At 44.1% G+C, this 124,673-nt stretch overlaps 2 protein-coding genes and 1 long non-coding RNA gene across 4 annotated transcripts; 1 reads left to right on the plus strand and 2 right to left on the minus strand.

Moving 5' to 3' along the window:
- Nucleotides 1-14,223: 14,223 nt before the first annotated feature.
- On the minus strand, nucleotides 14,224-20,692 carry LOC126038053 (solute carrier family 22 member 13-like). Its single transcript, XM_049799142.1, has 10 exons — nucleotides 20,309-20,692; nucleotides 19,140-19,243; nucleotides 18,631-18,785; nucleotides 17,891-18,059; nucleotides 17,405-17,525; nucleotides 16,691-16,785; nucleotides 16,155-16,369; nucleotides 15,589-15,697; nucleotides 15,259-15,469; nucleotides 14,224-14,736 (listed from the first exon to the last, which is right to left on the minus strand). Exons 1-10 carry the CDS (start codon nucleotides 20,690-20,692, stop codon nucleotides 14,641-14,643), a joined length of 1,659 nt encoding a protein of 552 aa, XP_049655099.1. The 3' UTR covers nucleotides 14,224-14,640.
- Nucleotides 20,693-24,494: 3,802 nt separating this feature from the next.
- OXSR1 (oxidative stress responsive kinase 1) lies at nucleotides 24,495-119,062 on the minus strand. Of its 2 annotated transcripts, XM_049799138.1 has the most exons (18): nucleotides 118,789-119,062; nucleotides 99,459-99,571; nucleotides 88,619-88,727; nucleotides 75,467-75,608; nucleotides 60,173-60,228; nucleotides 50,491-50,600; nucleotides 46,855-46,956; nucleotides 44,050-44,183; nucleotides 41,860-41,908; nucleotides 39,484-39,549; nucleotides 39,114-39,236; nucleotides 34,936-34,971; nucleotides 33,129-33,284; nucleotides 30,512-30,585; nucleotides 29,522-29,574; nucleotides 29,041-29,109; nucleotides 28,099-28,163; nucleotides 24,495-27,163 (listed from the first exon to the last, which is right to left on the minus strand). In XM_049799138.1, exons 1-18 carry the CDS (start codon nucleotides 118,856-118,858, stop codon nucleotides 27,089-27,091), a joined length of 1,602 nt encoding a protein of 533 aa, XP_049655095.1. In that variant the 5' UTR covers nucleotides 118,859-119,062; the 3' UTR covers nucleotides 24,495-27,088. The 2 variants fall into 2 exon arrangements, with proteins under 2 accessions (XP_049655095.1, XP_049655096.1); XM_049799139.1 differs by lacking the exon at nucleotides 28,099-28,163.
- A 501-nt stretch (nucleotides 119,063-119,563) lies between these two features.
- Nucleotides 119,564-120,770, plus strand: LOC126038054 (uncharacterized). Its single transcript, XR_007505865.1, has 2 exons — nucleotides 119,564-119,846; nucleotides 120,592-120,770. It is a non-coding gene; the product is annotated as an uncharacterized LOC126038054 (long non-coding RNA).
- Nucleotides 120,771-124,673: the final 3,903 nt, after the last annotated feature.

A 124,673-nucleotide genomic window follows, 5' to 3' on the forward strand; every position in this document is an offset into this window, starting at 1 on the left:
TGCTTCACCTTCACCAGCACTGCCCTCCCATTGGCATCAGCACAGTTCTGTAGTCACATTGGTGAAATTCATCCTGCCTAACTGACTGATTTCGTCCAACTACATGGGCCTGTTTTAGGATAGATGCATCACCTTCTAGATTCCCTTAACCGGACCTCTACTGAGTACACTGGGAGTTTAGACACTCATTACATATGTAGACACTTACAGAACTACTGTCTTCTCTTTGTAGAGGACTGGAATAGCAGAGGTATGCTGAGATCATTGGAGACTGAAGGAAAGACAGGGGTTTTGTTTGTATACTTCCCTCTAGAGAGAGGGAAGAAACCCAAAGCTGTTAAACTCTTCTTCTAAGTGTTGTCATAGCAAAACAAAGATGACCTAACCCTACTGGTATGTTCAGCCAAAATGAAGGCAATTAAAAAAAAATTGGTGTCTGTTGCAAATAAAAGACAGGGTTCTTGTTCCCTTGTCAACTCATCTCTTGAGATACGGAAACACCTTTCATGTTTCATAGAATCAGAATCATAGAATCACAGAATGGTTTGGGTTGGAAGGGACCTTAAAGATCACCCAGTTCCAACCCCCTGCCATGGGCAGGGACACCTTCCACCAGACCAGGTTGCCCAAAGCCCCATCCAGCCTGGCCTTGAACACTGCCAGGGATGGGGCAGCCACAGCTTCTCTGGGCAACCTGTTTCCTCTGGTCAAAGCTAAAATCTGGCCACCAGCCCACTCCACATAAGAGCAGAAAGTAAAGTTGCCTTTTCTCTGAGCTGACAACGCTACAAACCAGGGTGACCACATATTGAACGGGATCAGAGAGCACCAGCAAAACTCTATCGAATCAAACTGTGGCAAATTACCCCTAAATAAAGAGGCAGAGATGCCCTCATGTGAGGGAGTATCAGTACTCAGAGCACTGACTGGGTCAGTCAGAGTTAGGTTAGGCTCAGCTGTGCTCCTTTGGGAGCTTTGGACAGACCTGACTTGCAGATGGACTCACCAGGGAAGCTGAGCCTCTGCTTTGCACCACAGTGAAAAGGAGCGCACAGAGATATCCAAATTGCCACCAGCATCCTCTGGATTACTTGACCGTGAAGACAACCTGGAGCTATTTCAGCAGCTAGGCTGATGTCCAAGATTCTTTATTCCCATCCTCTCTCCACTAATAAAATAGCTGGTCTTGGCAATGCTTTCCAGAGAGATTCTCTGGGCTCTTCACATAAAGTGGTGTTTGGGGAATCGGGTCACGGCATAAAATACAGCCCACAGAGTAAACCACCAGGTTTATGGAGCTGTGGAAGCTTTAATGCTGTGATGTGCTTCCTTTTTAGGGTTTGGACTACGTGATCTGTGTGAGCAGCCATATGATATCAGTGATTTCAGGAGCTGCCCGACCAGTTTTTGAGTCAGAGCCTCTGAACAATGTTTCTTACCTCACTCAAGGCTTTTAAATGATTCAACTGAGTGAATCATTTGCTCTAATCAAATAAATAAATTCCCTCATCAGGGGTTCAAAGGTGTCTTGTCATTCTGTCCTGATGGAAAATTAATGCTGACCTATCCAAGATGACAAGTAAATTGAGTCAGACAGGAATCTTAACTCTCACAACAGATCTCCAAAAGAACATCAACAAGAAAATCCAACACAAGCAGAAGATCCAGCAAATTAGATTGCAGCTGCATTTCCAAGCGGTCATGATTCAGAGTTATTTAACTTCGGTTTCTCCTTCTTCTTCAGCCCATGTTGAAAGAAGTGTGTGCCTCATGCCTGCAGCCTGTCTATGCCATGGAGCGGGTGGTCACTGACAAAGTCTGTGTGCACCGCTCGTGTTTCTGCTGCCAGGTCTGTGGAAAGAAGCTGAGGTGAGTGGTAGGACCCAGGTGCATTTATTTTTAAGGGATGTCCAAGTAGTTTCCATCACAATAGTCCAAGGGTAATTCCAACAGGGCAGGCTTCAGGAAATGAGAAAGGGTAGACAGTTTCCCTGATGCAAGCTGCCTCTCCATCACTAGAGTCTGAAGACTGCTCATCTCAAGCTTGTAGACACCTGTGGGTCAAGAATCTGCATGGTGGTGCAAGCGTGAGCTGAAAATACAAGAAATATTTACAATTTGGGAATGATGATATAGAATTTAATTGGAGGAATCATTTGAGTGCCTCACATGTTCATGGAGTCAGGTAGGTTGGAAGGTACCTCTGGAAGTCTCCACCCAGCCTCCTGTGGGTCCAAGGAGGGCAGGTAGCTCAGGAACATGTCCAGGAGAGGATTGAATGGCTCCAAGGATGGAGATTCCACAGCCTTGCGGTTGGGACTCCTCCTTCAAGATTTGACCACCAGTGAAAAGGTTTTTACTTATATCTCATCCCAAATTCCCATGTTACAACTTGTTCCCATTGCCTCTCATCTTGTCACTGCCCACCTCCAAGAGCACTCCAGCCCTGTTTTCTCTATAACCTCCCATAAAATAGACACACACAGCTATAAGTTCCTCCCTCTTAACCTTCTCCTTATAAGACCTAGCTACCTCAGCTCTCAGCTTCTCCTCAGATGACACATGTTCCAGGCCCCTGCCCTTCGCTGGACTCCTTCCAGTATGTCAATGGCTTTCTTGCACTGAGGAGCTCAAAACTGGACAAAGTACTCCACATGTGGTCCTACAAGTGCCAAATGTGGTCCTACAAATGCCAAATGCAGAGGAACGGTCACTTCTCTTGACCAGTTGGCTGGGCTCTTGCTAATGCAACCTAGGATGTAGTCGGCTTCCCTATCACAAGGGCACACTGCTGGCTTGTTTTCAGCTTGTCAGTCACCAAGACACCCCAGTCTTTTTCTGTGAGGCTGCTTGCCATCCTCTTGCCCCCCGCCCCCAGCTGTACAGAGACTTTTTCCCACCATGCAGTTGTATTATGGGAGCCCTGTGCAGTTTTACCCATATAGTCCATGCTGTGCATACAGGGGGAGAGATGAAATGCTGGTATGAAGCCCGGCCCATAAATGAGGAAGAGATTGCACATAACCTGGACTACAGCTCCCAGAAGTACTGCAAGGAAATGTTTAATTTTTCACGTTTTGGTTTTTGAAAGAAATATCAAACATTTCCTCAAAAAAACGACACTACTTTTGAAAGGTTTCATTCTTCAAACCCCCTCCCTTCCCCAACAGTTTCCACTGAAGAACAATTTTGCTGAAAACCTGTCCATCAGTGCCACTGTTAATCCTTCCCTCCCACACAGCTACTAACAGCTATGCCAATGTGTGTTTTCCAGCTTGCAAAACTATGCTGCCCTCCATGGGGTGTTTTACTGCCAAGTCCACTACAAGCAGGTGGCTGGAGCTAAAAGCAGAAGTGAGACAGAAAGACTGGAGCACTGGCTAGGAGACCAGCAGGTTCAGCAAGTCACGATGGTAGGCAAAGGACCGCAGCCCCAGGACTGGTCTAACAGGGCCAAAAAGAAGACTGAAACAAGAGAAAAACTCACACCCTTCGATGCACGGTGCAGCTTGTGGCTGACTGAGCACAGGCAAGAGCTGAACAACAGGTCTGTCCTCTTAGGGAACAAGCTCAGAACGTTCTGGCCACCTTCAGAAACAGCCTTGTTGGCTGTAGATGGAAAAGCTGGAAAGGGATCGTGTTCCTGGGAAAAACCCACACTGAGCCTGCAAACCTACCAGGCTGTGGGCAGCAGGGCAGGCAGGAGGATGCTCAGGGATCAGGAGGGAAAATCAGCGGAGGAGGCAGCAGTGGAGAAGGGAAGCTTCTTACCTGGTGTCACCTACGCCAAGGAAAAAAAGCAAGCGTGTTCCTGGCCCAAGACTGGAGAACAGAAAGACAGTGACAAGACTGGGGATGGGGACGTGTCCAAAGGGAAGCGAGGGGGCAAGGTGTCCCAGCGAGTGGCTGCAATCCAGCAGGGCAAAGCCCAGTTGAAGAAAGGACGTGCCTCTGCCTCCTCCCCTCTAGTCCCGGAGCCTGTGAAACCCCTGCCTCGTGGCTCACTTGTTGTCCACCACACCCCACCTCAAAGCACTAAACCCACCAACTGGAGGTACCTGGGGGGCACAGGGGACTGCATCCTCTCTGCTGCGGAGCTCCCAGTGAAGGAAAATGAGGTCTGTGGGTCTATAAGCACGTCCAGCGAAGGACGCATAATGCCTGCAATGACAGATGACGAGCCTGAACTGACCACAGCCACTCCAGCCACCGCAGGAGACAAGCATCATCTTGGAGAGAGAATGAACAGCCCACAGCCCATCTGTGTGCCAGGAGAGCCCGAAAACAGAAACACTACAAGTGTAGAGCTAAACTGTGGATCTGAGGGTGTTGATCGCCCTAAAAATGAAGCTGAAGAAGCCCACTGCCTCTCCGGTGTGTCAGGGACCCCTTATGTACCTCCTGGATCCCTGGAGCCAGGAGGGCTGAGTGTATCACCTGAGATTGCTGAGCTGGTGAATAAGAAATCAGAGGCAAACACCGATGAGTTCCCTGGGAAAGAGATACCAGTAACTTTGGGGGAAAACATGCAGCCATCCAGCGGAAGTCATTTGCATGGAATTGAGAGCAAAGGGGCAGAATTTGAGAAGACAAAGGAAGTGATACCAGTAAGTACGTCAGGGTTTCTGGAAGACCCTAGTCCTGAGCATACATCTCAGGAAAAGAAAGCAGAAAAGAGCAGAGTCTCTTCACCTGGTTTGCCAGATAAGACAGATGACCACAATGTGTCCTGTCTACAAGAAACAGAACCTCAGGGCACAAGTGGCCCACTGATAACTAAGCCTCATGAGGATATTTTGAGACGTGATATAAAATCACCTGGCAAGGATTTTCCAGTATCAGCAGACACACCTCTAAAAGGAATCTGTGCCACTTGGCCCTCACATGATGAAGTCAACAACTCCAAGTCAAAGGATCCCAGAGAAGTTCTTAGTGGAAACATCTTTCACATTTCTGAGCAACCAGCCAAGACATTAGACTCTTCCATACCAAATTTATCCTTAGACAAATCTGGAGGTCATCCAGTGGGTGAAGAAAAAATTGGTCTGAAACTCCCAGGGGAAAGCACTGTGCATACCTCAAGGCCTGGTGCCCAGAGCAAAGAGACCAGAAGCAGTCAAGGCTGCAAAGAGATGCTAGGTAAAGGTTTCAGGCTTGGGAAAAACCCCTTCACTACGCTTTTTGGTTCTGAAGACAAGGGCAGCACTCCCAAGAAAGAAACAACAACCCAGAGGAAACCCGCTAAGCCCCAGTCAGCCCTTGTCACGTTGTTTGGTTACTCCTCAGAGAAGAAGCAGAGTCAACAAGAAAAAACTGCAACGCCCTCAGAAAAAACAAATATTGACAACAGGTCAGAAAAGCCCCAGGTCTTCCTCAACCTCTCCAGCCAAGCAAAACAAAAGGCCTCCAAGAATGATCAGCTGCCACAGCCAGGAAAGATGGAGAACTTCCCTAAACATATCCAGGAGAGCTCTGGAGGCTTCTCAGACTCTTCTGAGGGCAAGGAGACTGATGTCCTGTTGTTAGCTCCTGGCACAATCATTTCAGATGATGATGAACGTGAGAGAACTGAACTTGACATTCATGATCAACTGGATTTAAACAGTCAGGTTCAGCAGCAACAGGACAGCTGTTGGCCCTCTCTCATGCTAGCACAGGAAAATCAGAAAGAAGCTGCAGTAACCTCGGAAGGTGGAACAAACCCTCTACATCCTCGTCCAGAGCTTATGCCTGCAGCTGATAACAGCAAAAATCTCATCAGGGAAGGAAATCATCATGATGATCATCTACTGGAAATTCAGAACTTATTGAGTCTGGATGTCCAGGATGCAGTGATAGAGGATGGGATATTCTTTTCACCAGGCAATTCAGAAAAGTTACCCAAGGAAACTGAGCTTCAGTTAGACAACATGGATTTTCTGGAGGACAATAACTTATTCTTTTCTGGAGGACAAGATTTTCCCAGCATAGCAAGTAAACCCCCAAATTCAGCCTTGCAAAATTCAGAGGCAGAAACTCCACCTTGCTTTGATCCAAATCCTTCAGAATTATGCCAGGAAATCCCAGCAGATACAAATGTCCCACTAGTGCTGTGGGACACCTCCAGTCTCTCGCTTCTTCCTGCACAAGATGAGACTAATATTAGAGACCCAGGAGGGATTCAGAGCTGTGCACTGCTGCAGCAGTTGGATCCACAATGCCAGGCTCCAAAGACTGCAGAAGAGACATTTGGATTGGGTCTCAGTGCTGAAGGCTCAACAAACAAGCATTTCTCTACGCGGGAAGACAATTTTCCCCCAATGTACATGTTCCCCAGCCATGCTTCTGAAACCTTTAATCAGGGTGTCTTTGATCCTTTCAATGTTGATTCAACCAAAATGGGCCAGGAGGCTCCTGAAAAAATGAACACGAGCAGAAAAACATCAGGAGTTGAAGATTACAAAAGTCTGTCTTCTGCAGACCTGAATGTGTTAAATGATGGCCTTTTAGACCAGGAGTTCTTTATATAGTTGAAAAAAAAAAAAAAAAGATTAAAAGAAGCACCCACCCTTGCAGCACAAGTTAGCTGATATGGGACAAAAATTGATTCATTAAATCAGTTTAGAAATCTCTCACTCATTTGGCATGAAACAAATTCAGTTGTGCGTAGGCTGGTTTATTAATGGGTTAAGGAGCTAAATTTAAGATCTCTATCCTGGTCATAGTGGGTCAGTGCTCAGTGCCCGAAAAAAACATTGCACGAACTGGCTTCACTGTGAGGAACCTCCAAGGAGACACCAACCAGCAACCCGTTCTCTGCACCCGAGGTCTTCTGCAGAGGGGATCTTCTGCAAAATCTACTGCTGAGGTCCCTCAGAGGATGTCTGCATGGCAGAGGGGAGACAGACCTCCAACCAGCAAGCAGCCATGAGCAACAAGCTAATCAAAAACTAGAAACTCAAATGAGAAGAGAATGCCTTTATCAGGAAGGAACCAAATCCTTGGCCATAAGGAACAAAGGCAAAGCTGAGGGGGGCAGGGTGAAGATTTGTCTCAAAATTAGGTTTAGGTGTCTGCAATATTAGTGTTTTAATGTAAACCAGATGCTTAAGCCCGCATCGGAGTCAATGGAGAATTGGTAAGTACAGTCTGGGGAGTGATTCAGCCCACCCTAAAACAGACAACTGCATTCGAAAAGCTAACAGCTCTCTGGACTCTATTAACTGTGTCGATCCATCTTCACTAACTACAGTGCAACCTTAAGTATCTATATTTCACATATAGTCAACTACATTTAGACATCCAGAGATTAATCCAACCCAAAACGTCATACACCTTTTCACCATATGGCTTGCCTACACTTAATAATAATGATATCTCACTCCCCTCATTATATTTTTTCCTTCAGTACAGTAGACTGCAAAATCGCTTCACATAGGAGGTCGCCATCATTAGCCTCATTGTAGGATGATAAGCAAAGATAAGTGAAATGACCTTGCCAAGGTCACACAGTCAGAAGGGCAGAGGAGAAAAGGGAACCGAGGTCTCCTGAAGTCTTGGGGTGTGGGGACATTACTACATCTGCTCTCCCTGTGTGGTTCCACTCTGACCCTCCCTGACTGCCCTTTACTGTCATAACATAAATGTTATAGGAGTTAACAATTATACTAATAATAACCAAGCTCACCAGAAACCTCAGAGGGTCAAAGAAAAAACACATGTATTATGAAAAGGATTGTGTAGCATATCACGTCACCTGTTTTAATCAGCTGTCTGAAAAAAAAAGAAAAAAAAAAAAAAAAAAGATTAAGATGTTAAAATAATTAATTTCTTAAATAAAAATTAAAAAAACCCAAACCTTCCTGCCTCTCCAGTGCTGAAATAACCCTGGCTCTGTCAGATCTGCTGGAGGAATAAAAATGCTTAATGACTGCCCCTGTTGCAAAGCAGTGTGTCAGTGTTCTGTGCAGGGAGACTGTTCAACCAACATGAATCAGGGAAAAGAGAGATGTCCTTGAAAGTTACAGGACTCATTAGATGCTGAAATCGGTCTCACCTTGGGATGGGGCAAGAGACTTGGGACAGAGATGCCATCTCACCAACCTGCCTGAAACCTGGTGAAGCTGTGTTTAGAGATGGAGAAACGTGACCTAAAGGCTTGCAGGGATCAAGCAACTTTCGCTGAAGCAGTGGGGAGGGGGTGGCCTGTTACAGGGGTGCCAAAGACACTCCGAGTGACAGCCCAGACCAAGCTGTCACTAGCACATGACACCCATAAACCTGACCTCTCCCTGCCAGCACTAAGAGGAAGAGGGAAAATACAGGAGCACCGCAGCTGGTGGGTACAAATCCATTCTGGCCACAATTCACCCCAACATGTAGGTGTCCAAGTCAGTCTCCAACCACAGTCACTCCTGATGTTCAGAGCTGTGTAAGAGAAAAGCCAAGCCCTTGAATTCGTGCGTCAGTGCCCTACTGCCCTCACCAGCCTTCCTCCCCAGGCAATAGTTTCTTTTTCTGAACAACTCTCTTGGGCGCACCCTCTCCCTTCCCCTAGTCCTTGACATTTGTATGTGGATGTACAGGCTTTCCAGTTGTCCACCCCAGGTCTTCCCTGAGACCTGCTGATTTCTCAAGCCCTCTGATAGAGGCTTTTCCATTTTCAAGAGGCTTTGGTGCATTAGTAATCCACCTGGGCACAAATGTTGGCCAGAGAAAAATAAGCACAGAAACTCTAGCAGCGGGGCTCCAGGAAACAGAGGTTTGCAGGGCTGACCCAGCCTTTGTCCCTGAGAGATCTCCACCATGCAGGATTGACCCACTCAGCCCCAAATGATGAAGACAGTCATAAGAACAATGTATTTCAATCAGAAATGTCATTTTAGGGTGACAGAGTTTACAAAGGACTGAAGCTTTTCCAGGGCTTTAGAAGAGGCAGTCTGGTAACGTTGGGAAGAACAGCCTCAAGAAGTCGCATCTGTGTTAGCACATGAGACTGCAGTCATGTCTGGGTCATCCCCAAGGAGTTTTTTTTTAGTCAAAATCTGTACTCTTTGCCACAGGAGATGCTGGTGGCTGAGGAGTGGGAGGGAAGACCATGAACCACACACAACAGGGTAAGCTTGAAGACTCCAGCTTGTTGCACACTGATGGAAAAGGCACCTACTCCCCGTTCAGCAGGACAAGGTCAAAATGCCTCTGTCAGGGTGGATCTCTTTGGCCAAGTCATCCCATGACACGGCCAGTGATGGATTTAGGGTAAAAGGAACCTCTGGAGGTTGCTTAGCTCAACCTCCTGTTCAAGGCATGTCTCTGAATAATAGCAGGTCTTCTCATCCAAGGACGTAGATCCAAAGCCCAGTGATATGCTTGGGTGTGTGGAGCGTGCACATAATACAGGCACATCGTTGGTGCAAATTTACACAAATTTAAGTAACATTTACTCCTCTCTTCCTTTACTCCCAATAGCATCAACCAGTCTGACCCCTCTCTCCCATGCCAGCTTAGGGGGTGATGTTTTAAGACCCTATCTTCTACCCCTCTTCCCACTTCCATAAGCATGCCAGTGCCATACCCACTCATGAAACACCAGCCCAGACTTGCGTGAGCCTTCAGTGACTTTGTTGAGGGCTCAGACATACTATCTGGATTGGGATTGAAGGACAAAGAATTTGAGAGGAGACATGAAGTGAGCAGGTCAGAGTCTAGTGCGTCCTTATCGCTCTGGTGAAAGCGGCCAGGAGACCTTTGCCAAATTCCACGCTGAATTGCATACACCGAGGGCAATCCAGCTTTGCCATGAATAAAGATACAAAACACTCAGGGAGTCTGTCCAGGAAGCGACTCAGACACGTAGCAGAAATCAGGTCAATCTGCTTTTCAAGTGACATCAGAACCTCAGGTAAAGCCAAGCTGGTGTCATTTCTTATGCCCTAATCCCGTGTGCTCTGTACGTCTGTGTGCATAACGTGCTATGTTTTTCTTAAGGGTACTCTCTAAACCAAATCTATTCTAGGATTCTCCCCAAGACACTGCAGTTTAGACCTAGTTTTATGACTAACCAAGGTTTCTACATGGGGCAAATGAAACTGAGAGCTTGGGACAGTTGTCAAAACCAAGTCTTCTCGATAAGAGAGGGTAGAGCTGAGCCCGGTAGGCCAGCTATTAGCGGAGTTGTCCTCCGGGACAATTGATATGTGGGGCGGTGAGACGACGGATGCAAAGTGCGCCAGAGGCAGCTCCCAGGCCAGAGCTGCTCCCTGGTCCACGTCCAGGCACTGTTCGGAGGCGACGGCTCGTTGCCGCGCATCCCCAGCCGAGCGGTGCTGGGTCCCCCCTCGTCCAACAGCGCTGGAGTCTCCTCCTCCCCTCAGACCAGCCTGTGACCACCACCGTCCTGGGGGGGAGGCTGCTCTGCCTCCTCTTGCCCAAGACCCGCGGCACCGACCTGGTGGTCGACACGGGGGATGGCTGCTCCCCACTGGAGGTGGGGACCTGGAGCTCTGAACTTAAGGCCAAAAAAATCCAAAGCTGAAAATTTAAGGCAAAGAGAAATATGTCAGAAACCAGGATGGATACAGTATCATCTCTTCCTCTCTCCTTCTTGTCTTCAGCAGCAAGACAATGGAAATTTTGTCCAAGAGAGTCACCAGAGAGGATGAAGTAGACTTGGAGAGGGATGTCTACAGATGCTCAGAGAGCAAGTAATGAATAGACAGGCATATACTAAAGTTTCAGTCTCACCCAATCTTTCTTTAGGCAGACCAGTGAGGCGTTGCTGCCTGGAAACTGGTCTTTCAGATGATCGACAAAATATTTGTGGTCAGAGGGAGAGGAGATCTGTGTCACTCTGCGTTTGGAAAAGATGCACTTCGAACTGTTCCTGAAACCCGGTCTGTTATGCCTGGCCGCGCGAGTCCTCCTCCCAACATGTTTCCCAGTCCTTTGCAAACTGGTACCCGTGGAACCATCCCTGTCATGTTTTACAGCAATAAAGAATCGCCAGTAGAGTGGTAGTACTGGGCAAGCGAGCACCGGGCTGTGTCCCTCCTGCACTAATCGCTTGGGTCGTCAGCCTCCTCGTCGGTCCAAGCCTCGACGTTTGATCAGGATGTCACCGAAACCCTGTCACACACGTATTTAGCTTTTATTTCTATGTGGTGTTGAATTTGAGGTTCTACATGAATAATATAAATTATACTCTGCGTTTGATAAGAGACACTTGTAATGCAATATGTGAACAATAAATGGTGTTGATTTTTTTTTTCTTTCCTACTGTTTCACAATTGGCCTTTGTAACTGCTATTGGCTCTGGAGTGTTTTCTACACAGAAATTGTAAGCCTGTAATTTAACACACAGATGGAAACGTGTTTGGTTTCCATCAGCCACACACAATGCAGAAACAGAGTGTTAAAGCAGAATGACTGGGTTCAATTAGGACTTTTTTTTTTTTCCAAGTCTTCAGATGAACAATCTGTATTTATTTGCTCTAGTGGCAGCTGTGGAAGCTTCCTGAACTGTGTAGTGTACACTACAATTCAATGTCAGATAAACTGAGTGGGCATCTGGAGAGCTTTTTCCAGTCATGGCCAGTTTTTAACAGTGTCTTTGGTTGGCTGCTGCCAGCTCAGCCGCAACATTTTAGTGTCATCTAGTGCCACATAAAAGAAAGAGAAGGTTCGCCTCTTCTCCTGTGCTACTTGTTTGCAAGCAGAGAATGTATTTGGTGTCCTTTCGTGAAGCTATCTCCTCAAACCACAGCACTGCTCTTGCTCAAAGAAGAAGGCTGGTCAGTCAAGCTTGCAGTAACATCCTTTTGTTTCCAGTTGCTTTGTGCTGTAGTAAATGGTATTTTGAAGGCTGTCGTGTCCCAAGTCCAGGCTGGACATGCCTGGAGGTGATATTCCTTTTCGACTTTGGCTTTGGTGCACAAAATCTCCCCAGTGTCACGTGGGACCTGGCCATGGCTGGAGATGGGGCAGGGCATTTGCAGGATCTGGGTTTTGGCACCGACCCATTGCACAGCGCCATGAGAGCAGCAAGAATGCTGCTTCTCCTCACCTCCTCAGCCATTCCCTGCTGGGTCCCTTTCTGCAAGCTTTGCTCTAGTCATGGACCTGGGGCCTTCCCACTACGGGGTCGGGAGGAAGGAGACAACAATGTCCTCTAGTCAAAGGGCAAGGTCCAGGATCCCGACACCTCTGCCCCACAGCCAGGAATCAGGGTTGCAGCATCGTCTGTTGGTGTCACTGACACCGAGGATGCGCTGATCGTCTCAGCGGTCCCTGGGGGACTCCTCTGGCAACAGGAGCTGCTTCGCCCCATAGCTCCTCGCCTTACCTCGGGGAACAGGGCCAGGCCAGGCTCTGCTGCCCCTCCAACGCCTTAGATACCTCTGGCCCTGCCTGAGCAGCTTCATCGGCAGTGGGGAGGTTCCGATACATGGACCCGGGTCTCCTCCGAAGAGGCAATGGGGGTCGAGAGGTTCCGACGTGAGCACAGACAGGCATAAGTGAGGGTGTAAGCACAGGAGCAGGGCCTCGCTCCCGTGGCTGATATAGGAGGGCCCGAAGAAGGCTTGGACATTAATCGATATGCCTTAGCAAACCCTTCACGGTATCTCTGGCATTTGCTCACCACTGCCACTTTCAGCACCTTCCCACAACCGGCCCTACAGTCATGGCTTGGTAAGCCACTCTACTAAGGTCTTGCATCTGCTTTTCCCAGCTAAACCTCGCTACCCCATTTTGTTCTCACCTTCTCTTCAGCCGTTTGACTTCCTCCCCTTGGCTATGGGGTCATCCTCTTCCCTTAGTTATCCCTTCAGGTCACCTGAGTCACTTTTTACGTTTGGCCCATAGCCTCATCATGATGAGAGCCCAAAACATCCAATTTTATGTATGAAAAAGTGTGTTTGCATTCTCACATGCTATTCCACCACACCTAGCTCGACTCCGTACTGCGACCTCTATTTGTTACAGTGCAAGACCATGTGTGGACCAGGTAGCAGTGTCATTAAGGCACAGCAAAACCTTTGGACATCCTCCCATTTCTGCTGAGCTGGGCAAAACACCATGAGTCAAACTATTCAGGTGCTCTTCAGCCAAAAGTGCACTGTCCAGTGGTCTCCAAACTAACCAGTTGCAGTGATCTGAGAAGAGCAGATGAAATGGACCTTCAACCTACTGGACGCATGAATGAGATGGAAGCAGAAGTACATCAGATGTGCCTGGACACCTTTATTTTTGAGGCAACCTGAAACAGAGCGTCTCAGAGCAGAATTCCCAAAAGGAGCTGTGGTTCACTCCTTTTGCTCCGAGCTCTTCCCTCAGCCTTTACCCTCAATGCTTTATTTTCCCTAAAAGCCCGAAGGAGCCAGCCCTCAGCCTTTGCCAAGGAAAAAGTGTCCTTGGGCAAAGGACCGAGCTCCTCTATACTCAGGGCCACCACAGCAAATCCTTTGAAAAGCAGTGCCAGAGAGAAGATGGCACCACAGGCTGCCCCTCCTGGTAGGGCATTGTCCCATGTCACTGACTTTATCCAAAACTCTGTCTTCATCAGACTGCATATCTGTGGGGTACTTTGATCCATGGAAAACATGCAGGCATGACAACAGGGAGAAGAAATAAAGTCTGCTTGAGAAGCTTCTTGACGCTACCAGAAAATAGCCTTTGAGCTGTACACAGACAAAGCTGGAACACCACCACTGCCTAACTTCTGGGCTTCGTCTGTACCAAGCCAGTGGTAAAAGAAAGTCATCTTGAGGGAATGGAGATAAGAGGAGGGGAAGCACAGGAAAAGCACATGTTTTTTCATCACAGTATAAGACAAAAGTGGTCCTAAACCATTTAAAGACAGAAATGTATACAGCAAGAAGCAATAGACTAGAACAGAGTAGGATAGACCTGATAGTTCCCAGATTTGCACTTTCTTCTAAGAGACCAACTGCCACAACATCTCTTGGCTTCCTGGAACAGACAAATTAATGCTGTCCTACACCACAGCCCAACAGCACAATTTTCCGTGCACAAAGCATCATGACGTGCTTTAATTTAAAGCCACCAGCACTAAGGTGAAAATTCTGCTTGCTGCCTGTTAGACATCCTTGTTGTTTCTTCCAAAGCATCTCTTTTTTTCTCAGCTGACTGTCTCAAATTTAAAAAAAAAAATAAAAATAAAAAGGAGTGTTTTTAAGAGAAGTTGAGAAGATCATGCTAGACAGTCAAGAGAAATCACTCCTTCTTGCAAGTGTGAGATTGTTTTCCGTGCTGCATCTGCTCTGGCTTTCTCTTTAATGAGCACAGTACTCTGTTGCAAGTCTATTCAATGCTCTAGCAGGTGTCTCGCTTCGGCAAAGTTTACAGACTCAAAAGGAAGATAAAATGTTGCCTCCACCCTGGTTTCTGATTTCTTTCTTTTTTCCCTTAAATGAAAAGCATCAGATTTTCTCCAGCCAGAGCACTGTTGAACACCAGAGTCAGCATGCAGTGCCTGAGGACAAGCTATAGAGGGAGATACAGGAAGGCAAAAAAAGAAAAGGAAAACTAAGAATTGGCAGTGACCGCTTGGGAGGTGGTGGTGTCCTGCAGACGGAGACCTGCCTGTCCTCAGTGCCAGCACAGCACTAGGTTGCCTTTAGCTACGGCTGCTTGCAGGCCCAGCTAGAAGTGAGTGGTCTTTGTGCCCTCATTGTCTCGGCCACCTCCTTTTCCTTTGATGTGTCCATTTTCAGAGCTGCTGTTGGCATTTTCACAGACCTAATGAAAGGGAAAAGGGTTTAAAAGCAAAGAAAGACCCATTATGAGCTGATGGCAGCCTTCTCTGACACACGCAGCGTTTAGCAACTTGGCTTCCCGTTCACCACTTGCTCTCTGAGTCCCTGTGGACACCCTTCTCCCAGCACGACAACAAAAGTATCGGGATGCAATTCCACCTGGTCCCGCGGGGAACGGGAGCTGGGAGCGACTAGAAGCCAAAAGCCAGAGGATGTGGCTCCGAGCACCGGCCCTTCCCTGGGGACGGCAGAGGGAGGCAAGCGAAGCACCGGCCGCTCCTGGATTCCCTCCATCCCATGGGCAGGACCAAAGGGATGACCACCATGGGCATGGTTACGGGGCCTCCTCCTCTTCCTCCGCAGTGGGGAGGCCCCACTCCCTGCCCTCCCACCGCTGTCAGCCCTCAAAGAAACCCCCGACCCCACTCAATGCTGATGGCCGCCCGCAGCGCCGGCACCCCACGTCCCTGCCCAAGAGACGACACGGGCACCGCCGGGTCCCCACCTGAGTTGGGGGGCAGCCATCCCCCGTGTCGTCCGCCAGGTCGGTGCCGCGGGTCTCGGGCAAGAGGAGGCAGAGCAGCCCCCCCACCACAGGGGCGCTCCCGAAGACGGCCATGGGGATGGCCCGGTGGTACCGGCCCAGGAGGCGGGTCAGCGGGGCCATGATCCCCGCCAGCCGCGCCGACATGGAGCACAGTCCCACGCCGGTCTGCCTGGGGAAGCGAGGGGCGGCGGGCAAGGCTCGGCGTCCCCTGGGACCCAGCACGGCCGTGGGTACCAACCAGGCTCTGGCCGGGGCGGTGGGAAGCTCTGAGGTGGGGGGAGACCTCACCTGACCACCGTGGGGAAGAGCTCTGCCGAGTAGACGTAGGACGTGGAGAAGGAGGCCGAGGCGGTGAACTTGCCGAGGACAGCCAGGACGGTGGTGGTCACAGGCTGGTCTGAGGGGAGGAGGAGACGCCAGCGCTGTTGGACGAGGGGGGACCCGGCACCGCTCGGCTGGGGATGCGCGGCAACGAGCCGTCGCCTCCGAACGGTGCCTGGACACAGACCGGGGAGCAGCTCTGGCCTGGGAGCCGCCTCCGGAGCACTTTGCATCCGTCATCTCACTGCCCCACGTATCAATTGTCCCGGAGGACAACTCTGCTAATAGCTGGCCTGCCGGGCTCAGCTCTACCCTCTCCTATCACACCGGCAAGCAGTAGCTTGCTGATCGGAACGGGTCTTGGGGAGTTAACCAAGTCACCTGTGGCCATGGCACCAGGGTCAGCTCAAGCCCTGGGAGAGGCGAGCCAGCCTGGTTGGGAGGACAGGAGCTCCACCAGCAAGGGAAGGGTTGGGGCTCTGTGCCTCCCTGTCCCAGAGGTTGTCCCCTCAGCATGGGAAGAGGTTGTTCACCTTCAGGGATGCCAGTGATGATCAGGCACACCAGGCCACTCAGCAGCAGGAGAACAGCCTGGGTTTTCTTCCTCCCGAGCCACTGAAGAAGGAAGATACAACCAATACGGGCTGGGATTTCCACTGCTCCGAACGCAAGCTGTGTCAGGTAGATGTCCAGACCAAAATTTGTCACGTTCAGACTCAGCCCGTAGTACACAAGGCTGTTCACAAACCTGAAAGATGGGCACAGTGGCACTGAGCATGCCTATCTATTGGCCATGAGCAAATACAATGTTAATCTCCAATGACAACATTTTGACCAAGCCACGGCATTTCCAAGGGGACAGAAAGCCAGGCAAACACCACAGGAGTGCCAAAGCTGGAATGGCTCTAACCTTTTGCACAAACCGCATAGGCTCTTGAATAGCCAGAAGCAGAAACACCCATCAATAACACCCAAAAACCACGAGGTGAATTTACAGTTATGACTAACCATCAATCCCTTCTTTTCTTCGCCTAGAAGTTTGGAAAGAGGGGACCAGGGGGTGTCTTACCAGGCACACGACATGATTGAAGTCACCTTCCGGAGGTGTTTCTTCCGAAAGAGATCCAGAGGACTTCCAGACTTGGTCTGTTTCTCAGGCTTCAACTTCAAAATGCAGAAAGTCAAAGAGTCAAACCAGGCAAAGGAAACCCATGGCTAGCTCCTTTTCCATCTGCAGTCCAAGGAAAGCCTCAGCGGGACAGGCTTGTGACCCCAAACTGCTCCGGGAAGGAGGGCAGCCCAGTGGGACTGGGCTCCTGCATCTGTGCTTTGGGTGCCCAATGCACTGGTTTGATGACTAAGGGGTTCCTAGGGAAGAATATTTCCCCAATGTAGGGACTCTGAGGTGGGCAAGAAGATAAGCCCCCTTCAGGCATTTATGCATGGAAAACCACAAACTAAACAGAGACCTCATGCTCATCTTTAACACTCCTGCAATCCTGACAGAAGGAAAGCCAGGGAAGCATTTGAGTCCTTTCCGTATCCCAAGGTGGACTCCAGAAAGCTCCAGGCTGAGCCTCAGCAGAAGCTGTGCCTCTTCCCTGACCTTGCCTCTGTACAACGCAGCTGAAGCTGGAGTTGCCTACAGTCCATCCCCAAATCATCCCCAGCAGGCATGGGAAGATGTTTATCAGATGACCTCAGCTCCAGGGGCTGCTACAAACCCAAGCGCAGAGGAAAGTCTCTGAAGACAACAAGCAGTTCCCCGTGCCACTACAGGTACCTGCTCAAGGAGTTCTGGTGAGATGGTGCGCTTGTTGATGGATGCCGCCTTCTGAAGGACCTTCTTAGCTTCTTCTATTCTGCCTTTTGTCACCAGCCACCGAGCTGATTCTGGTAACACCCTGCCGAGGAGGTGACATCAGGAGATGCTGCTGTGACCTGCTGAGTTTCCCCACAGCCCATCTCCCTGCAACCACGTCCAGCAAGCAATGGTCATCCCATGTGATGGATGGATCTAAATACCTCCTCAGGTCAGGTTTTCCAGGCCTACATTTAGGCTTCAAAGGCCACATTTGAAGACCTGAAGCAAAGCAGCTGCTGCTCTCAGAGGTCCAGTGCCCCAGGGAGATGTGCTGAGCTCCGCAGAAGCCCCTCCAGCATCTGCACTCTGATGGGAAAGACCCAACCTGCTCCTGAACGGCTGTCTTCTCACTGCCATGCTTGCTGCTGTTGTGTCTGCAAAGAGCTCTGCCCACGTCCAACTTACCAGATGTAGAAGAATAAGGCAAATATAGGAGCAGATCCCGCAATCTCCAGCAGCCTCCAGTTGCGTATACCATAACTCAAGCCAGCCAAAATCATCTGTCCGATGGCGAAACAGCAGTGAGAAATAAGCACTGCCTTTGGCCGGGAGGAGACACCAACCCATTCTGTAGCTGAAAAGAACAAAGGTTCAGAGTCATCCGTGCAAATGACTTCCCCTGTTGCAAACAGGGTGTTTCCCCTGCAGAAGAGCTCTCCTGGAGGTGAGGAGAGGAGATGGGTAGTCAGAGCTCTGGCATCAGTCACGCGTGCAAGTCACCAGTGTTTCATGAGATGCTCACCTCTCCGTATCGTCAGGGTGTCCTGGTCCTCTGCAAGAGGACATGAAGCTCAGGTATGTCACCACTTTGCTCTCAGTGTCCACAGAAGCCCCTCACTGGGGCAGAGCTGGGGCCCAAATCAATCGTGTCCCAGACCCACTGGGCTCTCTCCCTGCACTGACCTGAGCTGGGAGGCTGTCCCCTTGCCCTCCTCTGAGCACCGGCACGGGAGAGATTCTCCCTTGGGGCTCTCACTTAGGGTTGAGGAGATGCCGAAGTGCCAAAGGACAGCGCAGAGCAAGACCTGTCCTCACCGTGGTGTTTTTCAAGTCACACATGACGATTTCTATTTCTTTACAGACCTTTCCTGTTACATCTTGAGAGGCCACATCTGTCTGCCTCAGGGCATGGGTATCCTACTCACCTAAAGCCAGTAGCGTCATGGTGATCCCTGACACAGAAGCCCCCACGACACATCTGAAGGCCATGTACACATAGAAATGGGGCACAAAGGCAATTCCTACACCAAACAAGCCCTGGAGGAAGATGGAGATCAGAATGACTGGCCGGCGGCCGATCCTGTGAAGGAAGAGGGAGGACACAATCAGTATCTGGAGGAGACCCAGTGGAGATGGCGACAAGCTCAGCGGGTTACTCAGTGACTGTATCCCCCGCTTTGAGGGTGGTAAGGTTCAGACTAGCCTCTGGGTCGACTTGTGAAGCACCCTGCGCGCACGCTGTGCCCTTCTCCCTTCCACCCCCTGTGTTGCCACATCCTCACGGGACCCGAGGACTTTGGTCAGCGTCCCTGTTAGTGAGGAGCGGTGACAAAATGAATGGAGTGCAGTGCCCAGGCAGGCTCGGAGCAGCGTGCCGCTCTGTGCACCGCCGGCTTTGCACAGACCCCGGACGGGTGGGTTTGCGTCTCCTTACCTGTCACTTAGTGGCCCAAAAATCATGGATCCCAAGAACAGCCCCATCATGTAGATGGACTGGGAGATGTCGTTCAGGTCCTTCCTGTCACACACCAGGTCAAACTGGAGGAAGGAAACACAGATGCTTTTGTTTTTGACAGGCTCCAGATGCTTGCTCATACCACCTCCAAGGATGCAAGTCTCCATGGTATGCACATAGCCCAGAAGTCAGAGGTGGGACAAGGCCATGGGACAGCCAGCGGTGACCTTCTCCCAAGCATTGGGACCCACAGAACTACCCCCCAGCCCAGGCACCGCCAGGGGAGCCTCCTGGTTGGAAAATTTTGCTTAAAGTGGGACTTGAGACAGAAGTCCCAGCAGGTTGCTTCATCCTGGACTGCCTGCCCTTGCAGAGGAAAAAGGGTGGTGCAACACCGATTCCTGGGCCAAGCAGTTTCTGTTAAAGAGATGTTCTGCAACTGCCAGCATCCAGAGGGCATCTATAGAAAGAGTCACATGGATGGGAAATACAGAGAGGTCAGAATGCACCGAAACAAGTTTAGCGTTGCTCACTGGAGCGCTGTTGCTGAAGCTCCTGTTGACCTGTTGGATGCGTGGCTTTGCAAGCTTTCCTCTCCTCGTTAAACCTGGTGGCTCCGCACAGACCGAGGAGCGGTGAGGAACTCGGGCTGTTCGCGACAACCCTGAGCTGGAGTCGCAACACCGAGACCCCGAGGCAGACACCCCACAGCTGGTCGCCCTGCGAGTTCCCCAGCGTGTGTGGGAGCAGAAACCAAGTGCTGAGCTCTGCCTCCTCCCCCTGGCCGGGGTGTCCAAAGCACAAAGCTGGGCACAGGGACAAGTTGGAAGGTGACCCACTGCCTGCAGAGGGGCAGCTGGGGCAGGGAGACCCAAACCATCCCACCAGAAGCGAATAATCTCTCCGCTGGCTCTGCCTGTGGCGTCGCTGACATCTATATTGCAGCCTGCTTGCATGCAACCCCTCCACAACCACACCTGGGGGCTGGGTGGTGGAGTCAAGGTCCCCAAAATACACCCGATCTAAATCTCAGCCCAGCCCAGCGGCACCATGGCCGGCACCAGCTTTGACTGAACTCCAGGACAGAGTGGTCATTTGGGTGTCCCATCCCTTCCACATCCCCAGCGCGTCAAAAGGGGATTACGGACCTCGGTCAGCAGGGACGGCGGTTGCGCCGAGGGGTACACCCAGCCATTGCTGCACTTCTCCGTGGCGTTCAGGCCGTACAGCATGATGGAGCCAAGGTCCCAGTCCACCGGCGAGTACATGGAGCACTGCTCGTACGCCCCGGCTGCGTCCCGGGGCACGGTGAGGTTCAGCTGCTCTTCCTCCGTCAGGTTGGGGCCGATGGCACGGATCCAGCTGGTGTCGCAGCGGTGCGGCACGTGTTGAACCATAAAAAGCTGGCAAAACTGGTGGAAAGCCACACTGAGGCTGGGAAACAAGGTGAGCAGCACCAGCCATTTCTGAAATGGCCCAAAATCACCGACCGCTTTCCAAATTTCCCCGACGCCCGACATTGGCAGCTGCATCTGAAGCGGGACAGTGCTCAGACAGACTTTCCACAGGGCTTCAATTAATGTTTAAACCTAAGATAAGCTCTGCAGCCGTAGGCAGCCACCACAGAAATGTAAAGTCAGGATAGACTTGATGTTTTACCTGTCCTAAGTACACTGTGTAATATATTAATCATCTCTGTGCAACTCGCAAACATACGGTGCTGGCTGGAACAGAAAGATCCCTGTTTCAGGCAACCTGGGTCATCGCTTCTGCCAGGGCCAGGTGGCATTGACAGTGAAAGAGACTATTCTCCAAAGCAACAGCAGAAGCTGTATTTGCTGAACCGCTGAGACGGTCCCCAGCAGTTCCACTCGGGCAAGCAAGGTTCAGAGAGGCCGAGACAGCTCAGCAAGATGCAGAGCTGGGAAAAGTCCAGGGGAATAAAGGGAGTGATGCTAACGGATGGGCAGAGCCAGAGACAAGGAAGGGTGGCCAGTTGGTTGTGGTCCCCAGGGACTCCATTTCCTTCATCTTTTGCAGCTTCCCTGTGCAACCACGAGCAAGCCATGGACGGGACATCCACCCTTCACACCAGTTCTGGGCCACCCCACAAGCTGGTAGGGGCTATATGCAGGGAAGACTTGGGGAAGGCATACAGGGGTGGGAGAAATCTGACATAGGGCTCATCCACCCTCCTCTGACATGGTTTAAATGGGGAAGCCCAGGAGGGTCCGTCAGACAGCAGCCATGGGGCTCATGGATCTGGAGAAGCAGGAGCCAGAGGACTGGCACAAAACACTGCCAGAACTTATGAGAGAGAAAATGGGGTCTGTTCTGCTCTGACTGGAATTGGAGAGCCTGAGCTGGGCATCACACTTACAGGAGGCTGGAGGATACCGAGGACCAAAGGGAGGAGTGGGAACCCCATTGCTGGAGGTTTCCAACAACAGCCGAGGAAGCAGCAATGGTTGATAGGAGCCAACTCACACCTCTGGGCTGAGATGGCCTCCTCAGGACCTGACCAGGGCATGTGTCCAGGACACACCTTTCCATGGATTTTGGTATAGATCAGGAGGACTCGATCGATCTGCTGCAATTTGGGAAGATCTTGTACACCAAAGCCAAAGCGCAGAATGAGGATTGCCTCCAGGCGTGCCCTGCTTGAGCTCAGCACGCCCCAGCCTTCAAAACACTATTTACCATGGCACAAAGCAATCGGAAAAAAAAGGATGCTGAGTGACCAGCATCACCTCCAGGTCTGAGGGGTACACCCAGCCATTGCTGCCTTTGTCTGTGGCGTTCGGGTCATACACCACGTCCCAGTCCACCGGCGAGTAGATGGAGCAATGCTCATACTCACCATCCACATCCCAGGGCAGGGTGAGGTTCAGCTGCTCTTCCTCCGTCAGGTTGGGGCCGATGGCACGGATCCAGCCGGCGTCGCAGCGGTGCGGCACGTGTTGAACCATAAAAAGTTGGCAAAACTGGTGGAAAGCCACAGTGAGGCTGGGAAACAAGGTGAGCAGCACCAGCCATTTCTGAAACGGCCCAAAATCACTGACCGCTTTCCAAATTTCCCCGATGCCTGACACTGGTAGCAGCATCTGCAGAGACAGACTTTGCAGAGGGTTGGAACTGGTACTTAAGCCCAAGGTAAGCCCAGTCATGAGTATGCAGATTTGAAGAAAAAGCAATCTTCTGGGTTGGGATATGTACCCACGCTGCATTCCCATTAAGTGAAACAGAAATTTCAGGAGGTGTGGACCATCCAGGGGAGGTCACTTCCCATTTGGAGACTCATCAGCTGGGAGGAGAGACTTTGAGAAGGTGATCGGGAGGTGGTAAGAGGAGCAGGGAAGCCCACAAGCATGGGCAGTACGAGACACCTCATGGTAAGCACCCACAAAGGGAAACATCCAAGGATGATGGCAACCGGAGTGAACTATTCAGTCACAGGAGGACTGTGAGGCACTGGAGTATGGCAGCATGGAAAGCCTTTAGGAGAGTCCATAAAGGAATTTCCTACAGAGGCAGGAATGGGAGACAAAACTGGGATATAATTCTCTGGGGCTTTTTAAGCAAGGCTTGGCCAAATACTGGAAAGATTGCCAAGAAGTTGGCTTAGATGCAGAAGATGGGGTTCTGGAACCCAGAAGGTTCCTTACCATCCCATGTCTTAAACTTGGAAGTTATATTCACCCAAGATAAAAGTTTTCTGGGTTTTGGGAGTAAAGAGGAACACCTTAAGAAAAATAAAGAGCCAGAAAATGGCAAACTAAGTCCAAGAGCCTTAGAAAGGTGAACGGAAGAGTCAGCTTAGAAAGTGCCACCAACCAAGACCACAACTTTTTGTTTTGGTGGGTTTGTTTTGTTTGTTTTTAAGCAGGAACATGCATATGGGTGCATCCCAGCCGAAATGCCTGGGGAACATGCCTAGAACTGGACCATCCCTATCCCCTCGCAAAGGACACACACCTTGCCCTTGACAGTTCCTGAAGCTCTAGAGAAACTTCTCTGTTCCCATACTGAGCAGGAAGACCCCTTCTGCTTCTGTTAATGGAGACACCATGACCTCACTCAAACAAAACCCCACTAAGCTCTGGGTAAATGATGTCAACAAAGCTGTCAGAGTTTGAATGAATGGGGCACCTTAGGAACAGAACCCATACATTAAGAGAAAAATTTCCAGGAGGACCTCCAGTGAGGAACACTAGGGGTTTTTACCTCTGTGTTAACGTTTCCCTTCATTTCTGAAAACTTCCTTCCTTTGTGGAAGATGGGCAAGAAATATTGAAGGACGTGAAGGAAAACTCTAGGGTTTCTCCAGTGCAGTGCTTCAGGGAATTGGCTTTCCAAGAGGCAGTCAGGCACAGTCTGCTTGCAACCAGGCACTTCTCTTTTGCACAACATCAGATGGCACTCAAAGGTTGTGGCCAAGGTTGCTGTTAAAGGATGACCAGGACTAGGGAAAGCTGTCCAGACGCCCACTCAGTTTAACAGACATCGAATTGCAGCATTCGCAGTGACAAATCTATTGCTGCAACCATGGCAGTGGCTCAGTGCCAGGTCACAGAAGTGTTTTCAGTCTCATTGCAAGAGGTTTACTGACAGTCTGCCAACAGCCTTGTCACCTGCACGCTTGGACAAGACCTTTCACTTCAGGCACCTCCTTGCTTTTGCAGCTCAAAGCATGACCGCTGGCACACAAGTATGCTGCAGCAAGGGATACTGGTGCTTCCAGAGAGGAATGGCCTAGCTACAGCTAAGAGCTGTCAGGATGACGAGATGGCGACATGCCTGCGTTCTACCTCTCGCCATCCGTGCATTTTCTTGAAGTCCTGGCTCCACTACAGACGTAAAGGGAGATATCTCGGAGGCACCTCTGGATCACAATCACCCTGAAACCTCAAATTCAGAACAAAAAAGTATTGTGGACATGGAGAGGAGGGAGTGCAGTTCACGCTCCAAATGCTTCTCAGAGTATAAATCATCCCACTTTAATACCAGCCTGCACCACCCTGAGGTGTTCCTGGGTGGAGGAAGCTCATGCCCAGCTGCACAGGGCACGCAGAGCTTCCAGCAAACTTTTCAACCTGAGACAAGCCCTCAGGGTACAATCCTAATTGCCATCCTGGCTCCATTTCTGCACACAACTCCTGCAGAGCATCCTCACCCCTTCCCCACCGAGTCTTCCTGGGGTTTGTCAAACCTCCCACCTCCCCAGACAGAAATGCCCCAGGGGCTGCAGACACCACTCAGACAAACCCCTTCCCCAAGATACACCATCCAACCCAATGGCACGTAAACCACACACCAAACATGTGGCAATGGACAATTTGTTCTTTATTGATTAAAAATTAGAGACATGCAGTAAAATACAAAGTCCAAAAAAGGAAAAAAGCCTGAATATTTTACATCTTTCATTATAATCTACAATACACCAAAGTTGTGAAGAGGATCCGTTTTCATTAACAGAGCATTGTCCTTAGAAGTAGGAACTAAAAATTACCACCTGCTTCCAGGTTCAGATCAGAAATTTGCACAAAACCCAAATTCTTAATGACACTGGAAAACAATTATGAACAGCATTGGCACTTACTGAACAACATCAGAAAAGACAGTTGTCTAGAACTGTAATAGCCCAGGTAAATATTTTGGATCCCTACCCAAAACATCTGGAGCTCTATAGAACAAAAAAACATCAGTTTCTTCCTTACTTATTTTCTCCATTAAAGAACTACGGAGCCTTGGGTTAGTTTGAGCTCAAGCTCTCTAAGTCCTGGCTTTGGGAAAGTGGGGAATAACTTAATAAATAGATGCTGCATTGTTCCATTTGAGCAGTTCAAGTCCTACCTTTCTCAGCACCAGTACACAAATGAACAAGGAGGTCCCCATGGCATGCGGGCAGAAGGGAAAATAATACTGTACCAAGACTACTTTGTCTCTGTATCCTAAGGGTTTCCAAGACATCCATACTGACCATAGGGTGACATGAAAATCGAGATGCCAGCCTGCTCTTCCCAAGCCAAGAAGCTTGATGGGGGACACCGTAGGGAGTGCTTTGTGTCAGACAACAGGAGAAAGTACCAGAGGTGTCACACACACGTGTATGCGCACACTTGGCCAAACCTAGCCACCACCAACTCCCCGGTATCCGGCACCCACTCCCTGGGCTCTTGAGAGCTTCTGCTCAGCACCCTGGGATGCTCTCGCTCCAAAAACCTCTTTCTCCTCTCCCTCCCCTTCACACTCACCAGCCATGGGGCTGCAAATAGCCCATGGGGACATACCCAATATCCACCTATAGGCTAAAAGCAACAAGGGCGGTATAAAAAGAACATGCACAATTCAGGAAGCTTCCACAGCTGCTCATAGAGAACAATATATAAATACAGATTGTTCATCTGAAGACTTGGAAAAAAAAAAAGTCCTAATTGAACCCAGTCATTCTGCTTTAACACTCTGTTTCTGCATTGTTTGTGGCTGATGGAAACCAAACACGTTTCCATCTGTGTGTTAAATTACAGGCTTACAATTTCTGTGTAGAAAACACTCCAGAGCCAATAGCAGTTACAAAGGCCAACTGTGAAACAGTAGGAAAGAAAAAAAAAATCAACACCATTTATTATTCACATATTGCATTACAAGTGTCTCTTATCAAACGCAGAGTATAATTTATATTATTCATGTAGAACCTCAAATTCAACACCACATAGAAATAAAAGCTAAATACGTGTGTGACAGGGTTTCGGTGACATCCTGATCAAACGTCGAGGCTTGGACCGACGAGGAGGCTGACAACCCAAGCGATTAGTGCAGGAGGGACACAGCCCGGTGCTCGCTTGCCCAGTACTACCACTCTACTGGCGATTCTTTATTGCTGTAAAACATGACAGGGATGGTTCCACGGGTACCAGTTTGCAAAGGACTGGGAAACATGTTGGGAGGAGGACTCGCGCGGCCAGGCATAACAGACCGGGTTTCAGGAACAGTTCGAAGTGCATCTTTTCCAAACGCAGAGTGACACAGATCTCCTCTCCCTCTGACCACAAATATTTTGTCGATCATCTGAAAGACCAGTTTCCAGGCAGCAACGCCTCACTGGTCTGCTTCAAGAACAGACTACATCTAAGATGCGGAAATGAAAGACGTTTTGAGGAAGGACTGCTTAACGTAAATTAAAGGTTCAGCCCTCATGCCACGCCTGGCACTCATGTGGAGAGAACCAAAATGGTAAAAAATAAAATAAAATAAAATAAAATTAAGGCATTTTACAAAGGGAAGCTGACTTCTAACACCTCAAAGTCAAGGAATTTCTCAGAAACACAAACATAAGGGAAGGCAGCTCTCCCTCCCGCAGGTTAAGACTTGGCTTGCTTTCTCAGGTGCAAGCATTCAAACCAGCAGTTTTAAAAAACACAGAGGAAGAGAAGCGGATTTCTCAGCACTCCAGGTGACCCAAGCAACATGTACATTGGTGTTTCAGATAGAAGGAGAAGCAGGTAAAGAACAAAAAAGATCCGTTCAGTATTAAAACTTGTGCAAAAATAGCAAGTGAAAAAAAAATGAAACCACATGTAAGCAAACATTTAGGCAAGATCATCAGAGCAGTGGAACCCCCTGCTTCGTACTCAGTAGTATTTTTCTTTAAAGTAAGGCAATAATAAAATGAACATGCAGGCAATGACATGTTGGAACTGCATGTTTGAGATGACAGATACAAAAACATGAGAGTTGTTTACAAAAGGTGTAAACGCCATCGGTAATTTCAGGAAGGTTTGTGATCCTATTAAGGAAAATGTTAAAGCTTCTAGGAAGGGGGCTGTAGTTCAATTCTTTGGCAGTAGTGGTTTTTTTTAGGCTAACAGAAGCATTACGAATATGCACATGTGGGTTCTCAGTTGGGAAACATCTCCTGGGACCATTGCTTAGCTGATGCTGAGTTGTGCAAATCCTATAAGTTTGCCATCATCAGGAATATCTGAGCCTTCCACACCAGATGCCTGAAACACAAGGAACAGAGATCCAAATAGCAACACGCATGCTCTACCCTCAGATACATACCATGCTACATAACACAACAAGGTGTACCAGATACAGTCTGGGGAGGGAGCAGTCACAGGACAGCTTTGCACTGTATTCAGCAGCTTGCACTACCCGAAGTTAAAATTGAGCGTGGTTTTTTTTTTTTTCTTTTTTCTTTTCTTTTTTCTTTTTTTGAAGCTAGGAAGGGCTGGGACTGAAGTTTTGCCACTGTGTGCCCTGACTAGGGCTACATGCACTAAGTGGGGCAAAGCAAGTGAAAACTCCTTCAGAAAGAGTCAAAATAATGGCGCTCACTGCTTCACTACCAATCAACTGTCTACACCTTGGTTTTGCCACTATAACTACCTCTAAATTTCACCACCTCTGAAGGATTCATCTGCCTTTCTTTCCCCTCTCCTAGCCTATCTTCTCTTAGTTTTTGCTCTCTTCTTTTGCACCCCCCCCCCCATCCCCCCCAATCACCTCTTCATTTCCTCATTTCCTCCTCAGAGACAACGTATCTGGACCCTCCCCATTCTCTTCTATGAAAGGAGTCCGTGGTATTTCTTAGGCCACTTACCTGCCCTGAAGTATTCCTGCCCTTTCTGGGCAAGTGTCCATTCCAAGCCCAGAAAATACCCTTTTGTAACATTTTGATATGCTTATTAGCCAGGATAAGGGAATGTTTGTATTAGCACATCATCTCACACTTATTTAACCCAGGTGCTGCTCAGAAGACACAAGCAAGGAGCCTGCATTGCCTACTGTTAGACAACCAGTAGGAAGCTTTGGGTAAAAGGGAGGATTTAGAGTGCATACATTAGATGCCTACAGTAGACATCACAGGCATCTATATGCAATGCCTTCTCTTTGCAAGTGACAACTTGTTCAGTTAGGGAACAGGAATAAATACCAGTTTGAAAGTGACGGATCTGTTTGCTTGGGGCTCTTCCACAATTTTCTGCAAATTAGCTGCAACTGAAATCACACACACACACAAAGAAAATGGGCACATATTAGGACAGGCTAGAGAAAAACATCCCAAACTCATTAAGCCTCTTTCTATTACTCAGCAAACTTAGAACTTTTTAAAATTATAGAAAAGTTTAGGTCTCAATGAGACTCAAATCTACTTAAATCTAAAGCTTTAAACTGTGAAAATGCTGTCACTTGTTACTATGCTTCTTCTTCAGAGGTAGATATTTTTTCCTGGATGTGGTGGAATTAGTAATAATAAACTGCCCAACTGCACCTGGAAATTCAGTTAATTTTGCACTAGCAGCCTTTCAAGACATTGCAGCCTGTGTACAAGGAATAGTTTTGCTTGCTGTAGTTGAAATATGTAGGGAGTGCTGACAGTTTAAAAGTCTCACCTGCTGCACAGAAGGACACATTTATTTAGCAAACTGTTGCTAGAGGTAGCTGCTCATACTCATGCAACACGTGTACTTCACGCTTCCTTCCCCAGCCCTACTTAAAACAAAAAAGCCTGGCTGATTCCAGTCCCAGACCTCTCTTGCGCAGGACCTGTGAGCAGTACAGGCTTGTGCAGCAATTTAGCAATGCATATATGTCAGATGATAATGATTTAGCTAATGCATCAATTAGCCTTCATTTTGCATTACAAGGAACATTTGCTTCATAATGTTTCCAACTAGATCATATTCTTTTGGACTGAGAGTTGCCTAAATGTACTGGTACAGAACTGTCACCAGAATTAACAGCAGTTTTGTAGAGCCACCAGGGTAGAGAACCAAGGCCACAGCAAACTCTCCTAATACTCACTAATCAGGTCATTTTAAACACACAAAAAATGACTGAAATGGTTAGAGCAGAAAAAATAATATGTAATTACCTATTACCAGATCTCTGCCATCAACAAGACCTGCTGAAATGAGTTCTTGAGACACACCATCAGCAGTATCTGTTGGGGATAAACCCAAGAGCCAGTCACCACATAACAGAAATTGCCAACTGATGAAGGCATCACACAGAAACCTAAAGGAGCTTATACAAACCAAACAGCAAAAGCATTGTTTACACAAGACAGATATTAGGGTGTACACCAGGTGCAGTCAGACAGTTCTGAGCTATGCTGTCAAACCTGGAGTTGGAATTCATCAAAGGGCTGCACTTTGGTCACATCCACAAACAGTTTTACAAGCAAGGTCTTCTCAACAGCAGTGCTCCAAGCCCAACCATAAGGCAAGCCCTTTAGGAAGGCACTGTGGGCACACTCATACAGGGTTTCCATAAGCACAACTGCACAACACCAAACACAAAACATCCCCTTTACCAAAACCACCTTCACACATTGGAATTTCCCACCAGCTCACCTCTCCCTGGGGTAAATTCAAATCGAATATCATTGAGCTCTTTTTTTGAATTCCTATGGAAAAAAGAGAATTTTATATAGAAGAGACCTTTTCATTGCACTGATAGGTGCCCCCAAAAAAGTGCTGTCATTAACTAATCAGTCTGTGAAGTCATTGCACCCTTCCCCTCAAAGGGCAGAAACTAATCATTTGGGCGTGCATCTGGAAGCAGGGCTCTTGGCACAGTCTGCCTCTCAACTTGACAGAGCCCAAGTGGGCTGAAGTCCAGGATAAGCGAGTACCACCTCTCTGGTATAAGGCCACACTGTTCCACTGTCCCAGCAACTCATATCTGTCAGCAGATATATCCCTGGAGCACATTTATCAGCAGAAGGAAACACTCACTGACAGCAGATATACACACATAATGCAGTGTCCAGGTATGACTGGGAGGTGATGCTCAGAAGTCCCCGTCCAATGCCTATGAACAACCAAGATGCCTACAGAGCCGAGAGGCAGGTTCCTTATACAAGAAATGTCAATATGTGTAATGATAGTAGAATGCGCTAACAATCCTTTTTCTATCTATTTCTAGGAACGTAGACCAGAATCCATGCCTAAAAACTCTTCACTCTCAGAACTGGCTGAAGTCTGAAGTTGTGCCTGAATAGTAAGATGGTCCATCCCAAGGCTGGAACCTCTGGATCCCTGATCCCCTTTAGGGAACCCAGCTAATTTCTCCTTCCCACCCTGTTAGAGTTTAGGAATATTTATACAAATATCAAAATGTCTTTGAATCTACAGCTCTTGCCAAACTGAAGAAGTGGATGAGATAAGCTGCGTTTCGAAGTCCCAGTTTCAGAAGAGCGGTTGAAATCCAAGCTGACAAACAACATATAACCATGACCCTTTTAACTAAAACGCAGATGGCAAGATGCACTACAGCAGTCTTCCAGTGTCCCTCTCTACAAAGGCTTGCTTTCACAGAACAGGTCAGTTTCGTGTCCTTACCTTAACCTTAGTACAAGGCTGATAGGGACTTTCGTATCTTCCTGTACCGGAGCTGCAGCAGGGGCAGGTGGGGCCTGCAATAGGATTACATCATTTTAAAGCAGATTAGGACTTCCTTTCTCCGGTTTTAAAACTAGAGATAACCTCGATCAACTATAAATACAAATAAAAGTTTAACTCATCACTGGAATCATGACACTACAGTGAAAAAGAGGACAGACTAATGAAACAGGAGAACTTCACGCTTAAATAGTAACCCAGGAGGTTCTCTCTGTAATTCTCTTGAAAAGAGTAAAAGCTACGCAACTTCAAGAAATGTCAAAATGTCAGGAGACTTCAGAAGTGCTAAATGTACAAAGACTGCTTGCTTTGCATCAAAACTTAAGGTTTTTGGGCATTCATGACAGTCTCAAGACCTCCTGTGTTTTAATCCCTGCCCCAAACATCCGATTTAAAAACCTGATACAATTGTAAAGAGTAGCTAGGAAATAATTTAATTGGCAGATTAGCATATACTCTCAGTTACTTTTTTGTGAAATCAAAGGCAAAAAGCATCTAGCAGCAATTTTATAGCTGCCTATTTTCACTTCTAAATTACTTCTGAGTAATTACTGGAACGTGTAATCAAAGCATCTTATATTGGTCAGCAGCAGATTTCCAGTAGGAAAGATCCAGGAGGTGTCCATCTTTATAGTACTTGTGGATACTTCCAGTAAAGGGCTAATTGTTAATCAATCTCCACCAAAAAAAAAAAACCCCAAACAAGACAGAGAAAGGTTGGTCACTCTTTCACTGCGCAAGTCATCTGTACTGAACATGTTGAGGCAGGGATTTTAAATCTGCAGTAACAAGATGGACACAACGCTAGGCTGATAATTTAAGCCTAGAAGCCTTGACCAAGTTTTTTCATCTAGATCACTTGCTTTTTCATGAGAGAAAAAAAAAAAATAACCCTTTGTTTAAGACTAGTATTTTACTCCATCTGTTGGTGCTCTTATGCCAGCAATGCAGCTCAGGGCTTCTGATCACAATCTTGTTTCTGCTGAAGCTGAAAGCTTTACCAGGTCATTGATAACAAACAAGGGTTCATAGAGAAGCCCAGAGGTCTGAAAAACAGTAACCAACGAGCTACAAGAGCCAGAGGGGAGCTACAAAGAATAACATACTGATACAAATAGCTGTAAAGAAGAACATACTGACACAAAGAGCTATAAAGAACAACACACTGACACAAAGGCATGAAGTTCACCTTAGGACAAGCTACCAACAAATAAGCTATCGGGCACTAGTGGCAGGGAGCAAGACACTCTGCTAGTGCAAATCAAAACACTTTCACTGAGACCAACACTGCTACATCATTTTACCAAACTGAGAGTCCTGGCCTTCACTGCTGCTGGTGTTTCAACTGCTGCATAAAATTCAGGGATTAAACACTGGCCCTTTTTCAAGAGATTTGAAGGGCTTTGATTTAAGCATTAAAGCTACTTTTAATGTAGCCAAGAATATGTCAGACCCCAAACTCCACTATTTTTCTTTAATGACTAATGCACTGTCTTTAACAGTTTTGTAAACAGGAACATGAGCTGTCTGCAGTGAAGTGATATACGTATCTTTCTATGTTCTTTACAATAAAAATAATGAAACATTTCTAGGAAGGAGTAAGTCTAAGAGCTATTTTTCTGACCAACACTGCCAAGTCTCTTCCCCTTGGATCTGCCAAAGGGTGACGGTAGCTTGGCCCCCTCCAGTAGTGACAACCTCTCCCCACCAATGAATATGAACACTAGTGTCTGTTTTTTAAAAGAGGTACCATCATTCAGGAGTCTGGCAAACTCTGCAATGCTTTACTCCAGCAAACCACAAGGCATGTTCCAAGTGTCTGAGTAATGATTTGGGTTGGCCATTTTTCCCTTTTTAACACAAGTCAGAGCTTTTTCTTGACTTTGCTATGCCTGCCTATCTGATGTATATCCTACACTTTGGGGTGATGCAGCTAAGAATTAAACACAAACTTGTCAAGCTTTCACATTCCCTGCACTTCCCCTCAAAGGTCCATTTTCCCCCTCTCTGCTTGAAATGGAAGTGTTTGAAAGCACCACAAAGTGCAGAGCTTCCCAAAGATGGAGTTTCTCTGCAATTTTTGACCGCTACGAGGACCATTTTAACCTAGGCTTCATGTCTCTCTTCTGAAGTCTGGAGAACTTGCATGTTCTAGTTTCTTCCTCTGACTTTTCTCTCCACTCTTATCCTAGAGATGCCGGTGATGCTGAGACACAATCAGAGCCTGTTCGTGCTGCACCTTAAATACCAGGAACAAGCAGCTGCCAAGTGAATGAGACTCTCCTTTTTTCTTACCTTTAACCTTGCCTCAAGCCAGAGTCCACTCTCTAAACAGCATAAAAAGTCACTGCTCACCCACAGAGTAAGAATGAAAAACTATCACACCCACATTGACTGTCTTCCTTTTACAAGCTACCAGGCCAGCTGTCACTTTTGCATAAGCAGCAGCACTAAATCAATTCCAGACAATTTCATGGCTTCAGATCATTTTAGCATGTCTGGAATAGAACGGCTAAGTGCAAAGCTGAAAGCTGGTATGAAGGGTTTCTGATCTTACCTGGGCTGCTGCTGGGGCTGCTGGAGGAGCCTGACTAGGTGGAGGTACAGCAGTTTGAGGTTGTGCAGGTACTTGTCCTGCAGCCTGAGGTAGTTGAGTAGGTGCCTGCGCTGGAGCATTGAGTGAAGGACCTGGAGGCTCAGCTGATGGGAATAGCTGCAAACAAAAAAAGTGTTGTAATAAGAAAAGGAACTCAAGAGTTATGACTCAAGCACCAGCTTTCCAAAAAGTGCTTGTTTGCCACATAAATCACTTCCAAGAACTTCAATGCCAAGGGCATTCCCAGGCCTCCAGGACACTAACACTGATCCTAAGTTGGTGTTCAAGGGGTTTAATGTTTTCTTTTGTCCAAGGAGCCCTTCTGCCCTGACATTTGCAAGTTCTACTCACCAGTAAAGAAGGATAAGAAGCCAAGATAGCAGCATGACTGTGGATGTTGGACAAAATTACACTCTACAGCTAGCAAGGCTGGATGCATACAGATCATATCCTAGCTGGACGAGAGAACCCTATCATTTATTTTCCCCCCTTCCCGGAATCCGAGTCCTACTTATATTTCCAAGCAGCCATGCAGCCACAGTAGAACAACTCTGCTTTGACTTAGGCTGTGTTCTCTGAAAGGAGCCACATCAAAGCATTAAGATAACTATCAACAATTTCTCCATTTGTAAAACAAGTGTCAGAGTCAGAGCTATCTCGATATTCAACTGAAAAGTGAATTCAGATCTTAAGCTCTTCAAACCACACAAGACAAGACTGTTTAGGATTGGACTTAAAGTTAGACCCTTGCAAAAAAAAAAATCATATGCAATTAATTTGAGGGTGAGGGAAAATAGCTAAATGAAAGTTTAACCTTTTTTACTTCTTGTATTATTCAGAACAAAGAAACTGATTTTGGCCATGGTAGCCAAAGAACTGTAAGCTTGATGGCATTTCTTCAGTGTGCCCTCCAACTTACTCCACTAAGTTGTAGGAAATATAAATCACCTTGAATATTGAAAACCTGGGCAGAAGACCTCCAAATCACAATATATATTAAGGGATGTATCACAGTGGGGAAATTAATCCCAAAGGGATTCTGGTTTTCAGCTTTTCCTTTGAATTTAGAGTTTATGTCAAATTACAGTGCCAGAACTGCAGTCTTTCTTAAGATCTCGCTTTCTAATCAATCCTTGGAAACAGATGAAGGAAGAACAGGACAGCCTAACCCAGGACTAATTTCTAGGAGACAGCTCTGTTTATCTTTCCACTGAGATAGGGAAAACAAAGACATAACACAGTCTTTAGAAGATAAGAAGTCTCTATCACTGAAAGATAAGATATACTAATATTCCTGATGTAAGAAACACAGGACAGAACTGAAGGCAGATTATAAATTACAACTGAAGTTTTGTTTGCTATCAAATACTACTACAGATTTATTTCACAATTCTGAGCATAGGTTCCAAAACAGTGAATTAGACTATGCAAAACACAAATCTTAAAGCTGCGTTTTGTGGGGTGTTTTTTTAAAGAGGAAATCAGAACACCACTGTTTTGCTTAGAATATTTTTGTGACTATTTCATTATCTTACAACATACAGACTTTTACCATAGCAAGTAAAGCTGAAAAGATATACACCAAACTTACCTTGGGAAGACCTCTCGGCATTACACAGTGATTCCTTCTATAGGGAGGTTTTCAAGCAGAGCACAGCTATACACTAGTTTCTACTTCACACAATAGTCTTTTCAAAGGCTAATAAAAACTTGTTCCTTGAAAAAACAGCAATAACTAGGACTCATCATTTTGGGAATTATAACTTACCTCAGAATTCTGTACAGGTTCTTTCACTCTGGGAGACTGAAAAACAGAGAAAAAGCTGTCATTGCCTAGACAAAAGTGAAACTTATTGACTAGAAGGACTTGTCAGAACCATACTGAACATATGAAACCTACATAATTAAGTTACATATATGTATTAAGATGCATAATAAAAGGGACATCACACAATTTTTTGGCAACCTAATCATATCATACCACCCAGAAACACAGTCGTGTTTCAGAACTTGCAGTTGATATTTACACAGTGGCATACAATACCCTAAGCTGCTATCATTGTTAACCATTAGCAAAAGCCAGTACTCTTGAAGATTATTCAGAGTGGATCAAATTACTTGCGCACCAAGATGGCAGAACCCATTTTAAGCTACTGAAGTCTTGCAGAAAAAGATAAGCCACACAAATCTGCCTTGCAGAATTCTGCTAGGAAACAAATCTCCTTTGTATACTTAGGGTACTAGTTTGCAAACCAACTTGATTAAACCACGCAAAACCTTGGGGGCGTGAAGTGGGATGAAATCAGCCTTGCTTGTGCTGCTTTATAGAAAGAAATCTCTCGCTGGCTCTCCTTGCCCTTGGACTCTGCATTATGCTATGCTCTCTGTGAGAGAATGCAGAAAACTGACATCTGTACACAAGTTCAGCAGTGAAACAAAGAGATCAGTGGAATGGAGGGGAAAGTGCAGTCAAAGTAATGCAACCAATCTTTGCTTATCAGTAAAACAAAGATAACATGCATTAGCTATTTCACATGAGCAGGAAGGAATTGCCAAGTACTCCTGGAAAGCCCTGCAATTAAGAGAGCCTGCAGCTCTGACTTCTAACAGGTCCAATTACTATGTGGAGATAGACAGGTGGGATGGCTTGGTCCATGCTGGGATTAACAAAATAGATGTTCCTTCTCCATATAATGGTCTAAAAGACAGGTTGCAATTAGGACAGTACAAGTCTCATCATGCCACTACCCTGAGCCAGCTTATGCACTAACCAATGCCACTACCTTAACAAATGCAGATCAGAGCATTTTGTAACATATGACCCAGAGGCTTCTCATAAGAGAAGGTTAAAGAGTCTCACTCTCAGAACTGCAAGTTGCAATAAGCCCTCCGGACAGGAGGAGAAGGAACAGTTCACTCACAATGACTATGTCCAGACAGTGTCAGGAAAAGAGTCATGCAGCTGGGAAGGTAAAGCCTGAAATCCATCTCAACATGCTGAGCCTTCCTTTGACAGTTACCAGCCAAGATGAAAAATGTGGTATTGCTCCCAGAGATAAACAGCCATGCTCCACATCTGCAGGCCACAGCTGCAGCGCTGTTCTTTCAGGCACAAAGCTCATATCCAAGAGTACCTGGATGCTTCAAGGAATAACTCAAAAGAAACTTGTCTGAAAGATCACAGTGTGCTAGACACTGTACAGACAAGTATGGTAACACTGGCCCTGCTCCACAGCTAACAACTAACCCAGATAAATGGCAAACAGAGGTAAACTACGGAAAAACATAGACAGAAAGGAAACAGGACAAACATTAAAAAACATAATTAAGGCACGAATAGGATGACTCTGGGTAAGTGCTGAAATATATTCGTTCTAACTTATTTTTCCTTGTGTAATCAGAGATGATGTGAGTAACCAGTGAAATGTGACCACACACCGTGCCACTGCATGGATTTATTGAGTAATGGAAGGTGATTGATTTAAGAACCCACATAGCACAATTGCTTTAATTTGAATTCCAGGTTTTAAACGCAGAGAGGAAAGAAGTTCAGTGAGTCTTTATATCCAAAAGGTAATGTTGAGCCAGCAAGTCACCATATTCAATGAATTGAACAGATATTTCTGGCTCTGTTTATAATAAATATTTGTCTGCTTCCAAGTGCAGTGCTAGCAAGAGACTCATATAATACACATTTGTACACATTAAATTCAACCTATTTTTTCTGTAAAGTGGAGACAAGCAAAAAAATACAAACTTTTCATTTATGTAGGTGCTTTTATGCAGGTTAATACTTAAGCATTTTAGCAAATTAAGTCAATCTGCAAGGCATACTTTTACTTTAAGGCTGACAGCAATAAAATGCAGATACAGACAAATCACAGAATGGTTTGGGTTGGAAAGAACGTTTAAAGATCATCTACTCCACCCCCACTGCAATGGGCAAGAATAAAAAGTGACACTTAGTTAACATAAGTTATCCTATCCTATCCTACAACTTGGTTAAAATCACAAAGGAATTACAAACAGGTGGGATTTATACCCTGTGTTTAAAATATGGCCAAAACCACAGGATAAACACTACTCCTCAATAACACCACCATATTCGTGCCAAACACTGGCAGCCTGGATACCTTTTCAAGTAGTCTTAAGATGTGTATCAAACACAAGAGGTGCAGTCGTTCATGTCCTTTTATCTTTGGGTTGAAGAAAATGACTCAAAAGCTGTGCAGCGGAAAGCCACCCAGGGTAGGATTCAAGTACCTAGGTAGACATGTAGCGAGGTCTAAGATGCCATGGTGCCCTTCCATGGTCTCCCAAAGTTCTGTGTTGTATCTACACAGGGTGCCTCCAAAACGGCAATATACATCTACATTTAGATAACTGAATTGAGACCTACAGCTCGAACACCCATCCTAAAGGTTTCTTGAATGGGAGACCTAGAAGTAAAGGCCAAGCACAGCCCAAATTAGGCTGATCAGAACACAGACAGCAGTACAAGGAAATATGCCAAAGCTCCAAGGGGGAAAAAAAAAAAAAAAAAAAAAAAGAAAAGAAAACTGGCTTGAAAAGGAGATTGTAAACATATGCAGAAAAAAGCATATTGACACACAAGAGGAATGAAACAAGTTAGTACTGTTCAAAACACAGTAAACACTGTTAAGTCATAGTACGCTGAGCTTAGAGACAAGATAGAACAAGTTCCAAGTAATCTCTGAAATAGAGTTAGGGTCTTTTACAATACTGCCACCTAAAATTTGACTGCATTTTAACCTACAAAAGGAATTTAGAAGTTTTCTGTTCATAAAGCATCAAGAATTTCAGTAGTAGCCACCTGGTACCAATAGATCCTCTTTGACCTTGTAATACGAAGCTGGATATAGTAAGATCTTTAAAAAGTCACAACAGTTGTTGCCACAAAGTATGGAATTACTATATCAATAGTTGCCTTTAAAATCCCAAGCATTTGAAAGGAAGCAAAATCTTGCATTTAACATTTAAGTGTCTATACACAACACCAGTAGAAGGAAGACCGATGAAAGAGAAATGAGAAAAGTTAAAGTTGTAAAGTGATAAATGCTTCAAACCAATACTGCTTTTCCTCCCTTTCATACTGAAAAGCTTCCTCTAAAAATCCTTCACTGCCTCACTAATTCAATTACAGAATGATTAAAACACAGACCACTTCAAGCTACCTGCTGTAGTGTAAAGGGAACAGGTAAGCCATCACCTGTTCAAAATCCACACCGCTGACTACCAGGGGAAGACAATCTGGAAATTTATTGTAACCTTTTAGCTGATCATTATGCATTACTCCTCTCTGTTTCTGGGGGTTAGTCTGGGTTTGGGGTTTTTGCGGATGTGTTGGGAGAGGGGGAAGTATTGTATTTTGGAGCGTTTTTCAAGTGCTGGACTCCTTGTGACTTCAGGGATGCCTTAACATTTTCTAGACTAGACTAATTGATTTTAGTGTAACTGAGGGGACAGAACCAGGCCCTGTGTGTTTCAGATGTCAGCCATAAGCACAGGCCCTATTAATTTCAACTCCATCCTGGAGAGGGTAGTAGGACAAAACCTCTCCTGACACTTCCAGAAGAAAGCATCTCAAACAGTCAGCACCCTTAAAAACAAAGAAAATATCCTAGCTCAAGTGAATTAGTATGCTGAACTGGGAGCAGACCATCTGAATTCATGTTCCCAATTATGCTCAACATCCCTGAATGAGACCAGCTGTGCCCCAGAATGACGACAGAAGAGAGATCAATACAATTTCTTCAACCTTCAGTCTGCTTTCTCTGGTTTGGCTACAAACTCGAGGGCAGGGATTATAACTTACTGTGTATCATACTTAAAAAACAAGGCCACATGCTTCCCAGGGATATTTAGATATACCACAGTTAGAAAACAAAACAGAGACAGTAGAGCTACCAGAGTTTGAGGACCCACCCTGAGCTGTGAAATTGCTGCTCTGCCTTCCTCACTTTCTTCATCTAGTTCATCATCACTCCATTCCCAGCCACCATCTTCAGTCTTATGAAGACGTCCGCTGGAACCTGGAACTCTCCGAACCTGCTCAGCACAAAGACAGAGAACTAGTACGCCAAGCAGACAGTTTCTACAGCTGATTTTTTTTAGGAGAAACAGCACAAGAGCATCTTCAGGTTGCATCACCTACCAGGGTGCTCGAGTATTTTATTGAAACGTCTAGCTCTGTATCCAGAAAATGCCATACTACAGTAATTATCATTAAAAATATGAACACAAGCATAAAAAACCTAGCACAACTAACAGCAAGAGCCCATGAGGTTTTCAGTACCTTTTTGGATCTTTCGGTGATTGTTGGTGCTCTCTGCAACATCTTCTCTTGTAAAAACTCTTTATTCTGCAGAAGAAGAAATATCAAACATTTGCATTGCTGAAAATGCCCTTTGATTCCTTCAGTGCCTATGATAAAGAAACTGTTAAGCTATTTCTAGCAGATAGTGTGTTACATGTTTCATCCCCATTCTCCCAAAGATATTAACCACTTTCTTCCTTCACACTACAGTATATGATGTTTCATCCTAAATACCTTTTCAGTTAGTGGTGGCACTTTCCCTGTGCAAAGGGATGTGAAATTAACAATTGAAGAGTTGTATACTGTTCTGTCTGATTTACTGGGGAACGTACTTATTATTACAGTGCAGCATCTGACACCCTGCTGAGACATTTGGCATTCTTCCATTCGCAGATACTACACCACCTGGATCCAGCCCCTTTGCTTTATCTTACCCCTAAATTTATGCCTGTCCAACTGTCAAAGGCAAACCTCAAATGTCAAGGCAGGCGAGGATGCAGGAACCCCTCTATACTGGAGTTACAAGACTGAGGAATTGGGGCAACAGGATTTAAAGGGACTAAAAAAAACATACAGCACGTATGATGTTTAGAGAGAAAGTAAATGCAGTGATCACAACAGATTATATACTGGGAAACTGCTGTGACACATTACGGTATTAAATTTCCTCTTCAGCAAGCTACTCTGGACTGGCTAACATGCGTGCTCCTGAGCATACAATTTTCCAACCGCTTGAATGCAGAGCCAAACTGCTGGCTGCAGGGGAAGCAGACCAGGCAAGCACCCTGGCATAAGCCCTGGGATCTGGCTGGGTATTTCACACCACACAAGTGAGTATGGGCAGAGACGGCAGGGCTGTCCAACAAGTGCTCCCAGAACTTCCCTGTGATGGTTTCTTGCATGCAGGATGGAGACCCTCAAGACACACGCTGTCCCTTCCTGCTAAGCGGCTCTCAGCATTATCAAAACATACTTTTACATAATACAGACTGTATTTAAATATAAGGTTCAATATAGACATATAGAAGTTGGACTCTTCTGTCCTCAAGTTACAGCTGTCAGTTTGGCAGTGGCTGATGTAGGAAAAGTAATTTAACACCGAGTGTTAACTGGCACACATTTTCACTTTGGGTGTCGGTTTAAGTATTGCCTCACTTGCAATAATGTTAATTTTCTATCACCACATATGCTAATATGTTACTCTGCGAAAGCTTAATGAAAGCATAAAGGAGATTTTACACACAATGAAGTATAACATGAACCAGAACTCGCACAACCAAACGGAGAAAGGTCAGCAATGTGTAAACCATCTTGTCACTTTGGACACCAAGCGTGCATCCAGTATACAGATGCAGAGTATTCAGCTGCCTACAATCCCATCATGGACAACAAAAACCTAGTTAATAGTGTCAAGAGCCCAGACATCGGTTAAACTTGCCCTAAAGCAAACTCCTACATTTCATAAACTGGATCTCTCTCTAAGACTTCCTCGGTTGCACTTGTTAGATTTCTGTCACTTTAATAGGACATCCAAGCTCCTGCACAAATACCTAGATGTGGCCACTTCCATTTAAGCATCTTAATCTGGGAGCTGAAAACTACTTTGATTAATTGGTGATGCTGCTGTGCTATCCCAGGTATCGGACGTCTTTTTGACAGTTTAATCTGTGTTGTGCTATAAACCCCATGTATTTTGATCACAAATATGACACAGAAGAAATAAGCAAACAGAAAACATCATCTTATTCCCATGGAAATATAAATTCTCCCTTGTATTACTCCTGTCTCCCTCAATAAGACCTTGCACATTGCATATGCACTAATCTCCAGGAAGTAATTACATAAATGCTCACTGGCAGCTCACTTCAAGGCTAGAAATGGGAGTTTCCTACTATTTTGTATCACAGGATCTTCAGTTTCCACAAGGCAACACAGGGTGAAATAGTTTTACGTAGCCCTCTGCACAGTGGGCCTCATTCACTGCTTTGCATACAGACCAATTATAGAATTTACTAAAATATAAGTTACATTTACTGCCACAGAGACCTTTATGGTTGGACAGGCAGCCAGAATGGCACCATTACAAGAGAAGGGAAAAAAAAAAAGCCACTGAAAGACATTTAAATGCTCAAGAACTTCTAGGTAATTTCTTTTAATAGCAGCATACACAAGGAGGTACAGAAGAGGGGTTTCATTCTGTTCGTTCACAATGACCCATTCAACTCACTCAGCTATGCTGGCCCTAAGTGAAACAGCCCACGCTCATGCCAATAAAGCTGTCACCATACTTATCGTACTTCTGAAAAGTCCTCTCCAGACCCTCTGCACAGAGCAGTTTAGGAAGCGTCTTCTTACCTTTGCTTTCGTGAAAAATTTGTGTCTTAAGAGTTCTGCTGCTGTCGGTCTGTCAATAAAAACAGATGTAGAAAAGACAGTTAAAAATGCTCCCTTTCAACATAACCATCTTCCAGGTTGCTGCAGCTTGTTGTAACATTTCATAAGGGCATCAGCTTCTCCTGCACAATTCCCCTAAAAATCAGTCAATGTATTCCAAGTAAATTTTACATCACCAGCCTTTTAAATACTCAGTGTATTCTGATCAAAGCCTATTCTGTTCAAAAGTAGTGAATAACTTGGGGGTGGGGGGAAGAAGTTGCTCTCATTTTGATGCTGAACTTGAGCCTCTCAAAGCCAGTTCAATAGGATCACAGAAACAATTTGCTCAAAATTGAAATGAAGGATCATCGACTACAGCAGGAGTGCAGTACTCGCCATGAGCAAGTAAACAAAGTTATTTCAGAGATACTTGATTCTATGTGTGTAATTAGTTCTATGTGTGTAATTAGTTCTATTAAACACAAGTGAGACAATCAACCTTTCTCTAATAGAAAAGTAACAAATACAAACTATTCTCCCTTTTAAGTTAGGCTTTAGGATAAATACTGGAAAGTAAAAGACATTCCTTGGTCATTTTAGAAGGAGCTTTCTAAAGACTCAGGCCTACATGAGAAAGTACCAGCTTACAGCATTTCCACACTGCAAACTGTGCTTAATTAGTAACAGAGTTTAATTAGTGACTTGCAAAGGCCATTCGTAACAGGGTTTATTTCACCTCAGACTACTCTAACAAAAATCATCCACCTGCAAGGGAGCCCCCAAAATAATTAAAAAGCAATTGCACTAAATTCTCCTCTTTGAGAACCTGTACAATATGCATAAGCATTATCTGATTCTGCTAGTTGCTCCTTATGGGCCGACCTCCTGCTCCCATAGTCAGGATGATGACATAGTTAGTGCTGCTTGAGAAGAGAGAAGGGGTATGTCACAATTCAAAGTGATTACGTTTAATTCTGATCAGCACACATACTAACCTGCAGGGATAGGATATGCTTTAGAAAGGAGAAAAATCATCATGCTGGGGAAAAAAACCCTCCTATCAGCATTTATCAAGCACTCCACTGGATTCATTAAGCATTTCAAGTGTAAAGCTTGTTAGAAGAGAGAGATCCCATCTCACAATACATGAGAAGCCTTTGTTCCTGGATCTGTCACAAGAGGGAACTGAAAAATGTCTTCATTATTATTATTATGAAGGGACTTTTTCCTTTCCAGAATTAGTTTGCTTACTGAGTAAAAAAGAAAACTAAGAGCTGTAAAAACTGATCTGTGGGAATGCTTGTTTCTTTACCTTTGCATTTTAAGGAACACTATTTTTAATGCAGGATGAATATTCCTTTAAACAGCTTCACAGACTGGCAAATGCTCTGACTGTCCTCCACAGAAATATGTCTGAGCCATCCTATGTTACAGGCTGTGGATTTTAAAGAGTGCCATAGACAGCCAGATCCTCGTGCAGCTTTGAACAGTGCCATAACATAATGATACAATGCTGTCCTGGGAACAACAATATATGCACTACCCCCTTGGTAGTATTTCTAACATCACTGAGTAGTCAAGCTACCATTACAAGGAAGACCGAAAATGTCATCATGTCACTTAAGCAATCTGTATTGATGAAAACATGTTGGTAAAATTCACCAGTGTTTTTCCTGATTTCCCCCCCCAAACCAAATATTACTTATAATTAAGCAAGTCAAAACTACACTGAAAGCCTTCTTTGCACTGGCAAATTTTAAAAAGTTTATTTATGAAGCTTCGCAAGTAAACACATATTGCCCAACATGTAATTTCGGATTTATAAACACAGAGCAGTTTTGACTAGGAACAAAACATGAACTGCAGTCACCTGCTGGAGGTGGCAAGGGGGAGAATAGCACTACACACACAGTGGACTGGGATGCACTCTCATTAACCCAAATGGAAGATGTGTGCCCCAGCCAGGCACAACGCCAGACATTTATCCTTAAAAATAAGGACAGCCAAGAGAATTTGTTGCCACACAGCAAGATTGCTGTGTTCATTGTCGCTGAAAGGCTGGATGGGCAGAGAGCGTACCGGCTTAAAAAAATATGGAATACAATGAGGTTTGTGGTTTTGGTTTAGGGTTTGGTTTTTTTAATTTATTTTGGTGTTACCTGTTCTTACCTTTTTTCAGGGTCTTTTTGTAGGCACGATGAAATCATCTTCCTAAATGATTTCCCATACTTCTTCAGCATCTCCTTATCTTGCACACCAGTTTCCAAAGATGGAGGATCATTTTGTAGTGTCAGCATTAAAACCTGAAAGAATTATGTCTATTGGCAATGAGATTCTTCTTGACCTTTGTTAGAGGCAGATCTTGGGAACACTGTATTTTAGACAAGCATTTTCCTCAAGCATCTGAGTCAACATGGACTGTTTTATTACAAAAGCTCTCTGAGGGTAGCCTGAGCTCAGAGTGAAGTTTCTTACAATTTAGACTGTCTCCTCACGTTCACCGGACAGCAAAAACTCACCTACCTTTTCCTCAGGGCAATTACAGGGTCTCTCCTCTTCCCTCTGCTTCGCGCATTCACTAACTTTATAGAAATAATTATTTTCAAAACCTTTACACTTCTGCAAATTCTGGCTGTCAGCAGAGAGGTTCAAGACTCATACAACAGGATCTAGAGAGAGCTACCTCCACCAGCTTTCCTTGGGAAGCCAGGCTAATCTATACCCAACAATTTAAGCTATTGTTTTCCATCACATCTCCTGGCCCACAGTGCAGTCCACGGGCCAAACCAAGGTTGGAACGCACTTTCAGGCCTGTCTGGTGTGATTAAAGGTGTAAGCATAGTAGAACTTCTACCAGCCTTCCTCATTTGAGACAAGGAGTTGTGCAAGGCATTGGATTCAAAGGCTCTGTTTAGATCACCCTGCAGGTATTTCTTAGCTAAAAATGAAATTAATGTACAAGCAGAAGGGCAACACAAAAAAAAATATGAGGGTTCACTTCCATGTACCAATGCAACAGCAGGTGAAGACGTTTCTCACACAAACACCCATCAAGCCAAACTGATTATTTCTTTCACATCACTCAGATATTCTGAAGGAAAGGAAGAAAATTACTCATTTCCATTTTCACTTGTCACCTACATACAGATGAATATCTATTTTTAGAAAAGGAAGCAGCACATAGCACATTTAAATAGCTTTCCACAGCTATATCGCTTAGGGCAGCAAGAGCCCATCAATCTAGCTGAAATTATACAGTCCATGACAGAATTCCCTGCTTCCCTCTCCCCCCCGCCCTTGGAGGTTCACTTAATGCATGGGTCATCTTGCTGCGTAACAAAACTAATTTGCAATGAAATACAGTTACATTCAATAAATAAAACACAGAAGTCCTCTTGCAGGCTGCACGACTGGAACCCATACCTAATAGAACTGGAAACTCAGAATTATATCTACCATATGACAACCACGATACTAAATAGGCGATCTTTGCATTCAAAGCTACAACCCATACATTCAAAACACAATAAACAGAAGTACAGCTTGCAGAAGCTACTGCAAAATGCTACCAACAGTCACAGCACAGAAGGAAGTATCAATGAAAACACCAACAGCTAAACCAGCAACACATTTCCCTGAACTCCTCGCTGCTCTGCCACAACCACTGATACAGTACAAACTTTAACAGCATTTCTAAACCACTCAGTTATTCAACAGTCCCTGCACAGAGATGACACAAATCTTAAAATTAATTCTGTTCTACAGGAGTTAAACTAGTGCAAAGTCCTGGCATTTAAAGCAGCACATAGATGAGCCCGTTCTAATGAGTTAGGAGCTACTGGATTCCCAAATGCTACTGTAATTGCAGGGTAGGAAGGGACGGACCCAGGTCCTAAAGAGGTGACACCCAACTTGCATAGCACTCCAGCAGTTAAAAGACTCAGAAAAGGAAAGCTTGCCCCATGGAATGCCTAAGATTGAGGGACTTGGCACCCATAGGACTCATATCCCAGGTAACTAGTCTAACCATAAGCTACGGGATTACTGAAAGGGCTTCTCCACCCCCTCCTGTTTGATCTGAGGGAGCATGCATCCCAGGAGTAGAGGCAAAGTGGCCTTCAAGAGGCTGGGCCAAAGACGCTCAAAGTTTTGTGAGCGAGACAGGATCCCATCAGATCTCACAAAGGGGCTAAGGAAGAAGATCTTAAAGCTCAGCAGAAGGGCAAGATGCTTCAGACCTTAACTGATGGGGTCAACTCAGTTAACTTTAAGATGTAGACTCCCTGAAAGAGCAGCGTGCTGGAAGTAGCTCCCGGTTAAAAAGTCAGGAAATAGGGAAAGTTAGCCAAGCTATAAGGCGATCTGAAGTTCAAGATACTTAAAAAAGATTTTTGAAGTTTTGTCAGCCAGTGTTTAAACAAGAATATTTCCTCCACCTCAATTTCAATAAAATATTTATGTTGCCAATACCACACCATTTCATACTGATACAATACTTTCCACTGGTTCAGTAATTGACAGGACTGTTGGCACTAAACAAAGACAGACATTCTTTTGGATAACTGGCAACAGGATTTCTGGGAGGCATCAAGAAGTATTAGCAGTGCAGGAGAAGGAAAGGCTCACCAGCCCAGTGTCACTGGGTGCCAGATAGCATGCTCCGAATCGTTACTTATAGCCTTAAAAACATCTGCTGCCTTCAGAGGCTCCACGATTAAAACGCACAGCACTTTCCTCAAGAATGGCGACCCTGGCAAGACTCAGGATCTAAATAAGAACTGTGCAGTTTCAGACAATGCTGATTAAGATGCATATTTTTAAAAGGTGACTTCAGATAAATCCAAGAACACTGTGATCCACAAGTGCAATTTGAGATGACAAACTCTTCAACTAAGGATGCTGGCCAAATTCTTGGAAACACCCAGAGAACACACTGATCCTTTATCTTGCATAAGTATCTGGAGACCTGCTCACCTTCATGGGTGGGTATTTATGGTAAGGAGCTGCCCCTGTAGCCAGTTCAATAGCAGTGATCCCAAAGCTCCAGATGTCTGCCTTGAAATCGTATCCTCTGACCTGAAAAATATTAGAGAATGTTAGCATGTGCCTCTTGCTATCCTACACTACAATCCCTTTCTTTAGCCTATTACACATCCTTTTGCCCTTTCCTTCCTTGCCCCTCGAAATTTGAAAGAGCAGCACTATAGTGTTAAAGAGATGGAAAGAACATTTTCTCCCTCCTCTCCGCCCAGCTCCTTATACCTTCAAAAGAAGGTGGTTTTGAAGTCATAGTCTGATGAAAATTATGATTGTGGACTGTGCAACTAGGACTGCTCTGCCATAAACCTCTCCATGTGTAGAACATAAAGGGGCACTGGGTTAACCCAGACTCTGACTTCTACACAAAGACACAGAGTCATTAAACAGTATAATGAAACTCTCATAGTTAATAGATGGACTGTTATCCCCTTGGGACATATGCCTCACTACACTTGTAGTCAACCGCTTAATCAATCTGACTGCAAACATGCTCAATCCTGAAACTTCAGTATACACCAGCTCAGTAAAAATCCCCTCACTCCTGTCTACAGACTAGTATTTCCCTCCACTAATTAATAGTAGCTTCTGTACTTGACATTAAATACAGACTTGTTCAGGAAAATTTATAGCATTTACTTCCCCTCATGCACAGGAAAAAATATTTCATATGCCAAAGCAGTTACTTCCTCATTATCATTAGGTAATATTTTGGCACTTACTCTCTCCACTGCAGGAGAGAGACATCATGTACTAACTTCAAGAGGAGCTAGAAAAATCAAAGCATTTTGGCTGCTTAGAATGGTTTGTATTTCTTCTCGCTAGACTCTGGAAAAATGAATATTGAATCAGAGCAAGGCTAATAGGGATATTGTGTTCAGCTAACCTAACATGCTTTAGAAAGACGCTCATTGTGATAAAGCAAAAAACATTCCCCAAACTACCTTTAAGATGATCTTTAATTTTGACAAACAAAAAACCCTCTTGCACCGTTTTTCATATAATACTATAGCTGAACTGAAACTTCTTACAGCAACAGGAGTTTTTATCTTGCACTGATTTCTTCAACTCTGTAGATTTCATTTTCATGAGCCTTAAAGGTCTGAATTTCTTGAAGTGCCTCAGTTTACAGATGCAATGATTATGAACAGATTTCAAGTCATTTAACTGAAGAAGCACAGATATCTAGTATAATTTAAAAGAACAGAGTGGAGGAAGAAATACGCTGTAAGGGTGGCGGTTTTTTCCCCTCACACTATTTTTAGGTTTTCAGAATAACTTTGGGACACAACTTAGCTTTGTCTTTCAGTTAGTCTTGCAGCACATCTATATATACTGTACAACTCCCTATTCCTCACCAGGATTTTAACTGTTCAGTGGTTTGGGTGTTTTTTTTTTTTTTTAATTATATCGTATAATCCTACTTGCAAATGAAAGCTATGAAGTTCAAAACTGTCTACAGCAGTTCATCTTGACATCTGTCCAATCCATATTAGTCACAACCTTGCAGTTAGTTTATATCAACAACATTTATTTTTCTCCTCAGCTTTTTTTTTGCCATAAATCTGTCAAGTGTACGAATGTACATTAAAAGACAATGCCAGGCTATCATGTATTAACATGTTAAAGGAACTTAATGATGCTGAAGTAAACCAAATGGAATTGGGTCGATAATATCTACATAGCAAAGGCTAATCTACAGCAACCCCTTCGTCCTTTTTCCCGGGTTGGATATAGTGGCTCAGAGTGACACCTGCTGGAAGACAGCAAGATGATATAAACGGACATTGAAGGATTTCACATCAGCATCCAAAATACCTCCTTACCATCTAATATTTGCAACAAGTTAGATGCGCGCAGCCCTCATGGAAGTATTGGACTCCCTAGAAAAATCTACCTCCTTCGGAAACACATCCGTTGCATCAAGAACCCCTGCTTTGTCACCAAAACCTTCATTTCCCCTTTTTAGCACCCTCCTTAAGATCTTTTTTCCCCTGTTGTCCTGCAGACTGCAGCTACCCTAACTGCAACGAGCCTGGAGCAGCACCATTAGGTCCTGGCCAGCCTGCTGTGCCCTGTTCACCAGGACAGAACAAAAAGGACAGAAAAGCAAGGGACATCTCTGATCTGGTTTTGGAAACACTGAACACTAATTTTTTATTCATTTTTAAATCAACATAACAAAAAAAAAAAATCCAGAAGTACATGACAGTGAAGCAGTTCGGAAGCAGGTTTGCAAAGACAGCTCCTGACTTGGGGATTGTGTCTTGTACTCTATGGTGTTACGACTTGTACTCTGAGGAGGTTGCAGGAGTGCTTTAACACACCAGCCCCCCAGTGCCACCACAGGGAGCCACTGAAAAGGCCAAACATTGAAAAAGCCTTTCAGCAATAGTATATTTAAGCTACTCCAAAATTATCTCAATCCCTGAAGAAGTTTTAGATATAGGAAAAAAATGCATTAAAGTTCTGCCACTGTTTTACCTGCATTTCATTTTAGAGATACATATATTTGTTGGGAGTCCTACTCAAGCTCCTCCTAAGCTTCAAAATATTTTATTGTGAACAGCAAGGAGAAAAGTAACAAGGCGGGTTTACTTGAATAAAAACAATGTTTTCCCAAAATATTCTTCTTAAAAAGATTTTTTGGAAGGAAAACAGGAAAAACAGAAAAACTTTTATAGCCAGTTTTATTTCTGCTTGGCACACCTGTCAAAAATCAAACCCTGACTCCAGCCCTCTGTCAAACTGTTTTTAAGGGGATGAGGGATAATTTTCAGAATGCTTATGGCAATGAACATCAATGCAATAGACAGCTACTGCAAATACCCTGTCAGGACTGTGGCATAATTTTGTTTGTGGATCTTGCTCAGAAATAGGCAAAGATATTTTACATTAAACAAAGTTTCCAGGTGGCCTTCATCAGAAGTCATGCAGACAAAGCTTCTGTAGTTTAGTCTAGAAGTAGTGGAGAATAAAGTGACATATCTCCACCCAACGGGAAGAAGTATGACATCTTTTAACTAGCCAAAACAGCAGAGTAGGAAGGGGGAAGAGACAAGCATTCCTCAGCATTTACAATCCAGATTCTCACAAGCCAAGAGAAACTAAACACCCAAATAAAGTCAACTGCATGTTATTTTACTGTAATAACTCCCCGCTCTGGGATCTTGCAATTAGCTACCCCAAATTCTTCTATTTACAAATGCAGAAGAGCACATTACCAACCCATATATGTGCATATTTACCATGTGTGAAACTATTTATATTCTACCTCACATTTATGCAAGAGGGAGGGGCAGGTTAATCTTCTTTATGCAACAGCTGAGCTGTCTCATCCTCACCTTAGGTAGGAGCCTGAAGAGAAGCAACAGGGCAAAAATCTACTGAACACTTAATATTCCCCAATACAAGCCTGGCTGCAATAGGCAAATCGAAGAAAATCCTGTAGTTTTAGGAAAGCCTGACAGGATGCCAAATTATCATCTTAGCTTCAAGTAAATATAGCCCTTGCTGACAACAAGGAATTCCAGGTGCAGATCAGCTAAGAGGACATGAGGAAAAACAATTCACCTGTTCCATAACTTCTGGTGCCATCCAGCAAGGTGTGCCCACAAAAGTTTTCCTGACTTTATTTCTGGTAATGTCACCACCAGTGGCCAGAAACGCGCTAACACCGAAGTCTGAAAAGAAAACAAAACCAGATTGTATTAAGAACACATCTCGAGCAAACTGAAGGGTTGTCCCCTCTTTCCCCTCATATTCCCAGCCGTCTATTAAGTACTAGACCATACAGTTACGCATGAGGAGTTTCCTAATAAATGAAGAATGATAAAACAGTTAGCTAGGAGTGCTGGTACACGAACAGTGTGTAGTCCACCATTCAATTACTGGGGACAGCAGAGCTTTCAGTGCTGGCCGGCAGAGAGGAAAATTCCACTTTCCATTACGGCCCACTGGCCACATTACAGCATGCCTGCACTCCCCCCCAGCAGACCTGCTACTGTACAAACCTGCCTCTGACAGCCAGTCCTTTATTTACATTTGTATACATGCACAACAAGTAAGAACTGAACTTCTAGTAGCATTCTGTTAAATATCTGCAGCAATGAAGTCTGGTACGTAAAATGTTACTGGACTTTATAACATTTAACCATCCTAACTGCATCCTGCAGACTGGAGGTATCAGCCCCTTATTCTGAATGGTTTTTTTAATCAGAATATGCTTTGCTTGGTAATATTCCATCGCTGAGATGCTCAGTGCTTTAACAGGAACTTGGACTGGCTCCCAGTGATACAGCAGCGTTACCGAATCGAGCAGCACATGCCGCTAACCAGCCCGACCATCCCAGAGGGAGCCTTGCAGAGAGGTATTCACACCCTGCACAGCATTATCCCCACTTGAATCATCTTTCACAAGCTGAAGGACGCTCAAGGATGCCCCATGCACTTGCTGGTAATTGTCTTAAAGTAAATCATTCTTTTACATGAAAACTAGGCTTTCAAAGATAACACTGATGTTTTATGCAATTAAGAATGACACGGAAAACAGGATCTGTGAACAGCAGCAGTAGTGTGCAGGGATAGCAATGGGGTACGGTACATTTGGTCAGAGAAGAGCATTAAAAAAGATTCAGCAACCCAGTCATTCAAGAGAAGATGACAGACTTTCCTTGGAGAAAGAAAAAGAAATAAATCAGGTGACAGGGAAACTGTAAACACAAACTATAGAAGTATTTCTTCCTAGTTTGCTCCAAACTACACTGCTTATGTATTGCAGAATTATAGACCTGCAATGGGTCATTCTCCATAACTCAATTTTATCCACACACACACCTGCCTTTTTTTAAACACAGTACAAGCAATCAAAATCTTGAATGCCATTTTTGAGATTGGTGACAGGCTTGGAGGATAAGTCTCTGAAATTCAAGGGCTATTTCACATAAACCCAGAACATTATTGACCACAATAGGTTTGAAAATTTTTGACTCAGCTGACATAGTTAACTGTAAATGCAAAGTCTTACTCAGAGGAGCCATGGAGTTACTCCATGGCTTAAGGGTGTTATCCTGACTGAGGAATCAACTGCAACAAAAGATCCCTCTTTACAATTTTCAGGCAATGGCATCCAAGTGAGGACAGTCCCAAGCTTCCTTCTGTATCATGCCAGCAGTGCAATGAGCCCCTTCTCACCAGTCTTTCCATATTTGAGAAACACCACTGAAATTATCACTCAGAAGAATAAGATGCTGAAAGCTTCCAGCTCACTTAGGTTAGAGGCTTCCAAGTACAGGAACTTAACGCTCACTAAAATACAAGACACGGATTAGTGAAAGTTGACATTAAAGAAAGTTGCATAGAAATCACAGGGCTAAAACAAGCACTAGCAAATGCCTATCATTATGGTTCAGCTTCTCCCCAGTGCACTGTCCTGTTCTCCTCCCTGTTCCCGGAGGCATCTTGTCTTCCTGCTAGCCTGGAAGTTTTAGCACATTTAGATGGATCACTATCCCCATCAGCACTGCAATCTGTATTTTTCTGGAAACCCACTTTTTGCAACAGTAATTTTGCTTTGAGATCTTCCATGTGTGTATCCACCATTCTTGCTTTTCTCAGAAAACTGTATGAGCTTCCTAAAAAGTTCAGAGTAAAATTACTTGCATTTTACCGCTCATTACAGGAAGTCTCGCAAGATCTATTGTTCTAGAGACAAAAGCAATTAGAAGTTCTTTTAAATAAGATAATACTAATAGAAACTTGTCCAAGTGCCATCGGCATATTGTTGTGATGTGCTGTATTTGAACTTGTGTATATTATCTTACCTCAAGTTTCCATGCAGTCATTTTGAGGGTAAAGGAAATGCCATTCAAAGCAAAAGCATTCCAGCAGTAAAAACACAAGTCCTTTACACAGCGCACACAGCATTCACCACATTTCACATCAAACGTGGGTTTATAAATTCCAGTTGGAAATTGTGCCCCTACATCTGCTATCTGAGGTCAGCAGAAAGCTTAAACAGAATTAAATCGTATTCAGTTACATGGTTGATTTATTCAATGTTTTCCCAGTTTCCCTCATTTACAGTGGGCTAAAATAGGCACAACCAGTCTGTGCAAGGAATGACTTTGAAACCGTCTTCTCAAATGTCATCTTACTAACTTTATCCAAGTCCCAGCTATTAAGATAAGAATGTGTGTGCTCTCAAGAAATATCTGTAAAGCAATAAAATAAAATCCTAACCACAAGTTAGGGTTCAATTCTTACTTCTGAGCAGTTGGTACAACCTGTGTCTCATTCTCTCTGCCACTGTTAACTACCCTCAAAAAGGCTAAAATGGCACTAGGTTACTGCAAATTAATTTAAATCTAGAAAATAGGAAAAGTAACAAAATTCAAGAGGTATGATAGCTCAGAAATGTTTACATTTGTACTCTTCTTTGGCAGCTTGTACTTTATATTGGTTCACTATGGTGATAACTGGAAAGGACTGAATCACCAGAAACAGGGAGGAAATGGAAATGTTTGGACCTGGCTTGCAATACCAGTAACCACTACTGCTGGGAATCCAATGACTGTCACATTCTAAAAGAGCCCCAAAATTGAACACTTCCAGCAGTCTGCTAGCAAATAATAGTCTGCAGGATGTCTTGATACAAGTCATAGGATCATTTTTTTAGTAACTTTTCTGAAGCCATGTACAAAAGATTCATCTGCTGGACCTGTTTCAGTGATATAAAACAAAGACTTCTTTGAAAAGAAATATATATATATCTCCAGACTCTTGTATCACAGCAAAACCAATCCAGAATGGAAATGACAATTCTGCTGATGCAGGTTCTGCAGAAAATACGGACAACTTGTCTTTTTCAGTAGAAACATCATGTGTTGCAAACCACATACCCTACAAAACACTCTAGTGGCAATGAAGTTGCAGGCTAGCGTTTGAAAAAGCATGGTAGTAGGCAACAATTCCTGCTATTAAGGTATGCAAGTTGTCAAACTTGAAAACTATTCTAGCCACTCAGGAAATGCAAAAGCTGAAAGGAAAATTTCCTCTTACTATTGTGCGTTGCAGAAACAAAGACCCAGTCTAAACAACTCACCAGTGCAATAACGCTTTGGCAGAACCACATCACAACAGGCACTATTGCTGCTATGTATGTCAGAAGATACATTTCTACAGTATCATAAGTTAGATTGTTTTATCCAAATCCAGGAAGTCAGCCATTAAAAATCATCTCTCCTTGGCCGTCTCATACTGTAACATTACCTTAATCCTAAAAAGCCTAAGTACCTGCTACCTTAGGTAGCTACCTACAAGGTAGAAGCAAGAGAAAGAAGACTGTGCACTAACTAGGACCCAGGACCAAGGCCTACTGACATCGGAAAGGCTCCTACAGAGTTTGGTGGGTTTGGATCAGACCCTAAGGCAGTTCCCAACTTCAGTGGGACAGAACAACAGAATAAACCAATCTTGACTTCAAGCCACTCAGAGTTGTTTTTAAACTCATGTAGCCAAAATATTATCCCTCCTCAAGCAAAAATAACAGTACTTCAGAAGACAGCGCTATGTGGTTTTTTCACTGGTCACCTTCCTTCTTGTTCAGTTGTTCACCATCACAAAATATCCGCAGTTGTCCTTAGTGTTTTTCTGCAAACCTTACAGCTTTTAGAGCAATGAAGATGAATAAAAGCTGGCATGAAGAGGAGGAAGGCAGTAGTAAATAGCAATTTTGTGCTGAGAATGCAGTGGGTGGTAAGACACCAGAGAAAAGGAAGATCAGTGAAGTACAAGAATCAAAAGCTTCTTTCCTTTTAAAGATTATTTGGTTATACAGTGGTACTGGATCTATAAATACACACTTGTTCTCCCAAATTCTCATTTGGAAAGGTAGTTCTCTACAGTCACATATATTTCTAATCAATTCACATGCAGAACGGCAGCTTTATTGTATCACAAGTTCAGCCTTTTTGCAATAATGTCAAGGCACATAAAAGGTGTATGAAATCCCTTTGCGGGGTAAACGTAAAGATCAAATCTGAAACCGAGCCCCAACAGTATGTTAATAAAGATACACTAATACTGCACAAAGTAACTTAAGGATGACAAAGCCCAGGCCAGGTGAAGCCACCACCCTTGGAGAAGTTCACAAGTGGTTTCAACAACCAAATCGCGCAACATCTCTTCAGGGAACACGGGCATTACAAGTGACACACAAAAAGTTACTTCACATCAAGCTGCTGCAGTGGAGGCACCAAAACTTTCCACCAACCACAGAGAAAAATACTTTAGCCCCTTTTTTGAAAAACAGAAGAGACTCAGAGGTGTCCGTGATACAACACCAAGTGCTCAAGTCAGCCCTGCAATCGGCACTCCTCTCCCTGAGTTAGATTCATGTCTTGTCCTTTGTTAAGTCAATTTAATCTCCCAAAGTTAGTTTCCTAAGGGAAAGTGGGGGAATGACACTGCCTGCATCATAGCTCGATGTTTATGTAGAGTGCTATTTTAGTACAATGAATTAAGAGCAGTCAGGAACACAGCGAACCGGTGACAAGCTGGCATGGATTTGTGGAAAGTTACACAAATTCAGTTACACAAGTTTTGCCTGGCCTTAACTATCCCCATTTTATAAATAGATAAAACGAGAGGGGTTAGGCAATTTGCCCAGTATCAATTAGCAAGTCCTGAACGACTTCGTGAAATCTTAATCTACTTCAACCGCTTGGCAACACGGCCTGCCGGGGACACGGCAGGCACTCTGAGCGCCTCTTGGAGTACATGTTAATAATCCCAACTGGTTTTAAAACCTGAAGATTTCATGTTATAATAGGCCCTACAACAGAAATATCCCACACATGGAAGGATGTGTGCCTTTCAACCTTCAGTAGACCCTTGCTTCTACAGATTCAATCACAGAGGGGTGGGTGACAGCATTATTTAATATCCCAGTGGATAAAATCAGGGTAAAAAAGATTTAGTGTGCACCCAGTCTCAGTAGGATGCTAATATTATGCCATGGTTGGAGAATGGTTCATACCGAGCAAGTCTCGTGCACCCTGGGGAGAGTTTCCCCTCAACCTCTCCCACCCCTTCCCAGCCTATCAAGACTCTCACTTCATTTCACAATAATTTATAGGGCCTGCACAGTTAAATAAACTGAAGAATATTAAGTCTCGCTTACTGTGAGAAGTCTCCTGGTTTATGCAGCAATATTGGTGCCGATGCAGTTTATATTGACAAAGAATGTTTTTATGCATGCAGCTCTCAGACTCCAGGGAGCCAATAAATGCTAGGGCAAAGAGGTTTTATGCTCTGATTTAAAGAAAAAAAAAAATTTACAGTAATTGGCATGGAGAGGCTGGAACACAAAAGAACACTGCTATCTCAATTTACATTGCAACCACCGTCAGCACGGCCCAGAACAATGGTATCTGGGAAAGAGTCCTGCTCTCTCCAGAAGATAGATTAATTCAATGTGCAGGAAAACACTTCAAACTGAGAAAGCAATACTCTCTGAATTGTAACAGGCTCCGAAAACTTGGTGCCAAGCCACAAACCCAAGCCGGTGCCCTTGGGGGATATAAATAAATAAATAAATAAAAAGATGTTAAGATAGAAGCAAATAGCCTCTGTTTAGGTCTCCCTGGTCAGCTGGATCTGTTAAAGGCAATTTTATGCCTTGGTTCAGTGGATGCACATTTTGAAAGCAAAAGGAGCTACGTAGTTAAAAATAGACAGAGCGGTGAGTAAAAATACCAAGGCCCAGGACTTGGGGAAGAGTTTGAAGCTGAGAGTTTGTACAGGCCTTTAGAGGAATTTTTAGAATTCCTACTTCCAGCAAATGCCCCTGAGCTCACAGATTTCTCCTCCTTCGCTTTACCTGTGCCCACCTCAGCTCGCAGCGCTCCCATAGCGGCTTTCACGTCCGATGCACAGCCACCGATTCAGAGTTACAAACAGAACCTGAGAAACGTTGGACACACATTCATCAAGTTGCTTTTTCTGTTCAGCCTTAACAGAATTGTACAGCCCAAATTAACAAAAGAGGCTTTAGTTTTCACTGCTTAGAACTTATAATCCTGCAGCAAAACTACTACCATGAATTCTATACACTGAAAGTTTCCCAAGTGATTAAATTCACTGACATGTTGTGAAGGTATAGCCTGGCAGTGGGGTTTCATCCACTACAGGGTCAAGCAATTTTTCTAAACCTTGAAAGCGGCTTTGTTTTTTTTGCTCAAAGGATTTCCAGTTTGAGATTTACATTCCTCACATTTACATTTAAGATTTACATTTCTTCTGAGACAAGAAACATGAATTGTGTCAAGTAGTAGGAAACACGCAGGAACACAAGGTTGCAAAGGCCAAATATTGAATAAGACCTTCTTAAACAGCTGTTCACAGGCAATTTTGATAGAGGGATGGCAAAAGAGAAAGGAGTTATTATAAAAGAATTGAACTCATTCTTTCCTGCTACATTTTTTGCATTTTTTTATGTATACCAAACCAGCACCTTCAAGGGAGGTGCCCCATTCACCCTCAGGCTTCATTCCACAGCTGATCAATCTTTTTTTTTTTTTTCCTCATGGCATTACTTTGCATCGAAACTTAAACACATTTGTTTCATGGGAACACAGTGATGTCATCCAGCTGTTAAGTGAAGCACTTAATGATCAACAGAATTATCCAAAATATGCATTAATATTATTGTCAAAGCCAAATGCTTTGATCTCGCTGAAACAAAACTCACTTTATTGGGATTGGTCTGCTTCCAGCATTTTTTCCTCCACAAAAAATTCACAAGAAATTCTGCTATTTCATCCTGGGTCAGAAGGAAAGGAAGCTGAAGTGTCAGAAATTCCCACAGAAACAGAATCTCATGTTTTGACCAGGTCAGGCTCTTCTCTAGTATTCAGTCATTTATTTTTGTTTCTTTCAAGTCATCGGCTGCCTTTGCAGAAATGAAAAGTGCTTCCTGCCACAGTGGTGAACTTGCTGACCTTGGTTGAGTTTAGTCGCTCTGCTGCGTCTCATGAAAGGTTACAGCGTTAGTTGTTTTGCACGTTCAAAGAAAAAATTTGTAAAAAGGGAACTTTGCACATCTCGCAATGTTGCTTTCGCAGGATATGCAGAGAGGTGGATTTCATCATTTAGATATTGCACATATAAACCACTAGTAGACATTTCAGTCCAGAGGAACGTGTACAAATCACAGACAAAATAAATCCTCTGGAATTTGTACAAGTAAGACTAGTCAACTTTAAAACTACTTATCAACTAAAAATTAGCCAGCAGAAAAAAAAAATATGTGAACGGGTACCTATTACCAGTGAATCTTAATAAAAAAAAGCCAAGGCCTGGCACCCTTGTGGAGAAGAAACACAAGTAGTCTTCTGCTAGCCTGGCAGAAACACTTGAAATAACACTGCATTTGCAGCCTCTCCCAAAACCCAGTCTAAAGCTCCATACAATGATAAATCCAAAGTGTTACATCTTGGCCCCACTATGGAAAAAAAAGTAGGATTTTACCGTATAAAGTTTGCTCCTTTGAGCATTTTAGAAGCCACTCCCTACCTTCCATCAGCTGCTGCATGGGATGAATTATTTATACCTCATGAGAAATATAATAGCAGTCATTAAGAGCACTGGGAGACTTAAAAGCAAAAACAAAGCAACTTCAGGTTTTAGACAGAAGTCCTGTATTTTAGATGTTATGTCCTGCAAAAGGGCTTATTGCCTTCTGCAGAGGGAGGAGAGCTACCTATAAAAAAAACCCATGCATTGCAATGCATTCTGCCTCCTGGTGGAAAACCTACACCTTCCATTCTAAGATGCAAATCCAGGCATAGATATACCAAAAGAGTCTGTACCAAAAGAGTCCGTATCTCTCAGCACTAAACAATGCAACACCCGCTTCTGCCTCACATGACAGTCATTGCCACAGGGTTTTGTCCCTTAACCCCCAGCACACTGGCTTGTCCCACTGCTGTGCCTCCACCATCAGGACAGGGCACTAAAAAAAGAGACCTTATCACAAACAGATATGGCTCTTTCCAATATGGGACTGAAAAAGTTAAACATGTACAAGGATATTTTTTTAAAGATGGCAGGACCAGACGTGAGCTCTGCCTTCCAGCTAGAGGTGGCACAAGGACTGGGAAGGCACCACAAGATTCATGGGAAGAGCACAGTCCTGAGAGAAAGGACAGTCGGAAAGGAATTGCACTCAAGATAGCAAAAAGGGGACACTGGGAAGAGGAGGAAAAACAAGCCCCAGGTTCTAAATGTACTCTCCAAAGATCTTGTCTTACTTAATAGTCTACAATAATAAGAAGAAGAATTCTTGATTTCTGGAAAGAATAGCGAAGTCTGTAGCAACATGTATGAAATAAAAGACTAGAAGAGTGGTACTGGGGGGGGAACGGGACAGACAAACCACACAACGCCCTTTTCCACAGACATATGATCCATCCACACGAAGGACTGCTACTAACATACCTGTGTTGAAGCAGCTCGTGACAGCAGTGACTACAACAGACATTTTCTCCAGGAACATCTGTAGTAGCTAAAGCAAATGCCTTTAACAGTTTTCCCTACCCCGTCCCTCAGCTTGCACAACTGCTTCCAAGACTTATAGTTCATCCCAGTTTGGGCTGGGTTAGGGCAGTCAGTTAAACATGCACTCTGCCACTCATTCAACTGAAACAGACTAGGGAGCATCCACATGAGCAGTTTGACCAGCAGATCTTTGGTTAGGGCAAAGTTGCAAGTGACTTTTACCACCAGACATACCAGTTTCCTTCCAATGAATCTATTCACTGATCACCACAGTCCTTTTGAAAATCACCTTACACATCGACGATAAATCAGTGAGGTCTGTGCAGTCCACTTCCAAGCCTATGAACTTGCTGTTTTAAAAAAAACTGACTAGCTTATGCCAAGAATTTTATCTATTCTATTGATTCTGAGGATTTAACAGTCAAAGGATTTATTCATGCTGACTGCCATAATTCCAAAGAACAGTAATTTAAGATAACAAGATGTAATAAACTCTGGGTTGGGGTTTTTTTTTGTTTTGGTTTGTGGTTTGTTTATTGTTGGGTTTTTTGGTGGTGTTGGTTTTAGTTTGTTTGTTTTAAGAACTGTGAGGCTTTTGAAGCTAACATTTTTATGTAGGCTTGTTCTTGATCATTAAACTGTCTCCGTGGATACACAGTTACACCTAAAGTTTATTCAAAGCTACCAGGAAAGTTACCTGCAATTTGCACTGAGCCATCTTCTCCAAGAAGAATATTTCCTGCTTTCACATCCCTGCAGAAAGATAAAGCAACAATAAGTGGAAGTCATTAAATCTTTCCTTCAACCAACAAAAATACATTATAAGGTTATTATTTCTTGTATTTCATTTCTGGCATTAGCACCTCCTGCTTCCAATCATGCAGAAACAGTAGGGACTTAACAGCAATTGTAACTTGAGTAGACAGACAGTAAGTGTTATTTGTATGATTTATAGCTGGTAGCATTTTAAGTACTATACACAGAAAGAAAAAAAATTAAAAACTTACCAGAACGTACCCTCAAAAATACAAGGAAAGTGGTTTGTCCCAGGTTCTTAAATTAGCTAAAAATGTGAAAACAGCACCTAGCACTGGTCTCATCCTTATGTAGCCTTTGGCAGGGGTGGGGGGCAGACCTGAAGAGACAGTGAGTTGATCTAGTCTCACTACCACTGAATGCATCCTATTTTTCTCCAGCCCCATGTCTTGCTACTCTCCAGCCCTGGAGAAGTTCACATACTTCCTCAGGAAGTCAGTTTAGCCCCATACACTGGTGAAAATCCAGAAAGAAGAAAAACATTGTTTGCTTGTGGCTTAGTGAACTGAACCACATTACCAAGGGTCAGGTGAGCAGAGCTGGTACAACAGAGATGGGGAGAATGGGAAAATAAGGCTGTCCTGAGAAGTCTCAACTTTAGTAAAAAAAGTCTCCCTGATTTTTTTTTTTTTTTTTAACCAAAGTCCACAAACACACAAGAACATCCAGCATGGAAGTTATTGTACTATCCCCTTTCTACCCCCAAAAAAGCCCTGGTTTGTTACGTTAACAGCAACACTTCTCCATCCTCAAGGGGAACGCTGCTTTCGCTCCAAATACGCTTTGAAGTTCTACAGCTTATTTCCACAGGCTGCTCCCCATGCAAAGCCAAGAGAAGCACCTTTGTTGTTGACACCCACATTCATCAGCATGGCTGCTAAGCTTGCACTGGCTAGGAAACCATGCAGACCCAGAGCACATGCAGGTGCTGCCTCAAGAAAGGCTGCAAGCAAAGCAGCTGCCTGGGGAATAGATGCCAGTGAATAGATAGTAATTCACAACGCACCTCAGCTTAATGGCAACTACCTGCATGGAAAAGAAAAAAAAAAAAACACCACCAAAACAAGCAGACTCTCCCTCCACTGCCTTCTGCAAATATTCCAAATCCTTTCACACACACACACAAAAAAAAAAAAAAAAAAGGTCAAAAGCTATTTTTTCCCTCCTCCCTCGTGCATCATGAGAACAGAACTGGCATGATGGCCTGGCCAAAGAGCCCTGGTCAAGCCCTGGAAATCTCCTTCCTGGCTTTGCTCTTCTGAAGAAGAGCCTGGGCCACTGCCAGTTCCAGGCCAGGATAATTTTAAACACATGCTCTCCAGTATTAGCATTTGTTAAGATTCTTCTCAATACCCAGTCTAGGACATTGGCATGGCAAGGTTTTCCCCCAGCATATAGCAGAACAAAAGTGAACAAAGACTGTCGATAAGACAGTCCCACTAAAGATTACTTTAACAGCAAACCCTGGCTGACAGCAGCCTTTAGCTTTCAAGAAAGTATTTCAAGTCCTGCCAAGTGTACACCTCTTGCTAGCAGTGACCACCTTGAAGCCTAATCCCTGTTTAAAGCAGAAGTGTAAGAACAAGTACAGGAAAATACTAATTTGCCTTAATGATCAAGAACACTTGGATAGATCTATATGGAAACACCAAAGTTGTATGGCAAGATAGCCTTGAGAAGCTGACTTAACAGAATAGGATTCAAAGCAGTAAGGAGCTCTGACCATGATGCCGAAATAAGTAGACAAACGTATAACAATTGCTGCCAGTCAGCTCCAGTCCTGCTCATTTTACATTGGCCAAATACATGAACATCAGTTTAGGGGCAAGTTGGCTTTCCCTCCAAGAAGCATTATTCTGTTTGCAGCCTGCAATTAACAGCTACAGCTGTTGCAGACAAGAAAGCATCAGCACTGCAGTGGATGGATACTCTTAAGTAGACAGAGGGACCTGAAGGGATTAAATACAACATTAAGCACATAGCTACACTACCCCCGCTTAGCATCCATTGGCCAAACCTAACACAACTGGAGTGGTAGAGAGTTAATAGCCATGAGGGATACAAACCTGGCTAACCCTTGCACTCCCACAAAGCGTTCACAGTCCATAACGAGGGAGTGGAAAAGCTCCTTGCCAATATTTAGGTAGAAGATACCTTTAGGATCCAACCCCGTGACCACATGGAGCCATGAGAGCACAGCACCCAGGTCTGCTGCTTCCTAGGTAAAGGAGCTGGCTCACATGGTGTGAAATGTGCTTGGCACAGGCACAGCCATCTCCCGGAATCCCCCCTCACACTAGCACTAATTCAGAGGGAACAGAGGGTGTTCAGGAAACTCTCCAATCCTACTGGAAATATTTATCCAGACAGTCGGTTCTCCTGTGACAGCCAGGACGCACGAGGCCCTTTCAAAGCTGCCTGCCAGTTCCAGGTTATGGGGAAAGGAATAGCATGCACCAAGGTTGCCTGTTGAAGTTATTGTTCCTCTTACTGAAGACGGATGCAAGTAACAGCAATTTCCTCTTCCATCTGTATTCCAAGGAAGCCCAGGATGCTGGCACGTTGCCCCAGTAAGCTGGGCCATGCAGTATTGTACAGCCTTTCCAAACTTCCCCTGCCGGCACGACGGCGTGTGCAGCTCACTGAGCCCCCTTCAGCAGTGAAGGAAGTGCCAGGGAAGTTTTTAAGCAGAACTACGGATGAAGTCTCAATCATCATGAATTTCAGAGTCCAAAAAAACTCAGGCAGGTTTCACTGACGCAGCAACAGCGGCCAGAAAGCAGCACGCATTCAATACCACCAGAGAATCCTACCGTAACAGAGCAAACTGGACAAACTTGGATTGAAGAAAGCAGTAAAACAAGCACTCAGATTGAATCCCATAGAAAAAAAGAGCCAAAGGACTCCAGTCCCTTAACCCCCTCCAATGCAGAGGCTTGTTTTCTTTTTAACTTCAGCTTGGATTAATTAAAATTTACGTATTTTCTCACTGGAAACAAAAGTCAGTAAATATGGTGCTTCAAGTTGGTTCAAGAAATTAAAACAAGTCGTTGCTACAATAAGAAATCCAGGAGGCCAACAACAGCCACTGCCAAATATCCAAGTCAAACTGCAGAATTAAATCACCACTTGATGTGGCATTTCCTCCCAGTGACCAACCCTCTGAAAAGGCCATTACTCACCCCAGCCTGGTACACTCCACCCCAGAGCAGCAAAATGGATAGGCAGCAAGCTGTTTGGGGACACTGACTCTGTTTAGGAGTTACTGTACCAGAGAGGCAATGTCCAGCTTTCCCATTCCTCACCCCAGTGTATTGGCATCGCATCACCCACAGCAACAGCTCCAGGTGAACACAGCAATAACACTGGGTGAACACAGATCCCTTCCTTTAGCATATGCTGGTGTCAGCAGTAGTATCTTCAAATTAGGTTCTCCTTTAAAGCCATCTTTAGGATTAATTAATTGCATTTAAAGTAACGGGGTGGAGGAGAGAAGAACAGTGCTTTTCTGTTTATTCTCATCAGGAGATGCTTATAAACTCGCAAGTTGAATGGCAAAAAGTTTGTTACTCCAGGATATAGTTATTGCCAAGTCTAACAATTTGAAGGTACTTCCTATTAATGTGGTAAAAACCATATCCTGGGCTGATACACTCGCAATAAGTGGTGTGCCTCTGGCATAATTACTACACTGGAAACAGGAAGCAGCTTTAGGCTGTAGCGTAAACAGCAATTATATCACATTTAAAATGAAGTTACAGAAGGCTGGAGTAAACTCTTTCTTGCCAGTAGCTTAACAAATGCTATTGTAGTTCTGGACATTGCCGCTCCGTAGCTGTCATCTTCCTCTCTTCTAAAGCCTCCAAAAGCCCTTCTGCGAAATAACAATTATGTTTATTTACCTCGTACTTCACAACCAGAGTGGGAAGAGGGGTTTGGACTGGCTCCAGTACAAAGCTGGATTCTCCACATCAGCCTTGAAAGGTTTCGCAGCATGGCAGAAATCCCTCCTCATCTGCATTTCAAACTGGTTTAGCTTCCCAGTGCGATCAAACACTAATGTACCAGTTACATCACATTAATGCCTCGAGGTTAAGGCTGGGCCATAGGCATTAGAAGCTATATAACGAAAACTGATCATGATCTAACAAAATTACAATCCAGCATCCAGCTATAGGAGATCTGGGAGCACAGGAAGGCAATAAGATGATGCTCCCCAGTTTTGAGCGCAGTGTTCCCACACCTCCCCACTATTAATTTTTCAATGGGGCAGGTGGGGAAACTACAGGAACTGTATCTTAATGGCTTGTTCCCACTTAAAAAGCCTACACGAGTCCTTAAAATCCTGCTAAATTTATCAGATTTACTTCACCCATAGCCCTCAATCCTTGGCACTACCCTATAATGGCTGTTGTTGCAGTGACAACACTAAGGGAAAAAGAAAGACTTGCTGGTCCATAATGGAAAGCAGCATTACCAATAACCAGCTGCAACTTTGCAATCCCGGCATATGCAATAAAACTTTATATTACAGACTTAAAAGAACTAGCGTTTGCAAGAACCAATGAAGCATGTTAAGTTACTGCTTTTTAACAAGCCTCTTAATATTGTTTGGAAATCAAAAAGGATTCAGTTGGCTTGTGTTCAGAAGTCTACATTGGGAGCAATAGCTAGGACAATTTGTTAAGGGCACTGCAACCGCGATACAAGTGACCTGAGCAAAGAGTGGCATCCCAGGACTTCCGTAGCCTAGCACTGAGAAGAAAACTGTCGCATGAAGGCGGAAATAGAAGATAAGCCCTGTTTATTGTGCCTTTGCTTCTAACCTGCTCATATGTGCCTTTAGGATGCAATGCCGGCTGTCAGCACAGCCATGAGTCATCTGCCCATTAGATGCAATTTACATCAACTATAACAATAAATTTTCATGGACTGAACTCTATAGTGTGTAATCTGGCATGAAGAAAGAGTGGTTGGTCCTGCCAAGTTCCATTTTTTAAAAAAAGAGAAGGTACAAGATACACGAATTACTATTTTCTGTTAATGGTAATGAATAACTCAAAATATTTATACTGAATGCAACCAATTGCTGGAGTTGACATTGTTCCCAGTAATTTGCAAAGTACTTCCAAGACAATATCTCTACCTACAGTTAAATATGAAGCAATTTGTGACATTATACACCAAATGAGCACTGTTCTCTCTACTATCAAACATTACTCTCCCTTCAGTGATATGCTGTTACCTATGTCACCTCTTCCCTTTGCCTTATAAGCCAAGATACAAAAAGCTGGCTATATTCAAGAGCTTTAAGATTTGAGACAGAGCTGCAAAACAGAAACTAAGCTTGGACAGTGCAAGCAGAGTAGTATTTTTACACCCTCAAACATCAGCACGTTCAGTACAACATAGGAGAAGGTATTCAAGACAACTGTATTAGAAGTGCTGTACATTAGCATGCTCCGTGTTCCTGCCCAGCAAAGCTGTGTGTACTAACATTTTCATACCACAGGGTTGAGCCTTAAGTCCCAAACTCCTAGGTGAGATGCAATTACTGTTTGTTACAGTGCTGTACTTAACTCCGCAGAGCTGGACCTGGGAACATCTCCCAAAGCTTGAAGGTCTTCCAATGGCAGAGAGCTGGCAAAGCAGCTTCCATACCCCTCTCTCCAGCCTCCCTGCTGAGGCAGGCATAAGCAGGGGGAAGAGAGAGCCAAGCCTGCAGCTTGCTTCATCCCTGCTCATCCACAGCCCTCTCAGCAGGCCCTTGCGGCCACTGGCAGCCAGGACCAGCAGCGGCAGCCAGGCTGCTATAAATTACAGTGGGGGACCAGCCCAGCGACACGCTTTATTGCTCAGGATCAGGGAAGCACAGCGACTGCTTCTACCCTCCTCTGAGCTGCTCTGCCAGCTGCTGGGCCATGGTGAAAGATAAGGGCCTCGATGCAGGAGCTAAATGCCAGCAGCACAAGGCAACTCATGATTTACTCTGAGTCTCATAAACAGTGGATGCATTTTTAAAGCCTCAACTTCATTGGGGATAGGTAGGTAGGAATATTTAAGGGCTTTTTAACTGTCATTTTAATGTCTGGAGAAGGCTAGACAAATAATCCAGTGTTAGCAGGAATTTTAAAAAGTTCTTTTTGGTTCTTTTAAGCAGCGTGAAGCAAGGCTTTGAAAGGCAGAAGCGACTGACAGACTGGCTTTGCAAACAGAGGGGTGTGTAGGCAAAGCCTACTGGAAAGGACTGTCAGCTTCCAACAAGACAAGCTATACAAGTACATCGAGTACTTGTTTTCTCCATGCCCTACCCTTAACTTCCAGGCAGATCACACTCAGCGCAGTGAAGAGACCTCTTGGGAGAGATAACTGCATCCGGTCTCCTGGCATAGGCAAACAGAAACCCCAGTAAGGGCTACAGGAGAAATGAATCTCCCATCGTATTTTATTTTAGCTAAAACATAAAACACGTTTCAGAGGATCTACGATGCACTTGATAGGTACAACTCCTCCTGATCGTTTGCCCTCCAACGCTGCAGAAGTAGAGGGTTTGGGGCCCAAAAAACCATGACTCAGAAATTTGATTCATTTTAGGTTAAGTCGCTATGTCAGCTTAGACAAGGGAGGGCACACCAAAGAAAGCTCCAGGACATCCTCCCGAAATTCACTCTGTCATCTTAGTTATCTGAATAGCTTCAGGGGCTGGTAAGATGCTGAGGCAGTGAAGAAAGAGTTGCAGACCTTAGGCTAACTTGGTGCGAGTCTCTGACATGAAGACAGACAGCAAGCAGTGTGTCACATCACTTACTGCATTCCCGTCTGTAACACAGTCGCTGTTATCACAGCGCCTACAACTTTCCTTTATCTCAGCAAATTATGTCCAGCTTTCACTTTTTGTTCCTGTGCCAACTTCGTCTTTGATGGTTTCGTGCTCTCATTAATTCCTTCTCTTCCCACATGTTTACAAGCCTAACGATGGTTAAAGGGAGGCATGGTTCAATGACAGATGCTGTCTGCCTTGGACTTTACCTCCCATCAAACACCATGCCTCCAGCCCAGTGCTCAGGTAACCTCAACTACGCACCAGTGTGTGGGAAGTTGCTCCAGCTAAAACCACAACCTTAAAAAAAACCAACCAAACAAAAAAATTTTCAGACAGATCAGCTCCTTCAGTCAGATAATAAAGTACTACAAACACTAGACCTAGCCCTATCTCCCAACATGGAGACTACCTAATCATACCAACCCTCATGGCCTCACTTCTTCCTCCTACAAAAGAGGCTGTTGCTTCACATATTCACCCCAATGCACATCATTGTTGTAATATCAGCTTATGGCAAGGTGGATTTGCCAAGCAGCTAGGCCTTCTGACAAGCTTCAGCCCTTCGACAGTCAATGCAAGAGAGAAGCTACATCTCTAATCTCATACACCACTTTTTAAAGTTTCCCCTATTCAGTCAGAACTTCTTTTTTTTTTCCTCTTGAATCCCCATTCAGGAAAGGGCCCTACCCAGCAGGCTTTAAAATCAAGTTTTCATACCATTGAACAGCAGCTAAAAATGCACTAGGATTTCTTCCACAAATTCACCTATTCAGCCCTTCCTTTTCCTGATCCTACTTCCTAAGGACTGCAGTGGAGACAAGGCACAAAGCTCCTTTAACAGCTGCTGCATGAAAAGCAACACACACAGCAAGCTCTGGAGTCACCCCTGGAGGCCCAGATATTTTTGGGAAGCCCTGACTTAGTCATTGGTAACAGGCAAAAATAGTCAAGTTATAACATGGCCTTATTTCGATGTTTCATGTCAAATTATTTAACATGCAAAGAGGTGGGCATGCTTCATGTGGCAATACTAGTGATGCATGCCACCATGCTCCACTATCTCCTGCATGCTAAAACATGTTCCTAGTGTGCTCAGAAATAGGAATTTCCCCAAAACTACCACATGCAAATCACCCCAGTTTGAGTACAAGATGGATCAGGGAGCAGAAGAAAAAGGAAAGCCAGCGATTCACTCATCTCCCTATCTTGACCCTGCCATGATGGAGAGATGAAAGTTCATTCCAGTAAACACAATCAATTTGGACCAAATAAGGCCCCAAAACTCTGATATAGGGCAGCTCAAAAAAGGTGTTAATTTCCAAGAGGCAATAAGCACCCCTGTTCTGGAGAAGCGGTGTGTATATCTATACACACACAAGGTCCAAGGCATTCCACTACACAGCCAAGAGCCATCCATATCTACAAAGCCACCCACAGCTCTTGCTCAGAAACGTTTGCAACATGACACAGAAGGAGAAATTCAAGACAACCAGGGCTTGCGAGAGACTTGCCAGCTCAACTTCCTTCTCCAAAATCTAGAAGATGACAGTTTTAAGCATGGCCAGCACAGGAAGAAGAAAGAAGATATCCTTATTTCATCCAGCTATTCCTATAAAATTGAGAAAGCAGTTATAAAATTCGGTATCTGTACAATGAAAACAGTCCTCCTAGCACTCGCAGTCTAACTTGGTGATGCTTTCCAGGCTGCCATGATATGATAGATTTCTCTGTGGCAGTTCCCTATTTGTTGTCCTAAATGTGTGTGGGTTTTGTCTCGCTTTTGATTTTGGAAGTATTAAGCTTTACTTTTCAAAGTTTTATAAGAACCCTGCAAGACAGGATATAATTTGATTTAGTAAACATGCAAAAATAATTTCTGATGCAGCCTCACAAAGTTTTCAAGAGTGCTTATTATGTTACCACACGAATTTAGCAAGTGACCTTTTTCTCATGCTTTAGCATAAGGCATGAATGAAAAGACTGCAGTAGTCAGAATGAATGCTTAAAGCATCTCCACATATGCAGCTTTTAGGATCCACGAAGGCCAGAAAATCTGCTGCATTACAACAGGGGACAATATTCAAAGCCATCTTTTTGCAGTGGGTTATTCACTTGACGCATCAGAGTAGAAAGGATGAACACCAGTGATTTGAACAACTACTCTACTGCTGGAAAGATGCTGCAAGAGCCTATACTGGCTGATCTAGTCCCAGTAATCGACATCAGATAAAAGCAGCGACATGAGAAGGATGTCACAAACAGAGCGGTTGTTTGCATGTCCAAATGGCACTTGGTCTCTTCAAAGTCAAAAGCTAAGAGTCTGTTATATTTTCACCTGATACAATTAATGTTGCAGTGAATGAAGATTATTCCCCTGAAAACACATCAAATCAAATACTCCTGACAACTTGGCAATTGCTAGAAACCATATTACTTGAGTGCACAACTCAGTCATGGATCACTGACCAAAACCTGTCATTGCTCTTGAACCTTTCAGAGATGACCCCGACCTCTATCTCCTGCTCCTCATATTTTTCCTGCTTCTCATCTCCATGTAACAAAGTGGGAAGAAAAACCTAAAAACTCATCTCCTTTTTAACGTGGTACATAGTAGTTGTACCAAAAAGTTGGGTTTCCCTTGGACTAAATTGAAGTTACTTTGAGTAACTGCAGGACGTCCAGTGACAAAGTCCAGAGACAGCACCTGGGTCCAAGGAGAATGACATGGGGACAGACACCTGAATGCAACAGTCATACAGCAAGTGCTCAGCTTCAGGCATCATTCTGCAAGCCACTACATGGACCCTTGTAACACACAGAGCCCCTGAGAACTGGAGTACTGACATTAGCCTGAAGCCACTGCAGGGCCCCGAGCACTCCTGTGCTTTCATCAGCAGTGATATTTACCATCAGAGTTTTAATTGCCAGGTTTTTAGGCTTTAGAGCAGACACTGTCTTTATCCACTTCGAGGAAAACTGTCTCCACAGGAGCTATTGTTTCTGGCTGTCTGCAGATTTAGGATTTACATCTGGTTCATATTTTTCCTCTGTAACCACTGGGAAAATTTTTTTTTTTGTTAAACAATTAGTTTCTGAATGATGCAGTGGAAGAAACAGCCACCAGGAGAACATGCTGGTTCGCTAAGCCACCACAATATGCCCCAGTCTGACTGCTGCGTACAGAGTGGAGATTCATTGGACCTTGTGCCCTTGGTGCTGCACAGCAAGGTGTTTATTTGGGGGAACAAATTGCCCAGTACCATCTAGGGCAGCATCTTTTCTTCCTTCCCACCAAGACGTCCAAGAGTAACATTTCTATTGTTCTGGCTACTGTTTACGAGTGAAAGCTTTAAAATTTATATTAACTACCTCTAAAGGTTACTTGTGCCCATGGTGTACTATGAGGGAGAAGAGACCAAAGTACACTTCTCTTGAGTACAAAATTCCACTTCCCACAGCTGAGCAATAGCTAGCTTTCAAATTACTAGTCTCCTGTCTTAAAATCAAACTGGCAATTAGAGATTAAAGGGTCCACATCCCATTATCCATTCCTCAATCCTCCCCTACTAAACTTCAGTTCCAAAATGCACTCCCCAAAACAAGATTATAGCCCTGTGGAGAGGAGGGCTGTGAAGTTCTCCTACAATATTGCTACAGAAACAAAAAAGTACAGTATTTCAGTCATCAAAACAAAAAAGTACAGTATTACAGTCATCAAAATAATCAGAGGCATACTGGAATCCAGTTCAACCACAATAGCTGCCAGCACAGCTATCAATACATTAATCAGCTACATGAAAATTAAGCTTGAATCCTGCAGGACAGCTGAGTTCTGCCAAAATATATCCATCAGCTCCTTCATCTTAAATCCGAAACTCGCTACTGGAGGAGCACTCCTGCAACCCTTCCCCCCCCCCCCCACCAAGTGTTGGTGATGTGTATGTGCTCACATAGGGGCATCCTTTTTTCAGAAATTATTTTCTCTTAATATAGGTAGAAGAGGCAGACAATTAAACTTTGATCCTGTGTCAAAACCATCCTAAGGTCCAAAAAAAATAAGCTAGTATATGTAGCATAAAAACACAGCAAGAATATTGTTTCCAGGGTGTCTTCAAAGCAACATTCAAACAGCTGCCACAACACCGTGCTGCCCCACACTCAGAAAACCGATTTTGAAAAGACACCAAAAAACCCCCAAAACATTCTGTATAGGGGCACAAGCTGATCTAACTCAGCATATCAAGCATGCTATTGCACCTCCCACCCCCTAAGTAGAGCAGCAAACAAATTAACAGCTGGATCACTGCCACACCAATATTTCAAGTGCACACAACCCTAAACCACTTCCTAAGCTTTTTTGTTTTTACAAAAAAAGCATATGAGTATCACATTTATTATCCTGCAATAGGAGAATCTGATTATATTTGAGCAGCATATCATTTCACCTGAACTAACTGAAATATTCAGTTACACAACAGCTAATCATGAACAGAAGATAAGCTCAGAGATAAAAATAGGGAGAAAGACAGAGAGACCTTGTAACAGTTAATCAGCATGATTCATTTGTCAGACTGCCATAAAGAACACCACCTGAAAAAGCCTTGAACTTCCCTCCAAGAAGTCTTTTTAAGCAATAAAACCCCGTGGGTTGGTTTTGCTTTAGTTTTATTTTCAAGTCATTCATCAAACTCCTGCTAATCCCCAAATACACAGAGAAATCAGAGTCCAAATGGGAAAGAGGTGCAACATACCCTTTGTGTCACCCAGACAAGATTAGCCTCGGAGCAACCCCTCACAGCACGTCAGTCTTGCTTGACTTCCATAAAAAAAAAATGCGTCCGAGCAGATTCCTGCAGGACAGCTTCATCTGAAGGTTTCTGAGTCTGGCCCTCTGTCCTCAGCACACTGGCTGGTGCCCAGGTATTTAACTCACTTAACATGAGCCAGATCACTAGGATTTTAAATTGTCATTGGGATCACCATGCTACACAGAAAACCGCAATGGGGACAGTGGCAACTGCCACAGGAGAGACGGCCAGGGACAGGCACGTGGCAATGAAGGCAGAGAGCTGCCAACTCTGAGATACAGGAGGCAGTGGTGATTTTGGAGGAGGACAGAAATCATTTGTAATCATTACCTTGGTATAGAGTGTTTCATGAAAATAAAACTGATTCTGTCTTCTCCTTTGTCTTTTCCATAAGGCCTCAGACTCTGTCCCCAACAGCCCTTGCAAGACAAATGCAAAAAAATATCGCTTTGGACATTGCAGAAGACCTAAGCATTTGTGGCTGAACAATGGCATCTATTCAACTCTCAGCCTTGCTCTGGCTGTTAATTAGGAAAGTAAACAAAAAAAATTATAATTTAAGCCTCCACTAGATATTTGGCTTTCTAATCTCCTCTAGAGAATACTGTCAAGCTACTCTCCTGTCCAAAGCAGGGATTTACACTTCCACACGAAGCCAGCTCCCCAAACCTTAATTGGAAGTGGCATTAAGTTCAAGGCAGGCTTATGCAGAGTAAGATTCAGCAGCAGCAGAATTTCATTAAGCCAGTCTTCCACGTGTTAACTTAATTTACCCATTTAAGATGATGCATAATTTAAAAGTATCGAGCAGCTCCACTGTCAGACGTATATTCTCTGAACTCACTGATGACTTACAGCAGTAGCAAGCTGTCTCTGCTTCAGGTCAACAGCACCCACAAAATTACATCTGGGTCCAGATATTCATCCTTCAGGCTTTGCCATCAGCCTGGCCGTCCAACTTCAGATATGCTAATTACATTCATTCACCCATACTGTGTCTCCAACTTCACTGTTGTCTCCTAGGTGTAATACAAATGGAGTTGGGATATTTTGTGTAACCAGCTGAACACTTTGCTCTGCTGGACTGCTGCTTGCTTTGGGTTGGCTGTTCCAGGTCTAACCCAAGCCCTTCAATTTTGACCCTTTACAGCTGATCTTGCTTTGGCCTGAAGTTCACCCCAACCGCAGCTGCCCCACATTGCAGATATTATATTCAGCAGTTCAGCCATCACCTGATGCGGTTTCCTTTAGAGCCAGATACTTTAAGATGACCCAGGGGACCAAAGTTTAGTTATTTTAAACACTTCCTCTCAGAGCATCTCTGGCACAACTGCAAGATTTCCACCTGCCTTTCCCATCAGGCATGACCAATAACATGACCCCTAGCATTAAGCAAAATGGGAAAACCATACAGATATTCCTATGTATGAGGAAAGGTCCCATCTGCACTACAACATTAAACTGTGTATTTCTCAGTGTACACACATCTGGATAAAATATGCAAGACAGCATGATTAACTCCATTAAGGAAACATGTTTCATCCCTCAAAGGCATGTAAGCTTCCTTTCTGCCAACAGTTAAAAACCCATCCTTTGCATCGCAGGTAGGAAACTACACAACTTTCTGTATCGTGAATATTACCACTTCTCCAAATTTCCCAGACCACCATGCCCCAACACAATGAGGTAATCCAAATGCATTTTTCTGATAAATCATTACACAATTATCAGAGCAGCCCCAAAATTTAGGGATGCAACAAATGCGAAGTAGCTGACACACAACCGCAACATTAAGCTGCAGCAATGACACAGCTTTGATTTCTTCGCTGAAGTTCCCTAAATATGGGCAAAATGCTTCAACGAGCAGGACAAGAATGGTCACAGCAGGTTTGGTTCAGTCCGCTTCCGAATGATTCAATATGAATCACATTTTCTTCAGACCAAGCAGTTTGAACTTTCTGTGAACATCATATTTTTGCTGAGTGCAAGTAAAAAAGCCACACCCCACAGATGAATATATCCTCTATAATCTTTACCACAATTACCAGTTTTGCTTTTTCACTACAGCAAGTCAAATGGAGAACCACCTCTCTTTCAATACAGAAATCACTGTGACATCTTCAGAAAAACTGAAATGTTAACAGGTTACTGATGCTTTAACATACATATTTTCATTTCATTTGACCAGAAGATGAACCAAATCAGCCAAGCAAATCAACTGCAAGTCACAGATGAACATGGTTTTGTCAATGACTTATGGCAAGGGTGAAAAATTACCACATACTCAGCAAGTTAAGTTGGTCTATTACTTTACTCTAAATTCCCAGAGCTGCCTGAAGTCTTATCTCTAAAAAACAAAGTTAAGCAACTAGCTATGAAATCAAAACTGTCTTCAATGAAGACAACCATTCTTGTTAAATCGGAATTTTAATGGAGACTGGAAACCGAAATCTGAGACTTCTTTCAGGGAAAAGAATTCCACCAGAACTGTTTCCAACTATTTTTTTCTTTTTAACCCAAAATAACCTATGAAAGCCAGTCAGTTTGACTAAAAATATGAAATAAATATTTCTTGGATTTTCTAATTAAAAATAACATTTTGGCAAAAAGAGTTACCTCTTCTTCTGCAGCTGTCATAAGAGGACAGAAACTTACTCCAGCACAGCAGCAGCAATGCTTTTAATGGCATTGTACCAGAAGACAGCCAAGCTCACAAAATTCCCAAGAAAGAAGAGGCTGTTGTTCCCAGCAGCAGTCTGTGGCTGGAATGATGTATATTACCCGCAAGTAGTATACTCTATTTTCAGCACATATTTAGGATTGCAAATCTCTTTCTTTTTAACAGCAGAACATACTTAGTATCCTCTCTTTCTGAACTACACCACACCTTGACAACACGGGAGAGGAAAACATGATTTAAAAATATCTCCCGAACAACATAGCAGCACAGAAACCCACACATTTCAGTGATCCATCAAATCACAGGCCATTAGTTAACTGGGTTTTGCCTACAGAGGTTTTTCCACTAATTTTGTTTCCATCTTTTTTTTTTTAATTAAACTACCCAAATTCAAATTTCATGATGTTGATCTTGCAGCTAGCCTCAAAAAAAAAAAAAAAAAAAAAAAAAAAAAAAAAAAAAAAAAAGGGGGGCAAGAACAGCTTGAAGGGCTCCTTATTAAATTGCTCAACACTTCCTATGCAGTGCTTTTGGTCATTTATAGCTCTGCAAGAAACAAAACCAGCTGAAGTTTTCCAGTTCCAACAACTATTCTTCACAGCTGGATGTTGACATTTGGGAAGAGGTTCTCTGTATCAGAACATTCAATACCCCAAAGTTTACCCAAACTTGGTGTAGTCATAGTATTTCCTAAAGCAGCAGCAACTATATAGACATTTAAATTCTGAGTTTTGATTAAGCTCCCACCTTTACTTTCCTCCTTCCATGCTCTCAGAGCTGGTTGTGGGATGAGACTGCATGTGCTCAGCTACTCTGTTTCAGTGACACACATTTCAGGACAAAGATGAGAAAAATGAAAAATACCTGTGGATTTGTCCGTTTTTATGCAGGTAGTCCAGCCCCTCCAGCACCTCCTTAAGGATTGTGGCTATACAGGCTTCATCCAGGACACCAGTCTTGTGTTCTCCTTTGGCCACAATGTGCTTTATAATATCCAAAACAGAGCCTAGAAAGAAAAGAGTTAAACACATTAGTTTAAACTAGAAGAACTGATTCACAGCTAAGTGTACTTTATAATCACTTAATACACAAGTCCAAGGAATTCATTGGGAGGGGAAGCAACAATGGTCACGATCAAAGTCAGCAGCTGAAGTCTTTGCTGCAGGAAAGCAGAGGCAACGATGCATGCCTCACACATGAGTCTTACACGGGTGCAGATCTTCAAGGTGGGCTGTAAAATCCCTGTGATCACAAGTAACCGAGAAGTTATTTGAACAAGCCAAAATGTAAAGTACACATACACAGGACTTTCGGAAGGTTTTTAAGTAGATACCGATGCTACAGCTGTTTTAGTACTGAGTACTGGAGAGGCAGGAGGGGGAAATGGAAAAAGCAGGATGCTGCCAGGACTCACAAGCCGAAGGCAACAAGCTTGATAAAATTAGACTCCCTTTTTTAGCTCCTACAAACTCTGTGCAGAAAAATAGCAGGAAAAATCTAATATGTTAAGGGATGACACAGCCCTAACAGAAAAAAAAGTGGAAATAATTAAATAGCGAATAAATGAGGCTGAATTCTGACAGCAAGTCACTTCTTCACTGTGTACAAAACTGGAACAGCTTAGATCCTTCCCTAGAAACATCACGTTTAGTCTCTCTCCCAACCATGGTGTGAATTACATCATCTTGCATGACCAACCACGCTTTATAGAGCAAACCACCTTTGAATTGCGCTCAGGAATAAACAGAATCAATGACTAGTAACACGCCTCCCATGCAAGGTCCTGTTTTCATGACATATTGCGTAATGTATTCTTGATATTTGCATCTGGACTGAAGACAGTCTTCTCAGAACTATATTTTTATCGCTCCGGTATGAGATGTCTAAGCCTGTTTCCAGGCCTGTGCTATTTAGCCCCTTCGAACTTGGGTTTCTATGATTTAATGACTGGATAGTCAGCTAGTAGGATTTATACAGCTATGGGCACAAAGCAATGTCAACAGTACTGGGAAGTTCTTAAGGAATGAGAAAAGCAGGCACAACTGCAAAACAAATTCCAGCTTTGATTGTCTTTGAACAGTAAGCTTCCAGGAAAAGAATAATTCAGTACTAACTCAGCTAGTTTAGAAAAGCCGAGTTAAAAGTTTTTAAAAAGTTTGGAAAAGTTCATTCTTCCTAACTCACAAATCAAACAAAAACTGTAAGAAAAAACTTTTTGTACGTGAAGAACAGCAAAAGCTGAGAAACCTACTCTCATGAATTTGGTCAATGGGTAAATTACAAGTTCCACCTTGTAAATTTTTGAAGCAAACAGAAAAATACAGTGGAGTTTTTGGGGTTAGGTTTTTTCTTCTTTTCATCCTTCAGGTTCAGGTAGACAAAAAACCCTTCCCCCTTCAAAATTTATTTTATTAACTATCCTAGTTGAATTTCTAGGCCAAAACAATTGCACGGATAGGTTTTTGCTTCACATTTTATTTTTGGATTCTCACGTGAAAGCAAAAAGGTTTGCAAGGTTTGAATAAGAACACTATGTGGAAAGGCTTGTTTTGCACAATTCAAACTGCACAGGAAACAATTACATGGGTGCATGGTGTCCCTTGGTTTGTGGGAAATGGTATGTGCTGAGTTCATCTAACAGCTTGCTGCAGCCAGGAGAACCACTATGCCCCACTCTGCCCATCTTCTCCGGCCCACCAGCACCAGTCCTCACACTGTACACCAAGCCACCCACTAAATCCACCAAAAAAAAATAAACGAGGGCAGGGAGAGGCAGGCTATGTTTGGTTGGTAGTGAGCATAACCTCCGAACAGATGCGTTTCAGAGCCAATGAAGAGGAAAAGGAGGGTAAGAAGGAGGGAGAACACATTTGTGAATGGGGGAGGAAACCCCTTTTGTCAGCAGCAAGTGATTAGACCAGCTCCCTGGCTGCCCTGAATGGCACCTCCAGCTTCCTCTTACCTTCCTCTTCCCAAAAAACCTTTGCCTGGTTAAAGCTATTTGCAGAAGACACAATCTTCACACACAGACAGTAACAAAATAGAAAAAAAAACCAAGGAAAATTAAGAAAAATAGAAATGAAGTTGCATGACATTCCCCCAACATTTTATGCCAGAATACTCTTAGCAGTGTTCAGCCTTCCTTTACCCTATCCAAGCATAGAAACACACTCATCTGTGAGTTTTGACACGCATCTTAGCTACTTAGCCAAAGGTTTCACCCAGTCATAACTCAGGTTGTTTTGACATATTCATGGCTTCCTGCATGGGACCAAGATTATCTCTACCGAATGAAACTGTAAAACCCCAGACATCAGAGTATGGTCCTCTTCACTAAAATCTCACCTTTAGGTTCTAGAGTCCGAGAAAAGGATCCTCTGTTTTGTGTCACGAGGACTCACCTGGGATTCAGCCTGTCACGGATTCATATTTGAAAAGTACGTGCTTACAAGCCTCATTGCTTCTTATTTTGGACAAGAATTTTTGTGACACCTAAGAAAAAAACCACCAAAAAACCACTCTACTTTCACTGTTGAGGTTTTTCCTCTCAAATGTGCCTTTATCTGAAGAACAAACTGTCACTTGTTTTAGAAGTCCAGTGGAAATATGTGGTTCTCCACGTACTCGTTTTGTCCTCTTTCCACCCACAACTCTGTTAGCAGACTTGGTTCACAAACATTTCCCTTCTCCTGCAAAGGGCTCAGGGAACATGAGGAGGCAGATCATATGGTGCTCAAATTCATTCAGTCAAAAAATCCTGTATTTAGCCATGTTAAGAGATTGTATTTAACCCAGAAAAGGGGGTGGGGGTTAGACAGACAAGAGGTCAACCACAGTGCCAGCCTTCGTCGTGAAAAGGCTGATTCACACCCATTCTATATCTGCTCCCAGTCTAGCCTAGCACTTTTTAAGCACATCTTTTAAAAACCACTTTCACATCGAGATGTTCAAAGAAGTGGAGGAATTTGCCAGTCTTCTACAGAAAGGAGAACAGCAAAAAGGCTATCAGCAAAATGCTTAGTTCAGGAAAAGGCAGAAAAGCAACCCATGAGCCACCTTCCTGTTGAAGAATGTGTTATTTGGATCATCCCCCACTTAGTTTGCACAGCGGGGGGGAAGTTTTGCTACTGGCACCGCAACACAATAAGGTAGTGATTTCTTCCACCTCACAAATCAGTAAGTTTGGGAGTTGGTACTGACTCGCAACTCAATTGCAACTTCATAAAGCACAGCCCCACGGAATACAAAGAATGAAGCGAGCTGCATTTCCACACACTGCGCCGTGCTGCATTCAAAGTCTTCTGGCATTCTGGCTCAGAAAGCCTGACATGGAACAACCCATGTCAGATCCCCAGATCCAACACCCAGACCCCCAAACAGAAACCCACAGCTAAGCACAAAGCTACTTTGAAAGCAGAAGTCATGGGAATTTAGCTATTGAGGAAAACACTTTCCGCTAGAAGATAGAGATTGGATTTCAGCATCAGCCTGATAAATTCAATGCAGAGTTGTTCCCAAGGTTCTCAGTTAAGCATGTGACACACTTACTAGGGTAAGACCTCTACTGCCTTAGGATGTAGAAAAATTTTCTCACTTACAACAGCTGTGTTACACTCAAATAATAGATTAGCAGATCAGAGCCCTATCCTTTGCCTAAGGGGAAAAACGACCGTTCTGCACAAAGTGGCCTGTTCCTGACCCAGCAATACATTAACTGCTAGAAATTAACTGGAAACGAATTCAGCTGAACTGGAACCAAGATCCCATCTACACAAGAGCATGTGCTTTACAGACTGATCATACTGTTTCAAAACATGATGATTCCAGATACAGCGAGTTTCTGAGCCAGCTTCCAAACCAGTTTAAGAATAACTGGGGAAGTCAGAGTACATCTGAACATAGTTAGATCTCTGCTTAAATGCAGTTTCAATATGATATGAATTTGTGCTCCACGTGCAAACTATTCAATCTCATTGTGCAAGACAAAAAGTCTTCCATAATCTAGTGGCCAGAAGATGAGGTTCACACTGAAAATAAGGCACCCAACTCCATATTAGAGAACAGTTACAAGATTTTCAAGAGGAAAAAAAAAATCCATTACAATGTCTTTTAAAAAATTTTTTTCAAAAAACATTCGACTCCTCCCTAGAATAAAACTTTAATTTTAGGTGACGCTGTGAAGTACTCTGGTGTGTATTATATATGGCACTAGGTTTGATTACAACAGTTCCCTCCTGATTTTTCTCATTAGAAATGCATGAGTAGAAGCTACAGATACACAGAACAGGAGGATCTGCCTAAGTGAGAGAGAAAAACAAATTAAGTTTGGCTGAGGCTGACTGGAAAGCTCTTCTAAGCCCAGAAGGGTAAGCATATCAGGAAAAGACAAGACAGAGAGAAGAGCCATAACTGGAGTCTAAATGTAAGTATAAATAATGCTGTCATTAATAAGGATGTTTAAAGAAGTCTGGTCATGAGCAACTGATCTCAAAGCCAAACAGAAGAAAGGAGAGGACATTTAGAGATTGATGCGGAAAAAACGTGGCTATAAACAAATTCCTGCCCATCAAATGTACACTGTACAGCACACCAACAGGAAGCCTACAAGGTATTATGCAATCTGATAAAGCATTTAGCATTATTTATCATTCATCATTAATTAAAGCGTCTCAGTATATTCTGACACCAATCACAAACCATATTACATCTACCTAGTAAAGCACAATCTCTCAGTTCAAACTGTACAGCAATTGGAAGTTAAGTGGTTTTCTGCTCAAACTCACCATTCCTAGACTGCTCTGAAAGCTGCTAATGTAATAGCTCCTCGTGACAGCTGAAGTCACCAGGATGTAGCTGTACATAGACTTACCCTCACCTGAAAAAACCCAACCTGTAACTACTGCGGGTCAAAGACAAGCATGTAGCGAGCAACTTTTTCTCGAGTCCTTACTGCTCACACCAGTTCTGCAGCCAACAGACTGATGTCTGCCTGGCTGGCACAAACGGAACAGACATCCCATTGCTCCCTCCACTGCACCCCAGCAGAGAAGAGCAGGAAGCCCCCCAGTTCCCCTTTCCCATTTTTACATGGCTAGAGAATATCTGATTAGGCCTGACTCAATCCACAGAAGCCAGTTCCAACTTTCCAGAAGCAAGTAGTTGATTTCCACCCACGACAGCAGTATCTGAGCAATGAAGACACAAGAAACCTCCGGGCAGGCCAATATCCTGAATTTGTAAGAACGGGATATTCAGGGTTTGTATATTGATATCGGGCAGACCATTCGCAATGGACTATCTTAAAACCTAGTAAATATAGTCCTGTCTTGCACTCCACACATGTACCCAGTAAAACTGTCTCCTTCAACACCCTGTACTATGAGCTACTCCAGTGTTTTCTGAGATTTAAAAGAGTTCCATGGTTCACCACTTCCCTGCTGTGCCAATGCATCTGCTTACGAAGCCATACTGTAAGTGAGATCACTGCAGTAATTGGTAATCCAGTTTTCCAGGCAGGGTGGAGACCAAGCAGCCAGCAACTTCTTAAACCAGTTTCGCTGCTGGAGAAAATTTTTGTGTAATCACACCCTCGGGGCAAGAAGTCCTAATTGTTCCACTGATTCAGTTTCAACAGCAAGCCACCGCAAACATCGATGCTTCCTGTTCCAAATCCAGAGCTCGTTTCTTTGACCTTACCTACATCAACAAGCACACATAATGGCATTTAGGAAGCCTGCTTCTGATGTTCCTCCTCAGGAGAGGAAGAAAGTATCCACGTGACAGTCATCGGCCATGCTGCTTAATGCTTCAGAGCATAGGGCTGACACGGAGAACGGTACGAAAACCCAAGCAAAAAGGAAAGCTTGCTTAGAACAAGATTACAGATAAATGCAGGGCTATTATGGCTGGAATTTTACATGCCCCCAGAGGCAAAAGAAATGTACAGCAGAGCTAGTAGCTGTGGGAACCACATCTTGCATGTTATACTATAACCCAAGTGACAGGACAAAGATACAGGATAAGTTAAATGCAAAGAAAACTCCTTTAAAATTTCTCTGGCAAGCAGAACAAGATAATTTAATACTCTAGCTAAATTTCCAACAAAAAAAAAAAAACACAGGTAACAGTACCCACATTGATTTGCCATTTAGAGGCCTGGCATAAATAGGCTGGAAAACAGTACTGGGGATCACTACACAATTTTGTGAGAATCAAGATCTGTCCCAAACCTGATGGACACTGATGCTGAACATGCTGCATCTTTGAGAACTGGGAGTTGGCAGGATTCATTGCTGCTTCTTTTAAGAGATTTCAGCAGAAGCCAGCAGTTTCGGTGAGCCTGATTTGCCATCAGAGCCAAGAATTAAATCTGCATCTTGTCAGCCTCTGACAAACAGAGGAAGAAAACGCAAAAGAAGGAACAGCTGCTTGGATTCAGTACTTCTGGGGCTGAGGAATACAGATACAGCAAAAGAGCACCAAAGTAAAGGAAAGAACAAGTTATACAAAACAGAGGAAAAGACATCTAAGCAGATTGCTGGGGTTTCTGCTTTTAAAGTTTCTTAACCCTGGATAAACCACCTCAGTACACAGGGAGAGTTAAGGAAACTTCGGTTTCTTGTCTCCTTCCCTCTAGAGCACTTGCATGGATGCATAAGAAATATGACAAGATTAAGGCAGGAAGAAAGGTGATACAATAAAGGGGACAAAACAGCTTATTGCAGTCGAGACCGAGACATTTATAGGAGAAAATCTGAAGACAAACTATTTTTTTCATGCTTTTCCTATTATAGCTGGGAGTTGCAATGTATCTACGCACTCAGCATTCTGCAATCATGTACAGTCCCTACCATCTCCTGCTTCTGACTTAGCCTATCTTTAACTGTTTGAAATTGTGTCTCTACAAATAAAATTAAAACTACTCCAGATGTACTCAAACAGCATAGTGCTCTCCTAAAAAAACATAAACACGAGGATTTCTATGAACCTGTGGCTTACGCTTTGATCATAACTCATTGCTGAATTAGGAGTGGCCAGATCACAGATTAACATGGCGGAAGTAGAACAAGATGTCCTATCTCCCTGGTGGAGACCTAAGACTTGCCATACCTCCCTTTTGGTCTGACTGAAGTGCTGGCCAAGCACTTCATCAGATAATCAAGATCAAAGGTTGAAGTAAGAGCTTGATTACATAACCTGAAAAAATTTTGGAAAATAAAAGGTTTAACTATTTCAATACAGTAAACTCCTTAGATTTAATTAGGAGTCTTCAAGAAGGCAGAAGATCCAAGAGCCCTATCTGGAAATGATTCAATATTTAAAAGATTTACAGAGTTTAAAAATATTTTGGAGGTCTCAACTGCTGTAGGCTAGGGCAGTAAAAATTGTTCTGTGGTGTAGGAAGCCACCACAGACAGCTGTTTCATACAAGCAACTGTTTTCTAGAGTTAGCCACGGCCTTGGGTCACCTGTGAAATGAGAGCTCTTGTTAAAACCAGTGGGAATTTAGAGGAGCAAACAGGTCACAATCAGAAAAAGCACAAGAACAGAAGGACAGCTGCTCCTCTTCCTACTACAAAGCCGCAGGAGTTAGAAAGCGGTACTAGGCTTCAGATGGCTTTAAAAAGGCATGAGTAAAATTCACGACAAGGAAATGCCAGCAGGACAAAAAGCAGGTCAGCAGTTGTCTAGAAATAGCCATTGGGAGTTCAGTTTGGAGTAACACTGGACCAAAAGGCTGGGGTGCCAAGTTGACATTGCTAAGCTTAGATCCCTACAAAGCGGTTTCGTCATTGGAGGAAAGGATCTGAAATTTCTACCAAAGGGAATAGAAACAGCAGATACTTCACAAACCTGACTCAGGGACACATCACCAGATCCGAATGAGGGTGCCAGAGTAACTGGACACACCAGCACCTCTTGTCACCACCAGCTGAACGTCATCACAACCATATTTCTGCCATCAGCAACAATTACGCTCTACATCTGCTTCAGTGTCAAATCTGCCAGTGCAAACTGCTGTTGGCAGTGACTTCAACCAGCCTGTCTGACTGGGCTCTGATGCAGATTAGCTTTTTACGCGTTACTCCCCAACAGCTCACCGGTACATTACCTCCTTGCTGCTGATGGCTTTCAAAGATGGAAAACAGTATCTTCCACCAAGACAGTACTTGCAAAGCAGAGACAAATAGTTCAGTTTCAGCAACAATGCCCGTCAGGCAAGTAAGCTACCTTTGAGCGTACTGGCTGGCTGCTCAGAGGAGCAAGGCACTGTTATCAGACAATAACGCTTCATGGATTTAGAGTATTTTCCCTTAGAGACATTTCTAAAGTACTTGCATATATGACTAGGTTAAGATTTCAACAAAACAACTGCAATCAGAAAATAGATTAAATTGCACTTACAACAATAACAACAACAAAAACAAGGCTTGCATTACAGACCAGTCTGTCTTGTGGGCTGTTTATCAAAGTAATAAGGTCAGTGTAAGTAGGCTGAAATTAAAACTAGTTTCAGCCTGAAAACACACACCAGCGTAGACTGACACTGATGGAAGAGAAGCAGAAAGATCCTGAACTTTTACCCAGAAGAAAGTCTCAAGTGCAAAAGCCACAATCAACATGCAGAATGGACATCAAAAAAGTTTTCATATGTGCTTACTGGGATGTACAAGTCTCAGTCCACGCTCTCTGAATAGTTAGATGGAATGGAAGAGCTAGGCTGCAGCCTGTTAATTTTTTTTCCTTTCCGGATTGTAAAAACAGCTCAAAAGTTTTTCCTGTTGAGAAACTCAGATCATTATTTTTCCCACTGGATGACAGATGACCACAAAACTAGCCGCTTTATTACTGATAAGTAAGCTGAAAGAAATGAGAAGCAGTTTTAAAAGTGTCTCTTGTTACATAAATCACTCAGACTAAAAACAACTGGAAATAGCCTCATTAAAAATGAATGAAAAAGCTCTTCAAGTCAGAAAGCTCCAATACACAAGTTTCTTCGCCCATCTTCAAGATTGCCGTGTAGAATTTGCCTATGAAATCTAAAATGAGATTTCTGAAGTATAGCCATGAAAAAAGTATAAAGTGAAAACAGCTCAAAAATACCTCTCAAGGTATCCTCCTGCATAAAAAGCAGTGACAGGTCATTCTCAAAGTCCTTTCGTCTATTTTAGCAATTCCCCCAGACCCCAAATGATTCACTTTAAGTGAGAAAATTTAACACTGGCTCACAGAAATGTTAGGGGGTCGGGTGAGGTTACACTGCTACTAGTCCACCTTTTATTGTATGACCCTAGTCTTCAGCATATACAACAGAGTAAGCAGCAGTGAGATTTCATAGCACTACTTTACTGAAAGCACCCTACTTAATGCCAGAGCTGCACAAGGGTCAATTATCAGTCTGTATAACATAGAAGCCCATTCAGAGTGAATATTAAATGAAAAGCAGGTCATCATTCACATCACCAAGAGGCTGGTTCTGAAGCAATGATTATTTTTCCAGAAATATTCCAGTGTGGTCTTTACATTTATGGTACATTGATAATGAAAAGACAGTCCATAGTTTGATTTTTTTCCCAGCGTACATACAAAAAAACGACACAAAAATGAGGACAAACAGAAACAACATTTGCAGGCTCAAGGATGAGCCTAATCCTGACTTGGTTCTGACAGAAAACCACTGTGAAAATACTGGCTAAGTCAGCTGTGCATTTTCTTCAACGAGGTTGTGTGCTCTCCTGAAAAAGGCGAAGAACATTGCTACTGCCTCTCCTGCACCCCTGAAATGCTATTTTCTCATGTTGTGGAAACCTTCCCATAGATACACTTCCTATACACACAGCAAAACTACTTGCACTAAGCTGGCAAGGGATTCTTTTCTACACACAAACAGCCATTGTATCTTTAATGACCTGTTATATATCCCTCCAAGAAGAGAGAGGCTATTGCTTAATGACACATGAACACATAAGACATTAAAAAAACCTTTAAGACAGACTTAAGCTGGCATGAAATTTCATTGTCCCCAAGAGAACTGCTAAAATTCTCTGAAGAATTTCAAAGACACATGTTTTATGGTCATTGTCAAGCTCTTGTGGTAAAAGCCAACAGGTTTAGCCAGATTTTTCCACATCATCTTCTGGCATTTTACAGTCCTTAGTATTAAGCCAAGAACAGAGAATCCAAGAAGGTTTTTTTTAAAAGCAAAACAGGGTTTGGGTTTTTTCAGCTTTCAATTTGTTTTCACTAGGGTGCCAGGAAAATCAAGTCTTCCTAAAGACAGGCCTAAGATTTAGGAACAGTCCTCTATGTTATCATCCAGAACTTGATTCCATTTCTTGTCTCGACTGTAACTCAAGCAGGGATCCTGGAAAATATTATGACATCAAATAAAGCATTACTGATAAGTTTTCAAACTCACTCTCTCTCTCAAAAAAAAGAGTGTTTCTCCAGTGTCAGAGAATAAATCCAGAAAGGGGAAGTTTCCCTAGCTCTGTGTTAACTAGGCAGTAATTTGGAATTGCCCCAAGTATTCCCAGTTATTCTGTCAACTAGAACAAGCGTGCAAAGTAATCCAAGCTCTGAGGATTGACACTATCCAAACCAAGCTGCACCCACACTGATGTTCTCCTCCCTTTTTAAGGCCATATACTGACATTATAGGAGTAGCTTTGCCCAAAATACAGGTGATTTAAAGTTCCTCATAAGGGCAGCCAACATGTAAATAAGTTAAAATCAATAGAATGGCTGGTTACCAACAAGCCATCAGCACTATGCAGGCCTCCGAGCTGGAAGTGAGAAAAAAGTCAAGGAACCAGCCTTGCAAGAGAAGTTGCAATTCTTATGATAAACCTAGTGGAAATGGTTGGGCTCAGTGGAGTTAGCTGCACACTTCTCTAGTTCAAAAGCTTATCCTAGGCTTACAGAGCAAGATGAAGAAACTTTTGCTAACATGACCTGAGAAGCACTGTTTCAGATCCATCGTTTGAGAAGATGATAGTGAGATTTATTTTCTAGACGCTTCGGATGGTTTCAACTACTACACCTGCACTGAAGTTTCTCTAGTCAATGTCTGAAGTCATACACTCCAGTTTTCAAATATTCAAGTGAGTCATTCAGCAAAAAAAATACAAAATAACTCTACGAAATACTGTCAAATATACAAAATAGGAGGGGAAAAAAGTTAGCACCAACATGTAGTTAGGTGATACTACTAATGTACATAACATGAGAAGCTATTTCTGAGCTGAATGGGTTGAAGTTAAATATTTTTATTCAAATATTTATTTGAAATATTTATTTTATTAATATTTACCCAGCCCCCTGAGCTGGAAGACAGGGAGCAGAAAGAAGCCCCCATAATCCAAGGGGAAATGGTTACAACCTGCTACACCACTTTGACACACACAAGTCCGTGGGGCCAGATGGGATCCACCCAAGGGTACCAAGGGAGCTGGCAGAAGTGCTCACCTAGCCACCCTCTTTCCATGATTTATCAGCAGTCCTGGCTAACTGGGAAGGTCCCAGTTGACTGGAAGTTAGCAGATGTGACACTCATCTGCAAGAAGGGCTAGAAGGAGGATCCAGGGAACTACAGGCCTGTCAGTCTGACCTTGGTGCCAGGGAAGGTTACGGAGCAGACCATCTTGAGACCATCACATGGGACATACAGGACAACCAAGTGATCAGGCCCAGTCAGCATGGGTTTATGAACGGCAGGTCCTGCTTGACTAACCTGATCTCCTTCTATGACAAGATGACCCACATAATAGGATGAGGGAAAGGCTGTGGATGTTGTCTACCTAGACTTTAGTAAAGCTTTTGTCACCATTTCCTGCAGCATTCTCCTGGAGAAACTGGCTGCTCAAGACTTGGATGGGTATACTCTTCACTGGGTAAAAAACTGGCTGGATGGCCAGGCCCAAAGAGTTGCAGTGAATGGATTTAAATCCAGCTGACAGCCAGTCACAAGTGGTGTTTCCCCAGGGCTTTATCAATAGTCTGCACAAGGGGATTCAGCACACCCTCAGTAAGTCTGCCAATGACACAAAGCTGGGCAGAAGTCTTGATCTGCTCGAAGGTAGGAAGGCTCTACAGAAGGATCTGGACAGGCTGAATCAATGGGCCGAGGCCAACTGTATGAGATTCAACAAGGCTCAATGCCAGGTCCTGCACTTGGGTCACAACAACCCCATGCAGCGCTACAGGCTTGGGGAAGAGTGGCTGGAAAGCTGCCTAGAAGAAAAGAACCTGGGGGTATTGGTCGACAGGGAGCTGAACATGACCAGCAGTGTGCCCAGGTGGCCAAGACGACCAACAGCATCCTGGCTTGTATCAGATACAGTGTGGCCAGAAGGACTAGGGAAGTGGTTGTTCCCCTGTACTCGGGACTGGTGAGGCTGCACCTCAAGTACTGTGTTCAGTTTTGGGCCCCTCACTACAGGAAAGACATTGAAGTGCTGGAGCGTATACAGAGAAGGGCAACAAAGCTGGGGAAGAGTCTAGAGCACAAGTCTTATGAATAGTGGCTGAGGGAACTGGGGTTTTTTTAGCCTGGAGAAAAGGAGGCTGAGGGGACACCTTATCGCTCCTTACAACTACCTGAAAGGAGGTTGTAACAAGGTGGGGGTCGGTCTCTTCTCCTAAGTAACAAGCGATAGGAAAGAGAAGATGGCCTCAAGTTGCGCCAAGGGAGGTTTGGATGGAATATTAGGAAAAATTTCTTCACAGAAAAGATTGTCAAGCATTAGAACAGGCTGCCCAGGGAAGTGGTAGAGTCACCATCCCTGGAGGTATTTAGAAGACGTGTAGATGTGGCGCTTAGGGATGTGGTTTAGTGGTGGACTTGGCAGTACTAGGTTAACAGTTGGACTTGATGATCTTAAAGGTCTTTTCCAACAATTCTATGACATGCCTTAATTCACAAGTGGGAAGCTTAGGAGGTAAACAAGGGAAAGGGTATTACAGGAAGACAGCATTTTACATTGTCTTTTAGGGTAAAGAAATTCGATCACTCACCTCCACTAAGTAACTTCATCACCAGCCAAAGCTCATCTTTCACCACGAACGATGTGTAGTAAGATACAATGTTGGGGTGATGGCACTGACTCATGGCTTGAATTTCTTTCTGTAGAGACAAATAAAGCATTAGCAGTTGGACCGAGTTATTACTATTCCTTGGGCACAGAAGTTATCTTCCTCAAGACGCAGCGTTCAAAGAAGGTACAAAGAAAAATTATACCTAGAACCTGTAAGTAGAAAATCCAGAAATACTCTTAACACTCAGCCTGCATTGTACTAGGGCCCAAAGGTATTTTAGGGTACTCTTCCCATCTGTCTAGAAGAAAGAAAAAGTTCACCAAAAACCCCTTGGCAAGGGCAACAAAGTGGTCATAACCAAAACACCTGCATGGAGCTACAGCAGAATATTCCCGAAAATTCACACCAGTTTGTTACCCAAGAAGTTCGTGATGACTCCTTTCAGTGAGACATTACACAACAGATGCTTAATCTGTTGAAGTCTATCATTTCGATGAGAAAGGGAAATATTTGCCTCTGGGGAAAAAAAAGGCCTCTTGTTCCTAATGTTTCTTCCCAGCAGGAAAGCAGATGGCTTAGCTCAATCAGGTTGAAGGCACAAAGGACAGCTATATCTTTTGTCATACTGGAAAAGAGAAATCAGTTCAAGATTAGAAAGTTGTTAGCTACTACAGATGGCATACAATATGAAATATGCTCAGATGTTAAATTGAGTTTTGACTGTGCTTATTCTTAGATTTCGTTATGGGTTAAGGGTTGAGGTTTTCCAAGTTATGGGCAGAACAACACCACGGAAAGCATTGACTGATTTTTCATTATGCAAGCACAAATCACCCGTTTGGACAGAAAGCCTCGCAGTTCCTATACTGTCCATAGACAAAAGCCATCTATTAAGCCAAGCCTGGCACCCTGCACTACACCCAGCTGGGTCTTTGTGCTTCATCCAAGCCCCCTAACCTGTCAAGTTGTACCCTCCAGCATCACCCATGCCAGACACTCATCCCCTGATATCCTGAACTTCTGCTCTCAGCTAAGGCATTCCTTCACTGAACACGTGGATGCCACTTTTCACAGTTAGCCCCCTTCCCATGACACAGACTCAGCCGAGCACCGTAATCCCAAACACACAGGGAAGGAGGAGAGCAAGGGCCCTTCACACCCTGATCCTTTCCTCTCTCTAAGCACAAGACCTCCCTGGTACCAAAGTATGACAGAAAGCTCTGAGAAGGATTCACCCATGTCTAGGACACCCCACAGATGCAGCATATACTTCTCATGCTCATATGCAAAGCTCTGCTTGTGACTCAGTATAGCGTAAAGGCACATTGCTTCCCCCTTGGCAAGGGTTTAGCTGGGAATCACAGCTACAAAGAAACATGCTAATGTTGAATTATCCACTTCAATACTGCTTTTCAGGGAGTAGGTACATTTGAGGAATCAAACACAATTAGTTCCTCTTTCTGCTTTCCCCAGAAGCACCAACTTTCCAGGAAACTTCAATAAGCAGATTAAAGAAGAGCCCTTCTAAACAGGAACGGATATTTGAAGAGTAGGGAGTAGGCTATTCACCTCAGTGTAGCATACTCGCTGACTAAAAACCACTCCGTGAAAATAAATACAGTCTGAAACAATATCCTTTGTGTGCTGACAGCTCCAGCTCCCTTCCTTGCAAGCACTCACTTGTATCAAGCTATTTTTCTAAAAGGAAATAAATCAGCACCTTTGGAGTTTTCTAACGCCTTCTAGTTAGGGGTTTTCTTGCACTGTGAAGAAACCTCGACAGACAAAGCTGGCAACAAAAATGTTCTTTTTACTTCCCTGCTTCAAAATTCTAACAGGGGATAGATGAGAAGTGGGGCCATGGATAACACAGGTCAAACTCAGTGATTAGTTTGTGCCCTGTCATACTCCTTGCACAAAACCCAGCTGGTTGGGAAGCTCTGGGCTGCTGTCTGTAAACAAAAGTGCCACACTTTTGATTCACACAACCTTTCAAAACTCATTAGGCTCAGAGTTTTGAACTCATGCGCTTACCCTAGGATCATTTCGGACTTGCTCAGAGCACAGCACTGGACTGAGTCCCTAGTTAAGGGATCCATAAGCCTGACATAATCTTGGTCCCTGAGCCTGAAATAAGCATTCAGCCTAAAGGTTTAAATTAATCTTAAAGATTTTTTTTTTTCCCTTTTAAACATGCAAGCAAATCCAGGTGCCTAACTTTTCTCTCTGACAATTAAAAAAAAAAACAACCACCAAACCACACATGCACAAGTGGCACCAGAGTGGAAGAAAGCAAGCAGGACACCGACGGGTTAATCATCCCATCAGCCAGACCTGCCCCAAACCCACCACTCAGAAATTATCTAGAAGAGCTGTTTTTATCTTTTCTTGGCTAGACTACTCACAATATTTTGAACCAGCTCCCCCAGAGATCAAGAAAGTAGTACAAGAAATATACACAAACATTGCATATTTTTTATATATTAGCGTATCCCACCGGAATTCAGGAGTCAGTGAGACAAAGTCTGGACCAAGTTTAGTTAAGAGCCTAGACCTGGATCAGGTCTTTGCCATTCAAGCAGCTCTGTACTACAGCATTTTGCAGGCATTCTGTGATGCTTAGTTAGTATTTTATTGTTTTCCAAGAACTTCCCCTCTCATTCATTACTGTAGTCGCTCCCCCAGCTGGGAAGCACAGTTTAAAAAAAAAAAGCTCAAGTCCATCATATGCTTTAGTGCACAAAGAGGGAACATAAATAATCACAAACTTGATCTATGCAATTAAACACCTCCATCAGGTAGTGGATGTGTAACACAGGAAGATTAAACCATTTCTCACACAGTGTAGCAGAGCTCTGAATAATTAATTGCATCACAATTCCAGTGCTTTTACATTATTACCAGTAAGAAAGAGCAGCAGTCAGGCAGACTTTCCCCTCTCACCCACAGACCCCCACCCCATTTTCAATAGTTTTCTAGGCTAATCTTCCACCAGGCTACATCAAAGCTTCATTCCTCTTCACCCCCATAGAGGGTACCAACATCCTGGAAGCTCAACACATACAATTGTTTTAACTGATCGTGGCAAATCACAGTGGGCTTTGTGGTTAAAATGCTTCCTCACATAACTGAAACCAAGCCAATTCTGTCATACATACAGCAGTCTGTGCTACAGCAGTACAAATACAAGGTCTGAAGAGCTACAGTTAAGGCAGGAATCCCAGTCAAGGATCACCAGGGAGCTCTGCTAAAAAGCACACTTACAGAAAAAGGGAGCAGGAGGGGATAAAATGCAGCAACAGCCCTTCTGTGTGTAGTAAGCACAGCTTTAATACTATTTCCAAAGTTTTTCAGAGAGTTGGCTGCTCTTCAAACGTGACAAAGTCATAGCAGGCAAAGATTTCCTCTCCCTGCCTCCTCCCTAACAAGACTGCTATCCCCAAATTACACAAAGAAGAAATAACCAAGTTACAACTGTGCTCCCCTCATTTTGACTAGCATCAAGACCACACTGGAAGACTCCTAATAAAAATCTCAACAATTTCTACACCTCTGTAATAATGTCAGGCTAATCATCAGAATTTATTTGGGCTGCTATATACAGATTTTAAGCTGGAAATGTTGCTTTATTCCTGCTCTGCCCACAGTCATGGGTTACTTGATAAAGAGCCCTCAAACTATCCACAGATCCAGTAGATGGTAGACAGCTCTTCCATCCAGTTGCTTACACACCGACACCCCTCACACTAGATGGCCTCAGTTATGAGCCTTACTGCCAGTTGCCCATTTCAGGATCCATAAATTACACTGCCTTCTGCTCAGCTATGGAGAAAGAATTACTGATAAAAACATGTCTAGACACAGGCAATGGTTTGGAGATGGTTACATGCTCACCCTGGGCTAGATATTAAAAATATCTGCACTGTCAAATACCAAAGCAAATAGACTGGGATTAGCCATAAAGGCCTCCATGTCTTCCATTAAGGGTTCTGATGAATGCTTTCAGTACTTTTGCAGGCAATAAAAGAAGCATTTCAAGGCTTCTGAAACACTAATAAAACTGCTGTGAAGTATAATTTAGAATCATAAGAAACCTATTAGTCTCCTGTAAGTCAGACACACTTCTGGAGATCTGCTATTTTGGAAGTGCATTTATTTGCCCGCTGACATACAACTGAAGTTGAGTTAAAAGACGCAGACATACAAAGCAGGCAAGGCTGTGTTTAAGCAACTAGCTGAACTTTCTTACTGGTATTTTCTGTTCACATCATCACCTTCTACTCTTCATGTTTATCTGCCCCTGAGGCATGTTTCAAAGACACTTGCTCTCAAATACAAGGATGAAAATCATGCGTTATTTAGTTTTCTTCCTACATGTTGACGTGAACTCAAGAGATACAACACAGCAGCAGTCTGCTTTTATGTGGCTACCTGCAAGTTCAGAGGAAACCAGAAAGCTGTCAACTTGGCTACCCTATTCGAAGACAATCATGACCGTAAGAGAACTGGGGAGGGAAAGCATGCCTGGAGGAAAATAAAAGCAGGTCAGATGTCATCTCCCCCTCGAATACACCAATGCTCCAACTATGGCTGGCAAAGAACTTAACTCATAGCTGAAATCTCAAGGTATAAGGCATTAAAACTCTTCTTCGTCCTTTTAAAGTAGGATTTAGAGCTTTGTTCCTACAGGCTGCCATAACTTCAGATTTTGCTCCAAGTGAAATTCTAATGGTTTAACTAAAAGGCTGTAAAACTGAGAATATTAATTCATTAGCCTTTCTAAACATCAGCAGAAAAAGCACCCATGTTCCCCTACTACAATCAACTTGAGAGGCATTTTTTGAAGGACATGGGGAAAAGCACAGAGCTCAAAATCAGACATTCTGATCCAAATTCCATGTCTAGATTATCCAGTTCAACTCCTTACCTCAAAATGTGGCTACAGGAGATAGACTGCCAGAATTAAAAAGGCATTAGATAAGCCCACCCAGAGCAACAGTGGAAAAGACACAATTCTGAAAGGGATATAAAGTTTTCATCCGTAAGTTAATCTTCAGTGATGGAAAGAAACCACCCTCGTGGCAAGTCACTCAGCAGTTGCCCATTTCAATGGCTATTCTTCAGCATCATTCAGTGGTCATCCCCTCTTTCACAGTCTGCAGTATTAGTGACAAGGTACTGAAGGAAGCAGATGTTTAAAACTGCTATGGTGTAGCAATGCGTAGGTGCCCATTTTTTATTGCTTTTAGCCACAAAGTGGCCGGGCAAGTGACTGACTCATCTCAGATATAAGCGAAGCCAGCTTTACCCGCTTAGCCAACTAACATATCACTGGCCCTTATGGTTGTTCAGATCAATACCCAGTGTTTACAGTTTGACAATGCTTCAGATTTGTGATTAGTACACACAGTCAGTTGCAAACTCTGTAAAAATTATTTACATGCACCATCTCATAACTCATCCACTCCAAGTGATGAAAGACATTCTATGTTCAGGATTTCACCCACCTTTACCTTAATGTTCATACTGAACTTTACCCTCTAAAAAAAAAAACCCCACCTTCAACCAGCACAGTAATTAAGATTTCTTTTGTTGCTGCTTTGAGAAACAGTACAACCAAGCCATACACAGCTTAGGTTTAAGTCTTCTGTAAAGCTGCAATCCCATCATGCAAGAAAACACTTTACATGGCATATCAAATAACCATGCAGAAGCCACACATTATACATTGGACTCTCTGGCATTGACACTTCCGGACTTTTTCCACTGGAGCAAGTGTGAAGGTCCTTAGGACTGGAAATGGATTTATAATGGCAGTTCCCATAAAATGACAGGCATGGATGAAATATCTGTACTACTTCTACAGCCTGCTGCTTTGTTCCCAACAACCTTATAGTCTGCTTAATCCACTTGTAGGAACTACTCTGACAGATCAAAGCCAGTTTGATATCCTGTCCAAGTCTTCAAAAGAAGGTGTAAAACCCTATAACAAGCAGTTACACAATTATCTGCCCAGAGGGAAGACTTCTGACTAAGCTAGGGCAGTTAACAGTTGGCTTATGCTTTAAACTAGGGAAGTTCATAATCCTTTTTTTAAATCCTATCTAATTTAACCTTCTCAGCTATAGGTTGATTTATTTAATCTCATGCAATGTTTGATCTCCATATTATTGGCAGCAAGCTCCCCAGGTTAATTCCATGAAATTCAAAACAATGTTTCTTTTTATTGCAGTTAAACTTGTTCCCTCGGCTTCCTTAACTGCTCTCTGACCACAGCAGTAGAAGAACAGTACCTTCACTTCACTCCTCATGCGTAGACCTGTCAGGTCCAGTCCTATCAGTCTCTGGACTAGGAAGAGTTTGGAGGATCTTCCTAGGAGTAGCAACACCACAGCTCCCATGCTCCTTCCTGAACTCATCTCCTGTTGAATCACCCTAGGAACTAAACAGGCAGCAGTTCCCCCCCCAGCTGGGAAAGCCCAATGTGAAATACCCCACAGCTTATGTTCCCATCTCTGACATTCAACATTCCTCCTAACTGCTAAGCTGACAACCCACATCATCTGCTACTCAAAGCATGGAGGAAAAAAAACCCATCTGATGAAAGAAAGCTAACTCAGCTTTAATTGCATGAAAATGAAGCAGAGTTTGCTGGACAGAAGGGAGATTCAAAGCCTTTTAGACCAATAGATCTTTAAAACAAGAAAACACTTGAAAAAAGCTTGAAGCATGGTTATTTTGACACAAATGTTACACCACTGTGTTTCAAGGATCAGCAACAGCAGCAACACAACCAGCATCCCACAAAGAAAAAGAGAGGTAAGAGCAAAACACAGCGGTGAACAGTATCCAGCTGTGAAACACACCACATGAGCAGACTGTTTTCAAACACACACCAAATGCTGCATAAGTTTAACTACTGTGTTGCAATACAAGTAAGAAGTGCAACTTCAGTAACAAATCAAACAGTCCAAGACCAATTGTACACAACACTGTATCTGACCACCTCTCCTTACACTCCACTCCCAGTCAGACCAGTGAATAAGAATCATTATAAGCTATGTTGTACTTCCCTTCCAGCTTCCCCACATGCAGTCTAGGAACGATCTAGGAGCATTCAAAAAAATGTTCAGGGAAAAATATAAAAATCAAGCACTGAAATAAATTTCTGACTAACATCACCGAATTTAGCAGCTGGGCTAGAAAGAGCCACGCCTCTGCACTGCATTACTCCTGCCTATGTTCTTCACAGCAATTAGCACTTCTGCTGAAGAGCTGAATGCCCTTGGACTTGGTTTGTTCACGAAGCAACAAAATCCTATGTTTCTGTACCCTGTAGCAGCAATAAATTAATCCATTGCATTAACCTAGAATGTCATGCAGTGTTTGCAAAGCATGCAGGTTATCCCTCACCACCCACACGGCTCAAGTGTATGTTGAGATACAAGGATCAAGATCAATATACCACTTAATCATCCTAAGCATGGCACCTCCACAAGCTAGGAGGTGGTCCCAGATTCCCTGGCCTCTGGGCACCTGTGAGAGACTGAAAGAGTTAATGTCTCAAACATTGTGGTGGGGCAAGTTCTGCTTAAAGACAAACCCTGAACAGCAAGGAACCAAGGTGAAAAGCCCATCAGCTCAGACATCAGCAACAGGAGGGGGAGGGTGTGCTGGAGGGTGCGTAGCTCCCTGTTCTGATAAGCTGTTCTGATACAAAGATCAAACAACGGCAGTGTCTGCAGGGAAGGAGAAGTTACTTCACAAAGGACCCTCAAACCCAAAGGCTCACAAACTGCTCATTAGAGTTCGGGTGCCCACCCTAAGGAGGGGCAAGGATGATAAAAGGACACAAACTGAAGCCCTGGGCATGCAAGCCCACTGGGACTGGACCCCTTGGCTGACCGAACCAACGCTGGACCCAGGAGCAGTGAAGTCTTTCTCTCTTCCTTTTTCTCTTTCTTCTTCTCCCTTTCCTTTTCCATAATCCCCACACCTCAGCTGTTTCACGATATAAACCGTTGACCAAGTGTGAGACTAAGAGTGGATCCAACCGCCCCTAGACCCTTCTCCGAGGAGGAGTCTGGAAAGCAAGGGGGTCTGCTCTGAACCTTGTGACTCAACAGGAGGGATCTCCTTATTCCCTGAATTGATGTATATGGTTACATGGTTTACAAAAGTAGTCTTATGCCAATTCCTGTTGTGAGAAACCCTGCCACCTACTACCACGCCTCCCCAGTTCAGTTTGCTTTTGTCATGAATAAAATCTTATAACTGATCGTTTGGTGTCGTTTCACCTTAATTTAGCCCAAGGGAATTCCAAATTAAACACGACTCCCTGGTCTGTCCAGTCTGGGTCGTGATAGCACCTGCTCCTATAGAAGCTCAAAGGAAGCTCAAGGCCACTCAATCATTCAGCTCGTGGTAGAGTCACTTACTCCACATTTCCAAACCCCACTCCAAACTAACCTTCCTCCTCCTCTTCATCCCAAGAAATACAAGCACCAGCCATTAAGTGGCATGGACACTTAGAGTCATAGAAGAAACAAGTCATCCTTACTGATGGCAGAACTGTTTGCTGATCTCCCCACCCTCTCCCAAGCAACATCACACTGTTTTACCCTCTTTACTAGGCAGATTCTGGGAATAAACAAGTTTGCTTCAACAGAGAAGTCTATGGGTCTGAAGCACTGTATAAAAAAAAATAAAAAAAGAATTCAAGCACAATTTTCCCTTTTCTATCCCATTGCCTGATGACTGGACAGTGCTGCAACACAAGAGCATTGATGTACTGCCTGGGGTCAGACAAAGTTTACCATAAGCTGACTATTGTGCTCAGATACCTTGAGCGCAATAGAAGCATAATGGATCTAATAAAAGCCCAAGTTCATGCTTTTAACTGCATTGGGGAAGAGGAGAAAGCAAGGAGGGGGCATAACATACCCCAGCATGAACTCATCGTATTTCTCTTTGCACTTGCTTCTTAAAACCACTGTATCTGCAGGGACTTAGATTTATGTTTTTTGGAAGACAAAAAACCCTGATCCTGCAATAACAAGTTGTTGCTCAAAAAAGGTAATTAAACTGAATGGGGAAGCTGCCATGAAGGGAGACCTCAAGCTTTTCAGTCTTGTAAATATTTACTTTGGGGAAGAAGTAAATATGGAGACAAGATATAAAGTAGGGAAGGTAAGAGCAGAGAGCAGGGAAATCTGCAGTTTCCATCCTTTCGGCTCTCTCACTGGGAAACAATGTCCAATAAACAGACAAATTCAGAACAAACCCAGGAATAACACTTTTTCACCCAACACATCTAGCTTGGCAACCACTGCCCCAGGAATCTGCTACAGCTCAGAACCATCTTTCCCCCCGCCTCCTCCACCTCTCCATGATTTTAAGTTCAAGAATATCTAGTTCCATACACAAGCCTGCAGAAGGATCCACACTAGATCTGGTCACAAAACTGGAAGCTTAAGAGAGCTGACAACAGCAATCCATTGCAGTCCTACCCATAACAAGAAAAATCATTGTCAGGAATGGGTCAGCCAGAGATTTAAAATACACAATTAGAAGTACTTATCTAAAATTACATGCCAAGTCTCCACAGCGTATCTTTCTGAACCTAACCCTTTTAGCTGAAATTGGCAGTTACTCAAAGACTAACAATCTCATTTACTACATCACAACAATACAGTTCGGAATACAACCGAGGCAGAGCAGTACAGACAAATCACATAAAAGACTTGAAAAGAATACCAAGGGTTGATATCAGGACAAAAAGACCAACTGTGAAGAGGGAAGAGATCTCAAACTCCTACACTAGCATGAGCCATAAGAGGATTTGAACGCAGGTCATCCTAGGAGTCCTACACACAACCCTTCACAGGCACACTAAAATGTGGCAGCTTGGATAGAGCCTTTCCTCTTTACAAGAGCAGATTTGCAGATACCTCTAATGAAAAAGTAGCATTGGTCACTAGATGGATACTGGAACTTCAAGTGACTTGCTGAGGATCGCACAAGCATAGAGCTAGCCAGGACTCCCGAATTCTGTCTCTGTTCTACTTTTTAATTGCAATCACCAAAACAAGTGCCTGAGGTAACACTACAGAAGCTGTCAAGATGCAAGTGGAAAGACAGGCAGGTAGGATTTAAAAAAAAATCCTAGAGAGGTGCTTTAAAAGGAAAGGTGGTACAAGGCCTCATCTCACTGCCTTTCCTCAACCCCTGCCAGAAAGAGATTAGTAATAAGAGCTAATTCATTCAGTTTTTCTCTTTACAGGTGAAGGGAAAAAAAATAATGTAAAGAACTGTAGGAAAGGTAAAGAAACCATTCCCTTGAATTTCAAAGATTCTGGAAGCATGTAGCTCTGGATCCCCCTCAAACTGCAGAGCTCTTGTGCAAGTGTGAAGCTCAGCTCTACACACATTAACTCTGTTCAAAACAAAGGGATTATACAAAGTGCTTAGCTCTAAACAAATAGCCTGAATTTCCCCAACAGTTGACCTTCTTAACATTTTAAGTACTGTGTCCCACAACCAGGACAACTGAAGCGCCTCTAGTGAAATCAGTCAAGACTCCTCACGCTCACCCCACCTCAAGAAATCACAGAAACATAAAATGGTTTGGGTTGGAAGGGACCTTAAAGATCATCTAGTCCCAACCTCCCCTGCCACGGGCAGGTACACCTTCCACTTGACCAGGTTGCTCAAAGCCCCATCCAACTGGGCCTTGAAAGAAAGGTTGTTTAAGGCACTTAGCAAACACAGAGATTATGCTAACTGAAATACAACTCCCCAGACAATTTTGATTGCATACCAGGAGTTCATCCATGCTCGTCTGACACTTCTCAAGATTGATCCGTTTAATTGCCACCTTCTCCTTCTTTGGAGTGCAGAAGGCTGCCTGCACCACTGCAGTTGCTCCACTCCCTGTGGGTGAAAAAGACAGACAGTTAGCATCATCTTACAGGACTTCAACAGAAAGGAAGGGAGGGCAGACAACAAAATTACAAGTGCCAGTTAGTAAAGACAGCAGAGCCAGGTGAAAATCCAGTGAAGGCAACCCCAAACACACTCTCCACTCCAGGTCTGTGCAACTCAGCATGTCAGCTCAGCTGCAACACTGAAGTGGTGGGCTAACCAAATGAAAACAAGTGGATCTTTATGATCCCTGCAAGGGATCATTACAACTCTGCAGACAAAAAAAACCTCCAGATTCCAACTTACTTATAACAGAGGAGTGATTCTTCTTGTATGCTTTTAAAAGAAAGGCCACTGAGGTCACACAGACTTTTAACCTGATGTGTTCACCCAAAGTGTCGAAACAAGCCACAGTCTTTGCTACCAACACTAATGAGATTTTTCAAATATTTTTATGTACTAATTGCTGTTCTCGTCTCTCCTCATTTTATGCAAAGACACGAGGTAGCCTTCATTCAAGCCTGCTCAGCTCCAGTTCTCACATAGTGGCACACTGCCTCAGTGTCTGGGTTGAAAACCACAGCCTGAGAACGTTCAAATTCCAATAGGGCAAAAATATCACATTTTAATGTACAGTTGTTCAAACTGCTAGAAGTAGGGATAAGAGTTCTGGATTTAAAGTGCTCAGAAATATCATATCCTTTGATATCAAAAGTGGTTTGCAACAGTGAGACTTAAAATCTAGTTAATGTTAAGCCTGTATTTGTTGGCCTCCAGAAATAGTTGCAACATTCACATCTCATCAATAGGACACCTTGTTGCTTCACCTTCTACCTTCATCTTGGTTCCCCGCATTTACACACTTCGCTAGAAAGGAATAAATTCAAATTAATAAAAAAGGGGGCAGGATAGGTGGAAAACAGCTCAAGAACTTCCTATTGCCAATAGCTAAAAAAAACCACTATTAAAAATAAACCACAGCTATTTTGTTCATTATCTCGGGCATAACTCTTGAGCCTGATGAGGGAGAGGAGAACAGCTATTCTGCATTTTGGAGTAACACTCCTATTTTACCAGATTCTCCTATTCTTAACACTATAAAAACTACTTCCAGATTCTGTAATAGAGGTCAAGCACATTTTTGCAAAATATTTTTTTGTAGTACATCCAGATAAACTGGGGGCAAAAAGCTTTCAATTTCATCTTCAGACAAAGGCTACTGAAACTCCCTACAACCACCATCAATAGTCTTCTTGCAGCAAGTTGCGCCAAGTAACAGTTGGACTCAAATAAAGTGCCAGGTGGGGGAAAGAGCTTGAAATCCAGCCCTGAAAGATACAGGAAAAATCTCCATCCAGAGTCACGTTGAAGTAAATTACAAAGCCCTGAACTGTGGGACTCTGCTCCTCTAACCTTCAACCAGTACCTGCTACAGTGGAGCTACAGGAATTTCACTTCACTTTATATGGTATTGCAAGTGTACCCCGGACAATAGCATCAGCTTGCCAGTTGATTCCCTGCACTTAAAGAGTTTACATTTTAATGGCAGAAGTCAGCTATGTGCAGAGCACAAAACAGCAAGGTTGCAAAAGCTGTAATATTTCATGAAGTAAATGGGTTTTTAAGAATGTCAAGAGTGAGGCCATTTATTACTTGCACGTATATTAATTTTCAGAGACTATTCATAGCACAGGGCAAAACAAAGCTACCAGGAGAAGCCTGGGTGGAAGAAAAGGATAGCAATAGGGGCACAAATATTTACAAGGGACTTTGAAAACAAAGTTTGAGTGCCATAAGCACAGTCTCGAGCAAAGGATGAGATGATGGAATAGTCTAGGCAGGCATTTAACAAAAAGCACTCGGAAAAAGCAAGGGGAGGAGGTTTTGACAGCCAAGTTCAGCTAGACTGCCAGAAGCAGGGCTGAAATACACAACATTAAGCATGGGACAAACATCCCAAAAACAAGCCTCCACATACACTCCCTGTGATCACTTTGCCCAGCAGGTAGCAGGTGCAGGACTCCAACACAAAAGCAGCAGCCCCAGCACAGAGATATTCCCGCCCACTGGGAATCCTGGGTTGCGCTGACCTGCTCCTCTCCACCCAGTACCTGCTTCTCTCAATTTTTCTGCCTTTTTTTTTTTTTTTTTGGGGGGGGGAAGTGAAAACACACAAAGTGACTCAAGATAAAGGCAGCAGAGCATACAGAAGTGGTGACAAAAGGCAGATGTGAGTTTGCATTTCCTAGCACTGCTGGTCTCCCGCTACAGCATCAGCCTTTTGGAAGTCAGAACAAAAACAAAAAAAAACACAAAAAAACCAAACACTTGTGCCTGTATCATTCCTTTGGAAAGAGTTAGAACCTGGAATAAATGTTGCTGCTGACACATTCAAAGCACCACTATTATGATTTCCTTCTTCAGATGTCTTGATGCACAGTTATGGAAGGAGACTGAAAAAACCAAGCCGGATGCTGTAAGAATATATGCCTGTGCACCTCAGAGGACTGTTTTGTCCTTTTCACACTTCAGTTAGTTTTGTGGTGCATATTTTCATCTCCAAAGCTACCTGCATGATCTTTATCAACATAAGAGCATCTGTGCTCAAAGACTGGATATCTCAGACATTCAGTAGTTTCAGCATGTATCTGGTTCCCCCCACAACATGACACACCAGGATTTCTGTGCAAGTTAAACCCAGTTGGTGTAAGCATGACTGTCAGAGATGGTTCTTACAGTCCAGACATGATACAATACCACTACTGTAGAACAAATGTTTCACAAGATGACAGTGAAGTCCAGAGTTTTATACAAGTGACTACACAAAGAATGGCTTTATGGGTTGTTTTTTTTTTTTTTTTAAGATGTTACTGCCAGAAACAATAGATGTAGACTAATTAAAAGCAGGACAATGCATGCTACAGCTCCTTCCCAGTTCTTAAGCCTGCCCGATCGATGCTTGCTAGGACTTCAGGGCAAAAACTGCTTCTCACTAAGTGTTTGGACAATGCCCCAGCCTACAGGGACCTGATGTGTTATCAGTGTATGGCATTATTTGAACAGTAATGAAATCCCAGGCTAAATCCTTCTGGGCGCATGGCAGGGAATCATCCAAACTCGAGACTCCTCCCGTTTAATTCCCTGCTGCTCCTACTTTTCTGGCAGCTCTCTTCAGTTCGATCACCACCTGCTCTCCCCACTCCCCCCTCTCCCACTAATTCGTCATTTCTTTCAGCTCCTCTGTAGCACTTAATTATAGAGAAACAATGAAATCTCAAAAGCGTATCAAGCAAGGATTAAGCCAAGCTGCAGCACGATGTGCCACAAGCAAGCTGCTCTTTGGTAGCAGCAGCAGTGTGCCGTGCTTCTGGGACCAAACAAAGACGGGTTTCCATGCTTCTTTGAAGAGTACAGAAAACATAGCAACACGGCCACTTCAGGCTTTGCAGCCATACAATTGGTTTATGGAATTCCAAGGTGGCAAGAGAAGGAAAATGATAGAAGCTGCAGCAAGGATGCTTAACGCATTGCTAAGTGAAAACACACATAGATAGAGGTGATGACACCAATGGAGAGAAAAAGAAAAAGCCTAGCAAGGAACTTTTTTAAAGTTTAGGAGCAGGTAAAAAATACATGGGGAAAGGTGGGGAGAGAAGTGATTTGCCTAGCTGCTATCAAGCACGTTCAATGAGCAGAAAAACACAAGGGTAGCTTGTGCTATGGTAGCACAACTTAAACCAACTCTCCCAGCAGACACAGATCTGCTGCGATCAGAGCCAACTGCAGTCCCACACACTGCTCAGCTGCAACACTGTGGGCATCACCTGGTTAATGTTCCTGTGCTCAGTTCATGCTTGCTCCCCACCTCAAGATGCTTTGATCAAGGTCAGTGCTGCGGCTTTTCCCTCCACCTTCCTCAAGATCAGCTTTTGGAGAAAATTCACTCCCTAGTTAATCTCTTCCAGCATAACAGCTTAGCAAAACAATGAAAACTGGGCACAGCCAAATGCTTGCTGCTTTATTCCTGAAAAGCAGATCATTTTGTTGAGGGCTGGGGGGGAGGAAAGAGACCCCCAAGTGGGTATTAGGATCTGTCTAATACCCCCTGCTTTCCCTCTGTAGGCTCTCAGATACAGTTCCAACCCTTAGGATAGCAGCTGCAAAATTCCTGCATAAGAGGGTCACGACCTGCTTTAGGAAACACTGCCTAAGGAGGAAAACATACCCTTTCTAACCCTTGCTTCTTTCATGTTTCTACGATTAAATGGTTCTTTCTGAAATAAAACCAACCTCTGAAAGGATGAAAACAACCCAAACCAAAAACTCCCCAAGCACTCAGTTACTGAAGCCTTATTTTCCACGTTAACTCCTCTGGTCCCCTGGATCCATGCTCCCTGTACATTCAGCACCCAGAGCTTCAGCCTGAACTTCTCCTTAAGTTCAGATGAACTCCCCACAGAAGTCCACTGCCAGCCTTCAAGGGAGACTGGATGCCACCTCATCTGCAGTCACTTGCTGTCACATAACTTATATGAAGCTTCCTTTAAACAAACAAAAAAACCACAAAACAAAACAAAGAAACAAAAACCTCTAAGATCTCTGTTAAAGTTAATGGAACCAATGATTTCAAGGCTACTTGGAGGAGCGGAAACACACAGGACTGACCTGAAGACACAGCATATTCATACACACTTTGTTTCCAAAGATAACTGAATCTTTGCAGCCACATAAGGACATTGCAGCTTTCCCAGTAACACTGGGATGAATTGCACTGATGCCTCCTCCCAGGCAAATGCAATTGAAGCCAGAGGTCCTTTTGGCAGAGATAACTGCTTAAGCAATGGGAACAGTCATGCCAAATGGTCACAAGACAAACATCACATCCTGGCTCTAGAACAGTATTCCCCCACTAAATTGCCATTGCAATTTAAAGTAGTGACCTAGAAACAGTGCTCACAAAACAGTGTTGCCCAAGCTTTAAATCCATCCCACTACTGGAAAGTGAGTTTCAGGTACCCTGGGAGATGTGAAAATTTCCCCTCAAGGTAACTCAGTTGCTCACAAAGCTGTTTCAATCAACAGAGGACATCTTCCACAACAGTCTTGGAGCATCAGCCTTTATCTTAATGTGGTATCAAATGCCCCCTGTTAGAGAAAATACGCTCTTCCAGGGTCAAGTGAATGTTACAAGCAATTTAGGTCAGAAGGAACCTCTGGAGGCCTCTAGTCCACTCTACTGCTGAAAGCAGGGCCAAATCCTAAGTTAGATCAGGTTCCTCAGCATAAAATTCAGTCTAATTTTGAATACCTTTAACAATAGATATTTCTACAATCTTTTTGGCTGGTCCTGTGTTTGACCACCCACATGGAAAGCTTTTTTCCATTGCACTATCTAATCAGATTTCCCAACATCACTCACAACTATGGCCTTTCACCATGCACCTCTGTAGAGTCCAGCTTCATCTCTTCTGTAACTTCCCACTAGATAGCTGAGGACAGCAACAACATCCCCCCTTTAGCTCACTCTTCTAAGGCTGAAGAAACCCAGCTCTCCCAGCCTGCCCCCATAAGTCATATTCTCAAGTCTCCTTTAGCATTAGGCCATGCTCAGCTGAACACCTCTGCACAACCCTGCCCTCTTCTTTCACCGTTCTCCAGCACACACACAGGCTCTCTATTTTTAAGCAAGATCTGGAATCCATCCTCCACTATCTGGAGCGCAGTGCCAGAAAGCCGCTCGTGACGCAGGCTCTGTTTATAATTGTGCCCCCGGGTTTTCCTCTTATGAACAATGCACACAAAACACTTCCCTGCAAGGCTGCTCTGGACCAAGCAATGGCTCTCAGGCTCCAGGTATCCAGTTTCAGGTAAAAAAAAGATAAAAATTCAGAACCATGTCCTGTGGGCTCTGGCGTGATCTCTCAAAGGGTTTGTCTTGCACCCTGCTGGCTACACCAACCAAAGAAATCACCCTGTTGTGATCAGCCGCAGAAGCAGCAAGAGAAGTAGACACATTTGCTTTACTCCACATCTTTTTATCGGATTACACGTCTATAACAACGAGCAGTTGTGGAATCAGCCGCAGAAGCAGCAAGAGAAGTAGACACATTTGCTTCACTCCACATCTTTTTATCGGATTACACGTCTATAACAACGAGCAGTTGTGGAATCACACACACACGCTAAGGTCTCTTGGTCAAGGATGCGATATTCACGGTCCTCACTCCAGATCACACAAACAGGACACCCAAAGCCCAGGAGACCTTTAACGCTTTAAAACACAGACTCAGTATTCACGCCTGCCACTGCAGGCACAGGGACAGTAACCTCCATCTCTGGATGCTTCAACTCTTTGACAGCCTCATGCCAAAGAGCTGCGGGAGCCCTGCTCTGTGGTTACTTGTTCCAAGGACAATACAGCAATAAAACAAGAAGCTACAAAACTAGGAATAGAATTTTTTAAGTGCTCTTACAGAGCACAGGGCAGATACACATCTAATTAAACCAGACATTAAACACCAGATTGCAAACTCAGACTGATCTTGCATTGTGTGGTCCATTTGCTACGAAGGCAAAGTTATGCCTCTATCTTCTCCACCTCATTTGAGGTTTCTGGTGAGAAGGGAGCCCTCTCGCAAAGAATGAGCCTCTTCTAAAAACAAGCTAGCAAAAAAGCCTACTCTTAAATTTGTAGCCAGCTCAGTACAGGATGGAAATACCGGTTTCCCCAAGCAGGACCTGGTAAGAAGAATCCACTGGATGTCAAAAGTCTTCTGATGCAAGCCCCAGGATTCAGGAAGAATAAAGTAATGCAATGTTGATGGTCCTTAAATACAGTCATAGTTCTTCAAGCCATCTCCCCACTACTTGTCAATTTCCTACTACAAAATGGAAGATGCAATCCACACTGACAATTACAAATACCAGCAATAAAACCAAAGGGAATTTGTAATGGGACTCAGACATACTCCTAGAACTGCCACAGAGGGGATGAAAAAAATCTGCTAACCCATAGTGAAGGGAAAGCTTTCACAGGAAAGTGTCATCTACCCAGCCCAGTATTGCAGGAAGAGCATTGCAAATATTAACGATGCTAGAAGTGAAGTTACAGCCCTGAATCAGCAGAAGACCACTCTGGCGCTTCTAGCACTCCTCAGAGCGAACCCAAACAGCAAGCCGACTCTGAATGCTGCTGTTCGAAAGACTGCACCCAACAGCGAAACCAGTAAGGGAGAATTCCGTCGGTTTTGTTCTGTGCCTGCTTAGAAAGCCTGTGGGAAACTAAAGCAGCAGCAGCACAATCCATGGCCAAGATGACAAAAAAGCTACAAAATCACAAGAGTGAGCAGAGCTCCCCCCACCCCAGTAACATGGGGAGTACAGACATGCACCTACCTCCAGGAAGCTCCAAGAGCTGTACCAACACAGCCACGCTCACTCCCAGACACCTTTCCACCACTCATTCCTGATACGGAGTTATTCCAGTATAGCCACAGCTCAAGCAGTTTGCAATTCTGTGCAAGTTGTGAGGCCATTTATTTCAAATGGTCCGCACACACACGGGATTTATATTGTTAAGACTCAATTACATGTTTTCCCCAAAGCCTTAGAATCTTTACTCAATCATTTCATGTTAGTACCTGCAGTGTCCAACACACAATATTCCAGCATTAATCCAGTATGTTCAAAGAATTTCAGAAAATAAGAAGCAGATTTCTGAAACTCAACTATTGAATTAGAAATACAGCCAAAATATTTGAACTGCACATAAAACTTGCTGACAGTGAATTATTCACCATCTTGATGAGAGCTCTCACTGTTGACAATACCACTGAAAACCATGCAGCACGTTCAGAGGCCAGAGGTTTCTGTCCACGTAAGACAATGTCTTTCTCAGGACTCCTAATGCTTCATGTACAGCGGAAAGCGATGGTAAGCCAGTAAAGATCACACAGTGCTACCAGCACTTGTATAGACATGCCTCCCCTCCAGTGGTCCATCAATACTGAAACACTCGATGCTGCAGACTTATTGCCCAGGTCTTTAATACAGTTCTCAAACTCAAAAAGAGGAATACAAACCCATATCCTCTCACTTGTAAGAAGTCCAATATCAATTTTCAGAGCCATCAGCAACTGATAGGCAATAGCCATGGCTGGGTACATCTCCCCATGGCCCCGTCAAACTCTACATTATAAATAAATTACTCTTATTTCTAAGCTGTAGAGAGATCTAGCTACTGTAAACTGCACGACTCAATGCCAAGATTTCTGAGGAAAGGAAGGGGAACCTTATGGAAATTTTCACCCCACCCCATGCAGCATTGTTCTCTCAAAACTCTTTCGATATCTCTTAGGCTCTGAACACAGAAAAACGTCATCTGTTTTCCCATGTTCGGCAAACATTCAGGTTGGGAATCTTTACAGACTAAGCACCAAAGTGACAGGTTTTGAGAGAAAACGGTCAGCCTGGCAACATAACACAGGCCAGGACTGGAAGAGAGTGAGGAATAGGATTGGCCATGCAAAGCACATCAGCAAGATATCTGACGAAAGTGTCACCGGGTCACTTTGCTGTTTGATTTCGCCGATGAACTGCTTCACCTACAGCCACCGGTTTATGGTGCATGCAGCTGAGCCAGGCTTTCAGCTACCTCCCTACCACCAAGCAGCACTGAATACAGCAAAGAGCTGCAGCTGCCCAGCCATCAGATTCTATGCTAGAACAAGAGATGCAAGGAAAAAAAAAAAGAGGAGAAAAAGCCACTGGTCACAGATGGTATTAGTGAAGAGAAGGATTAACAGGGACAAGTACCAGCCCATCCAATATTCTCCCCAACCTTTCCACTGCAAACACCAAAGCATGGAAGAGAGGGTGCTAGGCGGTGCTGCTGCTGACTGTACACCTAGCCTCCTGCAGCCCCTAGGATATCCCAAATTAGTTCAAACTAGCATACACCCCCATCATACCTTTAAGCAGGTATGATTTAACCTGAAGCCCACCTCAAGAAAAGGACAGACACACTACTGACACACTGGCAGTCTGCAGGGAAGTGATCAGAACCTCACCAGAAAATACAAACACCCTCCAGTTGCACACGGTGCACTGGTGATTTGGGGAACACCTGTGAGACCATTTTCCCCACGGCAGTAACTACAGTAAGCTCCAAGGGCCAGTTACACAAGTCCTGCGTGACCTGCCACATTTACTTAAGATGCTATTAGCATGCCTAAATTAGATTTTCAGTTTGAAACCAATTATATTTATTTGATTTCGTGCCAACATCTCTGGCTAATTTAAAGGGCACTGCAGCTATGCAGTGTTAATTCTACACGATGGAAAGCAGGCCTCAAACATCTAATTTCCAAACACAGCAATATTACTGGAGAAGGTTTATCCTTCCCTTTTAATCACTGTCAGTTGTCTTTATGGTATATGCAGCAACGTAAATATCATGTTGGCTGTCATCAGGTATTATCAAGGTTCAAAACACAGCCCTGGTACAGTAGCCAAGCCAGCATTCTCCTTTCTTCCCTCCCAACCTTTATCTCTGAACTCTGTCTCAAATGTAATTGTCAACTGTAGAGGATATTTTATTTGGCCGGGATTCCACTAAACAGAACAATCTGTCTGCATACAGTGCAGATGTTTGATAGTACAGAGGTTATTTTAGGTAAATAAGCTTTTAAGTATCTGATATGTCCTCTCTTCAAGGCTATTATCCTTTCTTTTCAGGGAATAGCTTGATCTAATAAGTCTTTTCTGCATCTATTAGTGTGTTCAGCACACAAGATTAGCCCACTGGTTAAAAATTACATTCTTTAACCAGATGAGTAATGAGAACCATCCTGAGCCTTAGGAACTAGACAAATAACTATGCTCAGGCTGCTAGTCCATCAGCCACTCAGCTGTTCAAATAGAGATTTGCATCGGTGAGTTGTTCAACAGGAAAAGAGTTCATGCTCAAGACACTTTTTCCCCGTGAAGTACAGTCTGCTGGAAGTCAATACGAAGGTATTTCTTAGCTGTTAATATCAAATTATTTATTAGACAGCACTTGGCATCCTCAATGACAATTTTTACTTTAGTGAAGGGATGGAACTTAACAGCCTTAGCTTTCAACTTGCTTGGCGCCCTACCTCACAAGGTAAGGGACAGAAAGAGGTTCACAAAGAAGAGGCCTAGGAGGTGAAGTCCTTACCAGCAAGGACATATAACACTCAATTTCCACTTGCAGGTCTTAAGGAATCACAAATCAGAGACATGTTTAAGGTTAGGAGACAGCACAAACGCCAAGCTGCAGCTCTCCCGTGCCTTCGCTGGGAAGCGTCCTTGCAGATACAGAGTGAATGTAAAGCAAGCAGCGTAAGAAAAACACAAGCTATAGACACATGCTGTAAGAGAGAAGGCATTGTTACTTCCGACTGTCGTAGGGAATCCATTAAGCAGCTGTTTCATACAGCGATGACAGGGTCACACAGAGGTTTGAGTGTTTAACAGAACGTGTGCCTGTAATTCCCCCATGCACCATTTCAAACACAAGTATTCATTAATTTGGTGTAGGGATTATACAATTTGGCATCAGCTATAGCAGGGAACTGGACTCCACGGCCCTGGGAGTCTTTTCTGGCTCCGCATCTCAGCAAGTTAAGTGACAGTAGCTTTCCATTTTTGTTCTGAAAATTGACATAACGAAATCTATCCCTGGGGATTTTGCAGGAAAGGTGTTTACCCCATGACAAGAAGCACTGTTTTTAATTTATGAGTTTTTAAGCCATCAAGATAACCTAATATTGTGTTGCCTGCCTGAAGCTAGAGATGGCCTGAAATGCCTGACTGCTATTTCAGCTGCCCCACTTACCTTAACAGGTATCAGTTCTGAGCACGGCCACCTAATTTTCTTAATAAAAAATATTCTGTAAATGCTTCCATCCCACAGCCATCAGCTTGCTCTCTCACTTTCCAAATGCCATCATTTTCCACTACACTCTGCACTGTTTTCAAAGCTTTCTTTTCAGAAGAGCTGGAACAAACCCTGGAACCCAAGAAAATGGACTTACAATCTCCTGAAGACCAGAAATGAGCAAGAGCCTAACTTCAGCCAAATCAAAAATGAAAATGCACATCCTGTCCAACAGTAATTATGGAGCTTTCATCCAATGTTTAGGATGAAATTGTTGAATTGCCACAATATACAATAATGACACACCCTGACCACAAGCATGTCAATACAGTTCCATGTTCACAACTAGTTTTTTAGAACATTTTCCTACTTGACAACACTCTCCCCTCTACAGAACTGCAAAATTTGTCAATTAACTCTGCTCTAAGATGAAAGGCAACCTAAATTCTTCCACCCAATAAGCTAGCAGAGGATACCACAGGACAAGCCACATGCTCTGTCAGATCTCACCAGAAGCGAGGTGGGGTACTCAAGGTCAAAATTTCACTCTGCAGTTTTAAGTTAATTAACAATTCTGTGGATGGATGAAAAAGAAACAGAACATCCTCCCACACAGCTTTATTAATAGCAAGGTGCTAGCAGTAAAGAGAGTAAAGTTTATGCTTAAATTACCATCCATGATTATAAAGCGGTAAAATTTTGGCAAAACCCAAGGAGAATTTACTACAGTAAGAGACAATCACTGAAGTATTTCAACTCACACTATTCTTCTTTAACAGCTGTTCATACCTTTTCTCTCCAGGATGAATTTACATAGGCTCATTTCCTGTCTGAAGGAAATATCCATTTGGGAGAATGCTATAAAGTCAGTTTAGCATGAAACAGTGAAATGAAACAAAAGAAGAAATTTTTCTCTCCCCTGCCCCCAACTCAGTAGCTCTCAAGACAAAACGGGTGGAGCAGAAAATTGAAATTTGGCTAGAAATTAAAACTTCATTCAGAAGAGCTTTTCCATATTCCCTCAAAAATGCATTTTAATTCAATTGAGTTACAAGAGTTTGAAAGTGTTGTTTCACAAGCATGTAGTACAAGCTGTATAAAACTTTAATGGATGGGAGGTAGAAGGAAGATTCGGCTAATTTGGCGATTTGGTGAGAAAGTGAATCAGTGCTCTGAATTTACTCTGTACTTCTTTCACGGATGGCATCTATGAAGCCTTTAAGACTTGAAGACAGCTGTCCCCTGCAGAATTCTCAGCATGCAGAACCAAAGAGGTCTAAGAAATCCTTGCAAGACATGTTACAACTCTAGTTTGGTGGAGGTTGCTACATAACCAATTATTTATTTTTTTTTCCAGGGTGGAATTTCTCTTAAGTGCAAGAAAAATCTGTGTTAAGCAAAAATTCTATGTGCAGTGACGCACATCAGGAAAAAACAAACTTTAAGAACCTTGAGGAGTGGTGAAAGAAAGGACTTGGAAAAAAAAAAAGTTGCTGGATGTTGTAGCTATTGAGTAGGGGTGAAAAGAAATACTAGATTTTTTCCTTTTTGCACTTGGATCACCACAAATCCCTACCTGCTTGTACTATGTGATGGGACCACATAATATGGTTAAAAACAAGGAATATGCCGGCTGTGATGATTAATATGAGAACCCCACGCATGAGTGGTCTTTCAAAGCAAACTATGCACCCAGATAACCTAAGGGACCAAATTAAGGTTGACAGAATCCCACACTAAGGTCAGTCTCTTCGTTTGTATTCATGCACAAGAGGAACATGAGAAATACTGAAGCTGTATCATGGACCTAGTCAGGTACCTGTATCCCTGTTGTCATTTAGCTGTATTTACACCATTTGTTACAGTGATCTTGTCTTACTCAAGTCAGACAAGTTTGATTTTGTTCTTAGATGGCTCCCCTCATTAGCATATGCATTATTTTGTACATCAGAGATACCACATCTCTCCTCTCATAGACCAGGAGAGACGACCTTCTGGTAAAGAGCCTGGACTGCCTGTCAGGCAGGGACCTAACCCTGCCTCCAAGTTTCCCATATGATTGCCAGAAAGATAGACAGAGTTTAATGTTTTTTTATAAATGTCAAGGCTAACTCCCTTAGGTGAAGTCACAGGAAACTGGAGCAACTTTGAGAGCCAAGTTCTTCATATCTGCATCTCTGTTGTTTGATTCTAAAGGGAGTGCAGGGTAATAGGCTAAACTCATCTATAAAGTCCCAGGATCCTGATATTTCAAAGATTTTGCAATGCCAAATTCCACTACTCCAACAGCTATTCTTCCACACCCACAAAGCTCTCAAGTCTGTCTCTCCCTATTAAGAAAGCTTAATAACACCGAGTTTACAAGCACTCCATTAGCATGTCCACAGCTAAATTTACTGCTACAGAGATTTATGATGGATATCATGCATTTTAGGGGAAATCTTCCAAGAAAGTTTGACCAAAAAGCTGTTTTTCGCAATTCGCTAACACAATTAGCAATAAGAACCAGTGTTACTGCCCATCATTTTAAATAGTTCCAACTTTTAGTAAAAGATTACATCTCCAGACATGGACTTGGTGGGCAAGCTGCTAACACTCAGAAATAAAATAGATGCTGCCAAGTTTAAATAGACAAATGTTCTGGGGAAGAGCTGATTCTCTCCAAGATTTCATCAGTTGCAGAAGGAAGAAGCCTCCCAGACGTGCATTTGTCAGCCAGCATATGCACCCCTCAGGTGTGCTCAGGAGCACAGCACACCCAAGTTTCCCAGCACTAGCCAAGATATTTGCATTAAATTGAAACTATTTAAATAGTATTCTTGAGAAATTAAAGTGTTAAACATTTATCATGTTCCTAGCAGTACTGGAAGCAACTGCCACATAGAAACCAAACATGGGAAAGTGTGAACTACTTCCACGTGAAACACCCCATATGGGTGGGTTTTTTTAATACCCCAGAATAGCTGAAAGCAGTGGGAACCCTCTCTGCCCTCCCCTCAAATCAGCAGGAAAAGCAGCCACACCACTTCGATAACAAAAATGTATCCTTCCCAGCCAGCCTCTTTCACCACCACTTGGCTTTGTGTGTCCTAAATCTGCTTCCTAGTGTGCATTTCATCCTCCTTCCTACCAGAGAGCAAACAACAGAAACACTAAACAAAGACACACACAACTAAACACCTTTTGCTTTCACTTCCCAAGAGGTGAAGATCGACTGAATTTAGTCCTATCCAGGTAGAGCAATGGTATCAAAGGTCTTGAAGAAATGAGATGCGCCAAGGAAGTATTCAAAGGAAAGCTAGCCTGGATGCAGGAGTACCCTGGCTATTCAGTCTCACTATGGAATACACAAGATATATTTGTGTATGTTCAAGCAGCTGAGAAACTGCAGTACTGAGCATTACTCACTTCAGTGCTCAAGCAGACCAAGTACTATGAATGACTGCTGACATTATTTTTTTTTAACAGATCTACATTTGCCCAAAGTTAATTTTATATAAGCTTTAACGTAATATAAAACAACGAAAAGGCTTTTCTACCAACTTCAAGTGGAAAAAGTCTACAAATGAGCACAAAAAGCAACTCTTCAAATGAATTAACCAGCCTGAATACTGGGAATACGCTGTAGGAATCAATTTTGTTTAGCTAGGCTGGGGGAGAGGAGTGGGAATCCGCGAGGAAATGCTAAAACAAAACATATGGCATGAAGACTGAAGTCTAAACGCTCAATTTAGTTCTCAAGCAGTTATATTTTATAGAGTGTAACATTTTTCTTGAATGGGTTTTAAATAGTTAGGCATATGAAACTGGCTGCAGCTAGCACATAAGACTCGGAGGTAAAAATCAACACCACGCTTCAAAAAAGAAACCTAAACAGTAATCATTGGACAAGAGCCTCCCATTCCAGCCTGGTTTTTACATCTAAAGATTTCAATCGCACCTGATGAGTACTTACAGGCTGCTCTTTTCCAATGGCCATGCTTTTTCAGTATTTGCGATTTCTACCAAATACAAGATGGGTGACCACAAATGTTTTGATAAAGTTTGGGGAAGCAGAAATCTTAATTCTAAGAGGTTCCCCTATGCCTGCAAAAGAAAGTTTCTGCCACACAGGCATGCATACACTCACATGCTGAGCTTGGAAAAAACGTGGCTAGGAATCTAAATATTCAACTGCAAAAGATCAGCATGTTCACAGGCAAAGCCCAACTCAAAAGCTACACAAACCGCAGTCACTAAAAACCCTAATCATTCAGTAAATGGTGACTTCAATTTTCAATTTAAGCTTGATTTCTGAGGGGAGAAGAAACTCCCACCACATCTGTTCACACAGCCTGCACCGTCTTCATTGCTATGAAGGAATCTGTCAGGGGAGAAAGGGCACAGGAACAGAGCAAGGGAGCACTCCCACCGCTAATTTATCTTCTGTTTCTGGCACAGACTGTTCACAGCAAAGAGGATGCTCCTAAATCAAACAGCCACAGCCAGCGCGGCTCTCATCTTTCCAAAAAAGTAGCAAAATGAGAATGACCCAGTTCCAATCATCTTCACTACCGCTACCAGCATTTCCAACAGGAATTGTGAGATCCAAGGGAACCTGCATGTGCAAATATCTGATCAGCACAAGCAGTATGAGGTCGAATTTTTTTTCAGGCTTCAAAAAGACAACTGCCATGATTTATATGCAATCCACGCTTAGAAGACCACCTTCACAACCACCAGCACAGATTACACTTTTCTTTTTAGATGAAAATGTAGATGTTTCCAGAGGCAGTATTCACCTGCAAAGACAATTGCTACTCTGGGGGTACATTTCACAGAAATGCTTTATAAATTGCTTCTTCTACCCCACCTCCATTTTATCCTTTTTTGAAATGAAAGTCAGGTTCTGATCCTGAGCAAGGTTCCTTGACTCAGTGGAACAGAAGTTATCTCACCTAAGGAGGGTACTCAGCAGTTACTAACACTAACCAAGCATAATAAATGCAGGCATTAATCCATACCTTTATAATGGCATGAGTCATTCCCAGTGCTGAGTAATCCTTTTTTTAGTATTAGCCAGAATCAGGAGGGCAGTTTTACAGGAGTTCCCTTTGCAGGCAGAAAACTTGCTCTTCCAATTCCTGCACCAGAACAGTATGGAGCCATCCACGTCAAATGAAAGCCACATATGGCTACTTCCAGGCAAAATCAGCACAAATTCATGAATTGGACTACACATCGATTTCCTTTATTCTGATGTGGAAAAATAGCTGAGCTGGTAATCTACTGAATGTTGGACTCTAAATGTAAAGAGCAATATCTTTCATCAGGAAACAAGTTAAATCCTTTAAAAGCACCAGTGCAAGGTTCAACTCTTTCCACACCAGGACGTCTCTTTGTTCCCTGCTGAAAGACTTTTACAGCTCTACAGAAGTAAAGAGAGCTCAAAAAAAAACAACCAACAAACCAAAAACCCACAACCCTTGAGGTTTACAGGAGACATGAAGCAGGAGGCATTGCAGTCCAGCTCAGTTAACACAGTGACATTTTGTCCCACAAATCATATACATGCTAGGAAACTTGAGTCACATCTCCATCCAGGACACTAGCAGACACACCAATGTTTGAAATGAGTAAGGGGAGGGCGGGGGATGGGACAGTTAAAAAGAGAAACCATATGTTTGCAATATACACATTTCAGTGTACACTCCATCACACACCAGAATGCCAACACAATCATTCAGTGAGCAGGCAACGTCCAGAAACACAGTTTACAGAGGGACAGGGAAACTATACGGAAGAAATTAAATACTTATTTCCTGATTTCTCTCCAAGCTCTGTCAGTTAGCGTGAAACAATGACACATCTCTGTGCTGCTCGTAATACTTTGAGGCTGTAGGATGTGCGTCCCCAGCAGCAAGTTCTCCTAAGAGCAGAAGTGCATTTACATTCCCTTTTGTTCCCATCCCACCCTGTTCCCCAGCTACAAAGAGGCAGATTGTCCTGTTCGCTCCTGTCGTTGGACGCTCGAGCTCAAATCCTTGCTTTGTGCTACCAGAGCACCCCTTTGCAGGCTCCCAAAGGAAAAAAACATTTCTTACACACATGGATACAGTTTCCTTCCCCCGGGAAATGGGTGGCATGTTCTCCCCCTTCCTCCCTGCACCTTTATCTCCTGCTCCTCAAAGAGGCTGAACATCATCCTCCCCAGGGCGCATTTTGCAAAGGAGGTTTAAAGGGTTGATCTGTACGATTACACCTTCCCCATCTTTACAGGGAGTTTGTCTCCTGCCTAAAGCACAGCTGCTCCCACTAAGCAAAGGGAGAGGACAAAGCCTGATCCCACAGAGCAACAGGGATTTCCAGAAGGATTTCCCCCCCCCCCCCTCCACAGCTTTAGTTCCTTCCTACTTTTAAACAATGCCAAGAATTTAATCTCTTAAAACAGCATTTTCACAAACTCTCCCACCCTCCTTAACAGAAAACAAGTCTCCCCATGAGGCAGAGATGGAAGGCCTGGGAATGATAGCGCTATGTCATTTATAAACTTCAAATAAAAGCACTCCACAAAGATTACTCTAAAAATTAACCTCCTTCCTAAAAGCCTTTGGCCAGGAGCCTGCCCTGCCGCCTCCTGCTTTATTTCATGCCTCCGGAGAGCGAGACAGCAGGCACTGACCTTAGAGTCACCTGTGGCACCACCTCAGATGTGTCACATACTCACCCTAGAGCAATATATCCCTAAAACACACACCCCAACAAAATGGTTGAGACAGCCAATAAATCAGCACAGCGGGAGGTCTTTGGTAACCGTGCAGTTTAAAGTCAAGAGAGAGTGGCAGAGGGGGGGAATCATTTAATGGAAAGAGCAAGGGCTGGGGCCTCGAGCTGTGAGGACAATGAATGAAAATTCACAGCAGCAGCAAAAAAACAGGATAAAAGGCTTGTTCAGCGGCACTAAACGCCCCGTCCCTGTCCCCTGCACAGACCAAAGCAACGTGGGGCTCCAAAACTGCTAAGAGAGGAGTCATCCCCCCCCCCCCCAGAATGAATGGGGGTACCCTAGAAGGACAGATCCCACCTACGCTGTGGAGTTTGCTCCTGCAGACCGCCTCACGCCCAGCGCATCCAGATTCGCACGCTGACGGGTGGACAGAAGAGCCCCCACAGCGTGGACGGACCCTGTCCCGCTCCGTGCCTGCTCACCCTGCCATGAGGATACGCACACCCCTGTGCAGAAAAGGGAAGCAGAGGCTGGAGATGAGACCCCCTCCCACAATTACCCCATGTCTCTGCTGCGGGTGAGGCAGACCCACGTCCGCCCTCTGTGGGTCCCACACACCCGTGAGGAGGGGGAGCAGACCAGCAGACCCCCACCCCCCCCGCAGCCCACGGAGAGGCTGCAGAAGCGGAGCCCCAGGCCGGCCCCCACCCAGCCCTTCCCTGAACACGGACACCCCACGGCGGGGGGACCCGGACCCAGAGACACCCCCTAGGAGGTGAAGGGGGGGGTAGGGCTGGGCAGACCCCACCCCCTCAAGTGAAGGGGTCTCCCAGACCCACACCCCCCTCGGGGTAGAGGGGCAGACCCCCTTCACACCCTCCCCACACATGTATCGCTGGGGGGTGGGGGCACACAATCTCACTCCCTGACGGCGGAGGGGGTGACAGGACACCCCCCTCCTTTCCCTCAGCCGAGGGGGTGACAGGACACCCCCCTCCTTTCCCTCAGCCGAGGGGGGTGACAGGACACCCCCCTCCCTTCCCTCAGCCGAGGGGGGTGACAGGACACCCCCCTCCCTTCCCTCAGCCGAGGGGGGTGACAGGACACCCCCCTCCCTTCCCTCAGCCGAGGGGGGTGACAGGACACCCCCCTCCCTTCCCTCAGCCGAGGGGGGTGACAGGACACCCCCCTCCCTTCCCTCAGCCGAGGGGGGTGACAGGACACCCCCCTCCCTTCCCTCAGCCGAGGGGGGTGACAGGACACCCCCCTCCCTTCCCTCAGCCGAGGGGGGTGACAGGACACCCCCCTCCCTTCCCTCAGCCGAGGGGGTGACAGGACACCCCCCTCCCTTCCCTCAGCCGAGGGGGTGACAGGACACCCCCCCTTTGCCGAGGGGTGACAGGACACCCCCCTCCCTTCCCTCAGTCGAGGGGTGACAGGACACCCCCCTCCCTTCCCTCAGTCGAGGGGTGACAGGACACCCCCCCCTTTCCCTCAGCCGAGACACACACACATACCCCCCCATCCTCAAGCGAGGGGATACCCCCCCCGCGGTGCGCACAGACGCCGGGGGAAGGAGCCGAGGATCCCCGTCCCCCCCCCGCCGCCGCCGCTCACCGATGACCTCCTGCAGCTCGTAGTCATCCTTGTTGATGGACCAGGGCAGCGCGCTGGGGTCCTCGGCCATGGCCGCGCCGCACCGCGCCGCGCCCGCCCGCCCTCCGCGCCGCGAGGGGGAGCGCCACGCAGGGAACCGAGGGAACGGAGAGGCGCTGAGCTGCCCCGAGCGGCCCGGCTGCCCCGACCCCCAGCCGAGCCCCCGCCGGCAGCAGCACCCGTAACTCGGCCGCCTCCGCCGCCGCCCGCCGCTACCGCCGGCCAAACTTTGGCTGCTCCCTCCACCTGCCCATGCCCAGAGCGCCCTGACGTCACCCGCGCACGCCGCCGCTCGCACGCCACGCCCCGCTACGCCCCGCCCACTGCAAGCGGGGGGAGGGCACCGCCCGCCGCCATCTTGAGCGTGGCGCCCGCTCCGCCTCCGCCACACCACGGCTTAGTCGGTTGCCGCCACCGGCCTCGGGGGACGGGCCGGTACGGGGGGCTGCCGAAAGCGGACGGCGGAGGGGGGAAGTCCGTGAGGAGGAGAAAGGCAAGGGCGGGGATGCCACACACAAGATGGCGGCTGCCCCACATCTTCCCCTCCCTCAGCCAAGAGGCGGGAGGGGCTGCTGGTTTAAGACCCACCGCGGGCTGCGATTGGCTGCCAACTGCCCGATCCGCAGCTCCTATTGGAGAGGGAAGCTGTCAGTCGCGTCTGGTCCTGCTGAGGGGGTCCCTCCGGTTGAGGGGCCTCTGGTCGGGGCTGGGAGCGAAGGCCGGGCAGCGGCGGGAAGGGGCGGCCGGGCTGGGCCTGGGCCTGGGCCTGGGCCTGCCGTGAGGGGGATTCGGAGCCTGGCGGGTGGGAGGTGGCCCCGGGCGCAGAGTGCCAGCAGCCCCGTGGTGTCTCGGTGGTGAGCTGGAGACATGGGAACCCACCGGACAGGAGGGTGGAAAGCCATGGCGTGGCCTTGCCCGGGTTTGGTCAGGGAGGGACGTTTTAATCCTGAGGCAAAGAGGGACAAGCCGCTGCCTCCAGCCTCCCATTTCCCCACCAGCTGCAGCCCTGCAGTGAGCAGGTGTGGAGCCCGGCCCAGGCGCTTCGGGATCCACATTCCACGTTTAAAAATAGGTCCCGGGGTTACGATAGGTATGGAGGGATCAGGAGGTCTGGGTTTCTCTTTGCCATCTCTGAGGATAAGCAGTTCTCCAGTTTCCCAGCTGCTGGATGCTTCGGCTTGCTCCAAGCTGCAATGTCAACATTCGTGGATATGTCCGACACCCTTATCCTATCGCTCATGGCCCACAAGTCCGTAGCTGGAGCTTTGTTGATCTGGATGCATTCAGGAGTACATCTGGTGGTCAGTGGGGAAAAAAAATACCAGATTAAAAGAGAGAGGAATATGAGGCTAACTGGTGCCATGAACCCACGGAGGCTGCTGCCTATATATTTAGGTTTAAAGTGTTTGCAGTTTGGGAATCTATTTTTTCTTCCAACGTAAAATAGATAAAATGGCGCATCTCGCTATTGCCAGGCATGATAGTAATCATCAGAATTGACTGGGCATTTCTGTATCAGGTTTTATTCTTCTTTGCCAGTCACTGTTCTTGTAGCTTGATGTCAGGCACTACTGTGAGTCAAAGAACATCAGTTATACATATTTTTAGCTTATTAGGACAAATTCCTGAGATGCCTCTGATGAACCAGGCTTTGTAGAGGGCCACGGTACCCTGCCAAATGCATGGTCTGACGCCAGTATTTTCTCTTGCGCTACCTAACGCAGGACACTGACTCCTTCCGACTGCTCTTTTTTTGTCTTACAGAAGCAAGAGGCCCACAGTCCCATCTCGCTGCTGTGCGGGCACTCAACAACGATGCTCTCTGTCATAAGGCAGAACTTCCAGCTGAAAAGCTGTTTGTTTTTCTTACATGTCTGTGTTAAACATTCCTCTGATGAGCGATTTTTAATATTTGCTACATATGCTTTAATTACTGCTCGAAACTGTCTCTGTGATCTTTTAACTATGTCATAAAAGGAGTTTATATAGCAATTAAAAACAGGTTTTACCCCAGAGCATGCACCCGAGTAGGCAGTGTCATATTTCTGATAGCTAACAGCATGTTAGAAATGGATCTGAGCCAGGCATCAACAACAAAAAGAGACTTATATATGCTTAATTTTACCACAGTGTTTTTAAAGTCAGAACCATATTTTGAATTCTCTTAACTTTGGGCCAAAAATCCTCCCCCTGAAGGCAATGTTAAAACTGTATTGATTTAGATCAATGGGGCAGGATTAGGTCCACAATGAGCCTTGTTCTTTAAGAATTAGCACAGACTTTGATCGAAATTAAAATTTAAAATGTGCACTGACAAGACCACCAGTGGCCACATAAGCATACACAGAGGAATGCCATATTTTAGTTTTTCAGCTCTGCAGTGAAAAATTCATCTCCACATTTTTAAACCAAAATCTCATTCACACAGAATCCGGATCCCACAAATTTTGTGTTGTTTTTTAAAGAAACTCAGCATTTGGAATCCCTTAGAAGTCAGGCATTGCTGTTCCATTCATTCATCCAACTGGTTGTTTCAATCCTAGTCTGATGAGGGATGAAAAAATGGAGCTGGCTTCCTTGAAGATCTTGATCCTTAGCCCCCTTCAGATCTCCAAGCAGCACCTTCTCCTGTTTCATTGTTAATATTCTGCTCATCCTACTTTTCCTGATTTGCTTTGTCTGTCTCATGTAGGTTGTAAGCTCTTCAGGGCAGAGGCAATGCCTCTATTTTTAAAAAAGCCTGTGAAGTGGTGCTGCTGAATCAAGTGGTTTGTTGCAATAACAAGAAATTTTAGTAGAAATCTGAAGCGTTTCCTGGTGTGTATCCACCTCTGCTCTGGACCAGGCTTTAGGGGAGACTGAGAAGTGGAAAAACTTCAGACGTCTTTCAGGCAGGAAGGCTGCAGTCTAAGAAAAAGTCTCAGAGCTGGGTGTCCCGTATTTTTTGACTTTGAGTAAAACACCACGGTGATTAGAGTAGGCAGTGCCCTCCTCCTGTTGATTCTGCTGCAGAGTAAAGGCTTTTTTCTGACACCTGCATTTCACTGATGTCCCCAGGGCTGGTGTTCCCCGGCAGCTGGCTGGGAGCCTTTGCACAACAGGCACACAACACATGCATTCGCGCAAAATGCTCTCATTCTTGTAAGGCATATGGTTTCCTGCGTTTGTGGGCCAATTACTTACCGTTTCAATGAAACTTACTGGCACTATGCAGCTCTTTGCCTTTTTTCTTTCCCGTTCATGTAATACTGGCTATCGTAAAACTGATGTTTAATGCATAGATTGGTGATTCTAATACTCAGCGCACATATGTTACTAGCTTTAGTACCTGTAAAGGATCCTTGATGGCTGGTGTATTTTATCATCATCACAAGCATGAACATAAACTAACTTCATTTACACTTGGGTTGTAGAAAACTAGTCTAAACTCTAGTTTGCGTATCGAGGCACTGCAGATTTCATCTTTCTATTCATGTAGACTCTCAGATACATAATTTTCTTCTTGTTACAGTTAAAGCCGAAGTTGCTCTTTCAGAACAGCCCTGCAGAGGTATTTGCTCTCACAGTTCAGTAGTGTTGGGGGCCATGGCATTTGTTGCTGCGTTTCTAGTTAAAGGCTTTTTAAGGCATCATAAACCTCTGTTTGTAAGTGCCTGTGCATTAGCTACCATGATTCTTGCAAACAATAGCAGTTAATGTGCTTATTGAACTGCTTGGTACGGGCATGGTTTGCTAAAGCGAGGGGGGAGCCCAACAATGCCTGTCTTATTGCATTCAGAATAGGGCGAGTGCGCGTCGGCAAGCAGAATGCCTGACCTTGTTTCACTACAAAATTTGCCCGCTATTCTTTCTTCATGGAAACACTTCCAGGTTTATTGAAGGGACCTTACTTACTCTGTGAAACAGCAGCTGATTATTTAACAAAGTACACTGCACTTTATCTGCGGGGATTTCTCCTGGCAGCTTTGGTTTGGGTTTTGAGAAATAAGGCAAGGACCATGCAGTGGAGGAAGGAGCAGTGATTTAAAAACCTCCAACTGGAGCAAGTTTTTAATAATAGTTGTTTTCAAACCACAAGTCAAATGCCAGTCTAAACCACAGCAGCAGGTTTTCCTAAGTGATCCTGTGTACTACCACGTATCTCCGCCCCGTCATTGAGTGCCGGTGTGCTAAGTCATTCTAAATTCACCTTTGAGGTCACTTTGAAGTCAAGTAGCTGAAGGCCCGGTTTTAACAGGTGAATTCTGGTTCTCACAGTATGTTTACTGAAACTGGCTTTCGCTCTGCAAACACACTTCTTATCCCATCACCACTGCCTCTCACACAGAAACGCTGTGCTGTTCTCTTACTTCCTCCACCAAAAATATCCCCCAGATTTTAAGCTCCAGGAAGCAAGCGAAGGGCTTATGACCAAGACAAGTTCTTCTTACTCTTCTAAGCATATGACTTTTTAGTATACAAATTGAAAGCCAGTTAACCCTTTCTGTAACAAATTATAGCTTTGCTGCCTCCTTCAAAACTAATATAAAATCGATGCTAGGATTAAGAAATAGTAAGATCTTGATTACCACATACCTGAACCACAGTTTACTAATCAGCTCTTGCTCTGCTCTGGTTTACAATAATGCTTTCTTCATACTTCTTTGTCTTTACAAAAGCTCATGAAAGACACTTCACATGCCTGCACCTCTTTTCGCCCTGGGAATGTCGCAGCTCCTAAGGACAGAAGGGTTTTCCCACTGGCCTTTTCTGTGGAGGGTAAATCTCCATCATAAAACATTTTCTAAGCAGCTGAGCAGGATAGGGGGGTTGAGAATGTGTTTCAGAGCTTTTTCCTTTATTGTTGAAAGTGCAGAATAAGCCTGACGCAAGCATCCAGACCCTGACGGACAAGCAGGTACACCTGGCCTGACTCCTCTTTTGCAGTTGATGAAGGGTGGCCAAGGACTGTTGGTTCTATTACGTAAAGCTTTGTGTGTGTGTATTTAAGACCGTTTCAGAAATTTTCTTATTCAACAAAACTTTTTTTAGAAAAATACTCAGTCGAAACACAACTGACAGAACCCAGCTTAGCAATACCAGAGAAGCTCCCTTCCTTGCCGCTTGCTGTTGCGGCAGAGAAATCCCGAGTGTCCCTGGGTACTTAAATCTCCTTCTGAGGGCTGGCCATGGCAGGACTGAACACAGAAAGCAGCTTTTGGGGGAGACATTGCTGCTCTCTGGTGATACAGCATGGATATTCTGTCAGCTGGGAGTGCTTGGACCCAATTTACAGCTGGCAAACTTTGAAGAAATAAAACATCTTTTGTGACATTACAATGAAGCAAGATGAATTCTCTTAAATGCAGTGAGAAGAGAAGCCTTAGGAATAGAAAGATGGGATTGAATAAGATTTTGTTCCCTTCTTGCCATCTGGGAATAAGATTTGTGAGGGAATATTGCCCTTATCCTTCTAAACGGCCAATATCTTTTCGAACCCCGGTAAGGCGAGGGCAGGCAAGGTTTGTGGTTCACATTAGCAGATTCTAATGACATGAGTTTACAATAATACTCTAATAGTTCAGTGTAACACTGACTCATAGCTTATTACTATGGCAATAGGAATGTATAAAGATCTCATTTGAAAAAAAATCTATTTGCATAGCTCACATCCTTTCCTCCCTACTCATGGATTCCTGTGTCATTGACCGCTGGCTGCTAAAAATTGGATCCTTTTTGTGTATCTAAAGTAAAGGAAAACCTAGAATCAGAGAGACAGTAGGAGGGAACCGAGGTCCTTACAAACAGAGCCTTCAGGAAATATATTTGTAATGAAAGCCCTCTGAGAGTGCAGGAATGTTTCAAAA

This window comes from Accipiter gentilis, chromosome 4 (assembly GCF_929443795.1).
Source record: "Accipiter gentilis chromosome 4, bAccGen1.1, whole genome shotgun sequence".
In the NCBI taxonomy this organism is placed as follows: Eukaryota; Metazoa; Chordata; class Aves; order Accipitriformes; family Accipitridae; genus Astur; species Astur gentilis.

What these genes read in the sequence shown, in the direction of transcription:
- OXSR1 (XM_049799138.1), bottom strand. Translation starts at nt 118,858, where the DNA reads ATGGCCGAGGACCCCAGCGCGCTGCCCTGGTCCATCAACAAGGATGAC. An exon ending in ATAAATACCCACCCATGAAG is followed by an intron (nt 44,184 to 46,854) that starts GTGAGCAGGTCT and finishes TAATTCTTTCAG; the next exon opens with GTTTTAATGCTGACACTACA. An exon ending in AGCCTTGTACTAAGGTTAAG is followed by an intron (nt 29,575 to 30,511) that starts GTAAGGACACGA and finishes TTTTTTCCATAG; the next exon opens with GAATTCAAAAAAAGAGCTCA.
- LOC126038053 (XM_049799142.1), bottom strand. Translation starts at nt 20,692, where the DNA reads ATGCAGCTGCCAATGTCGGGCGTCGGGGAAATTTGGAAAGCGGTCGGT. An exon ending in CACCAGAACTCCTTGAGCAG is followed by an intron (nt 16,786 to 17,404) that starts GTACCTGTAGTG and finishes TGCATTTTGAAG; the next exon opens with TTGAAGCCTGAGAAACAGAC. An exon ending in ATGGCTGCCCCCCAACTCAG is followed by an intron (nt 14,737 to 15,258) that starts GTGGGGACCCGG and finishes CCCTTTCATTAG; the next exon opens with GTCTGTGAAAATGCCAACAG.